Raw genomic sequence first — 109,983 nt, forward strand, 5'->3', positions numbered from 1 at the left:
TAAAACACTACACATATTCAGCTTTTTTCTAATTTTACTGTTGTGAACATTAGTATTTAACATGTTAGCTGAGGCCCGTAAAGTCAGAGATATGGGTTTTGGTTATTTGCAGTTTCTCTGAGCGTTGCTCAGTTTGACCTTGCTGGGATGTCAACTCCCACAAAGATGCAGTATTGTGTTAACACACACCTCAAAGCTCGAGACCACCAAACTGTGAGAACTTCTGCTTTCAGTGGATGGCAACATTCAGTGACAATGAATTAGTAAAATGCATTTCATTAGCACAATTTGCTAGCAAAATGGTGATGCACAGGTGACTGTACACCTGTACATACATTAATTTAATATCAATTCTATATCACTGAATCTATTGTCCAATTAATTTAAAAAAAATCACCTTCTATACTTATGGTGGTGGTGAAAGAAATAATAAAAATAAATGAATAGAAATGGGGGAATTCAGCAAAGAAGGGGTCCACCTTCTAGGAAGCATACATCATCTATATGCAATTAAACAAAATAGTAGAATTAGCAGAGGGAAATTCAAAATGACATAATGGTAAATTTTATGTAATTTTGCTATGAAACTAATACAAGGTGCCTCACACTTCCTGTTTTTTTCCTTTTCCATAAACTAAACACTACAATTGATATAAGTACAAGGAGGTTAAACTGCATTTTTATGCACAATGTAAACAAAGAAAATACTAAAGCACTCGACTGAATATGCATTGCTGGTGAATCAGCAGTAATCTAACCTTTGATGCAATTTCTGGGACTTAAGGGGTCCTGTGTTTTCCTGGATCTGTGTGAGCAAATGACCTTAGTGTCTTTTTACCCATTTACCCATTATTTATTACACCATTAGTGTATCGTCTGAAAACACACATCCCACACAAGAGAATTTACATAATGGGAAATCCGATTATCAAGGAGATTTTATAGAAAGACACTGATTAAGGTTGATTAATGGGTGGGTAGCACATACTGTATCATACGCCCAGGCTTTGGCTGGACACTGCAGAGAATTAAGAAATATCCACTTATCATTGTTCTCCAATACACCCTCACTTGGCAGAGAGCTCAAATGTGAAGGAATTGTCAGAGTAACCAATAGTTACATGTAGCAACAAACACAGTTTTTAGCCTGTAGTATGTGAGTAATATGTTGGATGATTCAGAATTATTTCTCCCCCCTCTGGCTGGATAGGCCCATGTGTGTGCTGTAGACCATAGGCAGATATCATTGAGGGCGTATAAAAGTATACAATAGCTAGATAGACCCTTATGCTGAAATTATTCTTTTCTGTGGGTAAATGAAGTGGATTTCTATCCACTTCTTCTACACATGGCCCACCCGCTCTCTCCTTTGCATTCCTTATCTGTTTTTCTGTGAGACATTTGTGCACAAGGGGGAATTCCAGTATATTCTCAGTGGCAGACTTATCGAGCTGTCCCTTAGAGGGACATGCTTACAAATTTCCCTAGAAGCTCAATATAGATTACATGCTATATGAAGTTTGAGGCTGGAAGGTGAATAATTCAACCCAGTGGAATACAACAAACAGCATATTTATAGAAAATAGATTTTAACCCATGATTCATACTTGGGCTTCATAAACTCAGTGCACTTCTGATTTTTAATTCACCCCATTCAGTTAAACTGTAATGTCAGCTAGCTGCATACTCATTTTTGTTGGCAGAAGAAAATAATTTCTACATAAAATTGCTCAAATGTTTTGTGTTGTTTTACACTTTGAGCGTCACAGTGAGATAGCAATTTAGTCCAGTTTAGTCTAAAAAAATTGGGTCACCAACATCAGTACAGTCTAAATGGGTTCATTGGCCAGAGGGCGAAAAATAAACATGTATAATTGACTGTGAGGTGCAGTATCCCTTTAAAACCATTACAGAGGGTTTGCTGGATATGATACTGAAATGTGTTTCTACAGTTATTCTAATAATCGGCAGTCCAGTTCTACACCACTACTAAATAACCAACAGTGAGCCTAAAAGCAACACCTCTCACATCACATAACAACACTGAACTTTATTTTTTCTCTGTAGGTTGGATATTTGAGTTCTTGTATTGGGTTGTGGTTTGTGAGTTTACAGGCGTATCTTCTAAAAATCTCACTAAGTGTGAATTACTTTTGTTGCTTTAAAAATGTCTTTCACAGAAAAAAACAACGGTTTATACATCAAAGAGAAACAAACTCCATTTTTAGCATCTGACATGCAAATTTAAAAGTCCAACAACAAATCTACAAATAGATTATTGGCACAGCAATCTAATTAAAATGTGACTTTAACAGCACCCTGTGCAATGCATCTTTTGTTTCCTCTCCCTGCATTGTGTTATCTTCTCAAAATCCTGTTTATTTGCATAAGTTTAGCAGAAGTCAGGAAGTATCCAGAATAAATCAACATAACAGGGGTAAGAAGTGTGACACGTGTTGACTTAACTATGCAGTCTGGTGATCTCTGAGTTTATGGTGGTATTTATTGTACACATTACCGTTCATAACATTTTATATATCAATAAAATTAATGATAATTTGTTTCCACACTTGATGTAAATATGTCGTTCTGTATGGACAAAATGTGATCTTTCTGTTGACCAGAGATTGCTAAGTATATGATTTACTCGACTGGAAGTAAACATTCACAGTACACTGTAAAAAAGGGCAGTGAAATTGACATAAAAACCATGTAAAACCCCTACAGAAATGTATAGTAAACCCCAAAACACAACTTTCCTGTTTCGATCACAGTGAATTATTGTAAACCTTTAAACAGAATGTTCCTGTTATATTTACAACATGAATGTGTGATTATAATCAAATTTATTGGTTAAAACTACAAATACTGTGAATAAAAACAGTGAAACACCGTAATACTCATAACCAAACAATCATGTTAATTTGACATGCAAATACTGTAAAAATCACAGTTTTAGTCAGTTTTTCTTAAAAACACATGACGTATATGTAAGTCACTTTACAACTGCATGGATGTACTGGGCCTACTTTTAACATGATTCATGAAATGATGCAAAGTCATGGATTGGACTAATAAAAATGTTTTCACAGAAGATGTCATTGTGAACCTGAGAGGTTGCCTCTCCATTTATAGGCTATATAAAAATATACAATTAAAATTGTTTACATCATGTTTTTTTCTTAAATCATTTGCAGCCTATTGTAGGGTAACCAATAAGAAATTATTATTTAACGACTAAGTAATGCTTCTGTCATAATGCTTGTATTCTTTATGTTTCTTTTAATTGCAATGTGATACTTAGACTAGAATACTTTTTTGGGTTAGGTCAGCAATGTCTCATTATTACAGGCTAAACAAACTTACAGTGCCTCCCATAGGATCTCTATGGTGCCTCATCTCCACAGAGCTGTAAGCTACTTCAGGCCACTCACAGTTGCACTGAGCGCGCCTAATTTTGAATGTGCATCTGAAGCTCGTCTCTGATTGGATAATGACGTGAGGGCGGGAGGAGAAGAGCGCCTAGTTCACGACTATAGCTAACGAGCCAGCACGAGAGAGAAGACGGGAGAAGAAAACATCGAACTTTCAGCAACTACGTTGTTAGGACAAATTACAAACATACGATTTCAAGTGTTTTTTGAGGATCTGTGTTTGTTCGTCAGAAAGTCTGCACGGTAAGTTCAATATCTTGGCGACGTTTTTTCGAGATAAAAGCACCAGTTGATATTTAGACCAAGGCTCATAACCTAGCGCTAGCATGCTAGTTCAGCTGAAAAGCACAGGCAAACTTTAGAAATACTAAAAATGATCATCTGCGTCTTTTGTAAAAAGGTATTGGTCACATTAAGAGGCTATGTACTACATTGCAGAGTGCATAAGAATGAGCCTTGTTGTATTTTTAAATGTGTTGGCGCCAATTGCAGCCAAACATTCACCACGTACTCTGCTTTCAAGGGGCATTTTTATCGTGTGCACAATGCACCTGCACTTCAAGCTACTCCTAAAGCTCTTGTTGCAGATTTAAAATGTGCAGTTTCATTATGTGCCCGCCATTTTCAAACAGTGAAAGAGCTAGTGTCTCACTTAAATGATCATATTGCAGGGGGCAGGTCTGTGTCATGTCCAGTAAGTGGTTGTAAGCATATGTTTACAAAAAAGTCATCATTTACTTCTCACATGTGTAGGAAGCATAAAGCTTGTTCCCCAGATGGTATTGATGACATGTACAAGGAATCTCGTCCTCAGCCCCCAAATGACAGTACAGAATATTCAGAAAACACACATGAAACCATGGCATCTGCTAGTTCAGCCAGTGATATGCCAGAGAAGGATAGTCATTCTTATCTCAGAAACATGTGTCTCTTTTACCTTAAACAGCTACTCAGCTACTTTGAAGAGAAGGAGGAGTCCATGCTTCTCTGTGTTGAAGACACATGTCTGGCAGATGAGGTACAACTGGAGCAAGTGCCTCTGACACCCACTATTATCATGTGTGGTAAGTCTGTTTCATAGCTCTCTCTCTCTCTTTTTTTTTTTTTTAAGTGCATTTTTTATAGAATGTCATGTGACTGCCGTGTTTATTGATATAACCTGTTAAATAATTTCTTCACAGGACAGTCCTGCTATTCCTCAAGAAGATACATGCTGAGTGTTGATCGGCACCTCGTCAGCACAAACATATCCTCCTTCATTTCTGCACTGTGCCTCATGTTCGGGAGCTACTACAATTTCAACATCCATTATCCATCTGAGCTGGCTTCCACTTTAGAGTTTCTTCAGAGGTGAACAAATATGGCTTTGTTATTTCTTATAACTGAGACTCTGGGATCTGGAGTCTGGCTTTGATGTGGTTCGAGTCCAGGTCTGGCTCTGAGTCTCGGTCGGCTTTGGAGCCGGTTTCAGTTGTTTTTTCTGTTTTTTGTTGTTGTTTTTTTTGTTTGTTTGGGTTTTTTTTTAAATACATTAACAGTCTGAATCTGGGTCCAAGCCTGGCCGAGACTCAGGGCTAGACCAAGCGTCAACTGACGTCTGACTACCTATAACCTTTGCTTTGGATTTTAACAATGCTAAAGTGTGACATATCACTGCAGAAGACACTCGTGAAGGGTGCCAATACTTTTGACCATGCATTGTTCACTTCCCCACAGCATTTTGGTTATACTTTGTCTTGAACGTGGTCATGGCCATGACTGTATATATATGTATATACTTAATTTTTACTTACTTTGTATGTGTATTTTAACTGATCAATTATAAAAATGCTTAATAAACTTTTATATGATTGTTATTCTACAGGTGTTTCTTCTCCATAAACCCAGAAAAAGGAACCAAAGTAGAGAACAAAAACTCAAAGCGTCGTCTCAGTGTGAACCCTCGAGTCCTCACCCTGATTTAGGATCTCGCCGACCACGAGTGGCGCTAAGCCTAAATCTTGACTCTCTGTGGACTGTTAGTTTTACTTTGTTAATTTTGTTCCACAATGTGTACTGGAACCTTTTACTGGTCGAATGCATGAAGCCAATTCATGAAGATGTTCTTTCTTTGTAGGAATGTTCTTTATTTACATAAGAAAAGAAAAAAAACAACATGCTGCTACTGCAGTGTTTCTAGACCACATGTGTAGGTTTGTTTCACCACGTGGTTTTGCTGATGTTTTCTGACCAGGGCCATGGTTGTGGTGACAGCAGGGTGCGTGTTGCGTTGCACGGTGATTATGATCATTTTTGGCACAATATGTGTTTTTTGTTTTAAAGTCTTAACAGGTTATTTAACTTTTTCTGGTGGAGGGTCTAACAAATGCTTGTTTCATGAACATGGTTCTTGCTTTGCAGGAATGTTCCACAGCTTTTATAGCCTATATTTTGATTGAATTGTGTAGTTGCTGTGTGCCTTGCATATTGTGTTAGTTGGAAAAATGGATCCATTTGCTGTCATTTTGCTAATGTGGCTGCAAAATAAATTTCCCAAAAGTGATATTTTCCTCTCTTGTGTTTTCTCATGTGTATTTTTGCATGTTTGGGTGTAGGCGTAGCAGTAAGAAATTTGCTGGGTTATGGTTAAAATTTTACATTAAAACATATAATATTCAGCATAGATTTTATGTATAATTTACAGAGCAGCTCCATTTAATATGCACAGTTTCACCGTAGTTCTACCATTTTAAATTAGTTCTTTGTACGATATTTCCCTGTTAATTTTGCAGTTTATGGATCCACAAAAAGCATTTATTACTTGTAAAAGATACAGGAAATAGTGTATTTATATATCACATCTATGTGTGAAATTAACTTCTTTTTCCTGTAGATTTAACAGTTTTAATCTGAGATTCATTCACTGTAAATCAATTTACAAGTTGCATCTGTAAAGCGTTTTTACAGGAAGTCCCTGGTAACCCCAGCTGCCAGGGTTTTCCTGTAAAAACAGCACGTTTTTTTTTTACAGTGTACTTTCTCTTCCTTGGAGCTGCACTAGTGTTTCCTGGATTTCTGCACTGCTGAGCTTGTTTAAAGAACTATCAAACATTAGTTATGTTAACCGGCTGGTATTATAAAAACACTGATAAACTGCTACAGAGAGGACCCCTGCTGGAAAACTGCATATTTTGAGAGAAGGCTCATCCAGTCTAACTACTAAAATGATTGCGCCACTTTGTGGTCACATAGTATTATAACAAGTTGGCAACAGCTTCCTTTTGTTGTTTGGATTTTTCCCTGTGGAAAAGTTATATTTTCTGTGATATTTCTCTGGCTAATTCTTTTACTGCCCTATATCATATTGGTATAGGATGATATCCTGTCATCACATCACATGACATGACATGTACTCATCGCTGAATAGTACATGTCAGAGCAACCAAGTAGGTGGTTGTTAAGAATTAAAATATATAAATCCAGAATTTAAACTGATACATTTATAAATACAGCATTGACAGTGCACAGTAGCAAAAACACAAAAAACAAAACTTTTCTCCGTAACAATTTTGTAGTATGCCACATTTGTTCGTAATGTTCCCTCTGTACACGACCACAGTACATTTAAAATCACAACAATCGGAACAATCAGGATATATTTGAAGTATCCAAATACTTATACAGCCAGCTGTATGCCATACAGGATGTTTTGTGTACAAACAGATCAGACTGCGCATAAAACATGACATCACCCCACATTTTTGATAAGTCCATAATATCCGATGTGGTCTTCTGCTGCTGTTGCACATCTGCTCTTGGTTGTAATAAATGGTGATTTGAGTTACTTTGCCTTCCTTTCAGCTCAAAGGAGTCTGGACAATGCATTTTCACTCAGAGAACTGCCGCTCACTGGGTATTTTCTGTTTTTTAGATCATTCTCTGGAAACTCTAAGATGTGCAGGAAAATCCCAGTAGGTCAGCAGTTTCTGAAATACTCAGACCGTATGACACCTACAACCAATGCCACATTAAGTCACCTTTCTTCACCATTCTGATTGTTTAAACTTTAGCTGGTCATCTTGACTAATGTCTAGAGGCCCAAATCCACAGAGCTGCTTCCATTCAGTTATCTGATTAGATATTTGGACAACAAGCAGATGATTGTGTTTACCTAGCCTGGAAATAGCCTGTGAATCTAATCTTCTTTCTTTTCTTCTCTTTTCCTTTCTTTTCTTTTCTTCTCTTCTCTTCTCTTCTCTTCTCTTCTCTTCTCTTCTCTTTTCTTCTCTTCTCTTTTCTTCTCTTTTCTTTTCTTTTCTTTTCCATGTCAGACAATGTAATGAGGCCTTGGCAACCCATTATTGAGGGGGGGAAACCAGTTTACAAGGAAGTGAGTCATCACATGTAAGGCTCCTGTCTGTACAGGTTGTCTGTTTGAACAGCAAGCATACGATCAGAATTGCCAACACTAAGATTAAATTTTTTTATTATCAAAACTGAGCAAATACCGTAATTATATAAATGTTAGAATCAGAAGCTGAGAACTATCATAATTCACACATTCAGTTAATATAATATTTCTACATTTTCAGTACTTAAAGATGATTTATAAGGTTATTCTGCATAGTAAGTCATTTTACTTATATTGTAAAACTAATATGTTTGCCCTTGTATTCAAGTCAATTCATATCTGCATGTCTCTATGTGATATTGATCTATTTGTTGAGGGAAGTTCATGGAATTTCCTCCAGATATTTGAAGTCTCAGCATGTTGCCATTCTCGCCCGCTGAGCTGAAAAATGTCAGCAGATGCAGTAGAAAGCTGATGGTATTCTAACACACTCAGCTGTAAAAGGAGGCTTTGAACTTGAAAGAATTCAACCAGGAAGCTATACTGACCACAGGGTCACAAGTTTCCAGTGACCCTACCCTCAGGGCACTGTGTCATGATAAACCACCAGTAAAAATCACATTGGTGTATGAAATCCATAATAAAAAATTCATTTTATTTAGTCCTTTGTGTTGACAAACCGTGCTGTTTAAAGTTATCTGTTTTAGTCCCAGACATGAAATCCATGCACTTCATAACATCTCCACTGGGAGTCAGCATAGGGCACGAGACGTGTTTTAACATGCTACAAACATGTTAAAACATGTGCTGGAAATATAAAGATATTTATTAATAGCATACTTATGTTGTTATGTTCCAAAGTGACAATTTATCAGCAATGCTTCATAATTTCTGACTACAAGGAATACAAATTAGGCTTAGAGTTGTTAAATGTTGTATGAATGCAGTTATGTGAAGAAAAAAGATACAAACGTTTTCTCACTGTTTTAATTACAATATATTATAAGGTTACACATCACGTGTAACATATAAAATAAAAGTATAAGATAAAATGGGACATTTGTATTCAAACAGTGTTATAGCTTGTGAAGTTAAAATCCATTCTGACAAAAGCAGTAAAATTAAGTATAAGTATGACCTGAAGGTTGATATCCTATGGAGTGATATGGGTTAAAATACAATAAGCAGAGAGTTCAGATGGTTTGACTTTTACTAATTTTCATTCTCATTTCTCTGTTTGTCCTGACAAATAAAGCCGTCTTTTACTTTATCTTCTCCTCCTCCTTCTCCTCCTGCCTGGCACTTCCATATTTAACGACCTTTGACCCATATATACACTATCCCTCCTCTGCATATGTCCAAACCATGTTAGCCTTACCTCTCTAAATTTGTCTCCAAACTGCACAACCTTAGTTGTCACTCTTATATACCCATTTCTAGTGTTGTTCATTCTGGCCATTTCCAACATCCAACAGCTTAACATCTTCAACTGTGCAGGTCTCACTACTATTCCCTTTCACTGCAATCCGTTGCTGCTATACTTCTGCCACAATTCACCCCTGAAATTCTTGATTTCCAAAGTCGTCCGATAGACTATCGTCCAGTGCTGCTTAGCTTCATTCTCCCCTGCTGTCTTCCAGTCTCCCATCTCCTTCAGGTTGCATAAGATGTAGTCTACATGTGTACCTTCCTCCACTCTTGTACGTCATCCTAAGTTTCTGTTTCTCCTTCTCTTTGAAATATTTGTTCACCACAGCCATTTTCATCATTTTCTCAAAATCCACTAACGTGCGTCCTTCTGCATTCCTCTCCCTAACATAATATCTACCCAACAATTCCTGGCATCACCCGTGTTCCCTTAACCCAAATCCAATCCACTCTACAACTTCATCCAACTCCAGAATTATTTTTCCTCTTTTACGAACATCCAACCTGTGAGACATACGCAATGACACCATATTATTTTATATATGCAGATATATGTTCTGAAGATATATAAAACATGTTTAGCAAATAATACTTGTATTACTATTGTTTGGGAAATGAAAACTATATTATATTAAGACTGTTTAGTATTTTTAACATAACTTAAACCCTTTTATAAATCTATAAAGGTAAATTATAGTGATAATTTTGAGTCTCACACATTTCTTACTAATGTGTGGATCTGGTGTTTGTGTGACATGACGTTTTAGGGATTTTTGTCCATAGATGATTAGAGAAGATTATTTCAAATGTCATTAAGAGCCATATTAGTCTGATCACTAGAATAGAATAGAATAGAATAGAATAGAAAAGCCCTTTAGTGTCATTGTAGATGTACAAAATAATTGTACGGTGAAGTGCTAAAAGCCTTATTAAAAGACTTAAAAGGCTAGTAGGTGATTTACTATGACCACACAGTACAGGGAGTGCAGAATTATTAGGCAAATGAGTATTTTGTCCACATCATCCTCTTCATGCATGTTGTCTTACTCCAAGCTGTATAGGCTCGAAAGCCTACTACCAATTAAGCATATTAGGTGATGTGCATCTCTGTAATGAGAAGGGGTGTGGTCTAATGACATCAACACCCTATATCAGGTGTGCATAATTATTAGGCAACGTCCTTTCCTTTGGCAAAATGGGTCAAAAGAAGGACTGGACAGGCTCAGAAAAGTCAAAAATAGTGAGATATCTTGCAGAGGGATGCAGCAGTCTCAAAATTGCAAAGCTTCTGAAGCGTGATCATCGAACAATCAAGCGTTTCATTCAAAATAGTCAACAGGGTCGCAAGAAGCGTGTGGAAAAACCAAGGCGCAAAATAACTGCCCATGAACTGAGAAAAGTCAAGCGTGCAGCTGCCAAGATGCCACTTGCCACCAGTTTGGCCATATTTCAGAGCTGCAACATCACTGGAGTGCCCAAAAGCACAAGGTGTGCAATACTCAGAGACATGGCCAAGGTAAGAAAGGCTGAAAGACGACCACCAAGACACACAAGCTGAAACGTCAAGACTGGGCCAAAAAATATCTCAAGACTGATTTTTCTAAGGTTTTATGGACTGATGAAATGCGAGTGAGTCTTGATGGGCCAGATGGATGGGCCCGTGGCTGGATTGGTAAAGGGCAGAGAGCTCCAGTCCGACTCAGACGCCAGCAAGGTGGAGGTGGAGTACTGGTTTGGGCTGGTATCATCAAAGATGAGCTTGTGGGGCCTTTTCGGGTTGAGGATGGAGTCAAGCTCAACTCCCAGTCCTACTGCCAGTTTCTGGAAGACACCTTCTTCAAGCAGTGGTACAGGAAGAAGTCTGCATCCTTCAAGAAAAACATGATTTTCATGCAGGACAATGCTCCATCACACGCGTCCAAGTACTCCACAGCGTGGCTGGCAAGAAAGGGTATAAAAGAAGAAAAACTAATGACATGGCCACCTTGTTCACCTGATCTGAACCCCATTGAGAACCTGTGGTCCATCATCAAATGTGAGATTTACAAGGAGGGAAAACAGTACACCTCTCTGAACAGTGTCTGGGAGGCTGTGGTTGCTGCTGCACGCAATGTTGATGGTGAACAGATCAAAACACTGACAGAATCCATGGATGGCAGGCTTTTGAGTGTCCTTGCAAAGAAAGGTGGCTATATTGGTCGCTGATTTGTTTTTGTTTTGTTTTTGAATGTCAGAAATGTATATTTGTGAATGTGGAGATGTTATATTGGTTTCACTGGTAAAAATAAATAATTGAAATGGGTATATATTTGTTTTTTGTTAAGTTGCCTAATAATTATGCACAGTAATAGTCACCTGCACACACAGATATCCCCCTAAAATAGCTGAAACTAAAAACAAACTAAAAACTACTTCCAGAAACATTCAGCTTTGATATTAATGAGTTTTTTGGGTTCATTGAGAACATGGTTGTTGTTCAATAATAAAATTATTCCTCAAAAATACAACTTGCCTAATAATTCTGCACTCCCTGTACATGCTTCAGTTTCAATATTCAAATAAATTTTGTTCCCTTCAGATTTATGTTCACCAAAATAAATGTAGCTTTGAAAGACATCTGACGTTTAATTGATCTAATGTTTTCAGTGTGTTTGCACTTGTGTTTGTGTGTTCATCTGCATGATATGTCTTTCTTCATCCATCATTACAGATGTTGGGCAGAAGAACAGGACAGCTTAAGTATCCAAGGGTCTGTGGTTTTGTGGAAGGAAACGTGGTTTCTACTAATAATCTTTCTTCCATTAAACAAACGTACATGACCTGATGAGTCAGTATCCTGTCTATGGTTGTATGGGCGTCATGGCTGGTGGTCCACCTATGTATGACCGGTGTCTGTTCACACCACAGCACCCTCCAGGGACACTCAACACAAATACATACATCACATGCTGAGCTTCCTACATGCCTCCTCATTCAAACAGACAGTTTATGGCAGACAAACCAACAGTGGTAATCAGACCCAGTGCACAGATGGCTGTCTTTAGCTTGACGAATTCGCTGTAGTTTTCATGGGAACCTTGGAAACAAATTCTTTGATTAAATAATTCCAGGACTTCCAAACCAAACCAGAGATGAGTGTAACTGAGGGGGTGTCCTTTGCCTCCACATTCGTCACATATTTACGGGAATAATAACGCATTAAACACCTGAACAAGGAGCTCACTCATTCATGCACAGAAATAATAAAATATCCTATAACGATGTATCAGGTACATGCAGGAGATATGATTAATCACTTTATTACTTATTACTTGTATTTAATCATTGGCTACTTCCTATTAAGTACTGTCCACATTCTAATTCACATAATTAAACTTGGTTCATTCTCTCTTAATCATTATGTATCTGTCTAACTTGTCCTTGTATACAAAGCGGCATTCAGTCTCTGATCCTTTTGATATTATATATCACTTGATTCTCACACTCAATATCGTGGCGTGCAATAAGGAGTACATCAAGGTTCTGTTCTTGCCCTATTTAACTTCTTAGTAAAAGTAATACAAAAATGCTATACATTTCCATTACTCCTCTGATAATACTCTTATTTCTTTAACCTAATTCTCAAGTTAATAAAATATAGGCTCTCCTGATTAGTCACATAGATACCAGGAACTCTGAATATTTGTTAAGGTTGCTATGAACAATGGTATGGCATTTGAAAGCACGGTGTTTTAACCTCCTAAGACCCGCACTCCTCTACAACATTCATTTTTAATTTCTCTTTGATATTTGGTCACATTGGGGCCCAATGAATGTAAAAACAAAGAATTACCAGATTTTTTTTAACCTTATTTTGTTTTTAAGAAAAATAAGAGCCACATATGAGGATATTTGTTTAAAATTTTGATAGAACAGTAGCAGTATAATGTCCTCGTAAGTGGATATCAGGCCCTTGTAGAGCAAAATTGAGTATTTTGGTCTAAATAACCCAAAGTGTGATGTGGACGCCAGGTCCTAGGAGGTTAAAGATGACCTTCTTTCCATTTTTATTATATAGATCACACACATGTTTTTCTGCTAATACGGAGCTCATCGTGGCTTTGTTTTGTATTATATGATAGTAATTGCCAAATGGTTTAGAATGATCCAGCTAGAATAATGACTGAAACTAAGATGTCCTATAATACATATCTGTCTATCTTGAACGTTGTTTTCTGTATCATTTTACTTTTTTTTTTTTCTTTTTTTTTGTGGACGCTTCATCTCTTTGCTCTTAAATGCTTTGCTTCTTTTATTGATTTTTATTGATTTTTATGCTGATTTTTTCCCTTTTTTCCGCATGAGCTTACCTGCGATAGCTTCTGGACACTTATAGATCATTAGGACTAAAGTGTTCTTAACAGAAACAGCAACATTTTTATAGTTACCTTATCCTCAGCGCTCCGTGTGTCTGTGGCCTAGACACAGCTGAAGCCTGATTACAGCGTCTGGGCACCGAGCAGCCTCAATACCCTGGAAAGGTGCTAACCGCTAGGCTAACTAGCAACAAGATGCCTTCCCTCTCCACAGATGACTACCTCCTGCAGAAGATTGCAGTACTGGAGACAAAAATTCATCGCTTAGAAGTAAACGTGGAGGTAAATGGACTGTGTGGAAATGAAACAACCTTGCCTTTGATTCAAAACAATGGCGATGAGCAAGCTAGTACACAGCTAAGGAGCACAGATAACATGACCAAGAAAGTAGACTTTGTGCACTATTATAAATCCTCAAGCTATAATCCCCCCTTGGACTGTCTTGGTGCAAAACCAAGACATAAATCATGTCTCCTAGAAGGGGGAGGACGTATCACAGGCAGGGCACAGCGAGCTGAAATCGAGACAGAGAAGCTCTTCTACCCCTGTATACGAGAGGAAACAGGACTGGACAACTGTGAATAGGAAGGTTAACAACAAACGTTCAAAACAACTGAATGTGAAACTGCAGAACAGATTTGCTCCACTATCAAAGGACCCTGGATCTATATCGGACAACCATCCATCTAAAAGCAGAGAAGTAAGGTCCGAAAATCTTTTCAAAAGTAAAAGGCCACTGGGAAAGCTAAAGGCTAGGCCTGAAACTCTGATTGTGGGTGACTCTGCCGTAAAGGATGTACTAAGGATGTACGGTAAGAACACTAAAGTCCTCTGCTTTCCTAACGATATGGTCAACAACCTGAAGGAGAGAATTCTTCAAATTGCAGAGGAATATCCAACTGTGACAAACATTGTTCTGCATACAGGGTCAAACGATGTGTCCAAACAACAGTCGGAGGTTCTGAAACGGGACTTTACTGGATTATTAAATACTGCAAACTCGCTGAATGCAGCTGTATTCATCAGTGGACCTGTACCGCCGGTCAGAGGAGGAGACGAGAGATTCAGCAGGTTGTTTACACTGAATAAATGGCTTATATCAACATGTGCTGACCACTCAGTGCATTTTATCAACAACTTTAATATTTTTTGGGAACGCAGGCATCTGTTTAAAGCAAATGGATTTAATTTTAACAAGTCAGGGGTGAAACTGTTCACCTCCAACTTGTTTTATTCCATACGTCATCCATCTGTGCTTGGTGCCAAGGCTGAGATAAACGAGGAGTTATCTCATAAAGAGGAACAAACAGTACTCCAAGAACAGACAAAGCCCAGCAGAAACCTTGAGGAGGAGCTCCATCTGCCCCCACCCAGGAAGAGCCTCAGAAAGGAGAGACATCTGAGGCAAGAAGAGGGGTCCCTATTTGCCTCCAACTCTCTCAACAACACCAACGACCAGGACCAGGACCAGGACCAGGGACCACGATCTTCCCCAGTCCCCCAAACCCCTGACAGGCCATCACCCCCATCACCCTCCTCCCCCTCCCTTTCTCCCTCCTCCCCACACCTGAAATTCACTGAGGAGATGATGGAGCGGGTCAATGCTGGGCTCAGATCTACCCCCCAGCCCAATCCCTTTTTGTCCCCCATAAACCCCCCACCAGAGCGGCCAAAGGTTCGCCATCGAGCCCCACCCTCAACAGAGCAATCGAAGTCACATTGCTCAGCCTCGCCCCCCTTAGTTCCTCCTTACCACCTTCATGCCCTGTCTCCGAAGTCTGATGTGTGATGTGTGGAGGGTCCGGGCTGCGAGGATTATGGCAGTGGTGACTTTTCCCAGGAGAAGCTGGGACCCTGTTTACTAGAAGGTTTTAAAATCTCTGTACTTTTAGGTGACAGAAGGAGACATGTGGCCTGGTCAAAACACAGAGAGCTGCACTCTAAAAGATCTTTAAACATAGTAAACATACCTTGTGTGCCACAGACTGCTCCCAAACACGAGGGGACAAGTAATACCTCTAAAACACTTAAGTTGGCTTTATTAAACGTTAGATCTTTAGCTGGGAAAACATTTTTAATTAATGATTTAATCACTGAGCACAGCCTTGATTTTAAGTTTTTAACTGAAACTTGGTTGGACCAAAGTAACAGTGGAGCTGTTCTCATCGAGACGACCCCTCCTAACTACAGTTTTATCAGTGAGGCCAGGGTGAGCAGGAGAGGAGGAGGGGTTGCTGTCTTATTTAATGAATCATTTCAATGTAAGCAGCTATCTCCTGGAAGTTTTCAGTCTTTTGAATATGTGGCTTTACAGCTGAAGGCCCCATCCAAAGTTGTGTTTCTTAATGTTTACAGGCCTCCCAAATACTGCACAGACTTTTTTAATGACCTCAGTGAACTGCTGTCTGTGATCTGTGTTGATTTCGACTGTGTAATTATTGTTGGGGATTTTAACATCCATGTGGACAACCCTCAGGACAAAGGGACTAAAGATCTGAGCAACACTTTGGGCAACTTTGGGCTGACTCAGCATGTAACAGAGGCCACACATAATAGAGGACACACTCTTGACCTACTGATATCCAAGGGCCTGAGCACTTCAAACATTACTGTGTCTGATGTGGGCCTGTCTGATCATTACTGTGTTTTCTTTGAAAGTAAAATCTCAGCCCACACAAATATATCAACAGCAGTGATCACAAAACGGTGTATAACTGAAGACAGTAGTGAGATCTTTAACCAGGTCTTCCCATTAACACCTGACCTGTCCAGAGGGAGCTCAATGAGCTCGTCAATAGCTTCAATTTAAAAATGTTAAAAGTAATGGATACAATTGCTCCCATTAAGGTGAAGGTTATCTCTGGAAGGAAAAAGTCTCCATGGAGAAACTCCACACTAGTGAAAAATGAAAAAAGAGAGTGTAGGAAAGCTGAGCGCAGATGGAGAAAAACAAACCTCCAGGTTCACTATGACATCTATAAAGAGAAACTTCACAATTATAATTTACAACTGAGGAGTGCAAGGAGGTCCTACTTCTCTGACATCATCACTAAAAACAGTCATAATGCTCGGGTCTTATTTTCCACAGTTGACAGGCTAACAAACCCTCCTGTGCCAGTGCCAGCTGAACTTCATTCAACCATGGCCTGCAATGACTTTGCCAAATTCTTCACAGAAAAAATCCAAAAGATTAGACAAGCAATTGGTACATCAACAGCAGATCCAGAATATGTACTGTGTCCACCGAAAAACAGTTTAAACACCATAAAACAGTTTCACTCTATTAACAGCAAAGACCTGGATGACATCTTAGGTCAACTGAACTCCTCCTCTTGCTGTTTAGATGTCCTGCCAACAAGTTTTTTCAAAAAGGTCTCAAAGACTTTGGAGTCAGACCTGTTACGGATTGTCACCTATTCTTTAATGTCAGGTGTGTTTCCAGAACCACTAAAAACTGCTGTAATAAAACCTATACTGAAAAAGGACAATCTTGACAAGACACAAATGAACAACTGAAAAAAGTATCTGCTTCTTTCAAGATGGCGGCGCACGTAGTTGCAGCAGCTCAGTGTTCTACCGATCGATGCTATGTTTGGATAATTTTGTACGCCTTATGTTTGTTTTTGTGTTCTACCAGCCAAGCGAATAACATCTATAGCCGACATGATCTCCTCAAGATTGGAGTAAGCTACCGCGAGAGCGTGACTAGCAAATTTGTCCGCTTACACAAGATACCGGTGGAAATAGCGAGGAGTCCGGGCTCCCCATGGATTGTTATCCCTTCGGGGTGGAGGCGCAGGCGGCGTCGAGAGAGAAGGAGACGGCGAGGCTGCAGGGCCGGCGCGCTAGCCAGGCTACGGAGGCAGCCACTCAAACCACTGCTCCCCAGCCTATTCATCACAAATGCCAGATCCCTCGCGAACAAGTTGGACGAATTGAGATTGCAAATAGCAGCGAATAACTTCATCAAAGACTCATGCATCCTTCTTATCACTGAATCCTGGCTACATCAATCCATTCCAGACTCTGCTATTGAGCTAGCAGGCTATACCACACAGCGACATGACCGAACAGTGGACTCCGGTAAGCGCAAAGGAGGGGGGCTCTGTATGTATGTGAACAACAGCTGGTGTACCAACACAGTGATAATAGACCGTCACTGTTCACCGGACATTGAATATCTGACTGTTAAATGCAGGCCCATCTACCTACCTAGGGAGTTCACCGTTGTCATAATAACAGCTGTTTACATACCACCAGATGCTAATGCTAACTCTGCGATCGCACTCCTGCATACAAACATCAATAATAAACAGAGCACTTACCCTGACGCTGTACATATCGTAGCAGGGGACTTCAATCACGCAGACTTAAAAAAAGCAATCCCCAAATTCCACCAGCACGTCAAGTGTGCCACTAGGGGTGACAAGATTCTGGACAAAGTTTATTCCAACATCAAAATGGGCTACAGGGCCAGACCTTTGCCACATCTGGGTCAGTCTGACCACTTGTCACTGTTTCTAATCCCTGCATATGCCCCCCTCAAGAAAACTGCTCTTACCATCACAAAGAATATTACCATATGGCCAGAGGGTGCCTCTCAGCAGCTGCAGGACTGTTTTGACAGGACTAACTGGGATATCTTTGAACATCAGGACTTGGAAATGTTCACAGACGGTGTCCTCTGCTATATAAAACACTGCATAGACACTGTTACAGCAGTCAAACGGATCCGGGCTTATCCCAACCAAAAGCCCTGGATGACCCGGGAGGTCAGGCAGCTGCTGAAGGAGAGGAACATTGCGTTCAGGTCTGGCAACAGGGATTACTACACCACAGCCCGATCCAACCTGAAGAGAGGCATCAGAGAGGCAAAGGGGGACTATAGGAGGAGGATCGAGGACCATTTGAAGAGTAATACCAGCCGGCAGGTGTGGCAAGGCATCCAGCACCTAACCAACTATAAGATCAATCTCGGAGCTGCGGACGGTGACCTGGAGCTGGCAGAGGAGCTGAATATCTTCTTTGCCCGCTTTGAGACCAGGGTACCGGAGGTATTGGAGCCACAGCAGCAACACGCCACCCATAGCAGCACCACCCTCACCCTGGAAGAGCACGAGGTGAGGCGCATGCTGCAGGCTGTTAACCCAAGGAAGGCGGCGGGTCCTGATGGTGTGCCAGGTCGAATATTGAGGGATTGTGCAGGACAGCTGGCTGGGATCTTCACCAGGATTTTCAACAAATCCCTCGCACAGGCGACTGTCCCACTCTGCCTGAAGTCCTCCACCATAGTCCCCTTGCCTAAGAAGCCCCACATCACCGGCCTGAATGACTACAGACCGGTGGCACTCACCCCAGTGGTAATGAAATGCTTTGAGAAGCTGGTCCGCAGACACATCACAGCAGCCCTGCCCCGCAGCCTGGATCCACACCAGTTTGCCTACAGAGCAAACCGATCCACGGAAGACGCTGTAGCCACAGCACTCCATGCTGCATTAACTCACCTGGAAGAGCATGGTAGCTATGTGCGGATGCTCTTCGTGGATTACTGCTCAGCTTTTAACACCATCCTTCCACACAAACTGGTGGCCAAGCTACAAGACCTGGGGCTTCCATACAGCACCTGCATGTGGATCAATAGCTTCCTCTCGGGCCGTAGACAGAGAGTCAGAGTTGGCCATCACACATCCTCAGCCCTGAGTCTCAGCACTGGCTCACCCCAGGGCTGTGTGCTCAGTCCACTGCTCTACTCTCTCTACACACACGACTGCACTCCTCGCCACCACAGCAACATCTTTGTGAAATTTGCAGATGACACCACAGTGGTGGGGCTCATTTCCAAGGGAGACGAGTCTACGTACAGAGACGAGGTGGAGCAGCTGACGTCATGGTGTAAGGCCAATAACCTCCTCCTCAACACTTCAAAAACCAAAGAACTCATAATAGACTTCAGAAGGAAAAAGGCAGAGATCCAACCACTATTCATAAATGGGGACTGTGTAGAAAGGGTGGCAAGCTTCCGCTTCCTGGGAGTCAATATAGAGGAGAACCTTTCCTGGAGTGTGAACACCTCCGAGCTGCTGAAAAAGGCCCAACAGAGACTGTACTTCCTGAGAATTCTCAGGAGGAATAACATCACACAGAGACTGCTGGTGTCCTTCTACAGAGCCACCATTGAGAGTGTTCTAACTTACTGCATATGCATCTGGTACACTAGCTGCACAGGGGCTCAGAGGAAAGCACTCCAAGGGATCATTAACACCGCCCAAAAGATCACTGGCTGCCCTCTCCCCACACTGGAAGTTCTACACAACGCCCACTGTTTTAAAAAGGCCCAAAACATCATAAAAGACACCTCACATCCTGGCCACTCCCTGTTCGAACTGTTGCCCTCAGGCAGACGGTACAGGGCAATCAGAGCAAGGACTAATAGACTCAAACACAGCTGTTATCCAACTGCAATAACACATCTGAATACTACAAAAAAAATGTCCATCACGCCACTCTTGTGTTAATCTATGCACGGTCTGAAGCATGTGTGTGGGAATGTATGTGAATGTTTTACTGTTATATCTTATTAGTATTTTAAGTATTCTATCTATTTTATTTATTGAATTTTATTGTTTTATTTATATTTTGATATTGCTAGGGATGATGCAATGATCGGGGACCATTCTTAATTTCGTTGTTCTCATGACAATGACAATAAAGTTTCTGATTCTGATTCTGATTCTGAACTACAGGCCGATCTCAAATCTCCCATTTTTAAGTAAGATCATTGAAAAAGCAGTTTCTCAACAGCTCAGTTACTTCTTAAAACAGAATAACTGCTATGATGCCTTCCAGTCAGGTTTTAGACAGAACCACAGCACTGAAACCGCTCTGACCAAAGTGTTCAATGACATATGTCTGAATACAGACAGTGGAAAAATGTCAGTCTTAGTTTTACTGGATCTCAGTGCAGCATTTGATACAGTTGACCACAACATATTACTCAAACGACTGGAGAACTGGGCAGGTCTTTCAGGAACTGTACTAAACTGGTTCAAAACATACTTAGAAAACAGGAAATACTTTGTATCAATAGGTAACTTCACATCTGAGCAGACAAGTATCACATGTGGAGTTCCTCAAGGTTCCATCTTGGGACCCCCTCTGTTTAACATTTACATGCTCCCACTGGCACAGATTATAAACAACAACAAAATAAACTATCACAGCTATGCAGATGACACACAAATATATATCACAATGTCACCAGGAGACCAAGGCCCTGTACAGGCTCTTGGTAAATGCATTGAGGAAATTAATGACTGGTTGTGCCAAAATTTTCTCCAGCTAAACAAAAACTGAGGTAATAGTCTTTGGCGCCAAAGAAAAACGATTACAGGTCACCAGAGAACTTCAATCTATACATCTAAAAACCACAAACCAGGCGAGAAATTTGGGTGTAGTGATGGATGCAGACCTAAACTTAGAGAAACACATTAAGACAATAACAAAATCAGCTTACTATCACCTCAAAAATATTTCGAGGATAAAAGATCTGATGTCTCAACAGGACCTGGAAAAACTAGTCCACGCATTCATCTTTAGTAGGCTTGATTACTGTAACAGCATCTTTACAGGTCTACCTAAAAAATCAGTCAGACAACTACAGCTCATTCAGAACTCTGCTGCTCGAGTCCTCACTAAGACCAAAAAAGTGGACCACATCAGTCCAGCTCTGAGGTCTTTACACTGGCTGCCTGTCCGTCAGAGGATAGACTTTAAAGTTCTGATGCTGGTCTATAAAGCTCTGAATGGTTTAGGACCAAAATACATCAGTGACCTCCTGACCCAGTATGAACCTTCCAGATCCCTCAGGTCATCTGGATCCGGTCTTTTATCAGTTCCCAGAGTCAGAACCAGACACGGAGAAGCTGCATTCAGCTTTTATGCTCCTTATATCTGGAACAAACTCCCAGAAAGCCTCAGATCAGCTGAAACACTCAGTTTATTTAAATCCAGGTTGAAGACTCACCTGTTCTCAGCTGCACCAAATCCACACTTTTAAGCTTAAACTTCAAAACTTACATTTTAACTACTGATTTTATCTATTGTTCTGATTTTATCTGTTTTGATTTTTTTTATATTTCTTTTTTACATACTGTTTTGTTTGTTTGTTTGTTTGTTATTTAGTTAGTTAGTTTGTTTGCTTGTTTTAATCAATTTTAAATCATGCTTTTTATTTGTTTTTGTTTCTAATCTCTCTGTAAAGCACTTTGAACCACCTTGTTGTTGAATTGTGCTATACAAATAAACTTGCCTTGCCTTGCCTTATTATCAGTTTTTATTATTTTCATTTTTGTCCTTTTCCCTCTCTTTCTCCCCTTCTTTAGTTTCTTTCCTGACCTCTGGTTGTCCCCTACTATTTATTGCCGGCATAGATGAATTGCGTTTGTTCATCAGGGTTATATACACTGCTGCCTTTTCAACCAAGAAAGAGTCACTGCAGAATCCAAATACACAAATCAACTGCTCAGTCCACAACATAGCAGTGAAAAATGTCGCCCCAGGCAAAGTCTTTTTTGTCAATCATAAAACTGAAACCTGTTCCTTCCATTATTCTACAAGTGTTTTTTATTTTCTTTTGGAGTTTTTAAAGCAGATGAAAATGCAAATATAAGAAACAGTTTGTATAATTAGTAAAATGATTTGTGACTCATGCACGGGGTGTATAATCCCTGCATGACCTCTGAGGCCTCTTTTCATTTGTTTGCTCTGACTGAAAAAAGGGGAATATTCATGTGTTGTGTTGTGTTTGTTTCATTTAATATCAATACCACATGTAATCTGGTTCTCATATGTGGTGATTTATGTCATTTATTTCAGCCTTCAACTGCTTCCTGATGCCAATTATTAATATTTATGCTAACTGTCCCAGTAAATCATTGTACAGAGTGTAAATGAGAGGGATCAGGGCTCCAATCACCTTGCTATATATGTTATAGTCAAACTCTGTATAGTACTAACATAAAAACAGTGCTCAAAATAATAGAAACACCTTTTCCTAAAAATGAATGGTTAAATACAGCCATGGTAAAAAGGAAGTACACCCTCTGCCATGCATAATTGTATATATAATAAGACATAATAATAATAATAATAATAATACGGATATAGATAATAATCCGTACCAAGTGTTAAAATTACACACAACATCTTACACTGTGTCCTTTTTATTTAACAAAAATGAAGTCAAATGAGGTTGATATGTTGTGTTGTGTCACTGTGCGTTATAGACAAGAATCTCTACTTTGGCCTCATCTATACAAAGAACAGTGCTCCAGAAGTCTTGGGTTCATTCAGATGCATATTTGTAAAACTAAGTCAAGCCGACATGTTCTTTTTAGAGAGAAGAGACTTTTTCCTTTCAACCCTTCCAAACAAAACATATTTGTTCAGTATTTTTCAAATTATAATGTCATGAACTTTAATATTTAAACTACTAACTCAGGCCTGTAGAGATGCAGCTCTTCGCTTTTCTCCAGTTTCTCTAAGGATTGCATAGGTCTAAACTTTGGGTGAATTTGCTGTGACGTCCACTCCCGGGAGGACTGTTGACTGTCTTGAATGTTTTCCATCTGTGAATCTTTCTCACTGTAGATTAAAGGACTTAAGATTGTTTGGAAATGACCTCATAACAATTCCCAGATTAATAGAGAGAAAAAACTGATTTCTTGTGTTAACTGCCTAAACCTTTATGGAGGTGCTCACACTTGCTGATGATCATTTAATCAAGTTCATTTGATTAGCAACACCTAGCTGCTGCTCGACCTCTTATATTTCCTTGGGAGTCGTACAGGTGTACTGAATTCTTTACAAACTGTTTCTGCATTTTGATGTCATTTTGTTTACATAAATAATGATATTATGCAACATGTCATGTTCATGCTCATCCGAAACTGTAATTGTCTAATTTTAAGGCGTGCTATTTTTTATTATCTCCTGATATAGCAAATCGTAGAAATGAAAGTAGGTATGCTTTCTTTTTACAGTGACTGCGTATGATTTTAGTTTGTTATTAACGGTGTCCTGGAGCAGTGATGCTTCAGTTTTGTGGTCCTCATTGAGGCTTGTGATGTTCTAATGCACACTTCAGTTTTTCTGGCCTCTCGGCACACTGCAAAGATTTTAAGCGCGCAATCGAGGTACTGTAATTTTTTTTTACAAGCTGTGGTCCTGGTTTGGATTCAAGACAGGAGTTGATTTTGCAGCTTCTGGAACGGAAACAAATCAAAGTGTTCAGTAATATGTTGTCTTGGTTGAAGGCCTGGAGCTCTTCTTGTGGCTGAAATGTAGCTGGAGCTGAATTGGGCTAGATTGTTCACTACCCAGAATGCTTTGTTGGATGTCAGAACACATTCCTTGTCCATGTGCTGTGTATTTTCTTTTTATTCCTCATGAGCCTTCCATGTAAACCATCCCTGGCCAAATTCATTCATTATTCAAGCATGGAATAAAAGAAGTTTAATCTCTTTGCCAATGAGCCCTTAAATGTATCTTGTTAAGATATTCCCGTAGAGATATCCCTTCTAGTCGTTTACCCTGTTTTAGAAGAAACAAGAAAATAAATATTATATGTTTTTCCCTGGCGTTACCAGGGTACCATTTTTAGTGACTATAGGATGTTTTGGCACTAGTTTTAAATTGTGGAAAAAATAAATATTTTATAGATATTTTATCTTCCAAGACAAGATAAATAAACTGCAGTAGATACCGTATTCTGGGCTTCAAAGATCAACTTGTAGGAGGTCCCTATAACCACAGGCAACTTCCTTGTACAGTATATGGAGCATATTTGTGGGTATGTGTGTGGTCTGCATTTACATTTCATATAGGGTCCAGGCCACCCTGTTTACATTACAGGTATTATTTTAAAGTAGCAACCATGCAGCACAAGAAGACATTGGTAATCATCTTCCTGCTGAGTGACAATGCAGGAATGAATCAGACAGTAGCCTCCTGCTCCTGGTGATGATACATTCCTGATCCACATTTGTCAACATGTATGATTGGAGATACAAAGTGAATGCATTTGGTCATGGATAGATTATAAGAAAATGGGCCATGTATGTTAAGATCTCCCAATTTAAGCCAGTGAGAGGCAAGACAGAAACAACCATAAAGCAGGTCTCCATATGCTGTGGCATTTTTTATTATTTTTTTGTCTATACACTGTATATCTTCCAGGCGTTTTGCATGATTGTACATCTAATTGTGATCATCATTGCCTCTCTTTGATCTTTTCTTCTTATTTGCTCCAATCTGTGTCTGTAATTTTTGTATGTCTTCACAGTTGTCTTGTATCACATACTTGTCATTTTAGCATTGCTTTGTGGGCGGGTGCATTTCGTTCTGGTCATTCTGGATTTCATTTTGACCAATCTGTGTAGCTTTTTGTTGTATGTTTGTCTCTCTTCGTGTGTCTTTTTCATCTCATCTTGCCTGCTAAGCATCTCTTTGTTCGATGCCTCTTTGAGATATTATGTTCATTACTCTTCCCTTCATTTTATGTCTCTTATATCTCTTTTGGTTGTTTTGAGTTTCTTTCTGGGAGATCAAGGATAATCTGTCAGTGGTTTCAGAAGAAATGTCTGTCTTGACAGTGCAAATGCTCTGAGAACATATGTGGTAAGTTTGGTAGAAAGAAGCCTTCAGTTTATATCTAGATGTTTTGGCTGATGTCATTCATTTAATTATTATTTCTCAATGTTTTTACATAACTGTTGTATTTTTCAGTTTTTTATCTGCTGTTCTCCTCTGCCTGCATTTCATGCCAAAAGCATCACCTGACCTGCACTTCCTCTCCTTTCCGTTGCTCACCTCATTCATTCATTTATTAACTCCTTCAGTATAGCTACTAATCCATCACAGGCTTTCAACAGTCTGTTATGGCTAATGATAAAACTGGGCCCAGCAAACAGCTTTTCTTCTTCATTATCAATTAACATTAATATATTTCAGTTTATTTGCTGGTTATGACTTGTTTTAGGTCTAGCTCAATAAACCCTGAAGAGCTGCTATCATCTTTAATCTTACACACAGACCCATGTCAGAAAGTGTATTTCATGTAAAGATTTTCCTGTGACGTTTCTATGCATTAAAGTACAGAAGCATTATCACAACAAAAATATTCCAAATTTTTTGTTTCACATATTAATTTTGATAATAATTTTGGAAAAGAAAAGACGATCTTGCTTTATCTAAGCTTATTCCTTCTCTATTATACCAACCCTTTCCGGAAACCCCCCCGACAAAAACAAACAAAGAGAGAAATGTTGTTGATATTTTACACATATCTGACCTGCCATGTCAGAAATGTAATATTCAATAATGGCTGTGTTTGGAGGAATAACACAGAGTATTGCAGCTGGCTACCTAACATATAGGCCCTTTGGGACTATGTGGACTCCACATTAGCTATATAGGCTACCTGATCAGTGCCAACACTCACATTATTATAGAGATTATTCCAGTGTGCTGTCACTCACATGGGTAGATATTAAATAGTTCTTTTGTGTGTGCTGAGCCCTGATTGACTTTAATTGTAGAGCATAAAATGCTTGAAATAAAGTGAAGCAGACTGCAAACTCACTAGTTACGTGTTGTCTGCATGTGGCACTGCTCCTGACTCATTAGCAGAGAAGAGTGGAATATAAAAACTGATTTATGATATCTTCTTGTTTTTTATTATGCACTAAAGCTGAATGTTGCTTCAGGGGCACAATTTAATTACATAAATATTTTGCACATATTTTCTCCTTCAGTTGAAATTTCCTCTTGTTTTGAGTGCAACAATAAAAACTTTTGTTCACTGTGCAGTAAGCACGCTCTCTTTAACTATGATTCAGGCTTCACTTTTTGGCTTTAGTTACCTCATGGGAGGCTGAGCCAACTGTCTACCCACATGCTGTATCTCAGATTGCTCTGTGTTTGTCCCAAGTCAACACTGAGTCCTATGAGCATTCCACACATAGTAACACCTCACTGCAGAATACCCTATAATGCATTTCAGAATGCATGTGTGTTTATGGCACAATACCAAACCAATTAACCTGGAGGTGAATGTAGTGCTATTTTTGCACACAGATAAATACAGGAATAAAATAAAGGTCGAAAGCAAGTGCAGGCAGCAAGATTAAGGGTGTATGTGAGTGTGTGCAAGATGAAACTAAATTATGTGTCAGTGTTTGGCTGAATCTGAGCAGATCCAGAATTCATCCTGCTGATTCTGTTAGCAGTGACATCATCTGTAAACACTAGTAGCCCAGTTCCACTGGCTGCCATACATCCCCCCACAACGTGCCATAGTCATCAGGGTCGCTTTGTGTTTTTCCATGACTTACGTGATTTCTTGTGTTTTAGTTTGGCTCTTTATGTATATTTGTTTGGTTGATAGTTTCCTTGAGCATTTGTTATGTCCTCTGTAGTCCCGGTTTATGTTCCAGTTCATCCTCCTGGTTTTGTAATATTCAGTTATCCCATTCCCCAGTCATGTCCCCATGCCTGTCTTGTCTCTCTTTGTCCTGTCCCCATGGTTGTCTGGTTCCCCTTTTGTATTTCCATTCTTTTCCTTCCTGTATGACTCTGTGTTTTATTTTCACACATCAGTCAAACATAAACATAACTTTATAAAAATCTACATTTTATCTACTGGTTTTCCTAAATCCTGATCTTGTGCACCCAATTCTTGTTTTTATTTATTCAAAGTCAGTTGAAGATGCATGCTGTGCAGTCATTCAGGTGTGGAAAAGGAAGCGTTCAAAGAAATCATTAAAAGCCCAAACTTACCATGAGCCTCTGACCATAACTGCATATATCTCACACTATAGTGCTCTCCTTCATGTTGTAACTTTCACAAATTGAAGATTAAAAAAAAAAGCAAAATCCCACGTTTGTAGAATCAGTTTTACCCCTGCACTACCACCTTAATCATCCTGATGCTCACTGATGCATCATGAAGTTGCAGTCCACTATAATTACATCAAAATCAGTCACCAGAGCAATCATCCTGTTTCTGATCACACTTGAATTAGCTTTGTTGCTAATTTCATTTCCAAGGGAGACGAGTCTACGTACAGAGACGAGGTGGAGCAGCTGACGTCATGGTGTAAGGCCAATAACCTCCTCCTCAACACTTCAAAAACCAAAGAACTCATAATAGACTTCAGAAGGAAAAAGGCAGAGATCCAACCACTATTCATAAATGGGGACTGTGTAGAAAGGGTGGCAAGCTTCCGCTTCCTGGGAGTCAATATAGAGGAGAACCTTTCCTGGAGTGTGAACACCTCCGAGCTGCTGAAAAAGGCCCAACAGAGACTGTACTTCCTGAGAATTCTCAGGAGGAATAACATCACACAGAGACTGCTGGTGTCCTTCTACAGAGCCACCATTGAGAGTGTTCTAACTTACTGCATATGCATCTGGTACACTAGCTGCACAGGGGCTCAGAGGAAAGCACTCCAAGGGATCATTAACACCGCCCAAAAGATCACTGGCTGCCCTCTCCCCACACTGGAAGTTCTACACAACGCCCACTGTTTTAAAAAGGCCCAAAACATCATAAAAGACACCTCACATCCTGGCCACTCCCTGTTCGAACTGTTGCCCTCAGGCAGACGGTACAGGGCAATCAGAGCAAGGACTAATAGACTCAAACACAGCTGTTATCCAACTGCAATAACACATCTGAATACTACAAAAAAAATGTCCATCACGCCACTCTTGTGTTAATCTATGCACGGTCTGAAGCATGTGTGTGGGAATGTATGTGAATGTTTTACTGTTATATCTTATTAGTATTTTAAGTATTCTATCTATTTTATTTATTGAATTTTATTGTTTTATTTATATTTTGATATTGCTAGGGATGATGCAATGATCGGGGACCATTCTTAATTTCGTTGTTCTCATGACAATGACAATAAAGTTTCTGATTCTGATTCTGAGATGCCTTCCTCTACAACACTGTGGAAAGCCCCCAACTCCTGACTGCAATGAGCTGTTTATTATGAATTATCAGTCTGTAAAAGTAAGCCACAAAGTCACGTATGCCTTTTTTTGGGGGGGGGGGGGGGGGGGATACACATGAACAATACCTGTTTACAGAGTAGACTGAGAATATTGTCGTTAAAAAGGTAGTTTGCCTGCCTGTCAACTGAGAAAAAAAAGGTCTCCTCATAGATAATAGATGTCATTTAAAGGCAGCCTTTTGGTTTTAAATTCTTCTTCAGCAGGAGACGCACACTCACTCAAGCAGTTAATAAATCAGATTGTGGGTTAGAGGTAAAAGCAGTGTGTAAGAATTCGCACAAAGCTATGAAACGCATTAATCACATGAGGCCAAAGTTTTTAAAAAAAATGCAGTTGTGACGTCCATTTGATTACATGTGTATGCTCATGTCTGACTGGCTCCATGCTATAAATCTCTTTATTATCCAAAATTAATGAAGAAAATGAAAGTAAATAACCCAGTGTCAAGTCAAAGGTCATGCAAATGAGTAAAACTCATCAAATATCTAAAGCGTGTGGGAAACCTGTGGGAAAAGAAAAGGCTGGAATGATATTAAAGGAAAAGAAGGCAGACAAGAATTTAAGAACATGTACTTGAAGAGTGAAATATTCTGACCCTGTAATATTCTCATATTTTTCAGACCTGTATTATAATCCTATATTCAGCTGCAAATATTTTTATTTATCACTCACTTGTTTTTCCCACCCACTGCAGAAATCTGCAGACTGCCTGTCTCTGTCTGGCATGTCATACAACGTAACGCTCATGAGACGCCGTCTGTTTGTCAAGTTGTGGATGCTGAATAGGAACGCGGCAGTGAAACCACAGGACAGAAAAATCAGAAACTGGGACAAAACCTAATATGAGCAAAAAATAAATTAATGCTAAAAGATTTTTCTTAAATGGGGAACATTTTTCGATTCTCAGCATTATATCATTTAGTTTGTATTTTCACGCGCCTTGTAAATATTTTCAGTTATGGACTTATATGTCCTACATTTTCTTAATTTGCTAATTTTTCAGATATATAAAAAGTAGTGAGTCCTGGTCCTGGATATTTGACCCAGTGTTTTTAAGTCTGGTCTGTTTGATTCTTAGTTTGCTTACATAGACTGTATATAAGAGATGGTCATAGCCCCTGTGATAGCCAATTTTGAAATCTCAACCCTCTGTACACACAGCAACAAATAGGGAATAAAAAATTTCTGAAAAATGATGCTCACTTCTGCCAGACCTCAGGGATACTGAGATGAGTTTTTGAGGATTGCCCAAAGTTTTCAGTCAGTAAGCACTGTTGTTTTGGTAAGCGCTGCTATTCAGTAACACCACTATTAGCCTACAATAAACCTGATTTAGCAATGTATTTTACTTTAAAAGGGACCATATTTAAAACAAACAAAAAACAAATACATTATGTACACCTGAAACTATCAACTGAGGCCATGAACTCAGTTTATCAAGATTTTTTTTTTTTTAATAAGGTCATAAATCATGTCAGCACTCAGCAATCAGAGGTGCCACCCTCTGTTGGCCATTTGAAAGAAGTGCCAATTTAAGACACTTCCTCTTTGGCTTAACTGTTCAGGCCCAATAGGTGCAGTTTTACATTTTTGCTGTACTAACCTCTCTGCTTGAGGTGTTGATTCCACACAGATTGATTCCACACAGACTGTTGACTCCCCACAAAAATACCTCATGCATTGTAAACATATCTCTTTTTGCACAGTGATAATTGGATAGTCGTTGGTGAGAGTTACAATGTTACAGTCTGCTGACTGACGCAAAGGTTTGTGGGCCAGGTGCTGTATGTGTGTGTTTTTTACCCTTAGACATCATGTATGAGGCTTTGCTGCGACACTGCTGTGTGAAGACGGCGAATGCCAGCTGTGAGTGGGGGAGCATGTGGGCCTCCTGTACATTCACAGCAAACTCCCAAAGCTAAACATTAGAGGCACAGGTACAGGTATAGCTGGACTGTTACCAAATGGTTTGTATTGCTTGTACCATTAGCCTGGTCAGGCTACCAGACTTAGTGGAGACTCTGTTGTTTGAGGTGATGATGAATGGCTATGGTGATCAGGCCTGTGATACATTACACATTTAGTTCCACAGTGAAAAAACATGCTTTCCTGTGTGTACATGTGTACACTGTACACATGATAGATGCCCGATGCTACCAGCTCAAGTAACAAAGCAAGGTTAGAGAGTTTTGACCTTGTTAGAATGGCTCTCTCTTTATCATCAGTGATGAGATTGAGCTCTCTGTGCAAGGGATGTGGCAGTACAAGCCCTGGCAGCCTAAAATTTGTGAGAGACAAGCTTGTTTTCTTAAAAAACTCAATAACAAACCTCTAACCTTGTTGGTGGCGAGAGAGGTGGTTTTAAATGGCACAAGGGGCTCCTAAAGTCAATGATTCATTGCTAGAACACATGGTAGGGGGCAAGAAAGAAGAAGTATGTTCTGAGCATGGCAGGTGTGGGGTGAAAGGCTTCAACAGTTCGATCATCACAAGCAAGGATGAGGGGGGAAGGGATTTAACTGTGGCAACTGTGGATGTATGGTAAATGTGGAAACCAGCAGGCTGCGCAGGGATACCTTGTATTTAACTGGCTGAATCTATTATATGTTAACTGTTAAAATGCTAAAGATTTATAGATGGAAAAACCATATTACGCTAATTGCCTGTTGGGAAATTAAACCTAAAGAAAATATTATGCAGTGGTTCATTATAATGCAGTAGGCTCTTTAGTTGACATTTACAACATTGCCTGGGAGAAAACCTGGCAACAAATTCTGAAGGTGAAAAAATGAATGTTGCTGAAATAGTGATTAGCAGTTAACAGGCTAACTAAGTTGATAACTTCTCCACTATTGTTTCCAGGTATGGTCGCTTCACTTTGATAGTGTTTCTGTGTTTCTGATCAGAATAATGTGATGGAGCAGAAATGACAAGCTAACAGTAAACAGCTAATAAAAAACATGTATCTGCAGCTTTCTCATATAATGATTAAAATTATATACCTATGATGTTTGTGATTAAAACACAGTAACGTGTCTTAGTGCATTTCGTTTACGTAGTCCTAAATACTCAACTTTCACTTCATGATTTTTTTTTTCATGCTTTTTTAGTTTTTCCAGCATTTTGTATTCGCTAGTTACAGTCCATTTGACCTCTCAGGGCCACCATATAATAACTTTAATATATACTTTATATAATAACCAACCCCCAATGCAATAAGGAGTCATAAGCACCAGGTGCTAACGTGATAGCTGCTTTCTGACTTTAGGGCATTGGATGCTCTTTAAGGCCATCAACAAAAACCTTGTGTTTCTTCCAAACACATGTAGACATCAAGGTTTTTATCTTAACCCTCCTGCCATCCTTTAAAAAACTCACACCCATCACCCTAGGGACCATTCTCAGCCACTCCATAAAAAGACCATATATCCATATTTTATTCCACTTTAAATTAGCCAACCTTGTAAAACTACTTCTCCCTGAAATATTCATGTAAAGTTTTAATTATATTTTCGTTGTTTTAACCCTTCAAATCCCAGTGTTATTACATGAGCGCCCTGTGTTATAAGCCCCAAAAACCAAAAAACGAAACTAAATATTTCCACAAAAAACCAGTTGAAGTAATATGTGATTGTCATTATAAGTAGGCCTTTAGATGGACCAAAGATTGGCACCAACATACATTTTGACCTGCCATTATTTTTTTTGCATTTTTTTTGCAATTTAAAAATTAAAACTTCAAGGCCCTGAGTCTTCATTGACATCCAAGAAAAGAAGAAAAAATAAAATCATATGATGATAATTTGGGGTTGAAAAATAGCGTTTATAATGGAAGTCAATGGGCAGAAAATGGTCCCCAGGGTGATGGGTGTGGGGATTTCTGCTGCTCAGCCATTTTAGGCTGATTTAAGGAATTCACACTGGAATATTAACATTGACAGGTAAAAACTATCCTGTGGCAAGTTTGGTTATATTCCACTGAACACAGTGGAAATGGCAGCCATTTAACACATAGCAGTGGCACAAAAAGGTCCCAAGAAGGCAGGAGGGTTAAAATAAGAATGAATAAAGCAATATTGTGTCACCAGCATCCAAAAAGTTTCTAAAGCAAGTAGATTTTGAGAAATAAACTCACAAAGCTGACATGTTTTGGGTTTTTTTAATTGTTAAAAAAAATCAGATGTAAGAGCCCAGTAACAGATAAAACCACAACTTACACCTTGCTTGTTACATGCTCAAGAGAATGATGTTAAAGCACTGACATTTAAGCGATGTAAGCAGCACAGCACACAGTACTGCTGAAGCTAATGGTGATGTCATTGGTGTTGGTCTTTATCACTAACCAAAGTAGCTGTGATGCAACAGGTGTGTAAATAAATGTATAGCAATCAGTCAAGACCTAACTGCCTCGTGTACTATAGTGATGGTTATTCCTGACATAGTTTAGGTTCTCAAGCAATGTGTCCTAAAATATCTCCAGGGAATGTTCATTGTGGGGTAAGGATGGTCAAGGTTCAAAGCTCTGGCCACTGAGGGCAAAGGGTCAAAATAGTAAAAGTCTAAAATGAAAGAGGCTCACACGCTTGCTGAAAAGCTTTGTATCACCTTGATTTACTTGCTGACCTCTTAAAGAATCCCTCGGTAGGCCGGTGACATCACAAAGAGGTAAATATTAACTTACTGTGAGATCAGAATCAGCAAAGGGCTATGTGTTTTAAGACTTTAGGTCTATATTTAGGTATCTAAGTGTAATCGCGGAGGAACTTTTTTTCATAAAAAGCATAGAACTGGTTCCACGCCAACAAGATTGATAAACATCGCCTGCTGATCACATGTTGGTGATGCCTAGTGATCACAAGTATTTTGGGGTGCTTCTAGCAGGTCTAAATTCCACAAGTCTTTGTCCCTATGAATGAGGTGACATGGACACTTTCAGATGTTTACTCCTGTTTGCACTGCAAATTCCAAGATTGCCTCATGGTGAAGAAGGAAGGAGTAAGGAATGTGGCTGCTTTACAAACTCAGATGCCATAAACTCATCTAAAATTGTGACCAAGCTATCGGATGGCAACTGTTAAACTGTTAAAAGCAGATTCTTAACAGTCAGCTCCTATGGTGATGGGCTTTATAACTGTAAAAAGTACACTTGCGGCCCTTCAAATATTTAAAAATGCATCGACAGTTGCCATGTTGAATTCAGTTGGTGGGATGTATATGTACTGTGCATGAACTAAACACAAGTATTCATGATTTGAAGAGTAGAGGTCACACATAATAGTCAAGAAGTGAGAATGAATGGCAGAATGGGCACACATTGGTTACATCTAATAATTAAGGACAGCACATTTCCACACAATACTACTGTGTCTTCTGTCTAGCTACCATTCTATGTGCAATCTACTCGCTTTTACTGTTAACAAACTATATCCTATATTTGGGCCAAATGAGTGTTTTAATTAATTGTCTAGGTGCTTGTCCCTCTGGAACTCTGTTAGGCAGAAACACAAATACTCAGTGCAACTCTCATCAGGGGCTTTTTTCAAAGTCGTGCATAATATGCATCATAAACTTTCTCAGAGCACAAAGGGAGCTTGCCAGCAGGTGGAAAAACAAAGCCACTCTATCTTATATACTGCATGCAAGTCAGTGTTTGTCTGAGCAATGAGTCTCCTGATAACTCACTCTGCAGCCACTGTATGATAGAGGTGGGACGTTCAATCCAAATATCGGCGTATCGATACCAGCGCTGGTATTGGTGTCACATTGATACTAGTGTGATAGAATCGATACTTTGTTTCTATCCTCTATGTTCATGTAGCCCACTTAATTGTGTTAATTTAAAAAAATAAAAATAAAAAATACACCTCAAACATGAACTATGAAAAAATGTCTGAACCTTTTTTTCATAGTTCATGTTTTTTCATGTATTTTGAAACCCAGTTTCAAAATACATGAAAAAACATGAACTATGCTGAAAGGTGTGTTTTGTTCTGTTAACTGATTATTGTGGAAAGCAAACACCACAGTGATTTAGTGGTCATTAAAATGTATTCTATCCAATGAATGAATGAATTCATAATTCATGATTAATTATTGATGATTCAAGGCAAATAAATTTAATAAATCATGACACAATGCTCTGCCCTACATAAGCTGCTTTTATAGGTTAAAAGTATCTGTATCGCTATTGGAGTCGGCAATCTGCATTTACTTGGTATCAGATCCATTTGCAGTATTGCACAGCTCGACTGTCAGCTTTCATTTATTAATGTGATCATGAGGAGCTTCCTCAGTGTCCTTCCCAGCTCCATAATATAGTGAAAAGTAATTTCCCCTCTCATTTTATTGGTCTTTACATTTTTCGCTACTTCAGTGAGTTACTGATTTTCCAGTCATTAGCTTGTGAAACAAGTGGTGGTGGTCAGAGGGCCCGTTGACGCCAGTTGGCGCCTGTGTCCGGCAGCCTTGCCTCTGTCAGTGCGCCCCAGGGCAGCTGTGGCTACAACGTAGCTTGCCATCACCAGTGTGTGAATGTGTCTGTGAATGGGTGGATGACTGAATGTAGTGTAAAGCGCTTTGGAGTCCTTAGGGACTAAGTAAAGTGCTGTACAAATACAGGCCATTTACAAAAGTGCCTCTAAAGGAGGAATCGAAGCAAAATTCAAGTTTTTTGTTAACTTATTATATATTATGTGCAAAACATCCAGATTTACTTTAGTCTCATCTCTTATCTTTTATGGCTTTCACATGGCAAGTTGAGTGTGAGTTTCAAAAAATGAAACATATATGTGAGCAGTTTATGAATGTACTGGGACTTATTTAAAGTTTCCTGTGTAGGTTATTTAGTAAATTAATAATACACAACACTGGTAGCAGTTTTACTGCTGTTTACACGCACTGCTGCCATCTTGAATAGCAAAGTTGGGGTTCATGTGACTAGTCTGCCTTTCTGAGCGTGGAGTCCACCTACAAGGGGTGTTCCAGCTGAACATTATGGCTGGGAGCCCAGCTCTTCCAACTACCTACTTCTTTTGAAAAAGACTATAGTATCTATCTGTTAAAGCAGCAATAATGTTTTCTTTGACTATTTGATCAGTACACCCGGGCCTACTTTCACTTGCTGCAGGATACAAAAAGGACTTCATTAATGGAACAGGAAGAGAGTTAAAGCACGAGGGCAAACACACACAACTCATTACACCCTGGGTATCGTGTACGGTTCACACTGCAACTCAAAGTGTGTGTCTGTGTGTGCGTGGTGTATTTATTGCATTTATAAGAGTTATCTGTTTGTGTGGGAGGGAAGCGAACAATTACAAGCAAAGGTCCTTAGAGATCAAAACTGCCATGAGGTATTTAGACTTAAGACCAGGCCTACACAACATCTACAAATATCACAGCAGTGTTTTTTTTTTTTAAATGGTTTGAGCTGATAATCTCTTTAATGAAGGATAACCTCTTTAGAGCATTTGTCTTTTTACTGTGTTACATGTTTGCCATAAATATTTGATACCAATGAGAACATCATCCACAATAACAGTCCTCGTCAACCAAATCAGGCCTGAACCAGTAAGCTGACTCAGCTAACACTTGGCTGTTGGAGATTCAACAGGACATCCACCCTTTTACACCACTGTGTCATTTTGGAACCGCACACACGCGCTGTGTGTGCGGTTACCCTCAGGAAAGACACACTGCTGGTCTCTGTTCCGCATCTAAAATCTCACGAGCAAAGAGCATGGCAGTTTACGCAAAGGAAATAAATGCCAACGCACAGTCAGAGCTGAAGAACAGAGTCACACTTTGTGTACATGCTGTATATATTTAGGTGGCGAGACACGTCAGAGTTACTAGGTTGTTATAAGAAACTTGTCGAACACACGTGTCAAAACTGTCCTGGAAAGCATCTGTCGTCACAGACGGACAAAGAAACTCTGAGAAAAAGAGTATTTTTAGTCTGAGGCTGTGACTGAATGCTCCCTCCAGGTACACATCGGCAAGCTTTCCACCGCACTCGATGCTGACTTGTTCGCACTTTTGCATGCACAGGCGTTCACAGCAGGATGTTATTTTCCCCCTCTGTTTTGGACAAACGTTGAATAAACACTGATGATGAAATGCAATCGTCATGAGTGAAACCAAAGCTCCTGGCAACATAGGATGTGTTTCAGTGAACTGCACACGGGGTTGGAAGGTATTATCACTGAAATACAGTCAAGTAGTGGAAGCAGATCTACCTAATCGGAAAAGTTTTCTATATACAAAAAACACTATTTTAAATACTAATGTAGGTGCAGATCATAGATTAAAAGTACATTAAAAGTAAAGAGGACAATACCAGTTACAATTTCCTTAGAAGTTCATTAATTTGCAGGTACAGTAATGTTTAACTTATTTATAGGCTCAACTGTTTTAAAGGTGTTTTTCTCCCAGGTGTGTACCAGAACAGGTGGTTGCAAGCAGCCAGCTGCACCGTCTCTGAGCTCACATAGATTAATTAATTACTCTGCCTGTTACTGCATCAAGTACATCACATCATTAATGAGGGAAACATTCCTGTTTCATCATTCTCATCCACTGCTGACACTCAGCAGGGGGATGTGAGGATGTTTTGCCACTATAAATTCTGGCATAACCTTTTGCAAAGTGATATTTACTCTCCGTCAAATCGCAGTCGCTCCATTGCTTCCTCCATCCCACCCTTCCCCTTTCTCTCTCCCTTTGCCTCTTTCTCTCTCACCCCAGTGACTCCACCCTGCAGCAGATAAAAAGCTGAGTCCTCAAGGTGTGCATGTGTTATGAGCTCACTTGCTAGAGTTCTCTTTACGTGGCTGTCTGCTATTCTGTCTGAGAGTCTGATTTTTTTCCAGTAAAGTTATTTACAAAGGTAAGGAATTATTGAAATTTTGTATCTTATCTTTTAAATACTTTTTTTCTTTTTGTTTGTTTTTTTGTTTATAGCGTGTTTTTTTTAATAACACTAGAAATTACATTCATTTTAAGGTATCCACTTCTGTCTGTGATTTTTTTAAAGCATGCTTTTATTAAGGAATAAAATTATACTACAGATATATTTTTTTAAAGTTCCAGAAATATTCATCTTCCATTATGTTGTTGTCTAACTCATGTGTTGTGTTTTATGACACATTGCTAAGATGTAATTAATATTTTTGACACACCATCATGCTGCTGAGAAGCGGGCGGAGCATACCTTAAGTTAGATGGATGGGCGTTCCTCTAAATCCTTCATGCACAGCATCACTCTGAGCTTCTCAGTAAACCCAGCGCTGGACGCAAATATCCATTCAAATGCTTTGTGTGCATGCCTGTGTGCAGAAAGGCTGAAGCCAAACTTGCAGATGCATGTGATGGCGGTAAGAGCAGCAGTTTGGTGAGAAGAGACTGTAGAGCAAACACTGCCTTTGGTCCACAGCAGCTCTGTCTCTGCGGTCCGATTTGCTTTGTGATGCTTTCTTTCTCTGACATCTCTCCATAGTTTCGTTTGGCTCATTGTCAGTAAAAGGATTGAGATTTGGCTATTTCTTATTAGGATCAAACCACCTGATCAGACATGTAGGAGGAGAGTGCAAACTGAGGAAAGGTTGAGTCTCAGCAATGATAAATTTATATTCTCACTTAAAGTCTGTGATTATGACTATGTACAATAGCTGGTAGGTTACTTCCCTTGAACAGTACACTAAGGAGACAACATTTTTTTTTAAAGCTGTATGACTTTTAATTAAAACAACACACCAATACAAAAATGCAACTGTTTACTTACATATGGTCCTCAGGGGCACAATTACAGGCTTTCTACTGTTGTTTTACAGTGTCACTATTTTCTTATAGTAAAAAAAATACAGTTCTATAGTATCCATAAACAGCTTATTACTGTGTACCTGTGAGTAATAAGCTCACATTTATATTGCTAAAGTATGGAACAGCATAACTTTTATCAGAATACTCATTGCTTGCATGACCCAGTTAGCAAAGGCTGTTGTATTAAACAATTTCAGCAACTAATCTAAAGATGGCGTCTCAGTGATAGTGGCTCATTGGTAACTAAACTTTAACACTATTCTTGGTCACACATTCAGTGGAAACCACATCATATACAGTTTCAACATAAAATAACAACAACAACAGCAGTAAACACTTTTAAATTAATAATCTGACACTAACCATTTACATTGGTTTGTGCATACGTTTTGTTTTTGCACATGATGTTCAGGGGAACATAGTTTATTAACCCTATCGCTATAAAAGTAGCACAATCACTAATGCCGGGTGATTTTTACCCGATATAATATGACCAATAAAAAGTTGTTATCAAAATATATCAAAATATGACAACACATGACAAATTAGAGTGGTCTTCTTTTACTTTCAACTGTGCCATGTCTAACAAAATGAAAAAAATTCCTAAAACAAAAACATTGTAGTATAGAATCGGTGTGTGGCCTGTGACTTTACTGTGCAACAGATTCAGTCGGTCGTGTGCACAAAACAAAGGTTTTTTAAACAGTGAATGTGTGCAGGCACAGCATAGCTGTACCCCACAACACCAAACTTCAGGAATGCATTGGACAAAGAGACAAAAGAATGCTGTGAAAACCCAGAATGATGGTTGAGCAAAGCAGAGGGAAAGAAGTAAACAGTTTGGTCATTTAGCTGCACAGCTGTGGCAGTGTGTGTGTAGCTGTGTTGCTGTGGTTTGTGCATAGGGTTTGTTTGAATGAGGACTTTTGCAGCTTGACTCTAGGAGGTGTTAATTTTACAAGGTGTGCTTTGTGATAAAAGCTGCATTTAGGGAGCCGAGGAGCTGCAAATGTCTTTGCCTTTCGCCCAGAAACCACAACCAACACCAGGGCAGTTACCAAGATTGAGTGCAAGGGTACTGCTGGCATCAAGTATGAATCTGCAGCTGGTTTGCGGTGAAGAGAGGAAGGCAGTGTGGTTTGTCAAGCAATTTCAGTGGGGATTAAACTGTTTTTGTCAGCCTGTATCATAAAGGCTAAGTGAATATTGTGTGCACTAAACTTTCCCCGCTGTGGTTTCCTGAAACATGCCGTCTTGTCCTCTGACCTCCACCACAGTCTAGGAGGTGACTGAGTGGTCTCAGGTCGCTGAGCCTGTATGTTTCCAAAGGGAGGAAAAAGGTCAGTAGGAGCAAACAGACAGGGGAAGACATCGAGGAAAGAAACGCGACTGATGCTGAAGAACAGACATGTCTCTGTGCAGACACAGAGAGAAAGGGAGACAGTGAGAAAAGTCTGTCAGACAGTGTAGACAGACAGATGTCAGAGACAGATGTGTCTGAAGGCGTGAGGGTGGGAGACAGTGCTAATATTTCCATCTCAGTGTAAAGCAAAGGAAGACTGAACGTGTGTCTGTGTAAGAATGTGCCACACCGCTTAGTTGTGTATACTTGGCTGCCTCATCCATCAGCCGCAATCGCTGTGTGTACATAACAGAGTAGTCGATCAGCTCTGACTTGTTGTGGTCATCTGTGTAATTCTTTCCAATTGTTTTGTATTGAAACTGATGATGCAGACTTCTATATTAATTATATTTAAGAGCACTATTTGTCCTCACATCGCTTCCTAACTGCTTCTCTATTACTGACAAAAACTGATCATCTTACATTATTAATTATTATTATTACTTTTTTATTATTTGATTTTTCTAATCAATCAGTCAATACGTCTGAAGGTAAACTCCAGATGTAAGGTCATTTAGACCCACTGCAGTTTAGTGGCATCCTGCCTTTTTCTTTACATATTTGTCTACAGGGATTTGTGCAGCTGTTGTAACTTTAATGAGATTCCAGTGATTGCCACTTGTATGACCTGCACTAGCCCACACCTCAATGTGCGCCAGGTGTGGGTTGACTAAGCAAAACCTACATGTTACACTCATATGATGACCACGAGTCCTTTCTTTTTTTGTCCCACCCCTGATGAATTTACTGTGTTTCGCTTGTGTAAAATGTCAAGAAGATGGACATCTGGAAGTATTTAAGGAAGAGGATTCACACTCAACAGACAGATACTAATTCAAATACCTACATGACAGATGGGCGTACAAGGTAGACTACTTCTGCCTGCTTATTTTTAGAAGTGCCTGAGCAGCAGCTCATGCTGAGAGCCCAGTGGTGTGTGACGAGCCACATATGAGCTTGGCAGCAGATGCTGAACAAACAGGGTTGTTAAAGCAGACATTTGTAACTCCTTGTCTCCAAAGGCTGACGTCTCATTTTACGTAATGCTCAATGAAGATTAATTATCCAACTATAGGAGCCAGGTTGATAGAATATAATCCTCATTCTGTAACACCTGAGAAATCCTGAGAGAAATTTCAACAAATGTGTTTGGATAAGCTTTTGTTATAGTTAATGACACAGCTTTAGAGAAATAAATCTCTTTTAACGCTATCCTGAGCTAACTGTTTGTGGTGTTTTACTAAATAACTCAATGACAAACTGTGTGAAAGATTTTGATTATTGCTGATTCGCTGCTATCTTCAGTGCACCCTACTCTCACTCTCACTGTGACACCACAGATAGAGTCCATCCTCCCATGATCCTGGAGTGGAAGAGGATGGATGGATGGATGGATGGATGGATGGATGGATGGATGGATGGATGGATGGATGGATGGATGGGTGGATGGATGGATGGATGGATGGATGGATGGATGTTTTACTATTTTGAAAATAGGGTTATCAAATCAGAGATGGATCTGATCAAGAAAAGAAGAGATCAAACAGTAGAATATTGTGAATCACTTTAGCCACACCCTAAAACACACCCTGATTTATCATCTACTTTTTTATAAATGGAAACATAATTCACAAAATTAACATCATGCTGTATTAATTAAGACTTCAAACCAGTAATTGAGACCATTAAGTTATCTGGAAAGTAGTTACTTTGGACATATATTAAGTGAGCATTACAGTTATTCTCTCATAAGCTTATATGCAGTCTCACTTTTTATGGTCAAAGAAGTCACCCCCTGCTGGCCATGAGAAAGAATGCAAGATGAAAGCACTTGTGCGTGGCTTTCATTACCTAGATTCAGAGACTGTTTCCATCTCATAAAATATACAAGATGAAGTTTGTGTCTAGCTCCATAACCAGCTTACATTTTAAAATTTGGTTTGTGATGAAGTTGTGACATTCATGACTTTGAGTGCCCATGCAAAGGCAGCGGCTAAATATCAACATATTTTTGCTCAATGCAGAGGGGCTTTGGAGATAAATGCATGGTTGACTATAGTGTTGGTGTCTTTTACCGAGTGTTCCCACCAACACTAATTGTTTTAAGACTGCAACTCAAACCTTTCTGTGTCAAAGTACACTCTCCCAAAGCCGCTTGAATGACCATAAACTTCTGCATATGCAGTGTAGAAAATACAATTGCAAAGGAAAATACCAATTCCAATTTATAATATTAATATTATTATAGAAAGTCTAATTTTTCTTAACAGACTTTGAAACAAATATCTGTGAGAGGAGTGTGAACCAAATGACACACGGGTGGCATCTGCCTGGCATGGAAATGAAAAGCATAGTTGTTGTTCCTGCTGCAAATGATTGCCTGTCATCACTGAGGTAGTTGCATTGTTTTACACCAGTACTAGAATTAAACTGTAAATCCTACAGGTGTGAGAAACGGCACAACACGTTACTCACGCCATCATGTCTTCTCACATCTGTGCCACAGTTATACGTGACTCCATGTCTGCCATCTGTGTGGACACAGAAGAATGATATTAGCACTTAGTCTGTATAACAGAATCATTTAGAGGCACTTTGTTATAAACCCAGGCGTCTCTCTTTCTGTTTTCTCTAATAACAAGTTGACACTTGGAAATTGCTGCCTAATGTTTATGTCAAAGTCTGAAAGTGGCCTTGGTGTACGAATAAGTCTGTAGGGAGGCAACACCTATGTAGAATAATGTGCTGGAGAAAAGCACGGGAGGTAAAGACAGGCGGTATTTCCATCTCTCTGCAGGCACCATAACAACTCTTTAGTGTTGCTATGTGACACTGAACAGACCTTCGTTGTGTGGTGTCTCTGATCTGCAAGTTTTTTCAGAATATTTCCACCACTTTAAAAACATCTATACACACACACACACACACACACACACACACACACACACACACACACACACACACACACACACACACACACACACACACACACACACACACACATACCAACTCTGAGCTGGGACGTACCTGAAGGGCAGTAAAACTGCCACATTTGTTTTCTTTGCTTGTTTCATACATATATTGTGTTTGGTCAAAATCATTACGCAGTATTAAATATCCATCACTGATATCACCACTGCAAAAACGCATCTGAATATTTTAATCTAAGAAATATTTTAGGATCAGTTAATGTCTTTTTTCTAACCCACTCACCCAGCCCTTTTAGTCACACCTTTCAGTCATTACATTTATAATTGTGTGTAACGTCTTCAGGCTTCATGCCACCGATAAGAATAATGGAAACACTGAACAGCTTCCAATTCGCATGGGGGGGAAAAAAGAAAGAGTCCCAGTTCTTGTTGAGAGACGTCAGTGGCATCCCTGTGGACTCTTTGCCACGTCTGGCCTCTGTCACCGCAGAAACTTGGTGGACTCTGTTCAAAGACAAGCTCTCACTGGGGGAGACAGTGGCATTGCCATGTCAAAATCACCAGACAGCTGAGAAAAGGTCAGAATGCAGGAAAGATCCAAAGTGCCGGTGATGAAGAGGACATAAAGGATGTGGTTTAGGATGTGAAGCTAGAGATGAGTTGGCTGTAATAAAATTTGGACCAGGACTGTGTTTGAAGCTGTGCATGGAGTAGGGAAGAGGACTCAGTCTGAGATGAAAAAGATACTTTTAAGAAAGACTAAATCAGTAATAAGTAATAAGTATATACTCAGAGGAGCAGCACCAAGAAAAGTTGCTTTTACTTGCTTTGTTTTTAGTTATCTGTTTAAAGCAGTTTAAGGTTGAAAAAATGGATATACTGAAGCACATTAAAAGGTAGTAAAAGCTGCACAGTTGGGCTTCAACTTTATTTGCTGACAGATGTACTTATTGGATCTGAATGTAAAATGAACAGATCCTACCTCAGCACACTCAGTCTGAGAGGACAAAACCCGATATAATGGCAACACATGTAATAGACACACCGGTCTAGTGTTTGGATTCCTATTACATGCTTTGCTATTACACCAGGTTGGAGGCCACACCTTGTTTTATGTGGATCTTGTAGTCTACTTATGCCAAACACAGGTGGCAGAATCTTTCTCTCTGCCATTTTTGCACGATTATTGAGAATTTTCAGCCAGTGAGTGCCAACTCACTGCATACCAGTGAGTTAGCTTATAGGTGGCAGAAATACTTCACCCACTTTTAAAAACAAGATAAAAAATAAATGTTCGCTCAAGTGTTACTTCCTCTTAACAATCTTCTAGTTCATTCAGGCTGTATAAATCTCCATCATCATCACAATAATAATAATAGTAATAATAATAATGTTATAGTATTGCACATGTCACCTCTGCAAATATCCAAGGTACTGCTGTGTTACTGCTTAATTATGATCGTTTCCAGGACATGAACTCTGAGAAAAACTGAGATTTTTTGCTGCAGAAATCCAGACAACTTGTATCAATACTTTTTTTAAAAAAAATATGTGGTTTTTATGTAAAAATTGTAAATTTGAGTGTCAAATTGAAACTGGAAAAAGCACAAGTGAAGGGGTATCGAAGAAAAATATTTAGAAAATCATATTAAGCATTTTTTCAGCATTTTTATGAATCAAAGGACATATATCATCTTAAAATTTTCCATTTGATTGTTATATTTAATTTGTGCTTTTTTCTTCATAAAACGTGTTTGCTAATGTAAAAGATTTCTTCTAGGAGGGTAAAAATGAGAGATTTGAAGATCAATTGTAATATTAGGACATTGAAGGCATTTATCATTTTTTGTTTAATGAAAAAAATGTTTCTAGAGGGTCATAATAATGATTGTGCTTTTCTAGAATATCCTAAGTAAAATTGTCAAACCTAATCACTTTTTTAATGTTAGGCTTGGCTGCTAACTGCTGAGCTGCAAAAGGAATAAAATAACCTAGCTTTTTGCCAAGCTCATTTCCTTAATCTATTGTCTTTCTACTTATCGAGATCATCCTGAAAACAAATTAAAAACTCAAACTTTTTGTACACCAGTAACAATGTTATATCTAAGGTACTGAGACTCACATCAGGGGCAAGTCTATTGTCCCTTCATATATCCAGCAGAGGGAGACAGAGTGTGGTTGTACACTGCCTCCACTTTGCAGATAGAGCTACCCACTTGAGCTTCATGATATTGCAAGAAATACTTATCTGCATACCATAAAAAAAATAAAAAAAACCTTGTAAAAACATCTGGAGCTTCATCAAATCTTGTCTTCTCTATCCACCATACAGGCCTTGGCCATGCCTCCCCTCCTTGCCCCCCTCTTCCTGCTACAGCTTGTAGTTCTTACCTTTGTGAGTGGAGGAGCATACTACGGTCACAAGCAGCATCCTCAGCCATACCAACCGATGCAGCATATCCAACATATTGGCATGGGCAAAGGTGGCTTTCCTCAGCAGCAGTACCTAGGCAAAGACATGCCCTATATGCAGTATCCCCATTACAGCAAGGAGCTCCCACCAATGCCCATGCACAAGGGAAAGGAAAATGCTCATAAGGGGGGAAGCTACAATGGTGGCAAAGACAAAGGTAAGAAAACAGTTTTAAAGACCTATGCCACCAACTTTAGCAATACATACATGTGGATTTTGAACCTCTACTATCGAGCTAAAGAATGACCAGTAAACAGATGTCTCTTAAGTTTATAATATAAGTACTCAGTTACACGGTACTATGAAAAGGTCTTGAGTCACCCCTCATTTCTTTACATTTTGCTATGAAAATGGAAATAGATGCAGCAGTTTATTGAAGCATGTACAATCATGAATCGAAATACACTATATAAGGCAAAAACAGAGTTTGTACATTTATAAAGAGGGTGGAAGTCAGTATTTGGCCTCCTTTATTTTTCAACACAGCCTCAACTCTCTCAAAACAGATTTCTTGTAATTTCTCTACGTAATCTGCAGGAATAGTTCTCCAGGATTCTTGAAGGACATTTAAAGCTCTTCTGTATATGTTGGCTTCCTTTTGATCTGTTCTCTGTCAAGATGATATCAGACCTTTTTACCTTTTTGTCCTTCACTTTTCCGGTTTCCTCAAAACTTTAAGGGACACACTGCACACCACACCAAGTTTTCAGGCCATTGGCAATCAACTTGTTGCTGCAAAAATGCTATTTTATATCTGCCAACCTGTCATCATTGGCGTTTTTATATTAAACTAAAGAAATTGAAACAAATATTCATTTGTATGTGTCATTTTAAAACTTTATAAACAATATGTCTCTGTGAATTTTTAGATTTATTATTTCTGTGTGAATAATGTACTAATTTCTCACAGGCCAGACAATTCCTAGTGGTGCTGAGGGAATTCCCCAAGGAGAGCCAGGCCCTGCTGGGCCACCTGGGCCACCTGGACCAGAGGGACCTTCAGGACCTCTTGGGCCTCCAGGGAATGGGTTGCCAGGACCTGCAGGACGGCCTGGACCTCCTGGTCCACCGGGAATTCCAGGAGTTGGGAAACCAGGTTTTCCTGGGCTTCCTGGAAAACCTGGAGGAACTGGTATTGTTGGCCCTCAAGGAGAAATGGGCCCTAGGGGTGAAGAAGGACCACCTGGACAGCCAGGGCCTCAAGGACCCCCAGGACCACCTGGACTTCCAGGCATAGGTAAACCAGGTGTTCAAGGTTTACCAGGTCAAATGGGGCCCAAAGGTGAGCCAGGTCACAAAGGTCTTCCAGGTTTACCAGGACTGCCGGGACCCAAAGGAGACAAAGGGATGGGGTTGCCAGGACCACCTGGACACAAAGGGCTTCCAGGGCTCCCTGGGCCTGCTGGTCCAAGAGGATTGCCTGGTTTTGGTAAACCTGGATTGAATGGCACACCAGGACCACAGGGACCACCAGGAGAAAAGGGACATCCAGGACATCAAGGGCCAGCTGGACCACCAGGTGAAAAAGGACAGCCTGGCCCAGCAGGTCTACCTGGTCAAGGGAAGCCAGGTCAAAATGGTCTACCAGGACAACCAGGCATGCCAGGTGTGAAAGGTCTTCCAGGACCACCAGGTTTGCCAGGAAAGCCAGGATTGCCAGGATTTGGTAAACCGGGACTCCCAGGACCAAAGGGTGATAAAGGTATGAGTGGGCCACCTGGATCACCTGGACCAAAGGGAGATAAGGGTTACAGCGGTCTACCTGGTACGCCTGGACCTTCTGGACCAAAAGGTCCTGAAGGTCATCCAGGCCCTACTGGACCCCCGGGGCCTATGGGTGCACCTGGTCCTAAAGGAGATTGTGGAGAAGAAGGATCTAAAGGTTTTGATGGAGCCCAGGGTGAGCCTGGTCCTCAAGGGTTACCTGGAAAGGATGGCCTGCCAGGAGACCAGGGAGAGCCAGGACCAAGAGGCCCACCAGGACCAATTGGTGCCAAAGGAGACATTGGACCTGAAGGTCTACCTGGTGTTCCTGGTTCTTCGGGACCTCCTGGTCCCAAAGGAGAAAGAGGTGAACCAGGTGAAGTGGGGCCCCAAGGCCCTAAAGGAATCCCAGGAATGGATGGTGCAGCAGGACCAATTGGGCCCCCTGGTCTTCAAGGACCAAAAGGAGATTATGGTCCTCCTGGTCCACCAGGCATTGCAGTTGAAGGAGGTCCAGGTCTACCTGGTCCCATAGGACCCCCAGGAAAAGAAGGCCCATCAGGACTCCCTGGGCAACGAGGTCTGCCTGGCCCTCCTGGACCACCAGGTCCACCTGGAATACCTAGTGTGTCACCTGAAATGGCAGGAGTGCTTTCTGAGATGGGCCCAAGACTAGACGGTGTTAAAGCTGGAAGTTATGGCAAGAAGGGCAAGTATGGAGGCAATGGGGCAGAAGTAATGGGTCCCAGTGGGCTGGAAATGCCAGCATTCACAGCTACAGCAATGACTCCATTTCCACCTGTCGGCACTCCAGTCATCTTTGACAAGCTTTTGTACAATGGTCGCCAAAACTACAACCCCCAGACAGGAATTTTCACTTGTGAAGTACCTGGTATTTATTACTTTGCCTACCACATTCATTGCAAAGGAACTAATGTTTGGGTTGCTTTAATGAGAAACAATGAGCCTGTAATGTATACATATGATGAATACAAAAAGGGTTTCCTAGACCAAGCATCAGGGAGTGCAGTATTACCTCTACAGCTAGGGGACACTGTGTATATTCAGCTGCCCTCAGATCAGGCTTCAGGACTTTATGCTGGACAGTACGTGCATTCCTCCTTCACTGGGTACTTGTTATATCCAATGTAAAACCACAAACTGCAGAGAGAGAGAGGCTTTGGTAAGAAGAACACAAGAGCATATTTTTGTATGACAGAAAACACAGATTACCTTACACTAAGCGTACTTTTAATGCAAAGTCAGCAAGCAAATAGTGTCGTCAACAGACAAGACAAAATAATATATTTTAAAGAAGATATTAAATCTGGCAAATTAAATCTGTACGAAGCCAAAGAGATGGTTTAATTGGGAGAGCAAAAATCTTTCTTTTACAGCACTGGATGGTATAAAAGAATGTAAAAAAAGAAGAAGAAAAAAACAGAATTTAGAAATGGCTACAAAGGTACTTTCATGCGCATATTTTAAGAGTGGAAGTTATTAGTATAAACATAGAAGGGAAGTATAAGTAAATGAGGGTAAAAAGAGATGGTATAATAATAGTAACACTGTTGCAGCTGTGTCAAATTTGGTCCCTGTATGTCTTTAAAATTGGCAGCTACCCCATGTGGCAACATATAATGTGAAAGTATAAAATAGTAAGATAGCATTCATTTCAACAGGAAATATATTTTTTTGCATGCATATATTTGTATAATCAATGACTTTTCTCTAGTGATAACAATAAGTATGAAAAAAAATCTCTTTCAAATGAGAGTTCAGATTGGAGCAATGAAGTTTGCATTACAGCAGTCTGCACATTGCCATGTTTTATTTTTGTTTGTTTATTTTTTAGATAAATATATTTCTATTTGTGTTGGTATCTACATTGGGTTGCAGAGGACTAAACCTGGGGGTAAAGATCATTTTAAGTCTAATGTTCTGTTAAGAACAAGACTTGAGTGAAGGAATTGTATGTATAAGGGACAACTGGTACTGGTTGGTGAGCTGAAACAGCAGTTAGTGTACTCTTCTTTAGAAAGACGCTACACAACACATAGATTGTCAAAATTAAGTCAATAACCTGAGTGTGTTGTTGGCTGATTATTGGTCTTGAGTGAGGTTTAAATTTTAAGAATGTATCATAAGTTTTATGTTTTATTTTTCTGAGGTAGGTTTGTGGTTATTGTGCTGTATTAGAATTGGAAATAGGACACAGTTTTGCTCTGATCTATTAAAACCACTCAGTATACTCTAATAAATATTGGTACATTATCATCCTAACATTTTACACTTAACAAAAATTCTTTATCACCAACTAAACAGTTGAATTATATGTCAGTGTTACATGAAAACAAACACAAAGTTGCATGTTTACAGATGGTTTATAGTGCAAAACAATATTCCACAGCTAATCCCATTGATAGGTAACAAGTCTCCGAACTGCAAGTCGCCGAGTCCTCCTTTAAAGTCAAAACCAGTGTTACCCGTTAATATTTTTATTTACTGCTTTTACATAAAAATGAACTGATTATATTCTTTGACTGTTTTGCAGGCCATATTATTATTTTTTCCACAGAAGCATATCACAGTGCATTATAGTTGTTATGAGTATAATTACAAATAAGATGGCATAATATGTGGAAAACAGTTTATAGATGTTTAAAAGAGCGATGACCAAATTAAGTTTCCTGTATCTGCAGTGTGTTTCCTTTACATGTTTTTCTGTATTCATTAATGGACTTAAAGCAAGTGTTGAATGCTGCGGCAATTGATTAACAACAGTTATGTCATTAATTTATTGTTATTGTTGTTGTTGTTGTAATTTTTACTGCTGATGACTTGCATGCAATAAACAGCAAAAAAACAAAAAAAACAAACACGGGAAATGATAATGACTTTGGTGCCAATATTGTCATTGTAATCAAATTATGTGTATCAATGTTTCAAGTTTGTTGTTATTGTCTGTGATGTTTTTCTAAATAAAAATGATTTGATTAAAAGAATTGCCACAGATATCATCTTGAGCTTCACTGAAACCCATTTGACTAAAGCTGTTATGGCACATTTAAAGAGCAAACAATAAGAAAGCACTGGAAGACTCCTTTATAAAAAAAAAATTGATAGGATTGTCACACATATCTCATTAAACTCCTGTTAAATAATGTTAAATCCAACAACTTGATAATATTCCATTATGCAAAGCAGGTGAATAGCAGTAAGCACTAGCCATAGTAGCAGTATTTATTCATTAACCTAAGACAACATATGTGGTGAAACATTTCTTAATTCTTTGTTTTCAGAAAGCAGTTTAAAAGGACAAATGAACAACAAGAGTGTCATATCCTTTGTCTATCCTGAAAATGTGTATTTTTTTTGGAAGAGATCAAAGTTTGAAGAGAAATATGAGTAAAAAAAAAAAATATCACACTGCCATTTACTTACCACCTCCATGAGATCTGGTTTTATAGGCTTAACATATTTGACCCACTTGACCCTCATGGTTTAATAAACTTTACATCGTATCAATATAATTTACTAAATGTAGCCTTGCATATATCAGGATGCCTAAAGTGTATTCATCAAGAACTGTTGCCTGAAAATCAACATCGATATTAATTATGCTTTGTAGCACTGAATTTCGATCTAATAGTGTGACTTAAAAACAATAAAACAAACACAAAAAAACCGCAGAGACAGGTTACGCTCTAGACAGGTTTCCAGTCTGTAAATATTTATATGAGATAATTTATATTTAGATAACCAATCAATCATAATCAGTCAATCATTTCATTTGACCAATTTCCATTCAATTTTACGTTTTCAATTGTACTTATGTAACAAAATTATCTGAAATTTTTACATGTAATCAAATTTCTTAAAGTCAGCGTCTTTTTCGTTTTTGCAGAAAAACATTATAAATTGGTATTTTAGCCCTGTAGAGCGCGACAATCATGGTTAATCAACTTAATTAACTTAACCAATACTACCAAATAAAGAGTATCAGATAACAGAACTATTGATTGTGACGTGAAAAGAAGATGCTGATGCTGCCGAGGGCTGTCAGTCGTCAGTGCGCATGCTTAAAGCTGTCGTTGATGTTCACTCAGCACATCTCCTTTGGATAGAAATTTAAACAAGGGGCTCGGCCAAACGTTGAAGAAGTCAGGTGTAAGCATCATCGGTAAGCTAAGTTCACTCTGCTACTATCGTTACCTGTGATAACAAATAAATAAATAAAAATGCTAGACTAACGTACAAAACGTATCTGTCCAAAGTAAACGCTAAACTAGGTTAGCCAGTAGCAGCTAATGCTTCAAATCCCAGCCCGACTAGTCTGCGCGAAAACGGCCGTTTTCTGTTTGAATCGCTGTTTGCATCATGTTGTGAGAGCTGGGAAACGGTGACGTTTATTATGACTATCGCTGAATCTGTATCCTCTATTATCTTTCTCCTCACGGTGTCCTTGCATTTACCAGGCTGATTATTCGCACACTGGGACATTGGCAGGTTAAATCTGTCACATTGCCTGGTTAACCAGTTAGTTCCAGCTTTCGAATGTAAAAAACTGTCCTTTTGCAGCTTTAAATATTAAATGCCTTTTAATACCCTGATTGTCTTCCGGATTTTAAATATTCCAATGAAATTTGATGAAATCACCATTTTTTTTTAGGAGTGTCTGCTCTTTGGTTGCTGTCATTTGCATGTTACATTATTTGTCTTGTGCATTAACAGGTTTCTCCAAACATGAAAAACAAACTAAGGATGGCCCCACAGTACCAGATGAAGCAAGTATCTATGTTTGGCATTTGTCAATAAATATGAACATTATCTCTGAGTTGCAGTCTGATGGTCTGTTTTTCTCTTTTGCAGCGCTTCCTTGAAGTCAGAGATACGGAAGTTAAACGTGGTCCACTTTCTCATCTGGCTGCTGGTGGCGGCGCAAGTGACCGTCAGCCACTTCAACATTGTGTCACAGGACACTGTGTCCATGCCATACCAGTGGGAGTACCCCTATCTGCTCAGCATCTTCCCTCTGCTCTTCAGCAGCCTGTCCCTCCCAAAGAACAACATCAGCTACCTGGTCCTGTCAATGATCAGTGCAGGGCTGTTCTCTTTTGCACCTCTTATATATGGTGGCATGGAGATGTTTCCTGTAGCAAAGCAGCTCTTCCGTCAAGGAAAAGCCTTCCGCTTCATTTTTGGCTGCTCTGCAGTGACTGCTGCATACGTCGCTATAGTGGTTGCTGCTCAAGTGCACGGCTGGCAGTTGTACTACATGAAAAAACTGCTGGATTCATGGTTTGATGCTACTCAGGAGAAGAAAAACAAATAATGGAGTTTTTTTTAAAGCTGTGAATGGACAAAACTTGTGTTTTTTTTTCAATACATGAGTTATGTCTCCTTAGTCTTCATGATTATGTAATATGATTCATCCTGCATCCCTGATTTTCATTTAAAGCTAATGATTGTTCATTTCAATAAACTTATTTATTTAAAGCAGCAGATTGATTTCTTGCACACACAGTTAGGTTGGGATTGGGATCCAAAGCACCAGCGATAAAAATGGAGTCCAGTCACTGTGACTTCAGCCCTTCTCCAATCAAAGAAAAAAAGAATAATGTTGGTGTCTCTCTCAAAAAAAAGTCTTCCTATGATTTAAAGAAAATGTAATGTTCATACTTACAGTATTGAAGCAATTATTCATACACACACACACACACTTACAAACTGTTAAACAATATGCTTTGCCATGTGTTTATTTGTTCAGTATGTTAAGTCTACCTCTTATGATATTTTCTTGTTTGGTTTTTGTAATGGGTGCGTTCACAGTATCTGCATGTACTGCTGTTTTTAAGATATTCTGTTGCAGCACGAGAACACCAGCTTCGCTTTACTGCAGACTCTGTGCGTGCTTAGCTATCCGGTGTTCAAAAGGTAAATAAATAAACGCTGCTCAAGGTGATGGCTGAAATTCTGTGAAGGCTCTCAACGCACTTTGTTCCAGTCGGTCTGCGGCTGCGCACACTGAATGCCACGTACTGGTTGACGTTGACAGTCTGGAGGACACTTCCTGATGCTGCTGCCCGGGTCTAGCTAGGCTAGCTAATAGATTAGATTTTCACGGTTTGGGGAAACCCGTGAAATACATCGTGGTCAAGTCGTCTGGTTCAGGTAAAAACATTACTTCGAGTTATGTTATAATTTAACTACAAAGCAGTTTCTATGCTATTACGGACTGTTGTGGTGCTAGCTAGCTACGCAGGGAGCTAACGCTACGCTAGCTCGTCCAAACAGGTGTCGAGACTGATACAGAGGGAGTTGTTTAACAAAAGATTCGTCAGTTAATGATCTGATCGAGTCTATGTAAGGTGAAGTAGGGAAATTATCAGTTTATACCTTCTTACCTAGCTCTATTATAGGTAGAGCTGTTATAAGTTACACAGGAAACGGCTTGTTGACGACTCATTGTCATATAGGAAAAGCTAAGTGTTATTATTCCAGCTTTTTCAGATATACATCAGGAAATTAAACAGATCATTCATTTTTTTAAGTGTACGTAACGTATACAGTAAACACTGCAATGGCAGTGGTGAAACGGCCTAAAAAGCGTTAGCAGTCAGTCCTGTTTGTTGATGGGCCACTGATAGATAACTGCGACTTTTGCCGTTATATAAAAGTTTTACTTTCGCTTCTGTGATATTTTAAGATTTGTTTCCAGAGCTCTAGAAATTAACTTGATAGACTCCGTTTCGGTTTAATTTTTTTCCCCAGTCGTACTCATTAAATGTTACTGTACGCTAAACGTTAGCTACCACCCAATCCCTAGCATCCAGCCAATTACTCATCTGGCCCGGACAGAAAGAGTATATTGCTGAGCTTACAACATCAGGAGATAACGTCAGAGTTAATCCAACTCGTGACTGTACACGAACGATGAGGTTTACGTTAACTTAACACAGTGTGTAAACCCCACCTTGTTTAATGAGTGCAGGCCTCTTATAACATACCCCCTCCCCCCAAAGAAATATCTGTTTTACCGGTATGATATGAGTAAAATGGGTTTTAATTTGCGATTACTTTGTAATCATTTATATGATTCGCCAAATGGCTTTGAGATGATATTTTGGGTCAAAGTCTACAAGGAGGTCTGTTATTCTATAGCCGGTGCCACCTCACATGAAGATGTTTGACCCTTAGACTCTGGAGTGACATGGTTTTCATTTAAGTCAAGGGAGGAGCGCTCCTGTTCTGTGTGTAATTTCAAACAGGCCTAGTCAACATTAAGAGAGCTTTGTGACAGTGAAGACAAGCTGTTAATTTCGGCATATTAATGTAATCATAGGACTGTTCTCACAGCAGCTGTTATGGCTCGATCGTGGCTCAAGAGTTGGGAGTTCGCCTTGTAATCGGAAGGTTGCCAGTTCGAGTCCTTGGGCAAGACACTTCACCCGTTGCCTACTGGTGGTGATCAAAGGGCCCGGTGTCTGGCAGCCTCACCTCTGTCAGTACGCCCCAGGGTGGCTGTGGCCATCACCAGTGCGTGAATGGGTGGATGACTGGTTGTGACTTGAAAAAGCGCTATACTGTTGACCTACTTATTCTGACCTAGTTTTAAAAAGGGCTTAACTAATAATTATATATTCTGTTCTATAAGCTAGACATACATGTTGCTGTGAATGCCATTTTGCTGACTAGTGGTGCCCTGGCACTGCAGTATGCATACCTCCTAAGTAGTTTTTGCGCTCTTATGTTCACACAGTTAAAAAAAAAAAATGTTATGACACATTTTTCCATGTTACCGTTTTTAGCCTGCTCCTGCTGTCCTTGCATTTTCAATAAATTTCCATTTGAACCCTGCAGAGAAGAGATTATAAAAATGAATGCAAATAAACTGCCTTGGTGTGTGATATGTTTTGCTTTTCACGCCAGCTCTGTTTACACATGCAGTTTGGGAAGTTTCTGGATAGTTTCCCAGCAGAGAATGATTTAAGAGGGTTAAAAGGAAATAAAAATATAATGTGGCGCAATAATTATTTTATCTGAATTAGCCTTTGATAATCACTAAAAACTGTAGAATAAATCGTAATTGAAAATCAAATTTGAGTAATTATACAACCCTACTTTGTACTAAGGAGCTGGAAGGTTAAAGAGTGGCCAGTGTTCAGTGTGACTGTGTGTCACTCCCTGTTGGGTAATGCCTAGAAGAGTTCAGGGCTGCACTGAAAGTGTGAACACCTCTCTTCTACCTTTGTCAAGTGCTGGGAGCAGAAGAGGTCAGACGGCACCATGAACGGCCAGCTGGACCTGAGCGGGAAGCTGATCATCAAAGCCCAGTTGGGTGACGACATCCGACGCATTCCCATCCATAATGAAGATATTACCTATGATGAGCTGGTGCTCATGATGCAGCGTGTCTTCAGGGGAAAGCTGCAGAGTAACGACGAGGTCACTATCAAATACAAGGATGAAGGTGAGTCAGGACACAGAAAAGGCCTGTGAGGGTCCGGTCATCCTCTGGTGACAAGTGTACTTCATGATGGTAATCTCAGCATATTTTCTTTGAAAGTGACAATTTGCTGTGCAGTTAATCATCTTTTGTCCCCATTTCCTGTTTACAGATGATGACCTCATTACCATTTTTGACAGCTCTGACCTCTCATTCGCCATCCAGTGTAGTAGAATACTCAAACTGACTTTGTTTGGTAAGAAATTAACACATTTCTTCTTATGGACTATATGCGTGTTTTTGTCTTGACGAATTCAAGGCTGTAGATGTTTAGTCTCTTACTTCAGCTGTTACAGCAGCCAGTCACTGGAGGGCAGTCTAGCTTATTTTTCCACACAGCAAACCTCAGCTCGTTACTGTCCAAATGAAAATGATCTACACTCCCTTCTGACTAATTTGTTTTGGAATCACTGTTTCTTAGCACCGATTTAACAAACAAAACTATGACAGGTAGTAGATGTGTGTATTTTGTACCAGTTATTCTTGACAGAAAATAGCTTGGAGCAGGTTCGAACCAGAGCCTCTGCAAAGACCTTATAGCTTATGGGTCGCCACCTCAACCTGTTGGGCTAAACCATTGCCCCGCCCAGATAATTCCACAGTCATTCAGTAGCTCAGCAGGTGTAACTCGTTGAATAATCAGTTACCTGACCAGCCAATATGCCTCACCCTAACATGTTATTCGGGCCTTGTTGCTGTCAGTAGTAAAAACATTGTGATGAAATTTCTGGGATTTTTTTAGGACTTAGTATGTTAGTTTTCCCAAAGTATGATTAAGATAAGTGAAATGGTAAAAAAGTGGACTTTGATCAAAGAGGTGTACTCAACATTGAGATTAATGGGCTTAGGTGCGTTTGTTTTGTTTGTGAGTTTATTCTTTCTTTTCTCTTTTTGTTTTAACTTGGCTACATCCATCCATCCATCCCTTTTTCAGTGCAGTGCTACAAGCAGGCAACAGGCAGGGCTCACCCTGGACATGTTGCCAGCCTATCACAGGGCCCTTGGCTATTTTTCTATAATATATCACTATAGTAAATATGCTGAACACATAACCTTAAGCAGGTTATGTTCAGAGTTCTAAATTTCAAATCAGCTGTATGCATTGTAATTTTCCTAATTATTTTTTTCCCAAACATCAAGCTCAGAGTATGATTTAGCTGTTATTCCTCTCTGAAGCAGAAGGATCAGAGTTTTCGGTTTAAGAAAGCCTGGCTGTGTCGACCATGCTTTTGCCGTACACGTTTTAGCCTCATTGTTAACAGGTTTGTGGTTAATAGGAGGCTTAAGATTTAAATTATACATTTTATTTGTAATATTTAATATTTAATATTTTAGAATCGTAATAGTCAGTCTATATTCCCACCCCTATTGCCACTTGCTTTGGATAGTGATTGAAAGGATGAGACTGCAGATAGAAGTGTTCAAAATGGGTTCCCTCCCTTAGTGGTGGGGTGAGGGGCTCAGTCTCTTTTTAGGATGCCTCTGAGGTGTTTCCAGCATGCCCAACTGGTAGAAGATCCTAGGACATGCTGAAGAGATGATGGCCCTTGCTTTGCTTGAGAACACCACAGTGCCCCCTTGGAGAACTGGATAGAGAGGTCTTAGACTGTTAACTCAGATTAGTAGTAGAAATTGATGAATGCATGGAAAAAAATGTTTTTAAATCCATAATGAAACACTACAAATAAAAATGCATTTTTTAAAATAGGCCATCAGTTAATTATTCTTATGTCTAAGGAAAAAAGGTACACTTTTGCTTATACTGAAGTGTATTGATAATCCTTGCTGACTGAAATGTATATGATCAGATATGCCACATTTTCAGATTTATTTTTCTTTCAGTCACAGCAAAGCTGTGTATTAATGCTAGGCGGTAAGAGAAGGAATATTCTGAGCCTGTGAAATTTTAAGTTGATTCTTTCACTAATCAAACTTTTTGGGGAGGCATTTTTACAGTACAGGTGTTTTGTTATTCTGTTAACACAACACTGTGTCCAGTGTTTGGCTTGTGTTTTAGAGGATTGTCTTTCCTGGCTGTAACTAAATAGTGTTGGAGTTTTGTCAGTTTAGAAACAGCATACCAATACTGTTTTTGGGCTCTGGAGATTGGACCGTAACAACCAACAAATATTTGAAGCTTGGAGCACCTGATTGTGCTTCAGTGTCAACTGCGTGCTTGCTCACTGAATTGTAGACAGGAAGGCATGCCTCATCTGAGTGGACTGTGTAGCAGTACTGTCTATATGTTTTTGCGATAAGTACTTTTTGTGAAAAAGTTGCTCCAGGGCAATGAAAAGTCAGTAAGTTTTCAGTAGCGACGTGAACTGAAGTGTGTTAAATATCCAATGAACATGTTGGAATAGTTATGATTGGGTACCACCTTAAGCTTACTTTAAGTCAAACTTTGGGGTGTTTGCAGCTGCGAAAAAGTGTGACTCGTAACCATAGCAAACCAGCATCAAATCTGTCATTAAAAAACTCTTTCACAACATTAGAAGTGCATCAGCACACATTCTCTACTGTCTAAACTGTATTAACAACATGATGTTGTTTCCTGTGCTCTGCTCTCAGTCACTCCTGCTGTAGCCTCTATTATTAGGCTGGAAGCAGAAAGGGGGTTTTTTTCTTCTCAAAAAAAAGAGAAAAAGTTGTTTAAGTTCCTACAAATCAAAACAGAGCCCTGGCTCGTAATCGCATGTCTTGACCTCACGTGGAAATTACACCGTCCAACATGTGTTGATATTCAGAGGCAGGGAGAGGAGCTGGAATCGCATGACGGCCTGCGTCTCAGCACAGTGCCTCATGAGCCCATCCGTCTCTGTTCAGCATTATTCAGTCAGACAGAGAAACTTGTGTGAGAGAGGAATGCGGAGCGACGTCCAGTTCATTCCTTTTGCAGTGGAAATTTCACTCTTTGGTCAGTGAGAAGATGTGGTACAGGGCATATAGAGTTGACTATTTTGAAGAGGTTTGTCACATGTTTCCTGCAGATTAGCAGGTTTCAGTTTATTGCCAACAACCCGGCTCTATTCTTAGTTAAATGCTTTGCTGTCAGGGTGGGGTGACAGCGATTCCTGTTCAGCTCAGCAGCCGTTGTGAATGGCTTTGTGGAAGTAACCATGTGATAGATGATCCCAGTAATCCCAGGTATTTAGATTATGGAGCCAACAGATCATCACTCATAACATGCAGATACCTTATTGGCTTCCAAACAACTGGAGTGTAGAAGTCAGATAGTTTTAAATTTACCATTATGTGTTGAGCTATTTTGACTGGCCTCTTAGCTGCCAGGCATTTTTTAATTATTTATTTCCATTGTGATTTTCCGTCCAGTGCATAATGTGAAGTTCACCACATGAGTTTATTGTCAGGCGTCAATCCTTATAAACAGTTTTATTAATAAGTCTGGAGGAACTTTGGTGTTTCTGAGAGTGTGAGCCAATTCTGCTGCATTAGAGTCCACTCTGACCCAGATATTCTACTCTCGATTATCATCCAAACCATGATTTATATGACCAAGGAGTCCTAGACAGTAAGATATCACAATGAATAAGATGCAGTTTCAGTAGTTAACAAAATCGGTGGGAGTTTTGTAGTTTAAAAGTGCTCAACAGGAGCGCGGATGGAGAAGATTTTACTCTGCTTTATTACTGAAATAAATTATCGTTTTCTGATTTCTTCATCTTATTATCTGCAGTTAATGGTCAGCCGCGGCCTTTGGAGTCCAGTCAGGTAAAGTACCTGCGCAGGGAGCTCATTGAGCTCAGGAATAAAGTCAACAACCTCCTTGATACCCTGGAGCCCCCGACAGAGCCTGGTCTGGCTGCTACAGCCCCAGACAGTGGTAACCACACTCACTCACACACGATAGACTATATATAAGCTTGTTATATAATATAAGCCTTTTGCCAAATGTAGCTAGTGTAGTCATAGAAAAAACAATTAAACATGTACACGAATTCATATTATGAACAACTCACTGGGTCGTTAGCAACTCTACAACCGGGTGGTTCTGTGATTCTTTTTGTTATAGTTTCTACTTTTAGATCTCTGGGACTCACTATAATCTTGGTAATGTGGACTGCGTGACCTCCTTAACTAATAAAAGTGGTTCATAGTCCACAGTATTGTAGTTGGCGTTATAAGAGCTGTATCCCGCAAAGACATTGGCACCAAACTGAGACGGTTTACTGGAGTCAGTAACTGTTGGATTAATTGAACACTTTTTAAATTTTTTTTTTAAACAAATATTTGTCTGCAGTTTGACTCTAAATTTGTTACATGCTAGATCAGTCCAGCCTGAGTGTGGTCAATCGCGCCCACATATGCGCACATGTTGAGCAAAAACAAGGTCTCTCCGACTAATCCTAGCTGCGACCAAAGCTTTAATATTGTAAGCTGCAACATTAAAAGTTTTTAAAATATTTTTCATTACTTCTTAACTAATATGCTCATATAGTTTTTGGCCTTTAAGGATCAACTGAGTTAAATATAAAAGGGTAATCTGGAAAACTTGCAGTTTGTCAGAAACACCCAGACCCTTATTCGTTTTATTACACTTTTGTCTCCATGGCATCTTAACAAGCTAAAATGTTGTCTTAGCATCACATTTCCTCTTCCCTTTCCAGAATCAGTGGATGGGCGTGAAGGAAAAGTTGTGACAGCTGACCCCACAGTGAAACAGGCCACTCCAGTCAGTGCAGCCAGTATGTCGGCCTTTGATCCATTAAAAAACCAGGATGAGGTCAACAAGAATGTCATCTCCTCTTTTGGCCTGAGCGAGGACCAGGCCCCAGGTAGAGCCGAAGTGCAAATGCTATCTTTGAAAATTGATTTCATTTAATTGTCTAGTTTCTATATCAGGCATCTGCGTGTCTTCTGATCGTCTGTGCATTTGTGTGCCGTTTGTACAACTCCCCCAGCTGTTGCAGCAGAGGAGCGTTCAGGAACCCCTGACAGCATTGCTTCTTCCTCATCTGCAGCGCCTCAGCCAGGAGTGCCCCCTCAGCCACAGGCTCCATATGCTGGAGTGCAGCAGGGACCCCCAGCAGGCATGGATGGTGAGATGTGTGCACACGCACGTACTGTAGAAAATACACAAATAAAAAAAGCATACAGATCCTTTGACAGAGATATGTGTCCTCCAAAAAAGTAAGCACAGTTACATAATGTCTTTATAAGCACAGGGGTGTCAAAGGCCCCTGCAGTGTGGCAGATTAAGCAATTACTTTTTATAGTGGTGCTGTTAAACAGAATGTTTTTCCAAATTTGCCACCAAAGTAGCCTTACAAAAATGCGACTGCCTGCTGAGCCTATATGTTGACAAAAGCTCATCCAGGAGTATTTCTTTTCCAAAGAGTAGTTCTGACTAAAAATGAAACTGAAGAAAGGATATAGCAGGTTTTCCAAGGTAAAGCAAATGCACACAGTTGTCAGTTTATTATGTACATTGTGTTTTAACTGCTTTGTTTAAATACAAGTACTCCCAATCCCAGTTTGTGTTGTTGAACTATTTTTCAGTCTACCTTCACTGATTTGAGTTATGTGTGTGTAATCTACCAATAAGTAAAGATGTAGAGTAGGAAGGATGCACCAGCTGTTACTGCTGCTCACTAAGCTTTTAGCTTTCATCCTGCCAGCGAAACACAGTAGACCAGAGCTAGTGGAAATTTCTGGAATTGAGGAAGATTGTTTGGATCAGAACAGATCAAATGGAGAGAAATATGATTGAATTTAAAAGAGCACACTGGGCCTCATTCACAGTGTGTGTGTGTGTGTGCACAAATTTGTCTTTAAATGGCGTGTAGGAGCGTTTCACACACAAATGTGGAATTCATCAGTCTTTTCCTTTCACAAATTTGTTTGTACAAAGCAAAAATTACCTCAGAGCACAGAGTGTCAGAGGCCCTGCAGTGTGGGTGATTACAATAACATCCAACAGTGGAGCAACGTACACTGCAGGCACAAATGACAAGTAATTTAATTTCTGTCATATTTAACAGTTTTCCAACACAAACCAGAAAACAGGCACATAAAAAAAGAAATATATTTAGCCAAGAAAAGCCTTTAATGTGCAGTTTTCTTTAAACATCTTCTAATAAGCAACGGTTTTGCCTACATGTCACCAGTTCAGGCTAAATGGAAACCACAAACTTTCTTGACACTTGGTGCACATTTGTGATCATGGATCAGTTTAAAGGCGTACTTTGATAAAAGCGCTTTAACTGTCTCAGGTGATGGAGCATTCACTAGCCCAGTTATTGCAGCCTGAAGCTCCTAACCACTTATCTATTTCAGGGCTGGGCTGGAGCTGGATTACACACATGTAATGCATATGTAGCTGATCTTGAGCAAGAATGAAAGCACGCCTTGTATAGGGCATCACTATTGTTTGCCCTATACAAGCAATATAGGGCCTATAACACTATTATATCTTTTTTTGCACTCACATTAGTGAATGAGCCCCACTGATTTCATTGCATAGGTTGACTGTACTGTGCCTCACATTGACATATAATAAATTTTTTCCATTTCCCATATTACTGATTATTGCATTTACTCTGACCTTGTTTTTTTTGGCAATCAGACCCATTCTGCAGTTGAAATAGCATATTTTTTATAATGACTAATTAACATTTAGTTTAATTTTAAACACAGTGTAATCATGAGCATCCCCATGTAATTAATATTCATCTTTCAGCTCGCCTTATCGTAGCTCTCTCCGGTGCAGTCTTTAACTCTGAATCATCCTTGATAAAGACAAATGAACAAAACATACCAGGCAGTTTTGGGGGGGGGAGAGTATTTTGTTAACAGAACTACATTCTAGCATCAAGCTCTCAGGGGGATTTGGTTTTACATGCCAATCTGTCTTGTTCTCATTCTCACTCCATATTCAAACTTTTCACTTAACACTTTCTGGCCTGTTTTTTTTTTGTTATAAAAGGCAGCCAGACAGGTGCAGCCACAGAGGTGAAGCATTTTGTATCGTTTCACTTATTGCTGTGAATGTGCTGGGTTGTTTTTTAGCTTGTGGTTTGGCTCAGCTGGATGTGCAGGCCAGTGGAGCCTCATGTTGCACCCTGTGAGAGCTGTAACTTTCACTCTGAGCAGGCACTCCACAGACTCCTGACCACACCTGCTACGCTGAAGATCAGCACACGAGTTGTATGACTTCCATTTAGCTGGTGGTTTGCGGTTTGGCCTGGTTAGAGCACCAGAACCTATCCAGAGGGCATAATAAGAGTTTAGCTGGTCCAAAAGAGAAAGAGTGGGGATGGTTAGCCAGCAGCAGCAGCACACTGTTTTATTCAGAAGACCAAACAGAAAGATCAGGATTTTTTTTTTTTTTTTTTTTTTTTTTTTTTTTGTCCTTTTGTCAAAGGAAGATTAAGAGAGGAGTCAAGTGCTTTGGTCGACAATATGTAGCTGTGGTCACCAGTAGCATGGAGAGAAGACACTCAGTTGTTCAAAGTAAACGAAAGGTGTTGGTTTCAGAACAAGCCACGACTTTTCCTTTGAAGTCGTTCTCCGTTTCTAGTTTGGTTCAAACATTTTAAAGTCAGAATCTTCCATACATACTATGAGTAATCTGCTATTAACCAAAGCAAACGCAAGGAGGGGGCTTTAGTGTATTGTTGTGTCACTGAAGGCCTGATGTGTGGGTGCATCAAACAAAAAAGATTTAGATGTTGTGTAGCTATATGCTGGATGTAGGTAGTTATAAGAGATTCATTCAACACGTCACACGATATTGAGCAAACTTTAACCATGCTTCACTCTAACTTTGCTGTGCAGGTAGAAAGCTCCCACAGATCAGTAAAGAATAACTTCTTAACAGCTGCAGAAATGATCTTCCAAACCCTGTCTTTATGCCCTGCATGCAGCAGGCTGGCATCTTCTTTTCCTTCGGTCAACCCTTTCCCTCACGTTATTCCTGTCCTCGGTTGCAGACTAGTATAAAAGCCTCAAGGCAAATCAGAGCAGCCTGTCAATGCACAAGAGTTTGTAAAACGGTGATCTGTGAGACTAGATGCCAACTGAGCATGTGTGGCCTTTTTTAAAAGTAGCCTCAAGCTCACTTTTAATGCAAACCTAGGTTACTTGTTACCATAAGAATTCTGCTAACAAGATCCATAAGCAGATGGTAAAGATTTTACGCTATCCTTTGATGGACACTTGGCAAAAATCTTTTACATCTTTGCAAGAAAGAAAGAAACTGTAAACACGTGCGCATGTAACAGTGACTCAGAACAGTTACACGATACTCTTAATCAGATTGGCAGATGTGGGTTCGATGTGAAATGTTTATTTAAAAATAGGACCTCATTATTCCTCCTAAAGACAAGTGGAGAGGTCAGCAGGCCTGCAGCCAAAGTGAAAGTAATTCTTCAGCCTACCTATCACATCTTTCACCCCTGATGGTTGACCTCTTGGAGAGGTCAGACAGCCGTGCATCTTTCCATCTCTGTTGCATAACTCTGATGATGGATTACAGGCGAGGAGAACAGGAGAAGCCAATTTCACACACGTGCCTCGCCACACATGTAATATTCATGTAAGAAGATAACACATGGTTGCCACACCACTGAGGTGTTTATACAGAGACATCAAAGAGTTAGTCTTTCTAAGCATTTAGCTGTCAGGTGTCTCCCAAACCAGTCCAAAGTTTTCAGGCTGAATATTCCAGCAGACATTACTTTGTGCTGTATGGAATGTGTTTTTTGTGGAGTAATTCGCCTGGAGCATGTCGTTATATATGGATTTACTTTTGAATGCAGACAGTACAGTACAGAACAATCTGATAGGTGCTTAAAATCTCCTTTGAGCTTTCCTTTGGTGTAGATTCTCTAAGAACTGTGGAAAATAAGCACCAGTTTTTACCAGCACTTAATAATCCAGTGAACCCAGCCCTCTTTCATTATGCCTTCTCTCGCTGTGCTTTTCATGCGTCGTCACCCTACTTATTTGCCAGGCCAAAGATTTGGGAGTAGTATTTAGGCCTTGTTAAGGGAGAGAACAGTTGTTCGCCAAGTTTTTGCACATTTGCTGAACTCTAAGGCATTCGATGGAAAATGTAATGAGCAAATGAAAGTAACAATAACAAAAAGACCTTTCCCTGTCATGAAAGATATACTCCTGATTACTGACTGTATTAAAGGGTGTAGCATGACGATGCTCCAGGTTTAAAGGCCTCGTAAGAATTACTATTTAAAGTAAAGTATTGGGATGATTGGACCTTTAGACTTGATCATTCTCCTCATTTGTCCGTAGGCGGTGCAAACCCATGAAGTCACTGTCTGCAAACACAGACGTGTCTTCTTTCTTGCAAAAAATCCAGGGTTATGTCTCCAAGCCTGCAGTGTTATTCATTTATTTATTTATTTTATGCCTGCTCCTGCACGTGCATCTTTCTCTCTCGCTCGAAGACAGATTTTACTGTAATGTGCCACAGAGCAGTCTCTGTGGGAGATTAACAACAGATACTTCTATCAAAGTGGTTCCAGCTGTTTTCATTAAAGGAGTTGTGTGTTATTCTATCCCAATGCACAGGTGTTTCCGTGAAGATAGTCCCATGTGTGTCTGGGGTGGATCAGATAATATTGGCTCTCAAAAACAAAACAAAAAAAGCCAAGTGTAGACGCAACCAAGGGGCTTTCGAGCTGTTGTAACTGCATCCAATTATCTGAGGTCTATCGTAATCTTTAATCCTCCCAAATGTCTGTGGAGGTAGCCTGGTGATAATGGTGGTTAGAATTACACTATTACACCAAAATTAGCTGTTGAAAAGATGCTCTTAAAAAACCATGAAGCTGATTTGAAAGCCAGCTTGCAGTGTTTGTAGTATAAAGGTTAAACATCACTGTTTAGTCCAATATTTTCTCCACGCTTGCTGGTGATGAGGATACAAATCCAATAGGCAGTGGTCATATTGCTGTTGGACAAAATTAAATTCTTTGGCACTGATCATGATCATCCCCACCTTTTCAGGTCAAGTGTACCAGCAATACCAAGCTCCAGGTGGATACCCTCCTCAGCAGCCAGGTGCCCCACCTCAGCAGCAGTACGGTATGCAGTACCCTGGTAAGATTAAAAGTGATGCTAGCAGATAAACGGGTAGCTGCTGTTCTGTGTAGCCGATTTCTTTTATGTCTGGAGAGAATTAAGGATTCTCTCTCCCCTCTCGCAGCTGGATACAACCCTCAGCCCGGAGCCCCTCCACAGCCACAGCAGCAGTTCCAAAACTATGCTCCTCCCTCCTCGCAGGCTCCAGCTCCTGGTGCAGCGCCAGCAGCAGGATTCCAGGGTGGGCAGCAGCAGCAGACCCATCCACCTCAGGGCACCCAGCAGTACCCACCAGGAGCATTCCCACCACAAAACTACACACAGGCCTCCCAACCTGCTAACTACACCATGCCGCCCAACTCTCAGCCCGGCTCAGGGTTCCAGCCCCGCCCAGGATATACCCCCCCTCCAGGCAACACTGTCACCCCTCCACCTGGAGCTGCCAACCCTTATGCCCGAAACCGCCCCCCTTATGGCCAGGGCTACACTCAACCGGGACCTGGGTACCGGTAAAATAAGATAGCAGATGTTACTGATCCCATCATCATCCTATATGTGGCTCCAACTGTTTGAAGTGGGTGCAGAAATCTGGTTTACTGCCCTGCACCTTCCCTCTTCCCCTACCCTTGTACAATTATCAAATCCAAAATTAAAAAAGCACCCCCATCCCGAGTCTGATGGTTAGTGTTTGTACGCTGTCGCTCCAACACACCACTCTGTTCTGGCCCCGGTGTATGCTCCTCGTGTTATTTTTCCCGTCTTTTCCCTCCAGTTCCGTCGTCTGCTCAGCCCTCTTGTGTCTGCCATGGTAAAAAATGTAACCAGTCTGTATGCACACACATGGAAAACCAAAACAGGCCGTTGCACAAACTGTTTGTCCTTTCCATGGTAACTCTTCATTTCGAGAGAAAGATCAGCATTCAGGCTGCATTTACAGCAAAAGCCTTTGTCTTGAATTTCCTCAGCATAGATGCGTTCATAAAACACTATCTCGATGAAAAGTTACCCCTTAGTCATGTTTTATTTTATTCTTTTTGATCAATTTCACCACCGTGTCGGTATTAATGATGTGTCAGTGATGGTGGGGAGCACTAGCTAAGTGATGGCCTATGGGAGGTATAGATCCCTGTGTCATGAAGAGGACTTTTTCTTTTTGTTTAGCTTCTAATATCACCTCCAGTAAAGCTAGCTATTCCTTTCTTTCTCTTATCACTGGTTTTTACTAATATCAAATCAAATTGCTCCTTCAGTGAGATTAGTTGTTTATGTATAAACTGTAACATTTATTTCTCTGACCTAATAAATGATTGAGACCCATTTGGAGTCCCCCCCCCTTTTTTTAATGTTTTGGTTGTGGTACTCTTGGTCCTGTGATGTCTTGCAGTCTTTTCTTCAACACACTGACTCTCTGAGGTTTTTATGAGTTCATGTCTCTGTTAAGTTTGGCTCATCTCTTATTCTTCTCCCCTGCACAGATTTGGAAACCTGTGGTAATGCTGGTATTCCCATTTCATTTTCCTGCATGTGGGATGTGGTTAGCCTTTCATGTCAAACTGTCTCAGCGAGTAAGAGGAACTGAGCGCACCGAGCTAATAACATTTAGACAAGGGTGTGTAATATTTCTCACCACCTGGTGCGTGCCAGACAGATTGCTTTCTAGATGTCTTTGTCCACTGTAAATGATCCCCAGTTATTGATAGCACAGTGTTAGGGTTTTGTGTCTGCCTCTGTTACAGCAATGATGCCAAGCGTGCTCATGTGTGCAAAGCTGATGTTGCAATGGGTTGCTTTCTTACTGAAAGAGGACTGGCAAGATCACTGCCAGTCCCTTCTGAAATTCATCAAGTCTGCAAAATGAAACAACTGTTTTCATTGGTTTGCACATTTATTACAAAGATACATAGATGTATGTAACATATATATTACACCAGACCATTTCCCGATAGGACTGGTAACTTTACCTTAGTCTTCTCCGGTTGAGAGGCAATGACTTGTTACAACCTGTTACGGTGTAGTTAACTGTTCACATAACCTTAAATTGTCAAATAACCTGTTGATTTGCGGGATTTAAAGGTGCTTGAAAGTAACAGGTCAAAAGTTTCTCCTTTATATTACTTTTTTGTGCTAAGTAAAGACTGTACGCATCTGAAAGTGAAGCCAAAGTGTTAGTGCTTTTAGGCTGCACTTTTTTCTGTTAGCCAACAGGGGGTGAGACCCCAGGATACATTTACGTCTACGACTAAACAACTTCCGCTCTTATACCTTTGACCTTACTTGAACACTCTCATTATGAGTTAATGGTTTAATTGCGAATCTAAAGTCCTTTTTAATGCCATTACACACACACACACCAGTCAGTCTGTGGTGTCCGAGGGAGATAATATCCCTAACTATCCCAACTTTCTCCGTCTGTTTGCCAATAAGAATAAAACACGATCAATTGCTGGAATTATATAGAATGCATTACATCACTGTAGCCATATAGGCCACAATTTATTTTAACCTTTTGCAGAGCTATAACAAGAGAACACATTCTACTTGTGCAGTTTCCACTATTATATTTTCACTCTGTAAAATACAGGACAAGCCGACATTAATGGCATCAAGTCTCATTTCTAAATGCTCCCATAGAAATGCTGGCCTGAACCACTGATTATTCTCTTTTACCTGAAATGTGCCACCATCTGTCGGACACTTAATAAACTGTATTGGACACCATATACATATATGAGCGGATGTTTAATACTGTGCAAACTGCAACTGTTAATAATCCCTTAGGGCCAGCAGAAGGTCACTGTGTGTTTGTGTATTTTACAGTCAACCTGTACAATGAACATATGATTGGCACCTGTCTGTATACACATGACCAGTGCGGGCGCTCAATACAAATACTGTATTTTAGTTTATCTCAAAAGCCCCAGCACACACAATTCAATATTCTTGATAAATATTATCATACTTTATATCAAGTTATTACACTTTGGGAGCCAGCTTCCCAACATTTTCTCTTGTGATTAATTGTATGTTCAACATTTTGGATCACTCCAACTTCTGCATTCCTTTGTCCCTAGGGACATTTTTGATCAAGAAATGCACTCTAGAGAGTTTTGTGACGCCTAATAGTTCTGTAGAAGTCCACGTCCAGGACAGAGGTGTGATTTTAAAGCGCCGTCTACAGAGTCCACGTAAGAAAAGCCCACCTCCCTTCAGGATCACTCAGGCGTCTTTGATGTCCATCTTCTTCCTCACTACTTAGTCCATCCTCCTGGACAGTCCTGTGGGTTCTTACCACTTTCCAGGTATGGGAGTGCCACACTCATACCAGCCTACGTAAGTCGAGTGCGACTTTCCTCCGATCTCTCCAAAGGAAACGGGCTCTTGTCTCAGCGCTCTGTAGAAGCCTGGCAACAAACGAAAGATGAGACTCTGCTAAATTAAAGGCATTAAATAATCAGCGGTTGTTTACAGCTAACCAAAATACCTTGTCTGCTTGGAAGCTGGTCAGCCAGGAAATGGCTGCCAGTCTTGCCATCCAAGAAAGAATCCACAAACTGACAGTGGTCCTCGCCGTATCCCGTCTGATCCCCTATGTTGTAAAACTTCCCTGCAGTGGAGAATGGAAGTCATTGTTTAGTTACCGCATAACGAGTTAACTCCCAGTTCATTGCAAATGAATTTGAAAGAAAGAACCAAGAGAAGCATGTGAACCATCGTTCTCTTCTTTAGTGTTTGAATGGTGTGCGATGCGAAGATGCTTTGCAGAACGAAATCTTTTGAGCTTTTTCATGTTTTCTTGGATATGAAGCGTGCTACTTTCTTTTACATTATTTCCATTTCTTGTTTCACATTTATTGCTGTTTTTTATTTTTTAATCAGTTTTGGTTTACCTTTTCTCATTACACAGACATACAAGCAGCTCCTGTGCAGCTGCCAAGTCAATGTCCTCTTAGAATTATGAGGAAACATTTCATTTCCATGCATCAACTTTTAAACTAATCTAATCTACTGCTTCAAATTCATTAACAGACTCATTTAAAAAAAAATCAATAATTACATGTTGAGGCCAATTTTATGCTTTTTACGATAAAGAAAAGGCTGTACTGCTGTCCAGTCAAGCCGGTTAAGGATTGTGTTTGCAAGTGATTTGTAATGTGATTTGTGTCATTCCTGTTCACTGATTTGTTTGCATAATTACCATTGAGAGTCTCGCTCAGGTAGATCTTGTATCTTAAGGAGTTGCAGAGCTGGATGCCCACAAACTTTCGGTACCAGGTTCTCTTCACGAACTGCTTTCCATTGCATTCAGAGTGGGCATCAGCTTTAAATGGAAACTGAGTCCAGATGGCATCTTTGCCTGTGGGGTTTGTTCAGAATATCAAGAGAATCTGAAATACTGATTTCTGACTTGTCGAGCTGGCTAAAATATTGTGAAGAGAGGGGGAAAACAAATCACCTGAAACATACTCGCTCACTCGAGGGTCCGCTGCAGACAGGAGGGAAAGTTGTAATGAACAACATCATTAAGACATTTCAGATATAACAGGCAGTCAAATCCAGACTTGCCTCAGAGTGTCTAGCATATTATTTACAGTGTACAACCCCAACAGGATGGGCTTTGATTGCACAAGAGCAGGAGGCCAATTAAGCTAACCACTCAGCCCTCTGTGTTGTCATTTTGAATTAAAAACATAAGAGCTGATCAATGCGAGGACACATTTCAGCTGCTTAATGAATGGAGCAAATTCAGCTTAATGCTGTGATCACCAGGTGCATGATGTGTTAGAAATGAGCCTCAGAGGACATCTGGTGAGCTTGACAAGCCTCAAGATTTGATCCTTAATCAGCTTGCTCCCCAGTGCCATGCTGAAATGATTAGACTAGCAACCGCCTAATAGTACAAGAGAATTAATGCTAATCACAGCCTGGAATGTAACATGTACAGTGGCATTTACATGCAAGTAATGAGTTTCTTCTGTGGGGGTTTATGGTGGATTTGACCTGCATTAGATGGTCTGTAAAACTTGCCTGACTCTGTGCTAAAAGTTACAGGATCGGAGGAGGGTCCCGTTCCCAGCTCATTCCTCGGTGTTACTGTGAATTCATAACTGAAAAGAAATACATATTAAGGGCAATAATAATAATAATTATACGCTGAAAGATGAAAATAAACAGCAGTGTTTGACAGCTAAGTGTGGGTTCACACTTAGAATAACACACACAGAGCTGATGGTTCTTCCACGTGGTGCGCTCAGATGTGCTGGCAATTGTTCATGTAGCAAACCCAGCCCCAGGGAGGGTTCTGGTGAGCCTTGAGACTCCAGATGCTGAGATCTAATTGAAAACTCAGTGACCCACTCCACCCACATTTCCTCAGTTTTTTGTCTTGTCTTGTTTTTTTGGTGTCACTTTGGCCATTTTGTGTGAGCAAAACCAAATGTGACTCACTGCAAGAGCGCAAGAGTTCAGAAGAATCTGGAATTAACTTTAAGTGACGCAAACTCGGAGCACTTCAGTGCAATTTAATACACCGCTCTTAGTTCCATCAGCGGTGAACTTTATTAATGCAGTCAGGCATTTTAGTTCAGCCGGGCTGTATTTGTTCATCTACAGATTTATATGAACAAATGTAGTGTTCGATCGCAAACGAGATTAAGGATAATATCAGGACATCTGTGGGGTGCGGACCTGCTCTCTGGTTTGAGATTCTCCACGGCTGTGTGGGTCTGGTTGGTTGTCAATACTGACGTCTGCCTTCCATTCGGGCCTGTGGTGGTGGACACAACTTCATACTCTGAGAAAAAGAGGAAAGGGAGAACTCACATAGTGCTTTTTATTAAAACATTTCACCTGGATCTATTTATGAAATCGTCCCGAAAACAGTGACATATCTTAATAAGAGACACATGAGAACCGGAGGCAGAACACATGTTTTTGTTGTCGTGATGTGTCACTGGGCGCAGACCTTGGATTCACTTGTTGCACTCGGTTTATAAGACAGCTTAAGAAACCATCTTAATATTTTATAGAACGATCTAGGGTAATATCCACAAGGCCACACGTGGTTAATAAAAAGAGATTACAATGTAGTCTAAACTCTTAATCAAGACTTGCAAACAAGTATAATGAAATCCAGCCACCTCATACAACTCAGGCCACCGGGAGGCAGTTTCAACCTCCGTCCATTCGGAAATGTCAGCCTTTTCTCTGCATACCTCTGGTTTCGTTGTCGGTTTTCTGCCAGTCAAGAATGACAAAGGACGGGCAACCCTCCACGGTGACCACAGTGATGTTGGATGGAGGTAGGCGGGGAGGACCGGTCACATTCTGATCGCTGCCTTCCTCATCGGGGAAGTAAGCGAGGGAGGAGGTGATAGAGCATGGCTCTTCTGGCGGCTTATCCGTCTTGTAGATGACGTGGGGAGCTGTATGTGGGTATGTTAAGAATTTATTTTATTCATGTCACATTAAGACCCTAATTGGTGCTGCTAAAGAACTGATTAAATCATTGATACTTTAAAATCTTACCTATAAAGCGCGGGTTGCCCATGCTGTCTACCTCTGACTTAGGCAGGGGCCTGAATATGGAGGAGTTTTCATATATGTCAAAACGGCTGGCTGGAAAGGAAACAGTTTAGAGGAGATGGGGTTAGTTTGATGAGCCAGGAGTCCCTGGCAACTCTCCCTCTTTTAGTTTTACAGCTTTGGCCCAGGTCAGTGACCAGCTAGCCCAGCACCTGCTCTGGCCTGCATTCAGACTCTTTGTCTGCTTCTTGGTGCTTTTTAAGTTTGCTTTTCTCTTTATCTCCCCACTATACACATCTGCCAGCTGCATCACCAACGCATTGTCTTTGTTAACGCAATGTCTGCAAAACTCATTCAGTCTTTATCCTTTTACAGGGAGGTGATTTAGCATGCATGTGATCATGTTCCTCAGAAGAAACACTGCAAAAATGTGCTGCTCGTACTGTTTAGCGCAGGGGCTGTGGTGGTCGTCTGCTGTTTGGGCTCTTGCTTGGGTCTGGCTGTGACCAGCGGGAACGGCTTCAGGACAGACGCCTTTTCTCCTTGTTTCAGGTCCATGGATTTATCTGAGGACAGAACAGCAGGAGGAGAGTTCAGTTCTTCTCCCTCATTGTCTGACTCACAGTCACACACAGTTGCAATCCATCTGCTCTGGCCATCCTCACCGAGCAACTCAGTGGCCTTTTCCTGGCTGCTGAAAGATCAGAGATTGATCGTCGAGTAATCTCTCTAGTGTTCTTTAAAGGGGAAAGAGCGGTGCCAGAATGCATACTGCTGAGACCGAGGGTGCCCAGATGCGCTCACATGCACACAAAAACACTTACTTAATGCTCTTAAGTGCATTTATATGAAAACGGTGAGAGAAACTAAGCAGGGAGACAGCTGAGATGTAAAAGGTGAGATAAACACAGCATAATTGCAGTTTTGTGCGTTAGTAATATAATAGATGGCTTAAGATGGTGGTTCTCAAACTGTGAAGGACATGAAAGCAGAGCAGCTGTGACTGACTCGGAAAAATAAAAAATAAAAATCATGAATTTAAGTTGAATATATGGTGGGTGTAGCAGGAAAAGGTGTATTTAAAAAAATGCTTTCACACTTGCAAGCCTATTAAAATTTAGTTTTGAAAACATTATACAGACACTGAATAAGATTATTTTACAGGGAAGAGAGGATAGCAAGTGATGCTCGTGCAGGAGATGTAGCAGTTAAGAAGACTTCAAACTTTGGCACTCTGGAAGAAGTTTAAAGCAATAGTTTGGATATCTTTGGAAACAGATTTGAAGATGTTCGTACTGACAGATAAAAAGACTGATATCTGTCTGCTCAGCATGAAACGCAGCATAAAGACATAAAGACTGGACGAAACGGTCTTCCAGAACCTCTCCCTCACTAACTCAAAACTTGATATGTTAGAAAAACATCAGCTTGTTTATCTATGACAAACTGGTACTTAAACTTGAATTGCATTATTTTTCTTCCATACTCTCCTTTAACACTCGGGAGACTCTGAATGTGGGTGAGGTGCAGTTGCATTCACTCATCTGTTGCCCTCACCATGACTGCTAGGCTTTGCCACCAGGTTGGTCTTCTTGTTGCCAGAAACAGAGGGACGCAGAACTGCAAGGAATTGTGGGAAACAGAGTCTCTTTCAGAATAAAATTCACAAGAAAAGCAAAGCAGAATGTGGTCAGCACTGGAGAACAGACACTAAACTGAAAACAAGTGTTGATTAATGTAAGAGTGCAAAAATAATGAAGAATGTCAAATTTCAAAGGGGAGATGGATCAGAGCAGACGTACGCAGAAATACTTGCACTAAAAGAAAATAAAAAGACACATAATACAACATAAACATAATAAAAGCAACAATGCAGCAGCCAGACAGGTTGCATGTGACGTGCCCAAAAGCTTCTTGGTAAAATCCTGCCACAGAGGAGTACCACAACCTGTAGCTCATGTAAAGTCGGTGTGAAAACTGGAAATAAAAGTTTGAACCACTCATCCTAAAATCTACAGAACTGAGAAGTGAGGAAACAAAAAAATAAAGCCAATACTTAAACCAAGGCAGGCCGAATTCTGGGGTAATGAAGCATTTTTTGACTCATTTCCACTAGAAAAATGTTTGGGATTTGACCATAAAAATGTTCCACAAAGAATGCAAAATAAATAAATAATAATAATAGTAACAATCGGACCAAACAGTGAAATCAGTATCACATCATTTCAGTCTGAGCTGCTTAAATGAACACGAGAAATGAACTGGCTTTTGTGGTTTTGGATAAGTGATCACAAAGAAGTGCAAGGTTCTGTAATGAAAACACCTCAGCTACAAACTGTCAAACTCAGTTTTCTTATCAGGAAGATTCTGCTCTGACTTTAGGCTTTTGCAAAAAGCAAAATCATCCTTAATTAATGCCGTTTTATCACAGAGGAGGTAGAGAAACTCTGGGAGGCTTGACACATAAAAATGCCTTTACGCGTTTCATATTTGACTTCTTTAAAGAAAACCTGCTTTAAAGTTTGTGTTTCATTTCCAGAGCCATTTGTCATCTCTTATCTTGGATATTCATTAATGGTCACTCTGGCAACAAGATAAAAAATAATTGTCTATATAAAGATGCCAAAAAAACATTTAATTTGGGTTTGTCTGGAGTTGACTTCTCCATGGTCAGTATGAATCAGCGATGTCAGGCAAAACAAACTGAATCAATATGATTAACACTGAAAATATAATCTAGGAGGACATCTGACTCACATGTAGTGTACAGCCATGGTAAAAAGAAAGTACACCGTCATCAATTCTAAGATTTCACATATAAGGACATAATGAAAACTAATCTGGTCCTCAGCAAGTTTTAATGTTATTTCAGTACAACAACATATGACATATTAGACCATGTCATGATTTATTTAACAAAACCTAGTGTGTGAAAAACTAAGTACACCCTTACTGGTTCCATAGGAATTAAGAGGGCCAGTGGCAGCCCGGTGCTGCTAATCATATTCACTTGATTAACTGATCATAAGCATATGTGCGCCTCTATAAAAGCAGCAGTGGTTTGCAGGCTGGATTATAAGGCCATTTCCAAATAACGTGAATTCCATTATTCTACAAGGAGAAAAATTATTCAGTAATAGAAAAGATTGAAGACACTGGCCAATCTTCCGAGGAGTGGATGTCTCAGCAAATACAGCGCAAGGGCAGACCGTGCAATGCTTAGATAAACTACAAAAAAACCAAAGAGCTGAGCACCTCTACAGGTCTTGGTTAACATGTTAAATGTTAAAGTCCATGATAGTACAATTAGAAAAAGACTGAACAAATGTGACTGGGTCAGAAAGGTTGCCAGAAAATAACTCTCCAAAAAGAGCACATGGCAGCACAAACAGCTGATATGAACTGTCAGGCATGGTGGTGGAGGGGTGATGATTTGGACTTGTTTTGCAGCCACACCTGGACTCCTCTGCATACCAAAGTATTCTAGAGTCAAATATGAGGCCACCTGTCCAACAGTTAAAGCTTGGGCAAAACTGGTTCATGCAACAGGACAATGATACCGAACACAGCAGGAAATCTACAACAAAAATAGTTGAAAAGAAAAGAATCAGGGTGTTGCAATGACCTAGTCAAAGTCCAGACCTCAACCTCCTTATAAACCAATACCTGCAAACTCCAATGGACTGAAGTAATGTTGTAAAGAAGAGCAGGACAAACTTCTACAACTTACAAGTCATAGAGGAAATGATTACTTCCTACAGCAACATACTACTGCTAAAGGTGATTCTGCAAGCTACTAAATTATGCAGTTAGTATTTCGCAAACTGCTTCTGAATTTTGGCATAGTTTCTGTTAAATTAATAATGACACAGTGTAATATGCCATGTGTTGTTGTTCATCTGAGGTTGTATTTCAGGACTATTAGAAATTGGCTTGTACCAGATTTTTCCAGACACATGAAATCTTGGAATTGAAAGAGGGCATATTTTGTTTTTACAATGACTATTGTTGTCCAACTATTACCAAAAATAGCCCATAAAATCACAAACTATGTCGATTGGGTATGTGTAATATGAAGAACTGACAGCTCTGACAGCCCTGTCTTAGTTAACTGAACAAGAAATGAGCCATCAAGGTGTAAAGTGGAAAGTCAACAATATGTCTACAAAGTGTATGACATGATGAGAGCTGCTCTACAGTTTCTACAGCAGGTGAGTTTGGTTTGATGTTTCACAATAAAACCACTAAAACACCACATTGAGCCTGCAATATGCCAAAAACATCTGACTCAGATCTGTGATTTAAAACAGCAGCAGCGGTGTGAGCGCTGGTTTCTGTCAGATAACTTCATCTTCTTTAGGGTTAGAATGTGAAAATATATGCAACCAAAACACCAAGATTTACGGTCAGGCCAGACAAATATTCCCAGTGAAATACATACCAGCGTCTCACAACACCGGGGTTATTACTTTTGCAACACACACTCAGATTTCATGTGTTTCATGGATGTGATTCAATAACGGACACGTGCATCCAACTATAAGCACAGCTTTCAAAAACAATTTCAAATTTAAGTGCCAGTGTGAAACTCGGCTCTATAAAGCTATTGTGGACACGCTCTAATTCTTAGTTTCATTAAAAGCACACACTCTGTACCAGCTGCTAGTGTAGTATGCAAAGCTTTTGATATCAACATGAACAACTTCGTTACTTTATAAAGGCAGGAAGGTGAACTATGTGTAGATGCTGTCCTTTAAACAAAGTCAGTGGGAGATTTTGTGCTTAGATGAGCAGGGCGGCAGGCAAAATAAATGTTCCTTTTTTTGTAGAGTTGCTTCCAGAGAGCCTTGCGACTCCTTGAAGACCTCTGAAACTGTCCAAGTTTCCAGAAATAACACATAACAGCTGTGACATGGGACTGAAGCATTGAACTGCTCTACACAACTCCCAACAACAAGGAGTGAGCAGAGCGCCACCATTAAATACATGCGGTCCAGACGTGGTTTGCATTACTATTTGGGATGGATTCAATTATTCTAATTAACTGAGCCTGCCTGGCAGAATGGAAACAATGTGAATCACCAAAAAAAGGGGCAACCCACATTCACCTTTCCCAGCTAGCACTCTCAGACTAACATAAACCAGTCCATATGTGCTTTAGACTTGGTAATATGAAGACAGTTGTATAATAGATTTCATAATGTGTGGCTTCAGTCTCAGTCAAGTGAAAGCCTCTGGGACTGGACACATCAGACAACACAGACCATGACCAGGAAACACTGTCACATTGACGGATAAGCTGAAAGTCACAGAGCGGAAGTGCATTGTGACAAAAAGCACAGATCAGTGTGATGAAGTGGGATGGGGCGTGACAGTGCCTCTGAGGTTAGTGAGTTAGGAACACTGGAAGGCAATTATCTTGGTTTGTCTTTACCAGATTTTTCTTTGGGCCACACGATACGTCTAGGAGGAGCATTGCCCCTATGATGCGCCCCACTGGCTGCTGGAGGGAGAGAAAGGTCTGTTATATAATGTTTTGTGCCACTGAGGAAAAACATACCAGTACCAAATAAGAAGAAAGGCGAGATATCTGGGTAGTGAACAGGAGCGTATGTTTAAAAGAAAAAGAGATACAGAAGAGAAAGAAGGACTGTGGTGGCTGTCGGCACAGCACTTGTCTTGGCATTGGTGGCGTAAAATGTGATGTGTCCTGGCCAGTGCTGAGGCCAGACTTCCCACCTGGCCAGCGAGAGGGACCGTAAATCATGTTAACGACCCTTATACCATAGACGCCATTGCTGCTCGTGGTAAAAGTGTTAAATACATACCAAGCACATGTGGCAGAATGTGGAGAGGACAAAATTGATTGACTACGGTATGCTCTCACCACATATCGTGTAGCTAAAATCACTAGTCATGAGTTTGTTTATCTTCTTCTGTAGCTGTAGTGTGTGTAAGCGTGCTAAGAGAAGGTAATAACCTGAGGTAGCTGCTTGGAAAAAGAAATAAGTGAAGGGAAAGTGAGTATTCCATTACCGCCAGGTGTGCTGGAACTGTGAGAGGAAGTGACTGTCCTGGATTGTGAGAATGGTCTGGCAACATGATTAGTGGAATGAGAAGGAACCGATGTGCGACGCAGGGTGGTGTTTCTTCCTGCTGTAGGAACAGATGAGCTAATGGGAGAACGAGGAACTTCAGACGACCCGAGAACACCAGGACCTAGATGAGTAGAGAGGCAACTGGAAGTTAGTTAGTTGGGAGCTGGAAGGCTTGACCTAGATGGGATAAATGGTAAAGCATGTACGTGAAAGAGAATGCAGAGGAGCAGACACTGGATGAAATGACAGAGCGCCATAAATGAGATCGAAAGCTAGCCAGACTAATTTGTTTGCGAATGGGCAGGGGTGAGGTGAAGTGCGCTGCACTGAAGATGGAGCCACACATGGAGACAGGAACAACAACAGGACAGGGTGTGTGGGGTGATTGGATGGAGATGGAGATGGGGAAGCAGTGACATTGTCAAATGGTTTGAAATACAACTCAAAGCACCATTCTCTGTGTGGCTTGACAAAAAAGCAGAGATGGTAATGGGACAAACTTGTCATGGTGTTTACCATGATTGTATCTACCAGCCTTCTCTGTAGCCAGGGCAGGTCTTGGTAGAGGCTTGCCCTCTTCTTGTGGACTAGGAGCTGTGTGAAAGAAAACTCACTTTATATCTGGTATAAGATGCATGTGAACATAGTTTTAGTTTTTTTGTTTTTTTGTTTTTTTACAGGGGGCTTACCCTACTACTATTTGCCAGTTGTTGGTTTCAAAATGAATGCATTGACAAAAGTTGTGATCACAATATTTAAGAATTAACTCATACACATGTCATGCAGTTATCCTCTTGGGTTTAACTAAGGTATGGATTACTATCAAAATATGTAACTTACTAAAAGATACATTCTAGCTACTTCTGAGATAAGAGATGTAGAACTCTTTCTTTAAAACAGTTTCTTCATAAACTAATTCCGCCCCCATTAAAAATTAAATAATAACAATTAATAGCTAAGATTTTAATGCTTAAATTGCGGATTACAAATTGTGGATTGAAAAGTAGGGTCTTTACCCGTAGGGACTGCCTGCTTTGAGGTGACCTTGGTGGGATCAGAGTAGGTCCTGGAGTGAGGCTGAAGCCCAGCTTGAGGTTTAGGTTGGGGCTTAGATGGAAGTTGGGGTTGTGACTGGGCCTTTGATGGAAACTGTGGCTTGGTAATGGGTTGAGGTACAACATGGTCCTGGGTATTTTTTGGAGGTTGTGATTTTAACTGTGGCAGAATTTTTGGTGGAGAGTTTTGTTTATCCCTAATTATTGGCTTTGAATGACTTTTTGGAAGTTGAGTTGATGGGTGAAGCTTGGGCTGCCTTTTTGGTTGAGAGAGTGGTTGGGGCTTAGTTTGGTTCTTGGGCTCGGGTTGTGTTGAGGGTTTGGAATGGGAAGAAATTATGCTTGGTTTTGATGCTGGTTGGATTCCAGACTTGCGCCTGGTACTTACACCTGGCTGTTGTTGTGGTGTCTTTGGTTTATGTGGTGGATTTGGAGATTTATTTTGTGGATGAGGTTGAGGTTGAGTTTGAGTCTTTAGCGGTCTTTTCTTGGTATAGGGAATGTGCTGGGGTATTGGATAAGTGGATTGAATAGATGGCACAGGAGTGGTTTGGGAACTTAGTTGATCTTGTCTCTGAGGCTGTGTCTGGGTCTTATGTACCTCTTGTGCTAGTGGTTGGGCCTGGCGTTTGGTGTAGGGTGTTGGCTGAGGCTGTGGTTCTGATTCAAGATGTGGTGTGGTTTGAAGATGTGATTGGGGTTTTGGTTTTGTCTGAGGCAGTGAAAGGGGGTGGGTATGCTCTGTAGGCTGGGATACTGCCAGGTGTTGTTGAGGTTGGGTGTGGAGTTTGGGCTGGAATGTTGTTTGGATTTGCAGTTGAGGTTTTGTTTGAAATATAGGCTGGGCTGTTGATAGGGGTTTTGGCTGTGCATGGAGCTTAGTACGGGCTGTTGTGTGGGGTTGTAGTTGGATCGGGACTTTCTGCTGGAGTGTTGTGTGGGGTTGTGGTTTCATTTGAATTTTGGACTGGGGTGTTGTGTGGGGTTGTAGTTTGGTTTGGACCTTTAATTGGGGTGTTGTGTGGGGTAGTGGTTGGATCTGAATTATAGACTGGGGTGTTATGTGGAGTTTTGATGTGGTTTGGACTTTGATTTGGGGTGTTGTGTGGGGTTGTGTCACAGTTTGGTCAGTGGGCTTTGGGAGACGTTGAGCATTAACTCTGGGCTTCATTTGAGGCTGTTGGGGTTTGGGCTTTGGTAGTCCTGAATACTGTTGCTGGAGCTTCAAGTTAGGTTGAGGTTGTACGTGCCCTCCATGATTCTCCACATTTGCCTGGACTACTGGCACAGGTGCCATGGTGGTTGTTATATGTAGTAAAGGATGGAGCTTGGGAGTTAATGGGACCTCAGATCTGGAGAGGTCTCCTCCTCCTGGGTTATGTGAGAAAAAGAAAAGATGCCCATGAAGCCACAGTTGTGTACTGTAAAATTTCAAAAATAATCTTCTGTTCCATTTACAAAATGTAAAAAAAATATATACATATATATTTTTTTCATCATCCAGGAAAGACATAAAAGCAAGAGAGCCAACAGTTTAGACCAACTGATGTGCTACTCAGAGCAATTATTGAAAAAAAAAGAAAGCAAGCAACACTGCTCTATGTTTGTCTCATAGGCCAAGTGCAATTTCAATGGCAGATAGAGCTTGTGCAGGTATTATGTGTTATGACAGGAACGGCTATTGTTGTTAAGTGTGATGAGCATCTAAATTCACTGGTTATGATGACTTAGTGTGGAAGTTTGATAGACCATTCTAACCTGGTTGTTCAATCTAATGAGATGTTCCCATCAATGAGCAAGAATGAAGAAAACGAGGAAGTCAAAAAAGAAGAGAAGGAAACGAGGAAAACAATAGTATTGTTATAAAGTTTTCCATTCTCACAACTTTATATCTATACACCACCTCAGTGGATCTCAGCACAAACAGTGATGTTAATGCCGTTCAGCTTTGATTCATGGATTTAAACAAAACAGACAACAAAAAACAGTTGATTTGATCATGCACCAAAGTCTCTGCTCTTTTGGTCTGTACTGCTCCCATTAACATTTAGCATATCCTGAAAACACAGGGAGCTGTGTAGAAAATGGATGTAATTTCGAATTATAGTTAGCCCCTTGAATTAAAGCTACAACTTCAGTAACAGATCAATTTTATCCAATTTTAAACTATGGTGGCGTACACGGCCAAAAGTTTGGAATGATCTCCATTTACTTGAGGAACTGACTATATCCCATTTTGTGTTTCAGCGTCTACCTTCATGGTTTCAAAATACATTTCCAGCACTGTGTTTCTGCAGATCCCTGTGTTTGAGAACATAAATGTAAAAAAGAGGGAACAGACGACAGTGAAATACAGGGAAGAAAAAGGAATAACATAGTTTGTTGAAGTTCCTGTTGGAAGAAGAGAAAAAATTCCATCATGCAGTTTATTCATGCAGATTTCCACTGCCACCAACTCCACTGCATTAAAAGCAAAAGCCTCTAATCATCCAAAAATGGTAATAACCACACTGTGAATCCTGAAATAAAAATAAAGAGTTTAACATACCAACAAAAAAAATGCTAGACATGGAAATACAAAAAACTTTTTTAAAAATACAGTGGATATATCTGAGATATAATTTGGAATATGTATGATATGACTGAAATCAATTTTTTTGAATGAGCAGCAGTTAATGAGGTTCTCAGAGCTCATTAAAAGTCACTAATATCTCAGGAATATAAAATCGTTTTGGCTTGCAGGCTTGTTCAACTAACTTTCAACAACTGAACCCTGAGAACATCATCAACAATCTCTGCAAGCTTTTGTTGTTTACCTAAAATCCCATGCATCCAAGATCACCCACATTATTGCAGCCCAAACAGCTGCTCATGCAACTAGTGCAATTCCGTCCATCATTTTACACAGCTGAAATGAGAGCCATGAAGCTTTTCAAAAAGAACCATGATTCTCTGTTTACCAATTGGCTGTTTGTTGATCACAGCAGGTGCAGGTCCACGAGTAGACAGGGTTTCCTTAGTAGTAGTTGTGGTTTTGGTTGTGGTTGTGGTTGGCGCTAAGAAAAATAGTGTATGTTAGTATAACCAAGAGAAAAGGTATGGGTCTACAACCTGTAGAATGTGCAGGGCAATATTGTTTGTATAATAAAAATTAGCTTTCACGACAGCGATAGAGAAGTCAGTGTCAGACATGAGGTCCAGAGATCTTTCTGACCTCTGAACTCAGTTTTAGGTCAGAAAAATCATTACCAAGAGTCGTCTGTGTGGCTATGTTCCTGGAGAAGGGCAGTCTGCCCCTGGTCTTGTTTTGGACTGACAAGGACAAAGCAGAGATTAAAGTCAAGGAGAGAAAAATTACAATGGCTTAATTTTCACTTCTGAAAAGCGGTAAATGATCATGATTAGTCAGTCATTTAAAAACAGCAAAATGTGTTTTGAAAGAGTCAGTTCACTAAACGTTTTGCACAAAAATGTTTAGTGCTGGTTTAATCCTCCAATATTAAACAATTAGGAAATAATTCAAATGTGCATTAATTGATTTTGGTGTCAACAGAAACAATTTGTAGATGCAATGCTGACATTTCATCCCTCTGTCGTATTAATACTCTTTACCGTCTTTTAAAATGTAGAAGTGAATAGCAACCCTTTTGACATTACTGTACACCGCCTAACATTACAACACTCCACACCATCATAATTGCTGTAGAAAGTTAGTTGATTTACCTTATCAAAACTAATCTTTTTAGACTGCGTTCAGTGGAATTGTGTTAAGCATTTGAGTATCTTGTTTATTATCAGAGAGATTAATTCATGCTGTGGTATGACAACAACCTCAAACATATAATCACATTAAAGACAAATCACTTTAAGGAACATAAAAAAAGGAGTCCAACGGATGATATCACCCCCACAGAAAATTCTTCATAACTTTATTGAGTCACTCAGGCATTACTTGAAGAGAAAGAAGAGCTAGAAAAGATGGAAAATCCGTGGAAAGTTCTTGTAGATGTTTGGAATACAGTGCTGAGTACTGTTAAAAACTGTACTTTGCATGCCCAGCTAAGTAAAATTATTTTAGAAGCTGGAGGTATATGGGGAAATCCTGTCCGCAGAACAATAAATTATGGCTTTATTAATATTTCCAGTGTTAAATCTTAAGGTAGGGGTCAGTGGAAAGGAATTCAAACAGAGATCTCTAAGCAGCAGTAGATTCTGCCTTCTGTATCAAATTCAACTCAGCAGTGTCTCTCTGTTTGCTTACCTGAGGAAGTGAGGTGAGGAAATGAGGGCAAGGAATGGGGACCTGAAGGTACAGGTTTCTGATGGGTGAAAGGCAAAAAAGACATGAAGAAAAAGTGGGTTTAGTCTATGACTATCATAACAGGTGAAAAGAATTAGTATTTGGGCTGTACCATGTCTTTTCCTTTGTTGCATAACCTATAACCTATGGCCTCTTTACACCATGTCAAGTTGGTAAAGTCCCTAGTGAGACTCTTGTTATTCAAAGCTTTCCTTTAAGGGCAAGTCCTGAGGCTAAATCTCAACAGTTGTGCTGTTTTGTGAGATTGGCATGATAGAGCAGAGCCGCGCTGTTAGAAAATTTGTGCCACTTTTCTTTTCTGAACTCTTTTCAGCATTATTATCCCTCCTCCCTTGTGCCTCCAACTCATCTCCCTTTTTTTTAATCCCCACTCAAGTTAGCTGTAGCTGCAGACTGCTCTCTTTGGCTTGACTGCTCTCTCAGTCCTGGCTGCATCAATGCTGTTTCCATTCAGCAGTTGGATGGAAAATTAATGAGGCAAACAACCCTGAGAATAGCATAAGCTCACCAAAGTGTACAAGGACTCTAAAGCAGATTGCCCGTTCCAAATGCACAACCAGTTCCTTTTTGTTTTCTTTGATAAATGGAAGTATACCTGTGCCATTTCATTACACACACTTGTTTACTGCAATACTGAGCCTATTCGACCTCTAGTAGCACGTGTATCCACATAAGAATAGAATAAAACACTGAATATTTGGGTTTGTTTCAATAACAAACTGGCTGTGTCCATTACATACCGCAGGGCTGACTGGAGGCCTAAAGATTTTCCTGATGACCTTCTCTAGAAACACAAGAGAAGAATCAGTAAATAAGTGACTTCAGTGGAAGAAACAATGTGAAAGGAAAAAAAATGGTTCGATTCAGTAACTGGAAATGCAGTACTGCACTGTAGCCTTGTCATGCTCACATAATCGGTAAAGACTGAAGCCCTATCTAAACATGCACTGCAGCCCTGAAGTCCTCTAGTCTTTAACAGAGCAGATTTTGGGATTGCACATGTCAGACTGAATGCTGAATTGTCTTTAACCTGCTCTCAGACGACGAGACAACCAGATTCTTATGACTCTGTTCTTATACGAAAATGAGTTGTAGCATTTGTCCCAGAAATTTCTACCTTTTTCCTAGCACTACCTGTCAATCCATGTTTTTATTAAGATGTTAAAATAATTGTAGTCAGATTCGAGGTATTTGCTACAGAAGGTGATAATATGGCTAAGCAAAGAAGTCAAACTTGCCTTCGACTCCTGGCATGCTGATGTTGTGAACAACCGGCCTGCTCCACACACCGGTGCCATCCTTAGAATTTGGCTGGACACCAAACTCATAGACTGTGTTTGGCTTCAGTTTGTCAATGACTGTATCGCTTGTTGGACAGGTCTGGTAGTTCCACTTCCTGTTCTTCTCACGGTAACGCACTGTGTAGTGTCTGAGAACAAGACACAGAACAAACAGAACAACTCACACACAATGCATCCACTAATGATCACATCTGGAGGCATGATGCAAGAAGTACAAGGAGAATACGATGCTACTGTTGTAATATTTTTTCATTTTCTTTTTAGCGAAACCTTGCGTGCTAACGATGCTGTCAATTAATTCCATTTCATTAAGCAAAGTGACAAATGAATCTTTCCATGCCACATTTCCATTTCTCTTGGATTTCCCTTGGCTACATGGGGCGCCTTGAACCCATCTTCTTAAAAGATGGAGTCAAAATCAGGAATCCCCCTGAAAATGGTTCAATCAAATTTATTGCTGTGTATCGCTGCCATCATCTGAACTGCACAGTGAGGTCGTGATTTGACTTGACTTGAGTCTGTGGCACAACTTAGTTTCTTTCCTTTCCTTTAACAGAACCAACAAACACATGGTTATTAATCTTTATATAAGACATACATATGAAAATAATATTTAACCACTGGAAGATTTGTTGCAAACAACAGAACCGTCACTTTAAAAAAAAGTAGTACTTCATCAAACACAATCTGTGTCACAGATTGTTGACTCCTAAACACCTGTGTGCACAGGCTGCCCTGGATCCACTGCTAAGTAACACGAGAGGCTTCAGGGACTCATTTACTGTTTGTGCACTTATTCCAGACTCTCTGCAGCAAATGTGTGTGTGAGAGGATAGAGATTGGACAGAGAAAGATTTATTCCACCAGCTGTTACTGAGCTCATCGTAACAACAGTACAGCATTGGTACAAGAAAATCTCAAAACCCTAGACTGGTACTTTAGGAAAAAAGTACAAGCATTTAGTCTAGTTTGGCTGCAGTGACAGTTATGCCACTGGTAAGCATTAATATATTGCAAGCAGTAAAAGGGACGGGTGCATAACATATCCTTAGAATAACAGATGTCCTCATTCACTTCTGAGGAGCTGGGTCAGTGGGATTGATAGCAATAACTGCACAAAGCTCAATTGAATACTCCAATTTGCTTTTGTGACTTCAAAACCTCTGAGCTGGCAAACATAACACATTTTTAAAATCACTCCAACTAATACCTCCCAAAGATGGATATATCTGATGTCTATATGATATAAACATTCAAAAATTCACCACAAACCTTAAAAAACAATAAAAACAGCAACACACTCCGTATAGCCCCATACATAATGAAGGTTCTCTTAAATTATTCTTAAACAAATTCAGCAAAACTTTTTTTTAAATTAAAAAACAGTTCATTTGACATAGTTATAATCAGGGCGGCACATAAGTGGTCCGCAGGTGCGCATTCGCTGTCAAAATAAAAGACGCACCACCAGATAAGAAGTTGGAACGCGCGTTTCCGTACATAAGATCCGTAAATTCCGAGAATACGCGCTTCTTTTGCGGTGGAGGAACACCAAAGTAATTGCTTATGGAGCTTGCTTCTTCGACATCTTTAAGAGTTCTGAACAAATGTGTGTCCTCCTCCAGAACATCTTATGTACGCAAACGTGCGTTCCAACTTCTTATCTGGTGTGTCTTTTATTTTGACAGCGAATGCGCACCTGCGGACCACTTATGTTCAGCCCTGGTTATAATGTTGCCAAACTGCCAAAATTAAAAAAACAGACTAAATGATAAGATATTAACATTATATTGTGTTTATATTACCAAAGTCACAATGGTTCTGTCTCATTTTTTAAAGAAAAGCCTGCTTTGCGCAATGACACATTTAAGCTCACCCATCCTCCAGACAGTCATTCATGACGTTGCCTTCATAAGGGGTTTTCAGCAGTGTCCCCCAGGACAGAAGAACTGAGGTTGGCGTCACCGACCCAATGACCAGGTGCAGCGGCTTCTGCAATTCCACTTTACCTGAGAAAAGGTTTGCATCTTACTAAATGTGCAAAAAACACTTTCAGCAAGTCACATTGGTGATAACTTCCTTTGCTTTAAGCAGACATACCTGTGCACTGCTTCTTCACCTCGTTAGCAGGAATAGGCTGGACAGCTATAAGGTACTTGGGCTCAGCATCTAAAAGCAGAAGAACAAACTGCAGGTTATATTTCCTCTGAGCCTCAGCAGCAAACACAATGTATTGATGAACACCTGGTCCTGCAGGGCACATCACCAGGCTTTCTTACCAAACTCTGTCTCATATGGTTTTCCATCTTCTGGCAGCTGAATGAACTGTTTGGAGAACATGCTACCGCCGTATCCCAGGATGTATCCCTCCAGCCTGGTGTCAGTGTTGGGACGCAAAAACTTCATCACAATGGTGTCTCCTGTGGTGCTGATGCGGACTTTCATGTTTTGGCGTCTCACTGAGGAAGCAGTATCAGATTTATGTATTTTCTTTTACATTTTCTTTTGTTTCTTTCTTTTTTCTGCAGAGGTACAAAAACTGTCATTTTCAGTACCTACACCTTCTCAGACTTTTCTGCTGTCCACTACTTCAAAAGCAACAAAGTAGCAAGTACAGTAAAAGCAGAGATTTGTCTGGTTGAAGTTCAACTGAGGTACAAGACAATAGTTGTGATTTCTAAGCAGGCACATGTCTGCTTGCTTTCCAAATTGATAAGAACATTATTGTTTTCTGCAAACTACAAACATCATAAACTGCAGCTTGTTGCAGTGATCAAGGACTTTGAAGTGCTCTGAAGCAGCTTTTAAAAACAGCAGTGCATATCCAATCTTTGATCATTTCAGATATCAAAAAAAAAAGATCAGCAAAGCTGGAACATTCTTGTCTTGATTTGAAAACTGGCAAACACAAACACAAAGAATACAGTCCCAGTCAGATAGGACAAATGCTAGATGAGAACAGGCACTAAAGAGGAAGAGAGCTTCCCCAGAATGCACACCATGGCTGTATTTTCATGGTGACCTAGAAGAAACCTTCAGCGCTGACACGTCCCATGGAAAATGATCTGTCTTGGCTTTAAAACAATCTGCTTATCTATATTAAATGGTGTCATAAATTCCTGAAAAAGTTGGCATCATCATAAAGTCAAGGAAAAAGGAACTCTCCGTGTCTTCAAACACAATATGTGGAAAAGTTTGTTTACCTTTTCTCATTATTTGCCTCTGTCATGTGGCCCGTCACACTAGCCAATAACTAGGAATGCTAACAATTAGCCAATTTACAATAGGAATACTAATAAACATCAGAGAATTGAGACAAGTGCAGCTGCTCCAGGAGTGTGACTGACCCTTGCCTGATGCACATGTAAAGCAAAAACACCAGTGCACACTTGGATAATACGCTGTGAGCAGTAATGATGGAAAGACTGTCAGTCTGCTTTAATTCAGTGACGTCATCCTCTGCATCTTTAAATATTTTTTTGCAGTGGATCTCACAATTGAGCCTACATGCACTAAATTGCTCATAGTCTACAAGGTTTAAAACAATGGGCTTTCTGCTTGGATTACGACTTGTATCACAGTCTCCACAGCACATGTCCTTGGCTCATATTTCAGTTAAATGAAATAGTGGAACTTTGCAGGAGGAATACTGCCAGGAAGCAGCCAAACGCCAAAACAGACACTGACAGTGAAAGAGGGGGAAGCCCTGGATTTGAAAAATACCCTTATGCTTTTCCAGCGATGTGTTTCCTGTAAAATCTGCATTTGTTTCGATTCTCACATCAGTATTTCCGATAAAAACAAGAAACTGGTGCAGGGGGAGATGGGCTCAGAGTGCATAAAATATTAGGAAACTTCTGGCAACACGTTTTAAACTCCAGAACAAGCAAACATCGAATCTGCCCCATGACAACCTGCCCAAAGCCCGGTCATCTGGCCCATGCAACGCTTACACACTGTTAAGGCTTATCTGTATTTCCAGAGAAAAATGAATAAAGGTTTAGGAATGAATCCAGTCAAAGTGCTGACAATAAATCAAGTACAGTGAAAAGGAAAAGCACTGATGTTCAAGCTGTTTTTACACATGAAATGTAACTTTTACTTTTACGTTTGCTGCTGTAAAACACTTGTTTTGATTTAGGCAAGGGTGTAGCCCGAATAAAGCAGAGGGGGACAGGACACAGGACAGCCACTCACAAGACCATCATTACCTGTGCTTCTCTTAAATCATAGCAAACCATCATCACACAAAGACCTGGCAAGTTATGGACCATTTAATGTCAAACAGTGTGTTCTCACATGCACCTAGAAGAGTTCAGAGCTGAAATTAAAATCTCACCCCTAATAACCAAGGACGGAGTACTGAACAGGCCAAAAGGAGGGTCAAAAAAGGGAACCAAAACAACAAATTCATTTTTTCCTGTTTAGATCTGTGACCTGTTACATAAGCGTGCTGGAGGAGCTTTTGCAGCTCTGCCCAGGGGATCAATAATAAGAGTCGCATAATCGGTCCATGTTAAAGCTGGAGAGTGGGACTTTTGTATGAACATGAACCTTTTGCCATATAAGTTAACCCGATGTTGATTAATCCAGCACTGAGTAAATCTCTTGGCAATATCCTAGAGTGTTAAAGTATCATTTCTGTGCTGGTACGCCAGTAGGTATTTCACTTCAGCGAGCAATGATTAGTTTGCCTTAGCTGAAGGAGCAGACCAACACACGCATAGCATGCGACACCAGCTAGGAGTATGGTGGAGATCATGGCAGAAAGACTTAAGGAAACGTTGAAGAAAAGCTTGTGATATTAAAAAGAAAAATCCATGTTCTGAGGAAGGATAGGAGTCTGAAAACGATAACAATCAATGCTGAGAAGAAGAGAAAATGTCATAATTGCAAAAAGAATGAAAGAAAACTGATTAAAAAAAGCTGCTACTATGCCAACCTGTTTTAATCAGTTTCATCTGTATGTTGCACACACACAAACACGCACTGGGGGGTGAAGCCCATTCATCACTGAATACTGTATAAGCACATCAATCATAACACTGGGAGTTGGCCTATAAACTTGTCGGATTAGAGCTGGGCGATATATCGAGTTTTTAAAAAATATCGATATATTTTTATACGAGATATAAGATGTGACAATATCCTTTATATCGATATAGTCTATGTTACGTTATAATTATACTTGTGGAGCCGCAGGTTTGCCTCTCTTTCGTCCACTTTCGTCTTTACGCAATGTTACTCGGCCTCGCCTCTCCTTCACTGAACCTGCAGGAAGCGACAAGATGGACACGGCAAATCTCCGTTAACGAGTTACTGCGCATCGCCCCGTGCGTGGGGCTGGACGGCTAACCACGCTAACGAGCTAACCACGCTAACGCCATGCAGCCCAGAGGGGCTGCACGGACTAAAATCCTTTCATTTTCTCAAAAGTTGACAGCGCGCCTTATGTATGAATTCTGGTTGTGCTTGATGGCCGCGAACCGATTTTATGTGGAACACGGCGCTCAGCAATCTGTCAAAAAATGTTTTAGTACGACTTTGGTAAGCTACGGAGCTGCACCGCTTGATGGATTGTCGGAGCATTACGGCTGAGCCTCGCGGAGTGATACGTACTGTGCTTCAACGTAATATTACCCTACTGTGTATAAGGACTATAAATGGCACCTGTTAAGAGACGTGGTTGCGAAGCGGATTTCAAACTCCAGGCTGTCAGTCACGCAGTACAAGTTGGGAACAGAGCAGCTGTGAAATCTGTCTTTGTTATTGTGCTCAGCATCTTTTAGTTTACATTTTGACTGCACAATTGTGAGCTTTTTGTTATGCACAAAAACAACATTGTTTTCTTTTATTTATGGAGCATTATTATTTAATAAATGCTCATAATTTATTTTTGAGTAAATTTTATGTACATCTGCTCTATGTTAATAAAAGTGCCTGTGTGACATCTGGGACACAGCTTTGACTAAGAACTCTCTTTTTGTTCTTACTTTATGGCTTTAAAAAAATATATCGAGATATATATCTTATATCGCCATCCAGCTAAAAAATATCGAGATATGAATTTTGGGTCATATCGCCCAGCCCTATGTCGGATTATGCAATAAACTTTGCCATATCACACAACAAACAATTCTGCTCGTAGTCACCCTGGACCGATATCAAGACAACGTAATCCTGCTGGCTGGATATAGAGAAACACCCTCAAATGGGAAACTTAATCTTGGCTCTGCAGAGAGGCCGTGTTGGATCACTGATGGATGATCCTGCAGTAAAGAGAGTAGGTTAATTGGGTTGTCAGTTGCTCTCTTAAGCTTCAACCTGAGTGCAACGTGATATTTTTATGTTTGGTCATTAAAATTAAACATTGCAACATGGATCTGCATAACGTATGGTTTGTTGGCTTTAAAACATGATTAAATGTCTGACATTATCAAACTACAAATCTTCACCATGAGCAGCCCTCTCTTGATGTAGTAGATTGTACTAAATGAGAACAAATAGACTGACTTTTCCACTCATGCTGATTTGAGAACCAATGGATGATAAATACAGATGCAAAACCCAACACAACCTCCCCATAAAAACAAATCTGAAGGAGGCTGCGAGGCTTGTTTTGTTTTCAAAATGCAATGGAAAAGAAATGTTGCTGTCTTTGTTTGAAGTAGTTTTGGTGGATGGAAGTGACACAGAACAGTGGTTTCATGTTAGTTTGTCTTGAGTCAGAGCAGCTGAACACCACAGCTAACCAAATTTCAATACAATGCTTGTGATTATTGCTCTGAAGCCCGCGTTAACTATATAGACAAACATGATATCCTTCCCAGTATCCTCTGATCTGGTGTAGAGTATTTTGGCCTCTCGGATTTCTGTCCTGGAAGTAAAGACGTAGAGAGACTTGGCTTCCTCTTCCTGTGAGGACAGACAGATGTTTTATGGAGCTTGGTATAACAGTCACTTTCATGTAACAAAATGGAGTGTTAACATTTCTCAGAGCCCCGTGCCAGCCAAAGCAGCAGGTGTTTGAAAAACTGACCTATAATGGCTCTAATGAGAACCACTCCAGACCAGGATAATTCAGCCCAGAGAATATCTACTGTAATTCAGCAGGAGACCGTACCTTGCAGCCTAGCAGCAGATAATTGTGCCTGGAATTTGACTCCTACTTTTTACCCCAACTTTGGCTTCCATGCAGGTCTCGCCGCACTCACATTTAATATCCCCCCATGTCAGATTCAACTGCAAGGAACAGCTGTTTTCCCTTGTTCCTATGGCGTAGCTCCATCTCGTCCTTCACCGCCTTTTCTCCATCTCTGCCATCCTGCATGACTCAATAGCCATCCTTCCATCAACCTGATCCTCTTTTTAACTTCCTAAAGTGCTTTGAATTCATCTTTCTTGTCCTCTAATCTCGTCCACTTTCCTCTCTCCTGCCATATTTCTCTCTCATTAATCTCCACATTGCACGAGGCCATGTTTGGTCTGGCACAGCTGCAGTTAGCATCCTATACAATATATTGTCCTCAAGCGGGATAGTGGTAAATAATTTTAGCATTAGCAGAGATTTAACTCATTCAGATACAGATGGGAAAAATGTTTAAGAGCACAAATGCATAACTAAGAATTAAAAGCACTGGAAAGTAGACTGACATCCATATATTTTGCTCTATCTGTCAGACAATAAAGCAAACTAATTTTGCAGCAAACCAGGTTTTATCTTTGGCCAAGTAGAACGATACAGACATTTACCCCTCTGTTCCCATAGCATCAATACACACAGCCCCTTTCATCTAGCTGCCAAAGCTGCACACTGAGATTTGTCTGTAAGCCAACTTCAGTGAGCAGATTACACACTGGAAGCAGCCTTTATTTTCACCAACTCCAGCCCTCTCACCCCAAATCACTTTTAGTACCATCCAAATCTTTAAAGGGCACCCAAGTTTTAGTCACAAAATACATCAAGGCTATGAAGCATGGTCTCAAAGTTTGCTTTACTTTGTGTGTGTACTTTGGTATCTGGATAATTACATAACATGTAAAACATTTGCGTGTTTTTCCAAGAATGTTGCAAGAATCAAAGTAGACATAAGACTCAATACACGGGGTGGTGTTGATGAGTTGGAGACCTCAAGCTGATTTTTGTAGATGTCAGAGTGGAGGCACTTTAGCAAAAATATTTTTCGGTCAGCAGGTTTTTTAAATCTGAAGAGTCTGTATGTATTTAATTTTAAGTGGTGTTTTCAGGGAGGCTGGTAATCTGGTGATCTTAAACTATAGAAGGAGAACTACAATGAAGAAAACCACAATGATCACTCATTAAAATATGTAACAAATACCTCACTTGTCATGCAATCAGTAGTTTCCCCCGTCGCTAATTTTTAAGCACATGACAGTAAGACAAATGCAAAGACCACCTACCTCTGACCACAGAGGGACCAGACAGAGCTATCCTAAAGATGAAGACTGCAAGGATAAGGGCTAGAAAGATGTGCGAGTGCTGCTGCATCTTCATCATCTGCTGATGTCGGCTCTCAGATCTGCAGTGATCTGAATGATCTCAGAGATCTCACACCACGAGTGAGTCAAATAAATGCTTTCACTGATTTGTCAACAGGTGGTTGAGTGAAGTGTCTGCTGCAGAAATCAGGCTAGACGTGTCCGAGTGGCTGGATACTTGTCTGAGCTTCTGGTTCTCGGGACTAGTGCTGTTCCCTAGACTGGACTTCTGGATGCAGCAGGCTGCTCCTGCACCATCTATACCTCTGGATCAGAGGGAGGGGACAGATGGAGCAAGACCCACCCACTCTCCTCCTGCTGCCCCATCTCTCCTTTCCCCCGCACTCTCTTGTTTTCACACTCTTTCCCTGCAAATGGAGAGGAGGTTTTATCCAAGCCACCCACCCTCCACAGCCTTCTTTTCTTTTCTTAGATCATTATGTTGTGTCCCCATTTCTCCATTTGTTACCTCGTCACTGTAAATCTTTTCAGGACCTCTAAGAGTGTCATTGGCCCAAATATGACATTTACATGAAAGTTTAAAAATCTTTTTATTCATATTGTCAAATCAGATTTTTGTCTGAGCAATAATCTTTGGATTTGAATTTTGCGAGACCCTAGATTTTGTCTAATTTCTGTCACCTTTGACCAGGGGAAAAATGGGCAACTAAATGTTTGAGGGCAACTCAAACACTTAGTTAAAGATCTTTTTTTTAAATAAACTCTGCATGAACATTGAATATTTTGTATCCCTATCCTGTGCAGCAAAGTTGAGCTGAGTCACATTAAAACTTGAGGATGAAGCTGTTTCAGCTTCTATGCAATACTCCAGCTGAAACATACTCCGTATATCATACAGCTTTATCCTCTCTGACTGCTGACCTAGAGCAGGGGTCCCCAATCCCAGTCCGCGAGGGCCGGTGTCCCTGCAGGTTTTAGATCTCACCCTGGGTCAACACACCTGAATCACATATTTAGTTCATTACCAGGCCTCTGAAGAACTTCAAGAGATGTTGAGAAAGTAATTTATCCATTTAAATCAGCTGTGATGGATCATGGACACATCTAAAACCTGCAGGGACACTGGCCCTCGTGGACCGGGATTGGGGACCCCTGACCTAGAGTCTCAAAAAGAGAATACAAACAGTATAGGTCTGTAGAGAAAGAAGAGATTGTCAGGTGCTCAAATCAAGCAGAAATCAGAATAGGTAGTCTATTGGAATCAAATTGAGAAGATCGATTCCATCAGGTGCATCATCTCATCCAATGCACTTTTGTTGTTTCCAAAAAAATATCCTTGCGTCTGTTTCTATCTTCTTCTATAAATACAATCACATTATCTGTGTAAAGATTGTCTATGGAAAAAAGAACTATAAATGGCCATACAAGCGCAAACAACGTTGAGTATGTCTGTCACCACAAGGTAGTGCACATTTAAATCAGACAGTAAGAACCTGCTTTTTTCACCTGAGGAACATTTCTAAACTTAGATCCATCGTGTCAACAAGTGAACTCGAGATGATAATACATGCTTTTATCTCTACAAGACTTGACTACTGTAACAGCCTGTTTACTTGTCTAAACATGAAAGGGCTAGCCCGCCTAAAGGTTGTTCAAAACTCTGCAGCGAGGCTACTGACCCCCTCGAACAAGGGTGCTCATATGACCCCTGTTTTAAAGTCGCTGCACTGGCTACCAATCAGATTCAGGTTCCATTTTAAAATTCTAGTTTTAACTTTTAGAGCATTACAGAGACAGGCACCTCCCTACATTGCTGATCTGATTCATACACACACCTCCACTCGTAACCTGAGGTCAGCAAACCAAAACCTTTTCGTGGTCCCCCACACTCGCTTTAAAACCCGAGGGGACCGATCTTTCCAAGCTGTTGCACCCAGATTGTGGAATGCACTTCCCCTATTTCTACGGGGTTTGGACTCAGTGGAGACCTTCAAAAAGCAGCTAAAGACATTTTTATTTCAAAAAGCTTTTAATTAGACCAGGGTTTTCATGGTGTATTTTATGACTGTATTATGTTTTTACCTTGTAAAGCACTTTGTGACATATGTCTGTGAAAGGTGCTATATAAATAAAGTTTACTTACTTACTTACTTACACATCTATCTGTATGTTACAGAGTACCAGAGTTGCCATTAACATGCAGCAGTGGGTGGTTTGCATGAGTGGAGTTCAAGAGATGAACCACAATGGAAGTAGGCTACTACCTGACTTAGGAATAGAAGAAGAGGAATAGAAGAAAAGCCCTTTATTACCATTGTACATGTACAATGAAATTATGGGTGCACCATGCCAAATGTTAAACAGACAGACAGACAGACAAGAGGAATATATACAAAACAAGAAAAAACACACAACGGAGCGTAAAGTGGTTGGAAGCAGCCTCCAAGGGGTGGCAGAGGGTAGCCAATGATTTTTTTTAGGCGGTGTTAATTACCCATGGCTAAGCTATATGGCTAGCCATACAGCCATATAGCTTTAACCCATAAAAAATGCTTTAGTTACATTGAAACACAGCATTCAGCAGAATGGTTACCATCAAACCAAGAAACCCAATCAACAAATAGGCCAAACAGGGATTACCATGCGTGTGGCTTTAGTTTGTCATGTGTTGACAGTGTTAGTGTAAATACTCTCACTACCAGAAGGGGGAGACAAAAGTTCCACACTGGTGGTTTAAATGTGAAAATAAATGTGGGATTACAAGCAGCAGGTCTCCACAGCCTGAGTGTGTTCCAATTAAATCCCCAATATGTCACTTAGTCACACATACACACACTTAAGTCTCTACAAGTTGATGTAATGTGCATCCAAATTCGACAAGTTGTGAGCGTACAGAATAAGGCTTTTACATTTGCTGGAAACAACGCCATCATCCTTTCTATAAATACATTCTTTGCAAGTCACGTGCAGCACAGACCAGCTGACAAAAAAAAAAAAAAAAAAAAAAGCAACTGCCTTTGGCAACCATGTGTCATACATTTGGACATGATTTTCCTGTGCATCACTAACACATGGTGACAGCGTTGCATCATGGGCTTTCTTTGAAATCACCACTCTTTACAGTCACAGCGTTTCGTTTTTGCATCTGTTTGTGTGCATGCTCGACTGCGTTTCCTTGAGCCCGTCGTATTTCTGGTCAGCCAAGAATATCGGCCCTCACAGACAGACACAGACACAGACTGTTTGTGCAAGGCTCACACATCTGCTAGCACATGCGTGTTTATGTGCATGTGTATTTAAACATCTCCACCCTCCAATACACTGCACTCCATCCCATCCCACATGTCATTACACGAGACGGGAAATGCTATTGCTTACCAGAAGAGGTATTTCTTCTGTGGAAGTCCCTGAACAGATAGCTTTGGCCTTCATCACGTCAGAATCCATTAAACCAAAAATGAATCATAGGCTACTAGTGAAAATTTTTAAAAAAGTTATGAAGACTGGGTGTAACCAGTTTCCTTAAACTTCTTTTCTGTGGGATGAATGGAAACATGACAGATAAAGACCAAATAAATTATTGATTGATTCATAAAAGAGCATTAAAAGAAACTTTCTTAAGCAGATCAAAAGAATTTGATTTCTAACTTGGGCCCCTCTGATCTAAAACCCACAAATCAAGTTAATATGAAAGCTTTGCCATTTTCCCTTTTACAATGCCAGCGTAAATGCGGGTTCATACAGGAATATCCACGGACCAAATATGGGAAAAAAACAACAGCCAGGCAACTACTGAGCAAACTAACATAACCAAAAAAGCAGCTCGGGAGTGTATTGCCACTACTCTGAGTACGGTGGGGTATAAAAATACTCTGGTTAATATACATCCACATCCAAAAGTGCATTACCTCCATTACATAACCAGAAAAATCACATATTTTATTTTCTACCCTTTTGTATGCAGCTTATTTACATGGACAAATGTCTGGATGTTGTCCAACAATGAGCGCTATAACCAGCAACTGCAAAACAGCTGTGAGTTAATCCCACAGGCAACTGTATGCATCAAAGTCAATGTGCTTTTTTTGTCACTGACAAGCTTAGATTGTTTTTCTAAGTGAGTGTGATTGTTTTTGATATCGAGCCATGCTTTTGCTTGTACTAATACCAAATCAACAAAATAAGGTTAGTTCCACTCTGTCTGCAGCAGGTCTGTCCAGTCTTGGAACAGCTTTTTTTTCCAGCAAAGTGCAGTTTTGGGTTCTTCTTCTGTTTGACTGGCGGTAATCCTTCCAGTTAAAATGGTCACGGCAAACACAACTGCTTGCAAGGCACAGCATAAGGTCAGTGCAGCCCCAGCTTCAACAAATACCTAGCAATTATAGCTGTCAAATAAATGTAATAGAGTAAAAAGGGAATAATAATTCCCTCTAAAGCAGGCATAGATAAATCATTTTCCCAAGAGTCCAAATGAGAAACTGGGACTGTTGTGAAGCATTGCAGCAATAAGCTTAAAAAGAGGTAAAATTAATATTGAACAGCGTATTATTGTGGCCTTACAAAACAGTCCCTGTTTCTCGGGTCATGGAGTCAAAGTAAAAACATCAAGAAATGTAAATAGAAAAATGCAAGTACCTCAAAGAGTACAATACTTCAGTTAAAGCATTTACACCATTTACACCATGCTATTGATTTATTTACTACTTCATCTTTACCCCCACCACAACCAACAACAACTTTTATTCTTATACGCTTATATTTCCTCAGTTTTCTTTTCACACCTCTCATAAATATCTTATCCAAAAAAGAGCCTTTTTTTTCCAACTTTTTACCCAATGTTCTCACTGCCTTGCAACACCACCAATTTCTCTGGTTTCCATCATCCCACTTGCCTTGTTGAATGCAGTCTGGTTTCTATCACTAGAGGAAATATATGTGGTCAACAACTGACCTAATTCATATTTTCAAGAGTTGCAATGAAACAGAATGAACATTACATTCAAAGCTTATAAACAATATTTGTATGTAAACCCTTTGGCAGAGCGCATTTTGCTGGATGGAACTAATTTTTGTGCGGCATTCTTGAAACAGTTTACAGCACAAACAACAATAGAAATGGACTTTCACTTTCAGGGCTCACAGTACGAATTACACTACGCGGGGTAGATGTTCTGAGCTGTTCTGTTACAACTTTTTATTGAAACACTAAGCAGCAGTGATTCAGAGTGAAAACTGCTGTTAACTAAATAAAAGATAAATGGTTCAGAGCGTCAGATTTTACAGTAGACTCACAAAAAAAGAAAAATCCTAGCTCTATTCCTCCTGAGTTCAACCACTTGGCATCATAATTCCCTACATTTCCCAATTTGCATCTTCTTATTTTAAACTGTTGATTTGCAGTAATGCATCGCTACTGCTGCCTGCCAAATCCTGCAGTTAGTATTTCTGAAGAAATGTTTTGCACATATAAAAACAGTTATGTTTGTTAGCTTTGCAACCAATGCTCTAATGAAAAAAAGCAGTCACACTCCTCCATAAAAAGATGAATTCTAACAAGACTGTCACTCGTTGCGACCTACAGTACATGATGCTGTAAAACATGTTACAGAGCCAAGTCATTTTCATATACTTATTGACTCTGAAACTCTTAAAGTCTGCTGTTGATCTCAATAAACGTAACAGAGTAGCCTTTCTTCCCAGTGTTTCCCAACCCCTGTGCCGTGGAAGATTATCTGGTTCCACCTGATTAGTAATCTAAGCGATCAGCGTGAGTAATGGGCAGAACAATTACATTCTCTTCCACTAGAGGGCAGTACAACTACCTGCTCTAATTAAATGGGTTGCCAATAAAATAGAAAAAGAGGAAGAAGCAACTACACAATAGTCATGCTGAGGATGCAGAGTGTAATAGCAATAGAAAACTATTTGAAAAGACAAAACTGGTCAGTCTGACCTGGGTCCTGGAGAAAATTCCGACCCAGATAAAGGCCCTAGCATGAGTAGTGGTCAGAAGAAAGCAAAAAAGGTATACTGTGGACAAATACCTGGTGCGTGGGGAAAAATTATCAATAGGCTTTTTGTGACATTTTTGTTTGGTGGTGTGCCGTGCGATTTTTCTACTGTGAAATATTTGCCGTGGCTCCAAAAGGTTGGGAAATGTATTGTAGCTTAATATTTATTCATTATTTTTTAACTTGACTTTTGTGCCGTAAATTTGAGGTTATTTCAAATTAAATACTGAAGTTAAATGGCACAGCTGGCCAAAATAGCACTAAGTGGAAGAAGGATTTAATCCTGGTGTGTAAAACATGAGACTTAAAATATGAGGGCTTGTACAAGACCCCCAAATTACACGGATGTATGTTACAACATTGTTTTGAAGGAGGTGGTTATATGTTTAAGTTCTTAACTTATTTAGTTGATGTTCATAATTACTCTGTAATAATTATGAATGTCATTATAACCCTGAGCTGCTACCAAAACATTGAGATAGAAAGATTTTGACTGCAGAAAAAAAGTGCATGTATGAGAAGAACCAGCCCATTTACCATTTCCAGCAGTAATAAATACTCCGGGTTCAGAGGATCCCTGTGGTTCCTGAATTATTTTTGTGGTGAGGAAAAAATAAAATCAGACATTTTCTCTACCGCACACTGTCATGAGCCACTGTGCAGCCCTTTTTTCTTATTTTGGTGCCTTTTATTCCACATTCCTTTCTCAACTAAGTCACACTGTCCCCTTGCTGCTTTTGTCATCACAGATTCGTCACTTCTTTCTTTCATTTTACGGCTTTTCAGCACATCATCAACAGATCTGCCAACATGCGCCACACAGCTGGAAAACCTGTATCAGTAATGGGTGCAAAAAAAAGAAAACAAAACAGCAGTTGTACAAAGCAAAGATCAGTTTTTGTCTGTCAGTTTACACAAGCTTGATTACACTTGGGAAAAAAATTCAAATTTCTTATCCACAGGACATTGGTCACCATACTCCATGAAAACAGATCACATTTAAACTGGTGGAAAACCACTCACAGAAGTCCTCACCAAATTCTTCCCAATATCAAAGTGACACATTAAAATTTCAAAATCTTGACTTTTTTGTGCACCCTCCACGAGTTCTGTGCCTCCAGTAGGTGCAGGCGGTCGGAAAATGTTTGCTGCCGTGGCCAAGAGTAGGTCTTTCACAGCTCAGTCAAGTGTGTGCAAGCTTCCTCGCTTGGACTGGTTGTGATTTTGAGTATGGAATAAGACAAGAATTTAGATTTTTTTTTTTCCACTCACTTTTTCCAACCTGTTGATGCCATGAGTAGAATGGCTTATTAAGTTACAGACTCCCATACAGGTCAGAGCATTTCAAGGATGAAAATACTGCACACATTAAAGGACACGCTCATTCTTCCAGATGACTCCACTTCTTGCCACCCCACAAAGATCAGATATTTCTGTCATCACTGTCTCACCAAGTTGCTATAATATGAAATCTATAATGATACTTTTATCGAACCTCTCCAACTGCGGACCTTGTTACATTTTTGTAAACTTATTATGTGCCAGTCAGGATGTGCGGTCGTGCATGAAGTCCACTTTTCCAGGCAAATAAATGGGCTCTGCATTCTACAGCAAAGCGGAAAAATCTATGGGATAACCATCTGAAGTTTCACGCACACACCCACAGTGTGCACACAAATATCTTTTTCATGTGTAAAAATCACCATATTGTACTGCATGCCCACTGCCATGAGGCTGCAGTGTTTTCCTCAGGATTAGTTTAATTAATATATTTGTATTGCCCATCAAAGTGTAGTCTATGCATAGGAAACGAGGGACTGTTAACAATATTGTGCTATTCAATGTTAAAAAGTGACGTAAACCAACAAACAGCATAAGAGATGAAATGCAAACACACATCCTTCTACATCTGCAAAAGATTTTTAAAGTTATAAAAAGAAATCTACGAGGAGGGTTTTTGTGTGGTATGTTTAAAATGTTCACATTTATACTGCAGACCTGGGACTAAAAATTCCATTTTTGAAAATGAGACGCACAGCCGCATTATGATTTTTGACAGACAGGAAGAGTAGCTGCCAACTGCCATGTGGCAATTAGCAAATCTTTTTTTCTTCTTCTGGAAAGCCAAGGGGGACAGCAGCGATGTAGATGATGAAGCAAAAGGATTTAGAGGAACTAGAGGACAGAGAAAAGAAAGAGACATAATTCATCCACTTTTAAATTTGTCTCAGAGAGCAGAAGAGAGCGATCAAAAGCTCAATGTGGTTCTCATTTTGTGTGCCTTTGCCTGTGTGTGTGTGTGTGCAGGCATGCACGTATTTTATGTATGTGAGAGAGCTTGTCAGGATGGATCCTCCATCTGAAAGATAAATAACCACATTACATGGGAGGATCAGGCCTGCAGCTTAGAGCTGACAGCAGATAGGATACTAGAAAAATCCACAGTCTTAAAGAGAGAATCTGGCTCTGACACAGAATCACAAACACACACATGTCGGCATCAGAAAAGTCTGACTTTTTACACACTCTCTACTCCGCTACTGCACAGTTTTTTCGCTCCCAACAATCAACAGTGACCTCCATACAAATAGTTTCTTTTCATTTAAAGACACTACGGACACTGTGTAATCGCTTAACTCTCAAATGTTATAATCAGTATTTGCATGTAAAGGGGTTCAACTACATAAAAGACCATTATTGATTTTATTGGTTTCACATAATTAATGATGGAACAATGTGAACTGTTTCAGGATTTGTTATGAAAAGCAGAAGAAATTTATTGAAGAAAATGAAATAAGCGCTAATAATGCTTCCTATCGCCTGAAATGTAAACTGTTTATCATTCAATAAGCAAATGTTACCTTAGTGTTACGTTCATAGCTCCTGCCCACTGCCTGCAAAGTACCAGAGCATCTAGAAATTTCGTAATCCCACATCACAATTACTTTATGATGTATGTGTTTATTTATTTATAACTTTGAAGGAAGCACCTGTAAGTGAGAACAGGGCATTCTTTGAGCAGTCTTAAATAGGGTGAAGATGCATTACATTAAAAGTGCAAGACGACTTCGACTAAATTTAAACACGGCAAAAAGCAAAACAACACTTTAACAGAATTATAGTTAATGTAAATTCAATTTCATTGTTCTCCCCAACAATCCTATATTGAATATATTTATATAACAGACACAGTCATGGCCCTGACTGTAGCTGTACTTTGAAAATCAACTTACAGTGACAGAAAGTTTCCCTTTTGTGCATTTTGCTGCTTTCGTTTTTATTTGTTTTGGGTTTTTTAAACATATTTCTGTGATATAATGAAGAACATTTGTGAGGATTTTTTTATGTTTCAAAAACTTTTGTTAGCAAATAAATGAAATTTAATTTTGGCACTGATGTACCTGCCTTTTGGCCATGACTGTAGAGCTTTCCAAGATAAGTCAATATCAGTACGCAACTGTAGCATGGTCAACGGTGACCAACAATTTCAGCAAATTTTCTAATCACTCTACAGCTTTAAAAAATAGTTATCATATTTCAATATGAGATGCTACAAAGCAATTTCAATCTTCTGTAGGGCATCACATTAGACATTGAGTATAATGACTTCTCTCAAAAATCTTTCACTTACAGGTGATGGTTTTTCCAGGATAATTTGGATCATCATAGCTGCTGGTGCTAGCATGCTGTTTTTGTGCTAAGCAAAGCTACTTTCATTAACCTGTGTGTTCGATATGTGGCACATATGTGGTACAGTACTGATCTTGATTTGTAAATAAGTGTATTTTCCTAATAGTTATCAGGGACTAGAGCAGACAGTAACAAACACATTGTCCTTTGTATATATAACAGTAATAATTATGCATTAACAAAAATCCAACTTAAGTCAGTGAGATGTGTTATAACAAGACGTTCTCCATCACCCCACCAGTTCTTAACCATCCAAATTTTAAATACAACCCACTTATACATACAAGATGCATCTTTGACAATTGTTGTACTTTATGTAAAACATAAATGACTTAAAAATCACAAAACAGATGTGCACGATGGTAAAATCATTTTCAGGCTTTGGAACTGAACACTGAAAACTACTCAGCTCTGCCATCTTTTGAGTAAAAATCCAGCATCACATTTTGTTTTAAAGTTAAGACACATGATGAAATAATGTTTTATGGTGGAACATTGGCGGGCTATGAGGGTCCTGTACAATACACAAGTCCTGCAGAGTAGGTCGGTGTGCACACAGTGGAGCAATAACAGAAGGCCTTCAGAAATCAACAAATAAACTGTTTAGATGTGTTTATACACAGTACACGGCTGCACAGCTTCATTGCATCTTTCATTGTTTGTGAAAGTTAACACTGCATTTTTGTGTTGCAAATAGTCTTAAATTTCACAAAGATGAGACTGTGGCTTAGAACAAATGTGAAGAGTTCAAACAGACGTCTCAATTCAGATGTATTTGATTATGTTTCATAAAACAAATTTGCTTTGAATTCTGGGTAAATTAAACATGGCCAGGTTGCTTTGTCAGCCATTGTTCTTTAACTGCTCAGCTGTTGTTTTTCTAACTGAAAATACTTCATTTTTATTGTTTCAGGGGTTTCTACTGCAAAGATTCAGCAAAGACCTATGCATCTATACAATAAAGCTTACAAAAAATGTTTGCTGAGATGAGGTGGCCTTTTAGCTTGGCTCAGCACTTGAGTATATTGAGTTGAGTATATTGTCCTTATGATTTAATCTTATTATGTTAAACTTGGATTAGGTTTGACATTTCTTTGATAAAACGCCATCTTTACATTTGTGAAAGTATTTAACTTAGATTAAACTTGTGTCATTGTCACTTCATCCTTATGATCTCCACTGTGTGATAACCTTTGCCAGAGACTCAAACATCCTCAGCATCCACTATCTCAACCAGGAAATTGTTTTCTTTCTGCAGACTTTGTTATAATGGTTCTTTAATGGTTCTTTTTGATCACAAAGTCACATCATCACCATGATCGGTGTTAGGAGACACCTTGAAATATTTTACAGCCTCTCACTTGCCATCAAAAGGAAAAGGGGGGAAAAAAGAACTAAAAAGAGCTTCAGCCACCAGAGAAACAGATACAAAATACAAATAAAAAATATATAAAAATTTTAAAAGAGAAGGATGAAGGAGACATAATTTCTAACTGAAGTAAGTTTTTTTTTCCGGGTTTGGTGATAAGACTATACTAAAGCCGTCTTTTGTCTCTGTGCTGTTTTTGCTGCTTTGAGTTAGGAGAAATAAATCACAGGATCAAACTAAGGGAAGCTTTAGCAAATGCCTTTGGTTGGGGAAGTGGAAAATAATTATCCACTCCACACCACATCATCAAATCATTGCTGAACAGAACATGAAAACCACAGTTTACACTAAAGCCTGTGACACCTTAAGGAAAAAAACAAACAACCAAATGCACCCTCTTTCCATTTTTCTGTCCATTTATCTGCTAAACTGTCTGGACTGCAAAGCAGAAAAATAAGAGAGGCTCTTCCAATAAAGAATTTAGCTGGATACAACCCAGAGTAAATCAACATACGGCAGATGATGAAGTAAGACACACTAAATGGATACACAGTAGTACTTGTTCAACCTCACAGGAGATGCATATAACTTACCACAGGTGTCCCTGTAGGGTTTAATCCATTTGTCTTCATGTCAAAGGGTTGAGGGTTGGCGCAGGAGCAGTGCTGGTTACGGCATCGTTCACTGGCAGGGTTAAGGTTATAATTTATTCACAGAATGATAGATCGAGGGAAAGGAAGAGAGAAAGATAGAAAGAATTGGATTGTTTAAGCCACAGAAAACAATAGTTAATAGACAAAACTGATTCTGTGCCCAGGTTGAAACAAAGGCAAAGGCATATTTTGTCTTGGAATGCATGGAATATGAAGGAAAACAATCAGATCTGAAAGTCCAGTTTTCTCTTTTCAAACTCTTTTCCCACAGTTTATTCTAACTGCCCTTGTTTAGGCTGTCCATGTGGCAGGTGGGAAACATGAATTGTATATTTGAAAGAAATAAAGAAACAAGAGGTCACATGATAGATAAGACCTAAGTTTATTTTTATGTTTCCACCTGAAAAAATGTTCCCAGTTCAGTCATTGTCAACTCTGCAGCTGTGAGGGCGGAATGGGCAATCTTGGACTGAAAAACAAGTCTTCTGGTCCCAATCACCACGGAAGAGTGAGACGGGAAAAACATTACTGCTTCTTAATCAGCCAATCAACAGTAAATGCCAACCTTGTAAAAACGTCTGTGGATGTTAATATTACCAAATGTGAGGCAACAAAAATGAAACACAAAAATGCATTTTAGTCATAGTATTGAGGCTAACTTCAAACTGGCATGCTCCGTTTCTCGAAATTTAGATGTACAGCTTTGTCCTTATATATAATGACGGCCATTAAGTCGTCATTATATATAAGGTGAGCACATTGGAAACGTAATCACACAACAAAAGCGAAACTGCAATTGCAAAAGGTCAGAATTAGCCAGAAAGTCTGTACAGCAGTTAACTCACAGAGAAAAATATCAGCCAATCAGAGCACCATATCTTGTCCCCAAAAGTGATCAGTTGTGAGGAGGTGAAATAATATAATACACAAAAGATACACAGAAAACGATCATCTAAGTACACCCTGAAAAACTAATGAAGCAAAATATCAAGTTGCAATACCTGAATCTAGAAAATCTATCATCTATTATCTGATGCCAGGACTTCCAGTTTAGCCAGCAGATATTTAAACCAAGTGCGACAGATTTCAGGCAATTCTGTGCTGCGGGTTTCCAATGAGCCCTGCGGCAGACTTGTCCAAAGATTACCCCAACTCTCGCCCTACAAGCTGAGCTCCCACCCCAACCCTGGAAAAGATAAGCAGAAGAAAACATGAATTGCTGGGTAGGTTGTCTAATGACAACCAAAGCTTTTATGATTAGATTTTAGCAAATGCAAGCCCACTTTTGCACATTACATAAACCTTTTACCTGCATATTACCAAAGCTTGCTCAAACGCGAGAGCAGTCAGAGTACTATTGGCAGGCTAAACAGGCTAAGCTTCTTGTTTCTGTTTTAAAAATCTTGGCCTTCACCTACATGATCTACACATTCTTGTCCAGAAACCTTTATAAAGATAAAAACCACAGTCACACATGACCATGCAAGAGAAAGTGAAAACGCTTTCCTATGTACACCCAATAATCAAAAAGCAGCATTATCATTTGTTTATCATAAAGAATATTAATTATAGCCACTTTCTATGATCACATTAGCTTTTCCTCACAGTTTTGGTGAACACTATCAGATTAGGACAACTTCTTTAAACTGTTTAGAACACATAGCAGACAGAGGTCTGGCCATGATGAACCCAATCAGTACAGAGTGGTGCATCTAAGTAAAACACTCTGTTTTTCCTCAGGAGCAGCATCTGAAGTGAATCTAAGAGACAGCTGAAGATGGGCCAGTAAAGCAAAGTTGTTGCTTGAAGCAGAATTCCTGGTGAAGAGGGATATCCTTAAATTGCCAGAGAGAAACTCATGAGCCAGTGGTCTGTGTTGTTTACTATGTTTTCAATCTTCTCCAATGGTAAAAAATTCACATTGACTCACAGTGTCAGTTTTCTGCTCTGAAGGGGAGGATTATAAAGCATACTCTTATATAAAAGAAAAGAGATTTGGCATTTGAAAATATGTTTAACATGTAATTAAAACTGAAGTATTGTCACGATCCACAGTGGCAGACCGAGTGGAAAGTGTGTGGAGGACTCAGGTGCAGACACAGGCGAAGACACGAAACTGAGTTCAAACGAAAAGCGAGCCTTTATTTTGGCTGATGACATGGAGGTCAAACAAGGCAGAAGCACAGTGACGAAACTAAACTATAACTAAACTGGGAAACTGGTACTATGATGCCACAGAAAACTATGAATACAAACATGGTGGGTGAGAACACAGACGACGCGACACTGAACACAGCAAGGCTGAGGACTAAATACACACATGAGGTGATCAGGGAAAGTGGAGACACATGGGGATACAGCTGACTACAATGAAACATAATGACAACACAGGGGAGAGTAAACTAGATGCAGTGAACAAAGAACAGACTCTTTCAAAATAAAACAGGAAACACGGAGATGCCTCGTTTATTTGTTATTTTTCTTCCAAAACTTCCAGACTTTCATATAATTTTTTAAAACATGTTCACAATTTCTCTGGTTTTTCTGAAGAGGTTTTCTTTGGTCATTGGGTAGTTTTTCACTCATTTTCAGTCAAGTCTCTGAACCTGATCATTTTCAGAGGAAAACCTCGACCATCAAAAAAAAAAAAAAAAAAAAACCCTAAATGAGAGAGCACTTGGTTTTGGGGGGACATCTGCTGTGACTGGTTTGGGGTGAGAGGAGAAAGACAGGATAAACCAACACAGACCTATGAATCATTCATAGAAAAGGCACCTAACTCAAGAGATGAACCAGTGTTCTGTCTACTTACAGCAGACAACTCAACATTTTTAAATTGTATTTTTAGGCACTTTGTTACTAGCAGCACATTCACTGAATTCATTTATTCCCATTTCTTTAGTAATAATTGAACAATTCCTTAGATAAAACAAGAGCTTTTAGTCAAAAAGTTGGGTGTGCAGTGTGTCCTTAAAAAACTGGGGAAGCTGGACAAAAGGAGGACAAAGGAAGAAGTGGCAAAACTATCTACAACAGACGAACAGTATCTAAAAGCCCTGTCCTTGGGAAATAGGACAAAAAAATCAGCAAGGACTTGACATGGGACCTTGGAGATACAGCTGGACCTTCATTGGATCTACTATCTGCTGATCACTGAATACTCATCACACATGGTCTCAGTGGAAGGGTGGCTGTCAAGAAGCTATTCTAAAGGGAAACAGTGAGAAAAAGATGAAGAACGCCAAATTACGCAAGAACTGGAATGAAAATCAGCAGCAATAGGTCTTATGGATCAAAATTTGAACTTTTGGGTGAAATTGTCATCAATATGAATGAAGGAGGTCAGAAGAAAGGTACAACAATGAGCGTCTACAGCCATCTATAAAACGTGATGGAGGTAATGCATTTCAGTTAGTGATGCTAGAGATCTTGTCCAAAACTGATGGTATGGATGCAGAACCATCAGACTTCACCCATCTGGAAATCATCTGATTGGCAAAGGCTTCATTTTTCAGGATGACAATGAGAGTGTAGAAAGATAGATAAACATAATGGAACACCATCGGTTATGGATTGGCATCCCCAGAACCAAGACCTCAACATTGTTGAAGCACTGTGGGATCATCTTGATAGAGAACAGAACAAAAGGCAGAAACATCCATCTTTGAATCTCCTTCAAGACGTCTCGAGAACTATTCCTGAAGACTACTTAAAGAAATTGTAAGAACACTTCCCTAAGAGAGATTGTGTTGAAGAATAAGGGAAGTCATACCAGATACTGACTTTTGTAAAGCACAGTGTGAAATTTTGAATGTCACTAATAGTAGAAAAGCACTATAAAATTCCAGTCCATTTAGTCTATGTTCCTGCCACAGAAACATAAACATTATTCTCAGTCACACAAACACTGAAAACCATATCAAACATCCATAAAGGTTAAAGCATAAGGATAAATTAAATGAGCACTTCTAAATCAGTGAGCTTTAACATTTAGATTCCCATATGTCCTTGCACTTGCCTTTGAGAAAAACTTTCTGCTGTAAAAAACACAAGTGAAAACCATTAGAGAGTTCTGGCACAAACCCTAACATCACCTAAAAATGAACAACTGTATCCAGCAAAACGAACTGTGAATAAATACACACCAGAAAGGCCCCTACGTAAAGTGAAGTACAGTAGATTGCAATGAACTGCAGACAACCTGACAGCATGTGCAGCATGTGGGAGATATTCTCCATGGCAGCATTCAGATCCAGGTCTGTAACGACCATGCTAATGCTTGATTGTGTTTAATTTGATACAAATGAGGACATTATCCAGCAATTTACCAGGAGCAAGTTCTACACAATATTTCACTTCATTACCAAACGGGATAATATGACTGCAGGTCATCTGTAACATATGTGAAAACTGAACTGTGAATTTCTTTAAACCTTTTTCTTTCCCGCTCTCTCAGGGGACTGTACTCGAGAGATGTGGTGCCGGTGTCATAAAGTATGCTTCCCTGAAAAACTGCTGAAAGATTTCTGACAGAAACAGGCCAACATCTAATTGGGCCTGGAGAAGAGGAGAATTCTAGCTCTTAACTCTTTTTTTTATTCATCCCTGTGTTTCCCATTAAAATAGTTTCCAGCCACTGAAAAAAGGATTTGAAACAGCCAGCCTCAGGTAGTACCTGCTAGAGCATTTGCCAGACCATTGGGATGAACTCTAGACCTGGTTCTGACGTTTAACTCTTTCCAATAACATTTAAAACCTTAAATTAAAAAAAAAAAATCCATGCACATTCAACCACTATTTTTTAGGCCACCACACACTGAAAGCGCACATTTTTTTAGAAAATATATAGTGATTATCTTCAAAATCAGAGAGCATAATATATGATATAAACAATAACAATAGACAACACAAAAGTCTTACTTTTATTATCTGTTCTGTCACTTAGAGGTCTAAACATAACGCTTCAGTAAATCTAA

General features: G+C 39.9%; 5 protein-coding genes across 6 annotated transcripts; 4 read left to right on the forward strand and 1 right to left on the reverse strand.

The window, feature by feature from the left end:
* Positions 1–2,696: 2,696 nt before the first annotated feature.
* LOC308409545 (uncharacterized protein) lies at positions 2,697–6,218 on the forward strand. The gene is made up of 4 exons (XM_080902369.1): positions 2,697–3,677; positions 4,381–4,498; positions 4,616–4,784; positions 5,299–6,218. Exons 2-4 carry the CDS (start codon positions 4,414–4,416, stop codon positions 5,396–5,398), a joined length of 354 nt encoding a protein of 117 aa, XP_080758495.1. The 5' UTR covers positions 2,697–3,677; positions 4,381–4,413; the 3' UTR covers positions 5,399–6,218.
* Positions 6,219–37,369: 31,151 nt separating this feature from the next.
* col8a1a (collagen, type VIII, alpha 1a) lies at positions 37,370–49,958 on the forward strand. The gene is made up of 3 exons (XM_080902515.1): positions 37,370–37,512; positions 45,109–45,406; positions 46,160–49,958. Exons 2-3 carry the CDS (start codon positions 45,118–45,120, stop codon positions 48,103–48,105), a joined length of 2,235 nt encoding a protein of 744 aa, XP_080758641.1. The 5' UTR covers positions 37,370–37,512; positions 45,109–45,117; the 3' UTR covers positions 48,106–49,958.
* A 135-nt stretch (positions 49,959–50,093) lies between these two features.
* Positions 50,094–52,821, forward strand: jagn1a (jagunal homolog 1a). The gene is made up of 3 exons (XM_080902518.1): positions 50,094–51,136; positions 51,688–51,740; positions 51,826–52,821. The coding sequence occupies exons 2-3, from the start codon at positions 51,700–51,702 to the stop codon at positions 52,286–52,288; spliced, it is 504 nt and encodes a 167-aa protein (XP_080758644.1). The 5' UTR covers positions 50,094–51,136; positions 51,688–51,699; the 3' UTR covers positions 52,289–52,821.
* A 152-nt stretch (positions 52,822–52,973) lies between these two features.
* On the forward strand, positions 52,974–66,844 carry tfg (trafficking from ER to golgi regulator). 2 transcript variants are annotated; one of them, XM_080902516.1, is made up of 8 exons: positions 52,974–53,127; positions 55,213–55,426; positions 55,575–55,658; positions 59,160–59,306; positions 60,091–60,258; positions 60,385–60,522; positions 65,453–65,545; positions 65,652–66,844. In XM_080902516.1, the coding sequence occupies exons 2-8, from the start codon at positions 55,243–55,245 to the stop codon at positions 66,038–66,040; spliced, it is 1,203 nt and encodes a 400-aa protein (XP_080758642.1). In that variant the 5' UTR covers positions 52,974–53,127; positions 55,213–55,242; the 3' UTR covers positions 66,041–66,844. The 2 variants fall into 2 exon arrangements, with proteins under 2 accessions (XP_080758642.1, XP_080758643.1); XM_080902517.1 differs by having other exon boundaries at positions 65,453–65,530.
* A 144-nt stretch (positions 66,845–66,988) lies between these two features.
* abi3bpa (ABI family, member 3 (NESH) binding protein a) lies at positions 66,989–87,287 on the reverse strand. The gene is made up of 21 exons (XM_080902939.1): positions 87,104–87,287; positions 86,925–86,993; positions 86,701–86,833; positions 84,762–84,952; positions 84,264–84,307; positions 83,464–83,521; positions 82,417–82,514; positions 79,164–79,362; positions 78,664–78,741; positions 78,086–78,268; positions 77,484–77,552; positions 73,607–73,669; positions 72,493–72,615; positions 72,053–72,142; positions 71,740–71,949; positions 71,213–71,318; positions 70,553–70,632; positions 69,981–70,010; positions 69,723–69,881; positions 69,009–69,131; positions 66,989–68,928 (listed from the first exon to the last, which is right to left on the reverse strand). Exons 1-21 carry the CDS (start codon positions 87,267–87,269, stop codon positions 68,813–68,815), a joined length of 2,388 nt encoding a protein of 795 aa, XP_080759065.1. The 5' UTR covers positions 87,270–87,287; the 3' UTR covers positions 66,989–68,812.
* Positions 87,288–109,983: the final 22,696 nt, after the last annotated feature.

Source organism: Rhamphochromis sp. 'chilingali', assembly GCF_963969265.1.
Source record: "Rhamphochromis sp. 'chilingali' genome assembly, chromosome: 14".
NCBI lineage: Eukaryota > Metazoa > Chordata > Actinopteri > Cichliformes > Cichlidae > Rhamphochromis > Rhamphochromis sp. 'chilingali'.

What these genes read in the sequence shown, in the direction of transcription:
- col8a1a (XM_080902515.1), top strand. Translation starts at nt 45,118, where the DNA reads ATGCCTCCCCTCCTTGCCCCCCTCTTCCTGCTACAGCTTGTAGTTCTT. An exon ending in CAATGGTGGCAAAGACAAAG is followed by an intron (nt 45,407 to 46,159) that starts GTAAGAAAACAG and finishes AATTTCTCACAG; the next exon opens with GCCAGACAATTCCTAGTGGT.
- jagn1a (XM_080902518.1), top strand. Translation starts at nt 51,700, where the DNA reads ATGAAAAACAAACTAAGGATGGCCCCACAGTACCAGATGAA. An exon ending in GCCCCACAGTACCAGATGAA is followed by an intron (nt 51,741 to 51,825) that starts GCAAGTATCTAT and finishes TCTCTTTTGCAG; the next exon opens with CGCTTCCTTGAAGTCAGAGA.
- abi3bpa (XM_080902939.1), bottom strand. Translation starts at nt 87,269, where the DNA reads ATGAAAGTCCGCATCAGCACCACAGGAGACACCATTGTGATGAAGTTT. An exon ending in ACCATATGAGACAGAGTTTG is followed by an intron (nt 86,994 to 87,103) that starts GTAAGAAAGCCT and finishes TTCTGCTTTTAG; the next exon opens with ATGCTGAGCCCAAGTACCTT. An exon ending in GGCAAAGCCTAGCAGTCATG is followed by an intron (nt 72,616 to 73,606) that starts GTGAGGGCAACA and finishes TTCTGTCCTCAG; the next exon opens with ATAAATCCATGGACCTGAAA.
- tfg (XM_080902516.1), top strand. Translation starts at nt 55,243, where the DNA reads ATGAACGGCCAGCTGGACCTGAGCGGGAAGCTGATCATCAAAGCCCAG. An exon ending in TGCTACAGCCCCAGACAGTG is followed by an intron (nt 59,307 to 60,090) that starts GTAACCACACTC and finishes TTCCCTTTCCAG; the next exon opens with AATCAGTGGATGGGCGTGAA. An exon ending in ACCCCCAGCAGGCATGGATG is followed by an intron (nt 60,523 to 65,452) that starts GTGAGATGTGTG and finishes CCACCTTTTCAG; the next exon opens with GTCAAGTGTACCAGCAATAC.
- LOC308409545 (XM_080902369.1), top strand. Translation starts at nt 4,414, where the DNA reads ATGCTTCTCTGTGTTGAAGACACATGTCTGGCAGATGAGGTACAACTG. An exon ending in ACCCACTATTATCATGTGTG is followed by an intron (nt 4,499 to 4,615) that starts GTAAGTCTGTTT and finishes ATTTCTTCACAG; the next exon opens with GACAGTCCTGCTATTCCTCA. An exon ending in ACTTTAGAGTTTCTTCAGAG is followed by an intron (nt 4,785 to 5,298) that starts GTGAACAAATAT and finishes GTTATTCTACAG; the next exon opens with GTGTTTCTTCTCCATAAACC.